Source organism: Eriocheir sinensis, chromosome 23 (assembly GCF_024679095.1).
Source record: "Eriocheir sinensis breed Jianghai 21 chromosome 23, ASM2467909v1, whole genome shotgun sequence".
NCBI lineage: Eukaryota > Metazoa > Arthropoda > Malacostraca > Decapoda > Varunidae > Eriocheir > Eriocheir sinensis.
In genome coordinates, this window is record NC_066531.1 from 4123553 (window position 1) to 4267731 (window position 144179).

The 144179-nt window shown below is 43.2% G+C and overlaps 3 protein-coding genes across 4 annotated transcripts in view; 1 reads left to right on the top strand and 2 right to left on the bottom strand.

The window, feature by feature from the left end:
• Positions 1-56529: 56529 nt before the first annotated feature.
• On the bottom strand, positions 56530-117039 carry LOC127002430 (zwei Ig domain protein zig-8-like). Its single transcript, XM_050868345.1, has 8 exons — positions 116921-117039; positions 116628-116798; positions 101039-101133; positions 85461-85633; positions 76058-76219; positions 74350-74484; positions 68128-68341; positions 56530-59674 (listed from the first exon to the last, which is right to left on the bottom strand). The coding sequence occupies exons 2-8, from the start codon at positions 116681-116683 to the stop codon at positions 59535-59537; spliced, it is 975 nt and encodes a 324-aa protein (XP_050724302.1). The 5' UTR covers positions 116684-116798; positions 116921-117039; the 3' UTR covers positions 56530-59534.
• Positions 117040-123088: 6049 nt separating this feature from the next.
• LOC127002435 (innexin inx2-like) overlaps positions 123089-144179 on the bottom strand; it is a 47792-nt gene continuing 26701 nt past the window's right edge. Inside the window, exons 3-5 of the mRNA XM_050868401.1 lie at positions 143152-143373; positions 131298-131473; positions 123089-125002 (exon numbers count right to left, since the gene is read on the bottom strand). Of these exons, the coding sequence (XP_050724358.1) occupies positions 124920-125002; positions 131298-131473; positions 143152-143373 (481 nt within the window). The 3' untranslated portion in view covers positions 123089-124919. The remainder of the gene's footprint in view (positions 125003-131297; positions 131474-143151; positions 143374-144179) is intronic.
• LOC127002431 (uncharacterized) overlaps positions 132309-144179 on the top strand; it is a 64307-nt gene continuing 52436 nt past the window's right edge. For both annotated transcript variants that reach the window (XM_050868389.1, XM_050868398.1), the window contains exon 1: positions 132309-132482. In XM_050868389.1, the coding sequence (XP_050724346.1) occupies positions 132424-132482 (59 nt within the window). In that variant the 5' untranslated portion in view covers positions 132309-132423. The remainder of the gene's footprint in view (positions 132483-144179) is intronic.

Below are 144179 nucleotides of genomic sequence, written 5' to 3' on the forward strand. Positions count from 1 at the left end.
AGGGGAAATACGTGCCAATCGCAGCGGATGGGTTAAGTTGATAACTCTAAAAGTTATTTCAATGGACTGTTTTCAATAAGGATTAGCGTAATGTCATGTTCGCATTAATGAAGACTATAAAACTCTCTGACATAAAGCATAAAGCCACCTGCTGATCCATGCAATTTAACCTTGAACACTCCCTCCACCCTGCTTAATTTACTTTATTGTGTTGATTCTGCCATTTGCATGATTTCACCGCCTGCCCTCACCACCAGATAACATCGTTTGTACCTGCCTTGTCCTATGGATCTCTATAACGGCGCTGAAGAACACTGTACTTTGAGTTATGGAAAGTTTTCCGCACATTTATATTATAATCTTCCGTTTGCTTGTTGGATGCCTTAGATGAAAGGGTAAAGAAAATAAATTCGATGTGCAAAACAAAAAAAAAAATTTATAGCCAGGAACATATTATTAGTTCTCATGGAGTGATTTTTGCGTGTCGCACAGTGCTACATCTTCATCCACAACTCTTGCATCCTCATCGTCGCCCTAAACCGAAGACGCTTTGCCACATGAGTGACAATGCGACTTCCGATTAAAGCTTCTCAACACTGAAAAAAATAAAAAGACCCAGATCTCGCTGTCCAGTTTACGAGTTTTTGAAGTTTCACTTAGTTTCGAGGAAATACAAAACTGCTTTCTGTATTGTCTCAAATATTAGTAAATCTCTCTCTCTCTCTCTCTCTCTCTCTCTCTCTCTCTCTCTCTCTCTCTCTCTCTCTCTCTCTCTCTCTCCAGTCCAGTGTCCAGTGTAACACGATTGACTCCTTCAAAAAAAAGCTCGACCGTCACTTCCTTCAACTTAATATCAACTAGAGTAGAAATGCAACGTTTTGGAGCCTTCTGATTAATGTAAAATCACTTAGGTTTAAGGACAGACCACCTAGTCTGGACCATGGGGTCTGTGTGGTCTGATTTTCTATGTAAATCTCTCTCTCTCTCTCTCTCTCTCTCTCTCTCTCTCTCTCTCTCTCTCTCTCTCACCTCACGAATTGCCTTGATACGCCGTTTTGAAGGAGGCTGACGAGCGACAAAGCATTCATCTGGTTGGCGGCTTCATGATTTACACGCAAATGGATAAGATTTGTGGCAGAGTTACTATAGATTACAGTAAGCGGCAAATCTACGGCATTAATGACATCAATGCTGCACTTGTTGAGGCCTCTGCCGAGGCTTTCCGTAAGTGTTGTAGAAGTAGGAATAACGTTTGCAAGACATACTTGGAGAACAGCAGGATAAATGCCTTAAATGTGTCCAGCAATTTTGGGGAGGCGGTGGCTGAGTCGACAGAGTGACGGCGCCGCGTTCAGGAGGACGCGAGTTCAATCCCCGCCCGGTGCCACCAAGCTGGGATTTTCAGCCGCCGCCGAGTGGCTTAAAACTACCCACATGCTGTCCAGAAGACCACCTATCAACCCGGACTCTAGATTCTAGGGTTAAAGATGAGCTCCGGGAGGGCAGCATGAGCCAATGCAAGATGGCGCCACTATACACACTCGCCTGCGCCAGAACGGGCTGGGCCGACCATCAGGCCCCACCGGAAAGAAGCAAACCTGCGCAATAGGCCGCGACGTAAAAAAAAAAAAAAAAAAAAAAAAAAATCACTAAATTCAGGAGCTCTCCCCATGATGTCGACTGTCGACGAATTTTAGAAGAGGAATTCAGCCTCAATAACAAGTTAACTTCTTTATAAAAGTGATCGAAGTGACGGTCTGAAACTATCCTCTGTTGCAGTTAGGATTGGGTGGCTCCTGTATTAGGCGGGGCCATATTTTCGGTATAAATGCTATTGCTCATCGCGTCTCCTTGCTCGGTATTATAAGACACGTTCGCTTCTCACATCAGCTATTTCTAAAGGTCAGAGAGGGGGTCAGTCGGGTTCTAATGAGTGTTTCTTCAGGGTCACGGTACAGAGGAAGGGTCAGACTACCACAAGGGCCATACAACTACTCCTGGAAATGCCGACAACTCCTACGAAAGCCTTGTCAAATAGGTGTTCTTGTGCGGCGAAATGTCTTGTAATACGACCCGATATATATGGTTGGTATTACAAGACACATTCGCTTCTCACATTAACAATTTCTAAAGGTCAAACAGGGGGTCAGTCGGGTTCTAATAAGTGTTTCCTTAGGTTCACGGTACAGAGGAAGGGTCAAACTACCACCAGGGCCATAAAACTACTCCTGGAAATGCCCACAACTCCTACGAAAGCCTTGTCAAATGAGTGTTTCTTCAGGCTCATGGTACAGAGGAAGGGTCACACTACCACCAGGGTCATTAAACTACTCCTGGAAATGCCCACAACTCCTACGAAAGCCTTGTCAAATATGTGTTCTTGTGCGGCGAAATGTCTTGTAATACGACCCGATATATATGGTTGGTATTACAAGACACATTCGCTTCTCACATTAACAATTTCTAAAGGTCAAAGAGGGGGTCAGTCGGGTTCTAATAAGTGTTTCCTTAGGTTCACGGTACAGAGGAAGGGTCACACTACCACCAGGGTCATTAAACTACTCCTGGAAATGCCCACAACTCCTACGAAAGCCTTGTCAAACAGGTGTTCTTGTGCGGCAAAATGTCTTGTAATACGACCCATTCCCTTATCTCTTCCCTCAAATGTATGAGTATTTCAGGTGACCTCCTCGGTGACAAATCGTAGGACTGCAAATACCATTACTTCCCTAACTATAGTAGAGTTTTATTATAACCTAAAAGTTATATTTATTTTATGATCATAGACTAAGAACAATGGACTTTTTATGAAGTAGTAATAACTGAAATATTAATTGACACCTTGAGTATTGTCTGGATATCAAAATACAATATAGATGGGTGAGGGAGTTGAGCTTTATATCAAAAGTTATTAAATTATGCTCCAAGAAACATCCGTCTGTGCCTGTAAATACTGAACAAAATATATCAACACTCCGTCACATATTCCTCTAGACAATTATGTGACGTGGTGTGTATGTGTGTGGTGGATCCTGATGGTCGGTCCAAGGCTTCTTCCCGGTGGGGCCTGATGGTCGGTCCAAGGCTTCTTCCCGGTGTATCCTGATGGTCGGCCCAGCCCGTTCTGGCGCAGGCGAGTGTTTATAGTAGCGCCATCTTGCATTGGCTCATGCTGCCCTCCCGGAGCTCATCTTTAATCCTAGAATCTAGTCTGGGTTGATAGGTGGTCTTCTGGACAGCATGTGGGTAGTTTTAAGCCACTCGGCGGCGGCTGAAAAATCCCAGCTTGGTGGCACCGGGCGGGGATTGAACTCGCGTCCTCCTGAACGCGGGGCCGTCTTGCTATCTGTTCAGCCACCGCCTACCCTGTGTGTGTGTGTGTGTGTGTGTGTGTGTGTGTGTGTGTGTGTGTGTGTGTGTCATCTCTTTCTCCTCAAGTCCGTTCATTTCGGTAAGGGCTAGGGTTTCCTGTTTTGGTTATTTTATTGCATCCCGGGATTCCGGGAAAAAGCAAGACATTTCCCGGGATCCCGGGATTTCCCGTATCAGATAATGTTTGCTAATACTCCTTTTCTATCGTAATTCGTAAATGAACCTCAGTAGTACATACATCATAAGTAGTTACTTGCCCTGTGAAAGTGTGAAATAAGTATTTTTAAATGACGTGGAGTTTCCTTGTAGCTATGTATAGAATATGAGTTTTTGCATACAATAACATATTCATATGGAAGCTTGGCCAGTGGCACAGGCCACCCCAGTGACCCCCACCACTGTAAACTACACAGAAAATGAAACTATGGAGTAACCTGTGCATATATTCAACATGTAAAATAGTTTGGGCATCATATTCCGCAAAAGCTAACCAAAAAACTGAAAATTCTAAAATGTCCTGAAATAAAAGAATGATAGATATAACCTGGTATTTTGTCATTGTACGTATAGAAATAAAGCTGAAGAAAACACTGAAAATTCTGCAACGCACGTACAAAATCATAAGTAGAATATTTGGAATTTAGGCCCAACTCTCCAGACATGGTAAACAAAAAAAAAAGTGAAATAGGACTCAAAACACTCAATACTAGAGTAAGGAATGGCCTGTAAAAACATGTAAAAAATAAATCAGACAGCTGCAAACGCAGTCATACACCCTAAGAGTTATTCATGAAATAACTTCTCAAAAAGCACAAAGTCGATACTAAGATCACTGAGCTTGGATCTTAATTTGGAGTGGCCGCCCTCAGTGACCCCCACCAAGCCTCCATGCTCCACAGAGAGAGATATGCCTGGGACCCATGCATCTCTCTCTCTCTCTCTCTCTCTCTCTCTCTCTCTCTCTCATACATTTTCATATTTTGTAGCAGATAAAAGAGAAAAGTAATAAGAAAGTACCCCGGAATTTTCCGGGATTTTACAAATTTCCCGGGAAGAAAAAAAAAAAACACTTTATGGCCGGGATCCCGAGTAGGGAGTAGTAGATCCCTAGTAGGGGCGCACACTGCAATAAGAGATATGAAGCCCAAGGTGTGCTTTAACCTCATTAGTATCACACGCTCATCAGCCGGAGTGACCAACGACAGAGGACTGCAATTGTCTAGAAATGGCCATAGCTACTCCATTGCAACGAGCACCATGGTTCTGGCCTGACCAGTAGTAGGTATAATCCCCCTTATTGATCTCTCCATTACCAGTCCTCTTTGTCTTAAAAAGCCCCACTCTGTCCACTCTCAGCCTCCTGATCTCTCCTGACATATATGTTAGTCGCCAGAATTTAGGGGGGCCATGGCGGGCTGTTACAAATTATACATTTCTAAATATGCATCAGTCATATCCGAAGGTCAGTGAGATTGTACTTCGACTACTTTTGCCTTTTTCAACTACATCTTTATGTGAGTCTGGTTTCTCCACCCTTCTACAAGTCAAGAAAAAGAACCGGAACCGACTGGCTGTGGACCCCGACATGAGATGTATATTGTTAGTGACACAACTTCGGACTCGTCAACTGGCTGAAAATACACAATGTCAGCCTTCCCACGGATGAACGATAAAATATGCAGAGGTTAATTGAACTTTTTCCAACCAAATTCAAGTTTATCAAAATTACATAATTATGGCAAATTAGTAATAAAGCAAAAAAAATTATCTCCAACATTTTTTTTAACCTTTTTTGGCGGGGTGGGATTTGGGAAAAAAATGAAGGGGTTCCACACGAATGTTGAGAATTCATGAAGGGGGGAATGGACAGAAAAAGATTGAGAATCACTGCCCGGTAGCCCCTCCACAACGAACAAGAGTCGTCCGTCTTACGTCACTTAATCCGGTAGCTGCGGGGATCATGTTTCTTAAAGGCCCCTCTAAGCGAATTCATGAGAAAAAATCATCACTCACGCAAACCATTTCATAATATATATCAACGCATTTGTGATCAGTTTATGCATCATCTGTTTTGGGGGGTTTATATCATGGCACAAATTTGGCCCGTTGCTGGTACACGGTAAAGCCACAAATTTGGCCCATCGCTGCTACCGGGTTAAAGGAAAGCGATTTGTGATTGGAGCACTTTAACAGGAGACAGTAAGCGCACTCTTGGATCAGTGTCACCAAGCCATCAGTCACATACAGAGGTCATTATCGACAAGTTATTAAATATCAGAAAAATAGATAAAAAGTACCTTCAGACTTGGTTTGTTTCTAATACCAATAATTCTCTCTCTCTCTCTCTCTCTCTCTCTCTCTCTCTCTCTCTCTCTCTCTCTCTCACACACACACACACACTATTACTGGTTTATTTATGCAAAAATATACAATAACCCCGAATATAAAGTCAGACGTTTGAAAAGCTGTCGCTTCAACGAATGTAATAACTGCTGAGAGCATTTCCAGTGTTGAAGGATCCATGTGTGTTAGGGGTGAAGAGGGATATTCTTTATCTTTTAGACAGTGTAGCCGCAAAACTGTATAAGATATTATTAAATGGGAAAGTAGATTTCTTTATATACATTTTTCTTGAGCTACTAAGTGAAACATTATGAAGTGCTTTTGACCAACCAATATTGAATGATCAGTTTTGATGGTTATTAGCCTAAGTCTATATACTCGCAAGTCAAGTCATACGCGGGTTTATGGCCGAGGTGTGGTTTATGCGTGACGTTGCTTGGAGCCAAACTAGAGAATGTAGAAACAGGGATTTAGATAAAACGAGGAAAGGCGACCTAATTTAAATCAATCACTCCAACATGCCCTCCCTCTCACCCCACATCGCCGTTTGTAGGCATTGGAATTACAGTCACGCAATAGCACAATAAAAAGACATTTTTTCGTCAGTGGCTTGCCTGAACGCGCTGTGAAAGAAGGCGAGAATGCACATCCTGAGTGCACACACGGCCCCAACTTTAGTCACCCCTGAACTGGCGGGTATTTTTTTTTTTAGCTCCAAGTGACGTCATCCCGCTGCTCCGCCCCAAAACCACCTCCTGCGCGTACCGGTCGCAGTTTTGAAGCAGAGTGACTTGACTTGGTATATATAGACTTAGGTCATTAGCTTTTACACATTTTGTCGTAACAATGCTCATCGGGTTAAGCGTCGATTAGTGAGAACAAGGTGAGAGGCACGTGAGTTGACACGAACAGGTCTTTCTGAATAAAGGAATATGGAATAGGACGAACATCTTATTATTTTTTTTCTTGACACATTGTTACGGTACCCTAGTCCAACCGAGCCTCGAAGCGCGCCTCAATCAAACATCACCTCACCAACTCTTAACTAAGCACTTCAGTGAACCAAACCACTTACTCTTGTCATTGTTGCATTGCCTATTTTGTCATATGTTCTCTTCTGATGTCAAGTAATTATTTGTCCTATTAGGTTAAGTATTAATAATAAGTAAAATCACCATTTACTTTCACTTAACCTTACAATTATGTTATGTCACAGTTAGTTATCTTTTCAACACAAATCAACCCCTAGACGTCAGTTAACTGTATTCATAACACACATCATCAAACATAATCGACAAATAAGCTTTTAGTGAGCCATAATTTACATGACATCGAAAAAGCAAATCTGCATGGTACCATTTACATACAAAGTGCGATACAAGCTCGATAGGCGTTTTTTTTCTTCTGTTCATCCTTTTTCTATAATACCATGACAACAGAAGGAAGAGTTCCAAACATACACTGCTTGATCAATGTTACATATGTGATGATGCGGAACACTGCTTTGGGAATGTCTGATATTTATTGACATTAACCTCATTTAGATGCATACGGTAAACAGCATACCTTGCATTCGTGTAGTGATTTCAGTTATTACCTCCTTTACATTCAGATGAGTGTGTGTGTGTGTGTGTGTGTGTGTGTGTGTGTTTACAACAAAGGAGACAGCTCAAGGGCATAAAAAAGGAAACAATAATAAAAAAAGTGCTATACTCGCTGCTCCTGTAAAAAGAATCAAAAGAGGTGGCTGAAAGAGAGGTCAATTTCGGGAGGTGTGTGCGTGTGTGTGTGTGTGTGTGTGTGTGTGTGTGTGTGTGTGTGTGTCATTTATTCATCACAGTTCAGCTTACGCTCAGAAATTGGTGATCAGCGAGTACCCTTCGCACGTGAGGTTGGAGGTAATGAGTTAATGATCAATACATGTGACAATAGCCCAACATAACGCTTGCACACACCAAGGACGCAAGATCCAATTCCCAACTGATACCCGGTACCCTTCACAGCTGGACGGACAGGTCCTTGCATGGCCTAAAGGTGGCAGCTCATAATACGTATGTCTCCACACCGCCTGAGAATCGAACCAAGTCCCTCTCGTTTTTTTTTTATTTTTTTTTTTTTTTTTTTTTTTTTACGTCTGCCTATTGCGCCGGTAGGCTTGCTTGAGAGGCCTGGATGGTAGTCGGCCCCAGCCCGTCATGGCGCAGGCAAGTGTTTATAGTGGCGCCATCTTCTCTTGGCTCATGCTGCCCCCCGGAACTCGTTCTTGATTCACTTGGACGGTTTCCTCTAGAGTCCGGGTTGATGGGTGGTCTTCAGGACAGCATGTGGGTAGTTTTAAGCCACTCGGCGGTGACTGAAAAATCCCAGGTGGTAGCGTGGGGATTCGAACCCGCGTCGTCCATCACGTGGTGAATGTGGGCCCAGCACGCTACCGCTTCAGCCACCGCCTACCCCAAGTTGGAAGCCGTGCGTGCTGAAAAAAAAAAAAATATATATATATATATATATATATATATATATATATATATATATATATATATATATATATATATATATATATATATATATATATATATATATATATATATATATATATATATATATATAGATATATAGATATATAGATATAGATATATATATATATATATATATATATATATATATATATATATATATATATATATATATATATATATATATATATATATATATATATCTATATATATATATACACGTTTTTTTTTTGTTTTTTTTTTTTACGTTGTTGCCGGTAGGCATCTTCCCGGTGGGGCCTGATGGTCGGCCCAAGGCTTTCTTCCAGGTGGGGCCTGATGGTCGGCCCAGCCCGTTCTGGCGCAGGCGAGTGTTTATAGTGGCGCCATCTTGCATTGGCTCATGCTGCCCCCCGGAACTCGTACTTGATTCGCTTGGACGGCTTCCTCTAGAGTCCGGGTTGATGGGTGGTCTTCAGGACAGCATGTGGGTAGTTTTAAGCCACTCGGCGGTGACTGAAAAATCCGAGTGGTAGCGTGAGGATTCGAACCCGCGTCGTCCATCACGCGGCGAATGTGGGTCCAGTACGCTATCACTTCGGCCACCGCCTACCCACTATATATATATATATATATATATATATATATATATATATATATATATATATACACATATATATATATATATATATATATATATATATATATATATATATATATATATACTGGGGATGGCGTAAGTCACTCCCGGTGAGGTATATATGGGAAGCGAGGAGAGTGCTAAAACCCTCCAAAGACTCTTCCTGTGTCTTCTTTTTTCCGTTTCCTTATTGCCTCGTCAACACCGGAGAGTACTTCAGGAACCTTTTTAAAATCAAATCCTCTTTCTTTCCACACCACACAATACAGACACATTACATACATATCATTTCTCCCAATATTTCAAATTCAAAATAGCGTTTATAAGTAAAGCCTCGGAGTCACCACCAGGGTGGGAGGGACCACAAACTCCCCCAACGAAGACTCCGGTTTTGGTTGCCGACTTGAGAGTTGTCTTTATAACTTCTAGGACCTCTTTTTTTTCTGCAACATTCGCCGTCTTCATTCCAATTTTCATTCTGTGGAACACCATCTCTCCTCCTCTAAACCTCAGCTTCTCTTCCTCACCGAAACACAGGTTTCGGAGGTTACTGACAGCAATCTCTACTCTGTTCCCTCCTACTATCTCTATCATAAATTTCAATCCAAAATTGAATGTTGTGCCTACGTGTACAACTTGCTCTCGTGCCCACGACCTTGACTCATGAATTTTCCAACATCTGACTTAGGCTTTATTGTCACGCAAGATGGCGCCACTATAAACACTCGCCTGCACCAGAACGGGCTGGGCCGACCATCAGGCCCCACCTGGAAGAAGCCTTGGACCGACCATCAGGCCCCACCGGGAAGATGCCTACCGGTGCAATAGGCAGCAACGTAAAAAAAAAAAAAAAAAAAAAAAAAAAACGTCTGTGCTGCTTATCTCTCACCTAACTCTACCAACTATGTAAAACTCTTTGAGTCTATTAGAACTCTAAAGTGGAGCACATCTTGACTCACTCTCCATTTGCTGAAATCTCCATCCTGGGAGATTTCAATGTTCACCACCAGCTTTAGCTTTCATCCTCTTTCACTAATCAGCCTGGTGAGCAAGCCGACAACTTTGCTCTCCTCAACGATCTAGAGCAGTTGGTTCAGCATCCTACACGTATTCCCGATCGCCATGAAGATGCGCCAAACATTCTAGATCTCTTCCTAACCACTAATCCTTCAGCTTACTCTATCAAACTGTTCTCTCCGTTGGGTTCCTCCGATCATAATCTTTTTTCTGCATTCTGTCCTATCGTTCCTGTACTGCCTCTGGACCCACCGAAAAGGCGATGCTTTTGCCATTTTGCTTCAGCTCGGTGGGGCGACCTGAGGATGTACTTCTTCGATATCCCGTGGATTGATTACTGCTTCAAAACTCTATATATACCAAGTCAAGTCATACGCAGCTTTGTGGGAGGAGACACGGCCGAGGCGTGGCTTATGCGTGACGTTGCTTGGAGCCAAACTAGAGAATGTAGAAACAGGGATTTAGAGAAAAGGAAGAAAGGCGGACTAATTTAAATCAATCACTTCAACATGACCCCGCTCACACCCTACACCGCCGTTTGTAGGCATTGGAATTACAGTCACGCATAGCACAATAAAGGCATATTGTTTCGTCAGTGGCTTGCCTGAACGCGCGGTGAAAGAAGGCAAGAATGCAGATCCAAGTGCATTCTGCTCATCAGTTGACTGGGGAGGATACCTGGCTGCCTCGGAAAACTTTGTCAAATATTTCTTTGCACATGATCTGCTTAACAACTCACGTCTCATGCCAGTACACTAATCTTAATTCAGATGATTGCACTTGAAAATGATGATCCTGTTACCTGGGAGGCACTAAAGTCTGGGGATTTTGTGGTGGTCAAATCTGAGGTTCCATTCATATGCTTCAGGCGCTTGAGCAAGAGGGTTTGAAACGTCACTGTGACATAGTTGGTTTGAATCAGAATGAAGCTGCTCTAGACCGTCTTGTTACTACTGCACCTCATCTTGCTTGAATATTTAACCCGGTAGCAGCGACGGGCCAAATTTGTGGCCTCACCGTGTAGCAGCGACGGGCCAAATTTGTGCCATGATGTAAACCCCCAAAAATTAGATGATACATAAACTGATCACAAATGCTTTGATATATATTATGAAATGGTTTGTGTGAGGGATGATTTTTTCTCATTTTTTTCGCTTGGAGGGACCATTAAGAAACATGATCCCCGCTGCTACCAGGTTTTAAGCAGTACCTCAGTGTCTTCAGTCAAACATCCGAGTTGCCCAAACGATATGAGCATTATCAACTGGCAGGTGACGTTGATGTAAGAGCAAGATCAAATGCTCTTATGTTGCGATATGCAATAGAGTTACACTGTGGCGGAAACCCTTTTGAAATGAAGACCCCATTGAAGAGCTTAGTTTCATCTGCTCTAATTCCAGAACAAGCAAAAGATGATATATTGCACTTCTCAGAGAAGGGCAGAAACAATTTGAGATAGATATTCATTCATGTTAGATTGTTGCCAATGTCCGAAGTATCAGTTTGGGATCCAATGAAGAAGTTAAAACTGAAGACCTTCTCCGACTGGATGCAAAATATTATAATTCGAATGGGAGACAAGGTGATAAAGTTGCGAGAAGAGCGTTAACTGCTAGGAAGATTCTTATTCATTCAAGGGAGTAGACCAGAGCTGGTTCCAGGACTGGAGGAGACCATCGGCGAGTATGAGATGTCTGTGATACCACGGTCAATTTGTGCGCTTGATGGGATACTTTACATCCCTGGAGACAAGGCTAGTCTCATGCGTGTCATTGCAGAGGCTGTGCATGAACAAATGGATTATGAATCTGCTTACCGTACACCACAAGTCGGTCATCCATGTCGTATTTTGATCTTTGATGTTATGGCTGTGTTTCAGATCATAAAGAAAACGCAAACAATGGTAACGATAGCAGACCTGCAGGCAGCCTTCATCAAGCAAATTGAGTCACAGGTAAGCAGCTACGATGTGGCACGCATTGTCTTTCGCAACTACCTGGATCAGTCACTGAAAAACAAAACACGTCAAAAGCGAGCGATGTCATCAATAGAATATGAGATTAACATTGAAATGAAGCTCACAATGTCTATGAAAGATATGTTACAAGATCGAACCGGTGTCTGGCAGAAATGTTTGCCCAGGCTTTGCTGGAAAAATCAAGCAGCTCTTTAAGCCTGGTTGTGGTCTACGGAAACAAAATCAAGAGCCGAGACTTCGAGAAAGAGCATGGGCATGAAGAGGCCGATACTTTAATTCCCTAACAAGTCCTGTCTTCTGTTGATGAAAGTAAATGGCAAGAAATATGTGTCTAGTCATCAGATACAGACGTCCTCACGCTTTTCCTTGATCTAGTGTCTCATGGTCGTCTTGGATGCCACCCTATGACAAGCCTCAAATTCCTAACTGGCAAAGGCAACAAGTACAGAGAGATTAACGTGGTAGAGAGAGTGCAAGTCGTTGGACGTCGCAAATGCCAGGGGCTCATCGGACTCCACAATTTCTCTGGCGCTGACTGGGGTGGGAAATTTGTCGGTATATCAAAGAAGAGGTGGGTTTGTGAATACCTGAATTTCCTGATGATGACCCGGCCATCCATTCCTTCCGGGAGCTTGGCAACAGAAGTTTACCACTGGAGTTAGTCGGCACTGAGCTTCCAGAACAGGTCAAACCACTGGAGCGTTTTGTCTAATGTGTCTACTGCCCAAAAGGTCCGAAGAGCCTCCCTGCCCTGCCCTGCCTTGATTCCTCACATCGCACGCACTAATTACATAGCAATGCGTGACAAGTTGTACGTGACCTGCCTTCCCAGTCGTCCTCCTATTGATCAAAGTGCCTGGAGCTTAGAAAAGGGAGCTTATGTCCCTGTGAAATGTTTAAGGCTACCTGCCCCTCAAGCTGTGAGTGAACTGACGAAATGTACATGCAGAACTAGATGCAGAGGAATGAGGTGTATTTATTTATTTATTTATTTATTTTTACAGCAAAGGAGACAGTTCAAGGGCGTAAAGAACAAAATAAAAGAAAAAAGCCCGCTACTTGCTGCTCCTGAATAGAAGTCAAAGGAGTGGCCAAAAAGAGAGGTCAATTTCGGGAGGAGAGGTGTCCTGATACCCTCCTCTTGAAAGAGTTCAAGTCGTAGGCAGGAGGAAATACAGATGAAGGAAGATTGTTCCAGAGTTTACCAGCGTGAGGGATGAAAGAGTGAAGATGCTGGTTAACTCTTGCATTAGGGGTTTGGACAGTATAGGGATGAGCATGAGTAGAAAGTCGTGTGCAGCGGGGCCGCGGGAGGGGGGGAGGCATGCAGTTAGCAAGTTCAGAAGAGCAGTCAGCGTGGAAATATCGATAGAAGATAGAAAGAGAAGCAAGTTGTTGTAAGAATGCCCTCCCATGTACTCCACTCTGTAAATGTTATGGATGTGAATGTTCAAATGCCATAGAAAATAAGGAACGTGTTGTTGATGATAAAGATGATGATGGTGATGATGATGGTAAACTTCGATATGTAGCATATTGGCAAGTATCACAGATGCTCTTGTTACTGTTAGTTGGATCTATGACTTTTCTAGTTTGTTGTAGGTTGTATTGTTTGTGAGGTGTATTTGTCTTAGTCACTTACGGGTTTTTGATCGACTGATGTTCCTGTGTATCATATTTAGGTATAGTGTAACATCAACCTCAGTATTGGTGATGTTGTTTTATTATTTTTCTGATCAGTTATATTTATTTGCGGCAGTTTCCTGTTTTAGTCACGTACTGCATCTGATCAGTTAATTCTTGTCATAAAAATGTAAATGCAGTAAATCAATTATGTTACAATATATGCATCTCCAGCTTAATCTGGCTAAAATTTTTATTTTTATGGCCGTCGGTATTGGCAGTTTAGCTGTATAATTTTATGCAGTCATGATGTCACAAACCACCTTATTCCTCAGGTCAGGAACTAAACTTATTATCAGAATTACATGGATGAATGGTGTGGAATTCAAAAGTCAGTTCAGTGTTTTCATTCAGTATATTTTATATGAATAATATGAATTATTATGATGCATTTTGGGAATATATGATGCAATGTTTGCCCTTTTCAAAAACGAATAATTTAACGAACAGTAAGTTAGGGGTGAATTTTTGCCGATGCTTTAAAAATACTGGCTAATACCTCATGATGTTCGTAATATCTATGCTATCAGATAATATGAATCTATATATTCCGATTTTTGTTACTATAAACTCTAAAAATGGGATATAACATGGAGTGGTTTTAAACTGTAACAATATCCATTAGTTAGGACTCATTTACGTCACTCCTACGCCGGAAATTAGTCATAATCATTTTCAATCTGCCTGAAAGTATGAAAAATGGATTTACCATCATCATAAACCCCAAACGATACCAAGAATATAAAGATCGGTTCATTATTGATGGAGATAGTAGTATTTTCGGTTCCAGCCCACCCCCCGAAAAGAAGTTGCTCCCATGTAGGGGGGTCCAGGGGTAGAAAAATTTGGCCCCCTCCGTTTTCCCATAGTGAGTCCAGATCTACCAGAAAATGTAAAAATATCAATTCTGACACCAAAATCGCATGGGACCTGTTTTTCTGAATAAGTCATCCCGCACGATATTGTTAAATTCAATAGCCTTGAACGTATAACAGTATCTGCTACCGTGGCTATTTATCAACAATATCAGCTACCGTGGCTATTTATCACCTTATCAGTCAGGGTTTCACTTCCATAGGTCTACGGTGGATACCCTTGAGTCATCGATTGGTTGCTGTCGCCAAAAGATATTAACTGGTATGTGTAATTTTTTTTTTTATCTAGGACAGGATTACGACATTATGGGCCGTATTACTAAACATTTTGTCGCTAAAGTTCACCTATTTGACAAGGCTTTCCTAGGACGGTTGGGCATTTCCAGTAGTTTTTTGGACCTGATGGTAGCTTGTCCCTTCTTCTGTACCGTGAACCTAAAGAAACACTCATTAGAACTCAATAGCCTCCCTCTTTGACCTTTAGAAATAGTTGATGTTAGAAGCAAAATGGTCTTATAATACCAACTTATAAATCGGAATGACATACGCGATACCTTTTCTGTGTGGTAGTCTGGTTTCTCAGGGATCAGACCTTGCAAGTTAACCCGTGTACAGCGATTGGCACGGATTTGGTCTTCACTGGTAGCCTGGTAACATATACTCCAATGTCTTTCTCTGCCTCTGTGGTGGATAGTGGAGTGTTTCCCATGTGGTATTGGTGTGCTGGATATCCCTTCAATGGTAGCCTGGTAACATATACTCCAATGTCTTTCTCTGCCTCTGTGGTGGATAGTGGAGTGTTTCCCATGTGGTATTGGTGTACTGGATATCCCTTCAATGGTAGCCTGGTAACATATACTCCAATGTCTTTCTCTGCCTCTGTGGTGGATAGTGGAGTGTTTCCCATGTGGTATTGGTGTGCTGGATATCCCTTCACTGGTAGCCTGGTAACATATACTCCAATGTCTTTCTCTGCCTCTGTGGTGGATAGTGGAGTGTTTCCCATGTGGTATTGGTGTACTGGATATCCCTTCGCTGGTAGCCTGGTAACATATACTCCAATGTCTTTCTCTGCCTCTGTGGTGGATAGTGGAGTGTTTCTCATGTGGTATTGGTGTACTGGATATCCCTTCACTGGTAGCCTGGTAACATATACTCCAATGTCTTTCTCTGCCTCTGTGGTGGATAGTGGTGTCCTTCTCATGTGGTATTGGTGTACTGGATATCCCCTCCCAAGGTACAGGACTTTATATTTTTCTTCACTGAATTGTAGCAGCCACTTTTTGTTTCATTCCTGTAGCTTGGTGATCGCTTATTGTAGGAAATCCGCAGTCAAGGAGTTAAAGATAGGACGTCGTACTCAACATCGCATATCCTATCAGCTGCTGGAAGGGGTCCCACAAGTTTCCAGATTGCCGCTTTCTTTGCCAGTCAAAAATGGGATCACTTCATTACTATCTTAGGATGTCTCGATCAACAACAGAACAATAATATGCAAATACGTATAGCCACCGTTGCCAGATTATCGTACTCAGAGCATAGTATTTACCGGTTTCTGACGCCTAACTATTGCCAAGAAACATAAGGATCCAACTCTTTTAACGATAGCTATGAATGAGTTTCGTCCTTCGGCTTCATTGACGACCAAGCACTCTGGTTTTCGGCGACTCGAATGTCAATCGCCGAACGCCGATTACAGGGTATCCCAATGATCAGAGGGTCATAGCCTTCACTTCTCACCTTGCTGATTGTTTGTCATGCCTTTTTTGACGTCTGAAGTGTTTTCTCCTAGACCCTGACCTTACATTGTGTGGTCTCGTCTGACAATAGTTATTAAAGTTGCTAGTTGACATCACCAAATAAGGCTACTTACCTAAGGGCCTCGAAAACAGGGTATGGGACCGCTGGGTCTTTTCGGAGTACTCTTTGGCATTTCGTGAGGCGCAGACTGTTCTATTCTCTTGCGTCTGTACCATCCGGATGCGGTGGCTGAGTGGTCACCTTATGGGCGCGGAGTTCTGGAGAACCCGGCTTCCAGGCTCGCCCGCCACTTAGAGCTAAGCTACAATTTCCAGTCATTGCCAAGTGACTCAAGACTACCAACATGCTGTCCTGATGAGAAACTATCAACCGAGAAATAAGAGAAACTCTCTGAAATAGGATGAAGTGGAACTCCGGGATGGTGTGTGTTGGGGCGGCATCATGAGCCAAGCAGGAATGATGTCACTATTGAAATATTATTTGCCTGCGCCGCTAGCGACTGCGGCCGACCAACCTTCATAAAAAGATCTACTGGTGCTATAGGCTGAATGTTAAAAAAAAAGACAATGATTGGCTCTAATTTGTCCTATTGACGCGGAATATATACATCCGCAACGCAAGCTCACAGCTGCCCACTTGATGCAGTCAGTCATGCTGAAATTCGACTGGCAATAGGTGCCTTTGAATTGTTACCAATAACGCTAGGGTAACACCCTTATTAAGCTCGCTTCACGAGCGTTCTTCTTCCTGTACGGCAGGATGGCCGTGCGGTGAGTTGTCTAAGTGACATTGCAGGATCATTATGGTATCGTTGGAATGACTTCGTGCCGAAACAGTGACTACTTTATGAAAATAAATCTATGCCTGTAACTTGCTTAGTCCGTGAACACCAACTGCGACTGTATGGGCATGCTTCCCGGACACCAACCCTGCTTATAGTGTTGCTCTGTACGAGACAACCCTGAGCGGAGGAGACAAAGGGCCGCTTTCACAGTCACGTTTGTTTGTGTTGATCGTTACCAATGATCGCCGCTACCAACAAGAAATCTGCCTTCACAGTCATTTTTCGCGGCGCTGTTTGCTTGCATCAGTACCAGGGATTGGAATCTCCGGTAACGGAGCTCTGGTAGCCGCGGGGGCTCCCCAATGGAGCTTACCAATGACATTAATTAGTAAATAATACAAATTCTTGCTCTCAAATGGTTATATTATTTATTTAAATAGATGTGAAAAAATATTAAAGAATACAGCAACACATTGCACGGCTTAAATGGTAATACGAGAAAAAAATTAGAAGAATTTGAATGACATGAACTCACTTCACCTGCTGACCAGTAAACGTCCTGCTGAGAATTTCAATTTAATTGCCTGATGGTTTACTGTTGCAAAAGTACACAACAAAGAAGGGAGGACTTTAATACTTGTCACCATTATTCACCTGTTATGCCTTCCTGGTCAAACTCGTATTATTCTAGTTAGCCTAATATGTATGCATAGGACATGTATATATAACGAATCAGCCCTATTAAGTAAAGAATAAATGTGGTCTGATAAATAAGTGTGAATAATGAATAAATGTAATTGATATAGGTGAAGAGTGTCTTGCTGACATCTGCTAATATAAGAGAACTTTAATTAATACTTCTCACCATTATTTCACCTTTTCCGCCCAGGAAATATTAGGCTATCACCAGGTTTGAGCGGTGTATCAGCGAGACACTCCACATTTTTTATTCTTCACAGTTATTCTTTATATTTATTCTTCATGTTTACTTTTCGTACGTTTGTTTTTCATATTACTCCTTCATATTCCTCCGCTCAGCTGATGTAACGGTGACATTTCCCGCCGCTCCGGCATACCAGCACTGCCGCATCACGCGCCTTCGTCTTGTCATGATCGTTACCACGCTGGTAGTCGCCGATACCACGAACACAGCGACTGTGAAAGCGGATCAAGGCGATGGTAACGGCTGCTGCCCGGATGGTAGGGCCTTGGGTTAGGGTGCGTACCAGACCACTGTGAAAGCGGCCCAAAGGGTACTCCCTCGTAACTCGTGGCAAATTGATCGATCATGCCAAGAGAGGCTTAGGATGGGAAAGGTAACTGATGGAAGGGCCCGTCAGGGGTGGAAGCGATGGGTGAGTGAAGCGACTCACCACCTTGCGTATGCTTCGCGTTCGTGCATTATTTCGCATGCAGCAGTGCATAGAACGAACAGAGACGGTGACTTGCATATACCTCCCATTCCTATGCCATTAATGAAGCACACCTGCCTCGTGAGGAAAAATCGTCCGTCTGATGCTCCACACTCTTACAGTATTCTAAAACTTTCGGCGCTGGGTGGCTCAACTGTGTATGTCGTTTGAGAATTTATGCCACGCGGGAATATGGCCGCACAGGCAGCGTGTGAATGGTTTAAGTAAATTTCGTTCATTCCTAATCCGTACATTTTTCTCTGTACGAGAAAAAAAACGCTTGTGTGAAGCGAGCCTTTATCGAGATGGTTTACATATGAAAAGCTGGGGCAGACTACAACAACCTTTTTTTTTTTTTTCTTTCTTTTTTTACGTCGTGGCCTATTGCGCCGGTAGGCTTCGTCCCAGTGGATCCTAATGGTCGGCCCAAGGTTTCTTCCCGGTGGGGCCTGATGGTCGGTCCAAGGTTTCTTCCCGGTGGGGCCTGATGGTCGGTCCAAGGTTTCTTCCCGGTGGGGCCTGATGGTCGGTCCAAGGCTTCTTCCCGGTGGGGCCTGATGGTCGGTCCAAGGCTTCTTCCCGGTGGGGCCTGATGGTCGGCCCAGCCCGTTCTGGTGCAGGCGAGTGTTTATAGTGGCGCCATCTTGCATTGGCTCATGCTGCCCTTCCGGAGCTCATCTTTAATCCTTGAATCTAGAGTCCGGGTTGATAGGTGGTCTTCTGGACAGCATGTGGGTAGTTTTAAGCCACTCGGCGGCGGCTGAAAAATCCCAGCTTGGTGGCACCGGGCGGGGATTGAACTCGCGTCGTCCTGAACGCGGCGCCGTCACGCTATCCATTCAGCAAAAGCAACCTCTTCTGCCTATACCCGTAGTTCAGCTACCTCCCATCGCACCCTAGAAGCTTTCAGACTCAAAATTTTGCCGTTAGTGTTCATTCTGTCTAGTTAATATGTTACTGAAGAAACTGTTAGGCAGCTCTTCTTATTACACTGTCAGCTACACTTGTATTTACGGACGACAAAAACAAAACAAAAACGGTGCTGGCGTTGGATTTGGAGTCGTACTTCCGAAGTAATCTGGTTTAGGAATTGTTCTCTCCCTGGCATCTGTTTTCAGCACAGGGACAGGGCTCCGGTATTCTTAGAACAATGCCTATATTTTTCCATACCTGTTGTCCGTTCTACATTTTTTTCTGACTCACATGCAGGAGTTTCTGCTTTGGATGATTTTATAGCACCCACTTTACAATTTCCATTTTCGTTTTCCTTCATTTTGTTCCCAAATCTGCAAGAATCTGCATCTAACCGTTTGGTACTCATTTTAACCCCTTGACTGCGGATTTCCTTCAAGAAGACATCACCAAGCTACAGGAATGGAACAAAAAGTGGCTGATACAATTCAATGAAGAAAAATGTAAAATCCTGCACCTTGGGAGGGGATATCCAGCACACCAATACCACATGGGAAACACTCCACTATCCACCACAGAGGCAGAGAAAGACCTGGGAATACATGTTACCAGGCTACCATTGAAAGCCAAATCCGTGCCAATCGCAGCGGACGAGTTAATGATTGGGGTAGAGCAAATGTGATGAAATAATTGCCTTCACCAAGATGGGGGGAATCATGACCAGGCTTATGCGTTCCTGGACGTTTTCCTACATCAAGGACGGCGGGAAGTTCAGGCACATGGTGGTTAGAGGGCTCTGCAAGAGAGGTACCTCTCTGGGTGTCGTGGTGGAGATGGGATATTCTCTCCTTGTTGCTCTGGGATGATGCATTCCCCGGGACTTACGTCATATGCTACCTACAGGAGTATTCCATCTCTTGCAGGCTCCTTTTATACGATTGCCACTGTTTACGGGGTAGATTTATTATGCACCTGTATTTTTTTTCAATCATGTATTTTTTTACAGCTAAAGAAACAGCTCAAGGGCAACAAAAAAAAGGTTAAAAAGCCTGCTAATCGCTGTTCCTTCAGAGACAAAAGTTATGAGCGGCCAAAAGAGAAGTCAATTTCGGGAGATATGTCTTGATGCACTCCTCTTGAAATAATTGAAGTCAAAGGGAATACGTGAAGGGTACTGTACCAACTGCTCAAGGTCGTTGAGGAGAGCAAAGTTGTAGGCTTGTTCACCAGGCTGGTAAGTGAAAGAGGATGAAAGCCAAAGCTGGTGGTGAACATTGAAATCTCCTAGGATGGAGATTTCAGCGAAGGGAGAGTGGGTCAAGATGTGCTCCACTTCTGAATTTTCCACCATCTGGCTAAGACTTCATTGTCATTCTATTACTAAATACATCTGTGCTGTTTATCTCTCACCTAACTCTACTAACTATGTAAAATTATTTCACTACTTGAACTTTAATAAAAGTGGAGCACATCTTGAGCCACTCTCCCCTCGCTGAAATCTCCATCTTGGGAGATTTCAATGTTCACCACCAGCTTTGGCTTTCATCCTCTTTCACTGACCAGCCTGGTGAACAAGCCTACAACTTTGATCTCCTCAATGATCTAGAGCAGTTGGTTCAGCACCCTACACGTATTCCCGACCGTCTTGGAGACCGTCCCAACATACTTCTTTGTTCTGTGTTCGATGCCATATGCTCACAATCGTTGCGGCGCCATGAACATACACCCCTTTCAGTCAGGCAATCAATCACAACAAAATTATGGTAATGCTTGAGGGCATCTGTGCTTCGCTTATTTACTATTTAACCCGTAGGGTGCTATTGGCATGGATTTGGCTTTCACTGGTAGCCTGGTCACATATACTCCCAGGTCTTTATGTGCCTCTGTGGTGGATAGTGGAGTGTTTTCCCATGTGGTATTGGTGTGCTGGATATCCCCTCCCAAGGTGCAGGACTTTATGTTTTTCTTCACTGAATTGTAGCAGCCATTTTTTGTTCCACTCCTGTAGCTTGGTGAGGTCTGACTGTAGGACATCCGGAATCAAGGGGTTAAGAAATCGTAATATTTATATGAGCTCCTCTAATGTGCGTTTTCTCTCTTCAAAGACTGAACTTACATGCAACGCTAGGTCCGTCATGACATGTCTTCCATATTGAAGTGCATATCTTTAAGTAAATAAGAATGTGTTTGCTTCCTTAGGTGTTAATTATGTTTTTAATCATACGATGTTCCATCTTTAGTTAACTGAATATTTAAGTGAAGATAATAAGTAGATTTTGTTTTTCGCAGCAATTCAGACAGGGTAAAGAGTTTATTTAGGGTCGTATTACAAGAGATATCGCCGCCCAAGAACACATATTTGACAAGGCTTTCGTAGGAGTTGTGGGCATTTCCAGGGGTAGTTTTATGACCCTGGTGGTAGTGTGAGTCTTCTTCTGTACCATGAACCTGAAGAAACACTTATTACTAAGACATATCGCCTCCCAAGAACATATATTTGACAAGGCTTTCGTAGGAGTTGTGGGCATTTCCAGGGGTAGTTTTATGACCCTGGTGGTAGTGTGAGTCTTCTTCTGTACCATGAACCTGAAGAAACACTCATTACTAAGACATATCGCCGCCCAAGAACACATATTTGACAAGGCTTTCGTAGGAGTTGTGGGCATTTCCAGGGATAGTTTCATGACCCTGGTGGTAGTGTGAGTCTTCTTCTGTACCGTGAACCATATTTGACAAGGCTTTCGTAGGAGTTGTGGGCATTTCCAGGGGTAGTTTTATGACCCTGGTGGTAGTGTGAGTCTTCTTCTGTACCGTGAACCTGAAGAAACACTCATTACTAAGACATATCGCCGCCCAAGAACACATATTTGACAAGGCTTTCGTAGGAGTTGTGGGCATTTCCAGGGGTAGTTTTATGACCCTGGTGGTAGTGTGAGTCTTCTTCTGTACCATGAACCTGAAGAAACACTCATTAGAACCTGACTGACCCCCTCTTTGACCTTTAGAAATAGCTGATGTGAGAAGCGAGACTGTCTTATAATACCAACCTTAGAGCCCAGGAGAAAAAAAATATCGAAGGTCGTTTATAAACACTTGGTTGGTCGTCGCCTCCTTATGGAAAACGCCACACGTCGGAGGATATTGGTTCCCGAGTACGATGAAAATATATTGGACACACTTTACGCTGGAGCTTCGAGAAATATTGTTCGGTAAGATGCAAGGTACCACGAACAATTCCGTTTTATCAGTAACCAGAAGAAAATATCAGGAAAAAGAAGCTGGCCATACGTTGTGACTGTGTTTGTATTTGCGTGTGCGCTGGACTGTGTATGTAAATCACTCACGGCCTGATCACGTGCTGGACTCGCAATCTCCAGCATGTACCCTAAGGACCGATGGCAAGCTCATTATAGTTCACATCTGAGTACTGTTGGGACCAAGCACACCACACATCCCATACCCCTTGCTCAAGAGGGGACAGCAAACACTTCTTGTTAATGGAAAAATCGCAGACTGAGTGGGGCTCGAAACACCGTCTGTCAGGCCGCGAAGGGTGGCAGCGCAGAGCTTTAACTGTGTGCGTGTGTGTGTGTGTGTGTGTGTGTGTGTGTGTGTGTGTGTGTGTGTGTGTGTGTGTGTGTCATAATAATAATAATAATAATAATAATAATAATAATAAATGGTTTATTCACTTGTAGACAGTAATAGGGCTGAAAATACACAAAATACAGTACAATGAATTTCATGTGATGAGTAATGGAGGAAGTGGGGAAGGGTGATGTGTGTGTGTGTGTGTGTGTGTGTGTGTGTGTGTGTGTGTTGGGGTGGAGGGGTCATGTGATCATGGAGGTGTTAATGGCCTTCGCAAGTGTCGGTATCGCGCCAATCCGGTACCGGTCCGTCCGAGCTCTGACCGGGACCAGAATATTGTGGTGTCTTGTGGGTCGTGTGGGGGGAGGGAGGGCGGGTGGGAGTAGGGCTCTATGGCGAGGGTTGTGGAGGAGGGACTTGCCGAATTTGGCTAGGTTTATATGGTATTGGTCCTGAAGGGTGTGGCACCCCAGCAGAGAGGGGCTGGGGGGTGGAGGTGCAGACCTGATGACGTACAGCTTGGCACCCGTGCGTCAGAAAATCCGCCAGCCAGGATGTCAGATGGGAGGGAAGGCCGATGTTTATGGTCTTGGTGATGACAGTGGTGTGGTGAACCAGGTCGAAGGCTTTCCGAAAGTCAATAAAGGCGAGGGCAGAGGAAGTTTTTTTTTTCTAGTTTCCAGGTTTTTAAGAATGAAATCAAGGAAACTAATGAGGCAGTGTGTTGTGGAGGAGGCTTTAACTGTGTGTGTGTGTGTGTGTGTGTGTGTGTGTGTGTGTAAGTAAGTTAACGTTTATTGCTAATCATACATATTACATTATATACATATATACAAATTCATAATAACATTAGCCACGGTCCGTCGAGCCGAAGCTCCCTGACGGACACTGATTATTTATGGATGAGACGTGGAATTAAACAATAAAAACAGTGTCTAATTATGGTTATATACACAAATGTGAAGTACTGATTGTAACAATATAGTAGTAGTAGTAGTAGTAGTAGTAGTAGTAGTAGTAGTAGTAGTAGTAGTAGTAGTAGTAGTAGTAGTAGTAGTAGTAGTGGTAGTAATAGTAGTAGCAACATCATTAGTAGTATTAGTAATAGTAGCTGTCGAATAAGCAGCAAAGCCAGAGGTAGTAGTACTACTAGTAGTAGTAGTAGAATTAGTAGTAGCAGTAGTAATAATAGTAGCAGCAGCAGCGATCGTTGAAGCAGAAGAGGTAATATTATTATTATTATTATTATTATTATTAGTAGTAGTAGTAGTAGTAGTAGTGGGCGCAGAGCTTCTACGCAAGACTCGCCGAAACTCTGGCGGATAAGAAACAGCAGCCAAGAAGCAGTGTGGTCGCCTGGATGAGATGCAGGCTGTCCTTCTCCCTCCTGAGGTCAGCCTTGGTCTGCCTGAGAGGAACCAGGTCACCTGCACCCAAAACCACCCGCATTGCCGACCTGGACTTTGAGGCGACGGTGGTTAATAGTCGTATCAACCACAAGCTCTGTTAGCTTAAAAGTAATATGTTTAGTAAGGTTTGTAATATTAAGTAAAGTTGGTTGTCGGCCACAGTCATTGGCGGGGTGGGGCCAATGAATTGCTTTGTGAAAGGATATGAGAGAATATACCGCTCACAACGCAACTCTAATAGATGGAGGCCCGAAGTAGTAATAGTAGTAGTAGTAGTAGTAGTAGTAGTAGTAGTAGTAGTAGTAGCAGTGCTTCTTGTTGACGCCAAAAATGCCTTCAACACAATAAATAGAAAGACTATGATACATAACATTAAAACCAAGTGCCCTAGCTTAGCTATGTATGTCGAAAATACCTATACATACCCGACTGACTTATACATAAATAGCCACAGTGGAAAGGTGAAAGTGTTAAAATCATCTGAGGGAACAACACAAGGTGACCCAATAGCCATGGCTATGTACGCCCTGGGCCTATCAGTCCTCCAAAATGAAATCGCGTTCGCAGAAACACGGGTGAAACAGGTGGCTTATGCGGATGACCTCTCAGGTGCTGGTAAAATCTCAGACTTAAAAGGGTGGTGGGACACTGTGAACACCGCCGGCCCTGAGATAGGATACATCCCTAACGCCACCAAGTCTGTCCTTATTGTCAAACCTGAACATTATGACCATGCCGCAGAAACTTTTAGAGGAAGTGGCGTCATTGTGACAAAAGACGGACAACGACACTTAGGTGCAGTGATCGGGACAGAGTTATATAAGAAGGAGTACGTGGGAGACAAAGTAGCTGAATGGGTGAAGGAAATAAGCTTTGTCTGCCATTGCCAAGACTGAGCCACACGCTGCCTATTCAGCGTACACCCACGGCATCCAACATCGGTGGACGTTCCTGATGCGCACCATCCCCGGCATCAGTCCACTCCTCCGACCACTGGAAAATGCCGTCAAGAATGTATTCTTGCCGGCGCTGGTGAAATATCATGCTTTGGGGGAGGAAGAGAGGGATATGCTAGCAATTCCCCCAAGACTGGGTGGGATGGGGATCACCAACCCTGAGAAGCTGGCAGATAAGGAGAACCAAAACTCCATCAGCCTTACCAGGTCACTCATCAACAGGATCATCGCTCAGGAGGCAGAGGGCGAGATAGACCAAACAGAAATAAGAGATATTAAAAAAAAATCTCAGAAGAAAGGCAACAGGCCCAAAAAGACGAGCTGGACCGCCTTACACACCACCTGTCTACATAAATGGGTAGAAAAATACACACAGCACAGGAGGCAGGCGCCTCTAACTGGCTAACGTCATTACCAATCAGAGCAAAGGGCTTCAGCCTCAACAAACAAGAATTTGTCGACGCCATTGCTCTGAGATATGGCTGGCCGATTGAGGGACTGCCTGATCTCTGTGCATGTGGATCACCAAATGATGTCACCCACACCATGACATGTAAAAAGGAGGCTTCGTCTGTATTCGACACGATGAAGTGAGGGATCTGACAGCCAGCATGCTTGGGAGGTATGCCAAGACGTCACTACTGAGCCGGCACTGCTTCCCTGGACGGCTAACACCTTCGGTACAGGACAGCCAATACCTCACAGGAGGCACGGGTTGATGTAAGTGCCCGCGGATTCTGGGTGCGCGGACAGCGGGCGTTCATGGACATCCGCATATTCGACCCGATGGCTGCCTGTCACCGTGAGCTGCCCCTGCAAGCCGCCCACCACAGGAACGAGCAGGAGAAGACAAGGGCATACGGTGAAAGAATCCAACATGTGGATCAAGGCAGCTTCACCCCCCTCGTCTTCACCACATCCGCCGGGATGGGTCCCAGGGCCCAATGCTTCTACACACGCCTCGCGGAACTAATCTCAGAAAAGAAGCAACAGCCAAGGAGCCACGTTGTCGCCTGGATGAGGTGTCGCCTCTCGTTCTCCCTGCTCAGGTCGGCCATCCAATGTCTCAGGGGCACCAGACACTCTGGCCCAAAAGCCACCACCATCTCCAATATGGACTATGAAGCCACAGTGGTGGAGAGTGACATTAGGGTGGGTCGGGAGTAACTTGAGTAGGGAAGGAAAGGGGGATCTAGACGTAATAGATGATAGGTGATTTAGTGTCAGGTAGTATTAGTGATATGGTTGGATGCCACAGTCATTAGCGAACAGAGTTGGGGCTAATGACCTCCAAGCTATGGAGCCCTCCATGATTATGTGTCGGGAAAATAAACATGGGTGGAGGTATCATTTATGTTGTGAAAAAAAAAGAAAAAAAAAAGTAGTAGTAGTAGTAGTAGTAGTAGTAGTAGTAGTAGTACTATTAGTAGAAGTAGTAGTAGTAGTAGTAATAGTAGTAGTAGTAGTACTAGTACTACTAGTAGTAGTAGTAGTAGTAATAGTAGTAGAAGGCTTATGGACCTGATGGAGTGCCTCCTATTGTCCTTAAAAACTATTCTTCCGTGCTGACACCCTGCCTGGTCAAACTCTTTCGTCTCTGCCTATCAACATCTACCTTTCCTTCCTTCTGGAAGTATGCCTTTGTACAGCCTGTGCCTAAGAAGGGTGACCGTTTCAATCCCTCAAACTACCTCCCTATAGCTTTACTTTCCTGTCTATCTAAAGCTTTTGAATCAATCCTTAACCGTAAGATTCAAAAGCACCTTTCCACTTCTAACCTTCTATCTGATCGCCAGTATGGGTTCCGCAAGGGGCGTTCTACTGGCGATCTTCTTGCTTTCTTAACTGATTCTTGGTCATCCTCTCTTAGCCGTTTCGGTGAAACTTTCTTTGTTGCGTTAGATATATCGAAAGCCTTCGATAGAGTCTGGCACAAGTCTTTGCTTTCTAAACTGCCCTCCTTCGGATTCTATCCCCCTCTCTCTTCCTTTATCTCCAGTTTCCTTTCCGGCCGTTCTATCTCTGCCGTGGTAGACGGTCACTGTTCTTCCCCTAAACCTATCAACAGTGGTGTTCCACAGGGCTCTGTCCTATCACCCACTCTCTTCCTGTTATTCATCAATGATCTTCTTTCCATAACAAACTGCCCTGTCCACTCATACGCCGACGACTCCACTCTGCATTATTCAACTTCTTTCAATAGAAGACCCTCTCAACAGGAAGTACACGACTCCAGACTGGAGGCTGCAGAACGCTTTACCTCAGACCTTGTTATCATTTCCGATTGGGGCAGAAGGAACCTTGTGTCCTTCAATGCCTCAAAAACTCAATTTCTCCACCTATCCACTCGACACAATCTTCCAAACACCTATCCCCTATTCTTCGACAACACTCAACTATCACCATCTTCAACAATAAACATCCTCGGTCTATCCTTTACTCAAAATTTCAACTGGAAACTTCACATCTCCTCTCTCGCTAAATCAGCTTCCTCGAGGTTGGGCGTTCTGTATCGTCTCCGCCAGTTCTTCTCCCCCGCGCAGTTGCTATCCATATACAGGGGCCTTGTCCGCCCTCGTATGGAGTATGCATCTCACGTGTGGGGGGGCTCCACTCACACAGCTCTTCTGGACAGAGTGGAGTCTAAGGCTCTTCGTCTCATCAGCTCTCCTCCTCCTACTGATAGTCTTCTACCTCTTAAATTCCGTCGCGATGTTGCCTCTCTTTCTATCTTCTATCGATATTTCCACGCTGACTGCTCTTCTGAACTTGCCAACTGCATGCCTCCCCCCCTCCCGCGGCCCCGCTGCACACGACTTTCTACTCATGCTCATCCCTATTCTGTTCAAACCCCTTATGCAAGAGTTAATCAACATCTTCGGGTAGGCGGTGGCCGAACTGGTAGCGTACTGGGCCCACATTCACCGCGTGATGGACGACGCGGGTTCGAATCCCCACGCTACCACTCGGATTTTTCAGTCACCGCCGAGTGGCCTGAAGACCACCCATCAACCCGGACTCTAGAGGAAGCCGTCCAAGCGAATCAAGAACGAGTTCCGGGGGGCAGCATGAGCCAATGCAAGATGGCGCCACTATAAACACTCACCTGCGCCAGAACGGGCTGGGCCGACCATCAGGCCTCACCTGGAAGATGCCTTGGGCCGACCATCAGGCCCAACCAGGAAGATGCCTACCGGCGCAACAGGCAAACGACGTAAAAAAAAAAAAAAAAAAAAAAAAAAAAATCTTCACTCTTTCATCCCTCACGCTGGTAAACTCTGGAACAATCTTCCTTCATCTGTATTTCCTCCTGCCTACGACTTGAACTCTTTCAAGAGAAGGGTATCTGGACACCTCTCCTCCCGAAATTGACCTCTCTTTCGGCCACCTCTTTCGATTCTTTTTTAGGAGCAGCGAGTAGCGGGCTTATTTTTTTATTATTGTTTCCTTTTTTTGTGCCCTTGAGTTGTCTCCTTTGTTGTAAAAAAAGTAGTAGTAGTAGTAGTAATAGTAGTAATAGCAGTAATAGTAGTAGCAGTAATAAGAGTAATAGTAGTAGTAGTAGCAGTAGTAGTAGTAGTAGTAGTGAAAGGATATGAGAAAAGATACCGCTCACAACGCAACTCTAATGGATGGAGGCCCGTATAGAAAAAAAAGTAGTAGTAGTAGTAGCAGTAGTAGTAGTAGTAGTAGTAGTAGTAGTAGTAGTTGTGACAATAAAAGCAACAAAATAGTGACAATAATAGAAACAAAACATAATGAATAAGTACAAAAAAATTCATGTTTATGTCTTGGTAATACGAGTAAACTACAAATTTTGTTGACAAAGTAAATGTTTTTTGATATCTTGTTTATATCTCAGCAAATTGGTAGATGCGAGGAGAACGTTCTTGTCAGTGGGCAAACTATTGAATACTCTTGGGCCAAAACTCAATACGCTGTTTTTAAATAGTGTTGTTCTGAAAACTGGACACACTAGATTAACGTTGTTGTTCCTTGTATGCGTAGCGTTTTCAGCTAATATAAATATCGATTTTAGTCTGTAACTTTTAAATATCAATAATAGTGTGCAATATTTGTGTATGAAGGGAAATTTTAGAACATTACATGTAGAAAATTTTATCGCTGTTGAATCAAACTTTTTTAAAAATAATATGCAGCGAAATATTTTATTCTGCACTATTGTTAGTTTGTTAAGAAAAGAGGGCCACGTACGGGTAGCAAAGAATATAGTATATGCTGATGAGTGCCTCTGAGATAGGTTATGTCGAACTCTGTATATAAAACCAATAATTTTTGAAAGTTTTAAGCCAATTTGATCAATGTGACGCTTCCAGTTTATATTTTCATCTCTCATAACACCAAGAAACTTTGCATAAGTGACTTGTTTTAAAACCTCGCCATCTAGTGGTACTGGAGGAATAGAACGTTTGACTTACCTATTTTTAAATAATATATAATTTGTCTTTGAAATATTTAGTTTTAATTTGTTAGAATTAATCCATGATTTGATATTATTTAATTAGGCTATCAAATTTGTATGTAGTGAATTTGAGTTTTTGCCACTCAGTAACAGAGCTGTATCATCAACATACATTATAAAATGAAATTTTGAACTAGCAATACAATGTCATTGATATAAATAAGGAAAAGTGTTGGACCTAAAATAGAACCTTGTGGTACACCTTTAAGAACAGATTTAAATGGAGATCAATTATCGTTACAGAATACACTCTGTTTTCTATTACTAAGATAGCTTTGAAACAATTTCAGTGGAATGCCTCTTATACCTATGTGCTCTAATTTATTAAGTAAAATATGATGATCTATGGTATCAAAAGCTTTTGTTAAGTCTATAAATACTCCTGCAACATACACTTTATCTTCTAAACATGAATACACCTTGTTGACAAATTGTAATAATGCAGACTCTGTGGAGTGTTGTGCTCGGAAGCCGTGCTGGTGTTCGGTTAACAGGTTGTATATCTCAAAGTAATATTGTGTAGTCGATTGGAAAAGTTGGAAAGTTTCGTTTAGTCGGCGCAACATCTGTGGTCATAAATTATGCCGGAGAGAGACAGAAGGGGAAGGAATTTTAGGAGAAGGGAACAGACTCCAGGAGACGGGACACAACCCCCAATTAATACCTGGTACCCATTCACTACTGGGTGGACAGGGGCGTAGGGTATCGGAAAAGCCGCCCAAATTTTTTCACTCCGCCCGGGAATCGAACCCGGGCTCTCTCGGTTGTGTGTAGTCGATTGGAAATTATTCTTTCCAAAATCTTACTAAAGGCTGGAAGTATGGAAATAGGACGATAATTATATATATATCATGTTTGTCTCCTGACTTAAACAATGGAATAACTTTGGCTTTTTTTAATTGGTTTGGAAAAGTGCCTGTTTTAAGAGATAGGTTAATGATGTGAGTTAGCGGAGTAGATATTAATGAGGCAGAGTTCTTCAGTATCTTAGGAGATAAGTCGTCATAGCCAGGCATGTATGACTTAAGGGCGGTGATAATGTTTTCCAGTTCAGTTGTGTTAGTTGGAGCCAAGTACATGGAAAAATTGGGTGGATCTTTTCAATATTGTTTATAGTTAACATTGCTTTCACTTGGTTCAAAACAATTCTTTAGAAAATGAGCACTGAAAGTTATTGTAGTGACCTTCTAAATCTTCCCGTTTTCTCTACCTTCATTTCTTCAGTCTGCCCTTTAACTCACCCAAGTCCTCTTTCTCTTCTTCCATCCTCATAACACACTAATATCTTGTCTTCATATTCATCAGATTGCGAGTCACTACATGTATATATATGTATATATATATATATATATATATATATATATATATATATATATATATATATATATATATATATATATATATATATATATATATATATATATATATATATGTATATAATCGCTCCTATTATTATAAGCATTAATATTCTGAAACTGCATTAGCAAAGAACCATTGTTGTGAATATTACCGCATATCAAACATTGTAAATATCCGTTCAGAGGGTCACTACATTATAGACGTGTCCATGCAAGGAGGAATTAATTCGATGGCTTGTTTACTCAGACTGCTTGATCTGCCCATAAGATAATTTATTGTTTTCCATTGCCTTTTGGGGTTGCCTTGGCTTTCATGAAGCTGATTTTTATAATACATATTTTTAGCTTTTCGTAGAATTGCAGTTAATTTATTTCTATACTGTCTATAAGTATCACCAAAAGTTAACGGCCATTTTTTAGAGTCTTTCTAATCTATGTTTTTTTCTAATAATATTCTTTAAGGCTGGCGTGATATATGGGCTAACATTCTTTCTGTTCAACTGAACTTTTTTTTAACTGGAAAGTATATTTCAAAGTTTATAAAATCTATTATAAAAAAGATCATAAGCATTGTCAGAACATGATGATTTTAATACATGACTCCAATCTGTAAGAGTAAGATCATTGTTGAAGTGTTCCATGGCAACTGTAGTTATTGATCTTCTGTAAATAAACTGAGGTTCTTGCTTTTTATGTTCAAGTTTAAACTGAGACATTGTAGGAAAATGTCCATTATGTCAATTTGAGTAATATGGTTACCAACATTTTCTTCCAGCTGTGTGGTCCATATGTGATCTGTGAGTGTTGCTGATGTGCTGGTAACTCTGGTTGGTTTAGTTATAACTGGAAATAGTGAATAGGGAAACAAAACGACTTGAACTCTTTCAAGAGGAGGGTATCAGGACACCTCTCCTCCCGATTTTGACCTTGCTTTTGGCCGCCTCTTCTGATTCTTTTATGGGAGCAGCGATTAGCGGACTTTTTTATTATTGTTTTTTTTGTGTGCCCTTGAGCTTCCTTCTTTGTTGTAAAAAAAAAAAATCGTATCTCTAAATTCGATGATATTATTGTCATTACTTTTTAACAAATTTAGATTGAAGTTTCCAAAAATAAAGATCCCATGATATTTTTTATCAAAAGCTGAAGAAAAAATATCATTCATGGAGTTAAAAAAAACTACAAAGTTACCATTCGGCGGCCTGTACATACTTATAAATAAATACTTTTTTTGATGTTATTGTAGTTTGTATATTGTACTTAGTTGTTTGGAGTAGGCGGTGGCTGAGTGGTAGCGTGCGGGCCCCACATTCACCACGTGATGAACGACGCGAGTTCGAATCCCCACGCTACCACCTGGGATTTTTCAGTCACCGCCGAGTGGCTTAAAACTACCCACATGCTGTCCTGAGAAGACCACCCATCAACCCGAACTCTAGAGGAAACCGTCCAAGTGAATCAAGAAGGAGTTCCAGGGGGCAGCATGTGCCAAGAGAAGATGGCGCCACTATAAACATTTGCCTGCGCCATGACGGGCTGGGGCCGACTACCATCCAGGCCCCTCAAGCAAGCCTACCGGCGCTATAGGCATAGACGTAAAAAAAAAAAAAAAAAAAAAAACTATAGCTTCAATGATAGTGTCCGTGATTGTGAATTGGCTTTGCACCGAAGAAGTGTATTCACCTGAAACATACATTGCAACACCACCACTGTGAATGTTTCTAGAAGTTACAAACATTTTATAGCCAGAGAGTTCATAGAGTGAAGTGAGATGAGGATCCAGTCTAAGTTCTGTGAAGCCAAAAACATTAACTTTACCAGAAATATTATCCATAATCATATCCTGAAAATACTGAAGATTCTTAGGAATGGAACGTATGTTCATATTAGAGATAGTTAAAGTATTGTTACTGATTAACGAAATGTTGTCTGGAGAAATATATTCTGATTTCGGGAAATTAATTAATCTGTAATACTTATAAAATTCACTTACTTCCAAGTCATTATTATATTTGCAGTATTCTATATTTGAAGGATCATATTCTAAGTTATGGTAATTGAGATAAGAAGCCAGAATGTTTAAAACGGTATCCAACGATTCATCACTTAATGCAACAAATGGTAGTTCATTACAGAATTCCATATTTTCCATAATAGTGAAAAACTAGAAAAATGAGATATATGTTAGCAGGAATGACACATTACTTTTTACGGTTCCGCAAATTCTTGAACTGTCGCTGCGTAGTGCCGCCACCCACGCCCCTGCCATCACCAGACGCGTCAGTGCTAGGTCTATATGTACTACCAAGTCAAGTCATACGCAGGTTTGTGGGAGGAGACAAGGCCGAGGCGTGGTTTATGCGTGACACTGCTTGGAGCCAAACTAGAGAATGTAGAAACAGGGATTTAGAGAAAACGAGGAAAGGCGGACTAATTTAAATCAATCACTTCAACATGCCCTCCCTCACACCCCACATCGCCGTTTGTAGTCATTGAAATTACAGTCACGCAATAGCACAATAAAAAAAGACATTTTTCCGTCAGTGGCTTGCCTGAACGCGCTGTGAAAGAAGGCGAGAATGCACATCCAGAGTGCACACACGGCCCCAACTTTAGTCACCCCTGAACTGGCGGGTATTTTTTTAGCTCCAAGTGACGTCATCCCGCTGCTCCGCCCCAAAACCGCCTCCTGCGCGTACCAGTCGCAGTTTTGAAGCAGAGTGACTTGACTTGGTATATATAGACTTAGCGTCAGGGGTTCAGGGGTCCTGCCACCAGCACGAGGAGAGGAGGCCACAGCACCGACCTCAGCAGAAGACAAGGCCGCGGCACCAGCAGAAGAATGAGCAGCAGAAGACGAGGCCACCGCAGCGACAACAACTGGAGCACAAGTGAGGGTTCTCTCTCTCTCTCTCTCTCTCTCTCTCTCTCTCTCTCTCTCTCTCTCTCTCTCTCTCTCTGACACACACACACACACACACACACACACACACACACACAGTATATGACCCTCTTCTGCTCCAACTTAGCCCATACATCCTCGCCTCCTTCCGTTCTCCACACATATTCACTTCTCAGAGCCGTGCCTTCTCTACCATCCCTCTCTGCTTCCTGGATGGACCCTCGGCGTACCCGATTCCCTTTTCTGTCTTTTTTTTTGTGCATAACTTTCTTTTTTTTTTGTACTTCCCCTTGTTTTTGTATTCTAATTATGCTTTCCCCTTCCAAATACGTAACAGCATTTCCTTGCACGCTGTCTTATTTAACTTGTTCTTTTTCTTTTTTTGTTCTCGTTTTTAGTATGCAGCTCATATTTGCGGAAGTTCCACACAAGGACAGAGTTAAAATCTCTTCGTCTCGTCAACTTTTCTTCTTCTTCCGCTACAATGTTACCTTTCTATCTATTTTTATATATATCGTTGTGTTCACTGCTGTCCTTAATTTACTAACTGCATGCCCCCACCCCCTCCCCGGCCCCGCTGCACACTTATTTTTACTATAGCGCATACCGATAGTATCTAAATCTCTTATGCAAAACTTAACGAGCATATTTTCATTTTATTATCCTATTCGCATGTGAATTCGAGAGCAGCCTTCCTTTATCTATATTCCTCTTCCAAGAGCGGAGTATGATGACACCTCTCCAACTGAAACTGAACCTCTCCTCAGGCAGCTTATTCTGTTTTCTTGTGATGGAGTAGCGTATAACGTTATTTTTGTTGTTGTTGTTGATTGCTCTTTTGTTGCCCATGAGCCGCTTCCGTAACTATAACGAAAAGCAGGTCTGATGTTGGTGTGTCCTTTACAGTTCAATGTAGATATTTATAGCTATAAAATTACACGACATGACGATGCTGTACTCTCGAGGAATCCCTGGAAGTCCTGGTGTTGGATCTCACAGTGCTACACGAAGAGGCGAAGCCTCTGGGACTAGGGGACTCCTGAGTCAAAACCAAGGTCCAGTCATTTGGAGGTGAATTTTACAGTGCAGTCTGCTCATGCATGTGGTGAGAATGTCGAGCTAACCAAAAGTTTCACATACCTTGCAAATGTAGTGCACAACACTGGTGGGTCTTGCCAGGAAGGCACTCGACAAATTGGCCTGGTCCACATTGTTTTGGTCCCGCTGAACACGAATATATAGCGTTAGCGATACATATACAGGCGGACAAAGATTCGGATCTTTTAGTCGCTTATGCTCCCTGTCTTACTCTATGGTTTTGAGAAGTAGACACTGAATAGTGAACTGGTGAACCGTGTCAAAGGCCCCAGTACAAAGTGCTTTCGCAGGCTCACGGGATATAGCGGGAATGATTCCGTGTCAAGCCAGCGGCTATTCCGTGAATCGAGTTCAGTCACCAGCTTAGTCCTTGAACGCCAACTCCGACTCCATGCACACTTGACACGCGTCCCTGAAGTCGATCCTGGCCATATTTTCTTTGTCTTTCCGCGACAACACTGAGTAAACAAAGCCCAGGTATCTCATGGAAAGGGCAATTCTGCAATGAGTAACTTAGGATACATATTAGGGTGGAGTGAAAAACAAAATTTTCGAAATTCCATATGCAATAGTGATTTTTGTTTGATATGTCAATAGCCATTATCTGTGTTAAAAGCATTTTGAATTTAAACAATTTTCTTAGGTGCCCCAAAGAGCATAAAACTGTATTGAATGTTTTTTTTATTTCTCTACATACTTCCCTTATAGTTTTCACAGTGCCCACAGTTAAATCTTGTATAATGGCATAAATATCATAGTTACACCTTACATACTCATATAAACCAGTTTTCTGCGAAAATTTACCAACAGGTATTATTCAGGAAATATAACTCGTATGGTAGGCTACGATACGTCTTAGTTAGCAGTTGCTAGTTGTTGTATTCCCATCAGTGACACAGAAACACTCAGTGAGGGAGGAGTGTGCTGCATTCGCTCTACTTTAAAGCAATATTTAGAATTGTCAATTATTGGTTTATTTTCTTTTTTTTATTATTTACAGTATTTCGTTACTTTGTTTCAGGCTAGATCACTACAATGGCAGCAACCCGGAAAATGATAGACTGTCCCATATTTGGCAGCTTTAGTGATTTAAGTGGTAGAATGCTTCCCACTTATGAAGATATGATGAAGTGTTACCTATATGAGAGACACCAGATGCAACAGCTTACTAAGAAAGATCCTGCAGTTAATGACATTGCAAATATTGTAAGTAAGAAAATAGAGTCTCTGTGGAAAAAAGCCTCAATCCCATGTGTTTCTCATGATCGCATTAAGAAAATGATACTAGATTATCATAAGAAGTACCGATGCATTCTGAAACCAATGAAATGTAGAAAAGATGTGCCTTCATACAAACGTAAGTGTGACCAATTCAGAGATCATGCAAGGAAGACATTATTTGACGCTTCTTGCTGTAAATGCAAGTGTTTCACTGACTGTCTTTGTTTGAAAGAAAGAAAAGTGCCTAAAGAAGAACAGACATTCTTAACTGATCAACGTACTGATAGGAAAATGGTCATGAGCTCAATTGATGTTGTAACTACAAAAAGAAACAAACTTGCAATTGAAAGGAAAAGCAGGCTGGACCGTTTTTATGAACGTCAGCGGAGTACAAATATGACAGAAGAGCCTAGTATAGTGCATGGATCCTCGTCTTCAGAAAATGAAGGAAATATTAAAGAAGACCAGGAATTCACAATTCCAAAATCCCTTAAGCGAAGAAAAAGAACTCCATCTCCTTCACAGAAACACTCACGGAAAAATTTACATCTTCCCGCTTTGGCATCTGCTTGTGATCGTACTAGTGTTTCCGATCGTGCTGCAGCCATTATAGCTAGTTCTGTTTTGCACGATATTGCAAGCACTTCTGAGGCAGACTCATCTTATGTAATAGATCGATCTAAAGTTCGAAGAGAAAGACTAAAGCAACGAAAGTCTCTTCAGCAAAGTGCCAGTTCTGAAAAGCCTCTGCTTAGCATTTATTTTGATGGTAGAAAGGACACCACACTAATCCAAGAACAAGAAGGGAATAAGTATTATCGAAAGAGAATCCAGGAAGAGCATATTTCATTAGTAGAAGAGCCAGGATCAAAGTACATGGGACATTTAGCAGTTAAGAGTGGCTCAGCAAGGGAAATTTCTGATTGCATAGCACAGTTCATTGAGACAGCACAAATGAAGAAAGATGAAATCAAGGCTTTAGGTTGTGATGGTACAGCTGTCAACACAGGGCAAAAGGGTGGTGTTATTAGACTATTAGAGACTAAACTAGGCAAACCATTTCACTGGTTTATTTGCCAATTGCACGCCAATGAGCTACCTCTTCGACATCTCATTGAAAATCTAGATGGCAAAACAGGAGGACCTAGAGGGTTTGTTGGAGAAATGGGGAAAAAACTAGAGGGTTGTGAAAAGCTCAGTGTAGTGGAATTTGAAAAAATTCCATCTGATTTGCCAACTGTAGACCGAAATGTGCTAAGTACTGACCAAAAATATCTGTACGACATCCACCATGCAGTGTCAAGTGGAGATTGCTCTAAAGATTTAGCCTTACGAAATCCTGGAAAGTTGGCTCATTCTCGTTGGCTTACGACAGCAAACCGCATTTTGAGATTGTATGTATCAACCAAATTGCCATCAGAGTCTATGAAAACTATTGTTCAGTATGTGATGAAAGTGTATGCTCCTATGTGGTTTACAATTAAAACTCATTCTGGCTGTGAGCATGGATCACAAAATGTGTTTAAGACTATTGAACTTTCGCGGTCATAAGGCTGATATAAGGAAAGTGTGTATCCAGTTATTCAGCGCAATGCATTTTTTGCTCACCCGGAAAATGTTTTATTGGGGATGATGAATGATGACAGAAGCCACATAAGAGAACTTGCTTGGAGGAGGACTAAAAGGGCCAGAGAACAACGCAAGGGTCAATCCATTAGAATCTTCAAAATTCCTGTGCTGAATTTTGATGCCAAAGACTACACTGACATAATTAACTGGCATGATATGAATATCACAGAACCTCCCTTAACCTACAACCTCTCTGACAAAGACATAGATGACTTGATTGAGTCAAAGCAGAAGAAAGTATTTGCAAATTTGCCATGTCACACTCAAGCAGTAGAAAGAGTTGTAAAGCTCGTGACAAAAGCTTCATCATCAGTTTGTGGGATAAAAAATAGAGATGGATTAATTCGTGCAAGAATTGAATCATGCAAAAAGATGCCTACCTTTGAATCTAAAGCAGAATTCTGTGTGTAAAATGAAATCCTGAAATTGACCAAGTTCACATGGATGGGTGGTTGGGCTGGGCTTGGGTGGAACCCGAGGTACAGCCACCTCCTCGTGGTGGGTTCTGGATTGCTCTGTTGATACTGATCAAATAGTAAACAGAACAAACTGAGAGCTGTACATGAAACAAAACGTCTGTATGCAACTTTAAAGTGCAATATGACGTTGCAGAAACTTTTACCTAAGTTTGGTTTGTTGATGAGAATGCCTTGGCACCCATACAAATAAAGAATATTATGACCAACATATATCTATTTTGATTAGCGTTGGGGCACCTATAGATATTACTTAATGCAATTGCCTTTTTAACATTTATAATTTGGAAGTAAATAGTGCTTATTCTTCACTATTGAAATTGGATAAGGACTGATAATTGTCACCTTTAACATTTATAAGCAGATACCATTTTAGCATAATTTCAAAATATTAAATTTCGTTGGGGCACCTGAAGATATTAACTTAATCACCTGAAATTTTAACATATAACTTTTTAGAGAATGTATCATAAAATTTTTACTATAGGATATCTCATTATGAAAAAAAGTGCAAATACCCCCTTTTTCACTCCACCCTAATACATATGGTAGCTACGTGGGAGTTTGCCCAGAGAGCCCATCGGAAGTAGGAGGGATGAGTGGGTGAAGCAATCCCCTGGGCGAATGCTCCCCGTTAGCCAGTTATAGTCGCTTCACCGGAGTCTGAGGTGTGCATTATCGTGCGCTGGCAACCTGCTGTCACATAGCGTGCCTGATTGCGTGGTTAATATATAATAGCCTAGGCATAGAACACAGACGTCAATAGAGTGTTTTCGATCACGTGATCTCGTGACGTCATTTTAGTAAACAAACCCCCCACTTGGTCGGCCGTGAGACCTCCCGCTCGGACTTGTCTACGGACTTCCTTAGTTTACAGCCCCAGTGAAGTACTCTCGACACTAATCTTCACGTTTGGTGGTGGACAGGACAATATATGAACATAAATTAAAACTACACGTGTTAACCAAGATCCATACGCCACCGAAAAGGAACAAATGTGTTCAACTAGTGAGGAACTGCCAGACATATCTGCTATTTTCTGGTTTCTTTACCCAACCCAGACTACGTCATGAACAACACGAAGGCCCACAAGAGTCTGCAGACGTACAAACTTTTCACAGGTGGTTGTTAGGTGAAGGACGTGTGTGATGCAGCGAGTTCTCCGCGTCAGCCAGCCATCAGCCGAGGCAGGACATGTCTGGATGCACGGATGCGTCGTCATACATTCTGACCATCTTATTTTACTGTGGACTTCCAGAATTTTTGCAAAGCTAACACCATTTCAATTCATATGTTAGCGACCATTGACACATTATAAATCTATCCCACATAAAAAATCAATGTGGTAATATTAACAACAATGAAGACCCCAAACAAGTATAGAGATACATGCACAGCCGCGCTTGTCCTTGCTCGGGGCTTTCAGTAAAATTTACGAGGTAAACAATAATTACCTGTTATGAAGTCCTTCCGCACACTTTCGAGGTGTCTGTATTTAAAGTCTGGGCTCTGGGCACTGCTGTAAACTTTCCAGAGGTCAGGATTTGAAGTCTGGGCTCAGGAAATCCTTGATAACCGGAGGCTGCTGCTTTCCCTCGTCAAATACCTGCGGCGATCATCACGAGTCGGCACGTTAGGAATGCCATGGAAAGAGACCTGGATGTTTGTTGGACGTATTCCGACACAAAATCACGCAACATAAGTGTGGCATCGCTGTTCTTACACCCACACCCACAAACAAGCAACCAGGAGCCAAAGACAACCCAAGGAGTAACTACAGTCTCCGTGAGCCAACTCGTCCTCGCCTCAGTCGCCTGTCGACGTTACCATGGTGACCGAGTTTGTTAAGGTCTCACTCTCCCAAGGGGGCTTCGTGGTGGAGTGGTTAGCACACTCGGCTCACAACCGAAAGAGCCCGGGTTCGATTCCCGGGCGGAGTGGAAAAACTTGGGAGGCTTTTCCGATACCCTATGCCCCTGTCCACCCAGCAGTGAATGGGTACCAGGTATTAATCGGGGGTTGTGTCCCGTCTCCCGGGGTCTATAATTCCTTCCCCTCCTGTCTCTCTCCGTCATATGACCACAGATGTTGCGCCGACTAAACGAAACTTTCCTTTCCTCACGCTCCCATGATGCACCGCGGCATGACGTCAATAAAAAACACTATTATAAACAAAAAATTATTGGCAAACAGCTGATTTGTCACTATAAGGCCTGCTATTTTTTGTTGGTGGCGGACAGCGTAAAGTTGTTTAATAATTATAATCAGCGATCTTGCAAATTAACAAAACAGCTGTTTGCGACAGCACTAATATTCTTTTTATCCCAAAATCGACTATAACTGACTATATTTGTTACTGTTGCTGCATATTGATTCTGACGACTGTTTCCTAGGCGTAGGCTGCCATACATTCTCCACGGAGTCGGACATGTCGGGTGACAGCAAGTTGCCTTCGCTCGACAATGCACACCTCAGATCAGGGTGAAGCGACTTTAACCCGTCCGCTGCGACTGACATGGATTTGGCTTTCACTATAGAAAGAAAAAAAAAATAGTAGCCTGGTTACATAGTAGTCCCAGGTCTTTCTCTGGCTCTGTGGAGGATAGTGGAGTGTTTCCCATGTGGTATTGGTATGCTGGATATCCCTTCACTGGTAGCCTGGTAACATACACTCCCAGGTCTTTCTCTGCCTCTGTGGTGGATAGTGGAGTGTTTCCCATGTGGTATTGGTATGCTGGATATCCCTTCACTGGTAGCCTGGTAACATACACTCCCAGGTCTTTCTCTGGCTCTGTGGTGGATAGTGGAGTGTTTCCCATGTGGTATTGGTATGCTGGATATCCCCTCCCAAGGTGCAGGACTACATTTTCCTCATTGAATTGTAGCAGCCACTTTTTGTTCCATTTCTGTAGTTTGGTGATGTTTTCTTGTAGGAAATTCGCAGTTAAGGGGTTAATACGTTATTCTCATTTCCATGATTTTGGGGGGAGATAGGCTCTTCTTGGAACATTTTTTTTATTGTTATGCTGAGAAGAGGTTGGTATCCTGGGGATTCTGTGTATACGTTTTATAATAATTCTAATATATTGATAATCTTGAACTTTCTTGTATTCGACTGTAATGTATTGTAGTATAATTTTTCTGTATATAGTTGTTTAATGAATATTTAATGAATTTCATTTCCCGACTTATTTGTTCATCCAAAGACCTTTTCTTTCATATTTTTGTATAAAGTCACCTAGTAAATGAATTCGACATACTTAACTATTTTTATACTAATTTCACATTTCAGTGCAATATGACTGCATATTATTATTATTATTATTATTATTATTATTATTATTATTATTATCACTATTATTATTATTATTTTCTTCTTCTTCTTCTTCTTCTTTTTTCTTTTTCTTCTTCTTGTTATTATTGTTATTGTTATTGTTATTGTTATTTTTTTTTTTTTTTGTTTACGTCGCGGCCTATAGCGCCGGTAGGCTTTTTCCCGGTGGGGCCTGATGGTCGGCCCAAGGCTTCTTCCCGGTGGGTCCTGATGGTCGGCCCAGCCCGTTCTGGCGCAGGCGAGTATTTATAGTGGCGCCATCTTGCATTGGCTCATGCTGCCCTCCCGGAGCTCATCTTTAATCCTAGAATCTAGAGTCCGGGTTGATAGGTGGTCTTCTGGACAGCATGTGGGTAGTTTTAAGCCACTCGGCGGCGGCTGAAAAATCCCAGCTTGGTGGCACCGGGCGGGGATTGAACTCGCGTCGTCCTGAACGCGGTGGTGTTACTCTGTCGATTCAGCCACCGCCTCCCCATTATCATTATCATTGTTATTGTTATTGTTATTATTATCATTATCATTGTTATTGTTATTGTTATTGTTATTGTTATTATTATCATTATCATTGTTATTGTTATTGTTATTGTTATTATTATCATTATCATTGTTATTGTTATTGTTATTATTATTATTATTATTATTATTATTATTATTATTATTATTATTATTATTATTTTATTATTATTATTATTTTCAAGGGTAGTCAGACAATTATTGCATTTTTAATTCCACATCAGTTTTTTTTTCCAAAGATGCGAATAATTTTACTTTGATGCGTAGCCTACAGAGAAAGAAAACAGAGGATCATGTACTGACATTTATTTGCTAATAAATCTTATAAACACTGTTTTATACATTTATGTACATTTCCATAATGGTCAAGTTCCAAGCCAAGAAACAGTAAACGTATATAAGACATGCATTTTGATACATATAAAAGAGCAATAAAAAATAAGCTTCAAGATCGCAGCAAACATCTGCACACAGTTATTCAAACACTGATAGAATAAACTCCATTTCCTGAAACAAATAGGCCTGAGTCTTTACGTGACAGTATTGTTCCTCTGACATGGGTAGGCGGTGGTTGAGTGGTAGCGTGCTGGGCCCACATTCACCGCGTGATGGACGACGCGGGTTCGAATCCCCACGCTACCACCTGGGATTTTTCAGTCACCGCCGAGTGGCTTAAAACTACCCACATGCTGTCCTGAAGACCACCCATCAACCCGGACTCTAGAGGAAACCGTCCAAGTGAATCAAGAAGGAGTTCCGGGGGGCAGCATGAGCCAAGAGAAGATGGCGCCACTATAAACACTTGCCTGCGCCATGACGGGCTGGGGCAGACTACCATCCAGGCCCCTCAAGAGAGCCTACCGGCGCTATAGGTGTTCACGTAAAAAAAAAAAAAAAAGTAGATCTCTTCCCTTGTCAACTAGTATGTACATTTTTCATCTGAACAAAAATTAAGTAGCAGTAAAATTCCTTACAGTACAACAAATACCATGCAATTATGTATTTCTTATATAACATTTATGACAACAGTTTTGTTATCGCATAGGACATGATTAGGATAAAGGAGAGTATGAGTTAGATTGGTTGCAAACTATCAGTCTATTAACTCGTCCGTTGCGATTTGCACGGTTTTGGCTTACACTGGTAGCCTGGTAGCATATAGTCCCAGGTCTTTCTCTGTCTCTGTGGTGGATAGTGGAGTGTTTCTCATATAGTTTTGGTATGGTTTATATCCTCTACCAATGTGCAGGACTTTACATTTTTCTTCCTTGAATTGCAGCAGCCACTTTTTGTTCCATTCCTGTAGCTTGGTGATGTCTTCTTGTAGGAAATCCACACTGAAGGGGTTAATCCTTACATGAAACGTACAATGAATCAGATTTATTATTAAGCAGTGATAACACCACAACATGTGAGTACCTGAGTAAGACCCTTTTACTTTTCCGACAGTAAATTTACTTGGATAAAATTTTCCCTGACTGATTGAGCGAAAACAGTCCAGTTTCATTCATCTTTTTGTTTTTTTGAGGTGCCGTGATCTAGTGGGTTAGAGGAGACACTTCAGCGAGAGAGTTGGTAGCAGCAGGATTGAATGTGCAGAGAGGGAGTGCCAGAACAGGGAGGGATGGTTTGGACACGTGAGCGTCAAGGCATGAAAGTTTAGAGACAGCGTGATGCGGTTCAACCCCCTTTTTTTTTTTTTTTTTTAAACAATAATGAGAAAAAGTCCGCTACTCTGTCTCTGTGGTACATAGGAGTAGCAAAAAAGAGAGGTCAATTTCGGGAGGAGGTGTGCTGATACCCTCCTCTTGAAAGGTTCAAGCCTTAGGCGGGAACATATAGATGAAGGAAGATTGTTCCAGAGTTTACCAGCGTGAGGGATGAAAGAGTGAAGTGTTTCTCATATGGTTTTGGTATGGTTGATCTTGATTAGAAAGTCGTGTGTTCAGAAGAGCAGTTAGCGTGGAAATATCCTTGAATTGAATTGGATTTAAAGAGGTAGAAGGCTATCAGTAAGAAGAGGAGAGCTGATGAGACGAAGAGCCTTAGACTCCACTCTGTCCAATAGAGCTGTGTGAGTGGATCCCCCCCACGTGAGATGCATACTCCATACGAGGGCGGACAAGGCCCCTTTATATGGATAGCAACTGTGCGGGGGAGAAGAACTGGCGGAAACGATACAGAACGCCCAACCTCGAGGAAGCTGATTTAGTGAGAGAGGAGATATGAAGATTCCAGTTCAGATTTTGAGTTGAGGTTAGACCGAGGATATTTTGTGTTGAAGAAGGTGACAGCTGAGTGTTGTCGGAGAATAATGGATAGGTGTTTGGAAGATTGTGTCGAGCTGATAGGTGGAGAAAGTGAGTTTTTGAGGCATTGAAGGACACAGGGTTCCTTCTACCCCAATCGGAAATGATAGCATGGTTAAGCGTTCTGCAGTCTCCAGTCTGGAGTCATGTACATCCTGTTGGGATGGTCTTCTATTGAAAGAAGTTGAGTAAAGCAGAGTGGAATTTTCGGCGTATGAGTGGACAGGACAGTTTGTTATGGAAAGAAGATCATTGATGAATAACAGGAAGAGAGTGGGTGATAGGACAGAGCCCTGTGGAACACCACTGTTGATAGGTTTAGGGGAAGAACAGTGACCGTCTGCCACTGCAGAGATAGAACGGCCGGAAAGGAAACTGGAGATAAAGGAACAGAGAGAGAACGAAAAGAGGGCAGTAGAAAAGAAGACTGGTGCCAGACTCTATCGAAGGCTTAGAAGGTTTAAAAGCAGCAAGACTGGGTGCCAGACTCTATCGAAGGCTTTCGATATATCTAGCGCAACAGAGAAAGTTTCACCGAAACGGCTAAGAGAGGATGACCAAGTGTCAGTTAAGAGAGCAAGAAGATCGCCAGTAGAACGCCCCTTACGGAACCCATACTGGCGATCAGATAGAAGGTTAGAAGTGGAAAAGTGCTTTTGAATCTTCCGGTTAAGGATTGATTCAAAAGCTGTAGATAGACAAGACAGTAAAGCTATATGGCAGTAGTTTGAGGGATTGGAACGGTCACCCTTCTTAGGCACAGACTGTATGAAGGCGTACTTCCAGCAGGAAGGAAAGGTAGATGTTGATAGGCAGAGACGAAAGAGTTTGACCAGGCAGGGTGTCAGCACAAAAGCACAGTTTTTAAGGACAATAGGAGGCACTCCATCGGATCTATAAGCCTTCTGAGAGTTGAGGCCAGAGAGGGCATAGAAGACATCATTCTTAAGAATCTTAATAACAGGCATGAAAGAGTCAGAGGGGGAATGAGTAGGAGGAAAATGCCCAGAATCGTCCAGAGTGGAGTTGTTACAGAAAGTTTGAGTGAAGAGTTCAGCCTTAGAGATAGATGAGACGGCGGTGCTGCTGTCAGGGTTAAGGAGAGGAGGGAAAGAAGAAGTGAAATTGGCGGAGATATTTTTGGCTAGATGCCAGAAGTCACTGGAAGAATTAGAGAAAGCAAGGTTTTGACATTTTCTATTGATGAAGGAGTTTCTGGTAAGTCGGAGAATAGATCTGGCACGATTCCGGGCAGAAATATAAAGATCATGGTTAGTAGGAGTGCGAAGGCCCTGGTACCTTTTGTGAGCAAGCAAGATTAAACAAAGGCATTTTAACATGAGGAGTAGAGAAAGAACGTGGAATGTATGCCTCCATTCCAGAGACAATCACCTCTGTGATGCGCTAAGCAGACACAGAGGGGTCTCTATCCTGGAAGCAATAATCATTCCAGGGGAAATCGGAAAAGTACATCCTCAGCTGAAGCAAAATGCCAGAAGCATCGCCTCTTCGGTGGGTTCAGTGGGTGTACAGGAGCGATAGGATTAGGATACAGAAATAAGATTGTGATCGGAGGAGCCCAACGGAAAGAACAGTTTGACAGAGTAAGCATAATGGTTAGAAGTAAGGAAGAGGTCTAGTATGTTGGGCCGGTCTCCAAGACGGTCGGGGATACGTGCAGGATGCTGAACCACATGCTCTAGATCACTGAGGAGAGCAAAGTTGTAGGCTTGTTCACCTGGCTGGTCAGTGAAAGAGGATGAAAGCCAAAGCTGGTGGTGAACATTGAAATTCCCAAGATGGAGATTTGAGCGAAGGGAGAGTTGGTCAAGATGTGCTCCACTTTAGAGTTCAAATAGTCAAAGAATTTTACATAGTTAGTAGAGTTAGGTGAGAGATAAACATCACAGATGTATTTAGTAATAGAATGACAATGAAGTCTTAGCCAGATGGTGGAAAATTCAGAAGAGTCAAGGTCGTGGGCACGAGAACAAGTGATGTCGTTGCGCACGTATTCGCAACATCCAGCTTGGGATTGAAATTTAGGATAGAGATAGTAGGAGGGAACAGAGTAGAGATTGCTGTCAGTAGCCTCAGAAACCTGTGTTTAGGTGAGGAAGAGAAGGTGAGGTTTAGAGGAGGAGAGATGGTGTTCCACAGAATGAAAATTAGAGCAAAGACCGCGAATGTTGCAGAAATTGATAATAAAATTTTATTATGTTTTTTGTAAGTGTGTGTGTGTGTGTGTGTGTGTGTGTGTGTGTGTGTGTGTGTGTGCGCAGTTTTGGGTGTGTGTTTGTGTGTGTTTGTTGTTTATATGTCAATGTTCATATCCTTGTTGCAAATCTGAATACATCTTCAACTTTAGGGATAATAAGAATGAGTCTTCTGACGAGGAATACTTACCAAATGGGGAGTTAGATAAAACTGAAGCCCCATTTACCGTAAATGAGGATAAACTGACTACAAATGAAGAAGCATTAGAATTAAATGGTGTGTTTGCAGCCGGGCGTTTTGATGCCTCGTACCACCAGAACCTTATCTGAATTTCCATGGAAAGAGGGTGACTTAGCTATTTGCTAAGAGAATTTCACACAGCACTGTAAGATGATATGAAATAAATGTCCATAGAAAACGTTTTGTATATATTTAGGAATAATGAGGCTATTTTTATCATGGTATTTGATAATAACCGTCATTATATGAATGATTATTCTGTAAGTATGTGCGAGCAGTCTACCAAAGAGCCTGCGATATTATCGTTTTATTCAAGTCTGAGCAGATACTTTGTTATACAGTTTATACATATGAAATAATATGTATTGTCTTGAAACGTGCGAAGCATGTACACATTTGCACATGTCCGGCAATCAATCAATACGCCCGGGCGGGTGTGTTGCCTCGCCACCCTGTGTTCCTAACCCATGGGTTTCTCCGGGCAAGCCTCCATGCAGGTCCCCTTCCCATCAAGGCATAATCTATCGAATTAATGAAGCCTCCCTCATGCATGGCTGATTCTTAAAGTAACACTTCAGTGAGCAAGGTCGACGTCTGGCGAGCATGCCATAGAGTACGACTGGAAGCACAAGCTACTTGAAGATCCGGATTTTCATCCTTCTGCACAGATATCGACCACGGCATATAGTTATTCTGTGCGAGTCCATAGCACCGTGGCGCAACACAAACCTATGTTATTTTGCACTATCACTACAGAAAAAATGTGATATTTTCCAAGGCATCAATGCAATCGCTAAAGGCATGAACAGAGTGTAGTATTTTATCTTGTAAGGTTCCAAACACCTGTGATTAGGTCACGGCCCAGGACTTCAATTCGCAAGGGTTTCGCCCCCTCGTGCATTGTTTCCAAAGCCATCATCAAAATATCAAATGGCTTCGCAAGGATTACTGTATCATATGTAAAAACAAGCTCAGCAACCCTTGCCAAGAGATGCTCCATAATTACTCCGATCAACAATTCTCCCTAATACCCAGTCCATACAAGTGTTGAAAAGTTATGGGGCATTCTGCATTCCCAGAGAGAAGCTGGACACGCCCCCTCCCCTTCTCACACACTTTACAGCACCCTCAATCCCAGATTACCGCTAATTAGACTAACGGTCAGTGCAGGAATCCCATTAATTAAGTCGCAGGATATCCCAGAGTGCCTTGTGATGTACTGGATGAAACGCCTTCTCTAGATTAAACAAGTCGTTGAGAAATAGGGGCGTTTGGAGTAGGAAATTATCTATCTGGATGATGAGTGAAGCATCTCAATCTCCCCGAGCTTTTTTTCTTTCTTTCTTTCCAGTTCATGCTTCTTTGTTTGGACAGCCGCAGGATTCATCCGCTCTGTGGTCAGGCATCCCTGCCCTCAGGTCGGTCACCAGTCAGACCAACCCTTGATGTTGGTTCACTCGGGGGAAGGGCCTTCACATCCTCCCCCATAAGAAAAACTCATAAGCCAAAAATAAATCAAAATGTAGATGTCTGGGTCGCGGCGCAAGCCACGACCCCGATCCGGTTTTGCTGTGGAGCACAACCGTGCGACAGGCTCCCTCGATGCATCCTCATCGGGTGAGTTGCAGTCCGTAACTGGTGCAGGGTAAAACTTACAGGGTCCCTGTATCTAGAAAGAGAAAGAGACCCCTAGCCCTTCCTTTTGTTTTTGGGGTGGCTGGGGAGTTATATAAGCGGTGCCCGCCAGCGAACCAGGTCTGGGATTAACTTTCGGAGGGCTCACCGTGTGGGCTTCTGGAACGTCCTGAGTCTCTCGGAGGATCATCCAATACCCAACCTATCGAATGAGCTAAAAAAGCTGAGGATGGGACTCATTGAGACGAGAATGCTTGGTAGTGACGAAATCGGTATTGGGGAGTACACCTACTACCGGTCCGGCATGCTCAATGGTGCCCGTCTTAAAGGGGTAGATATAGCATCTTAAGCCAACTGCAACTATTTGAGGTTGAGGTTCCTTTGGTTGATGAGCCTATAATGTTAGTGGGGATAAAGAACACTCAGGGCATCATGTTTCTTGTTGTATTATGCTGGGATCACACATCTGCGATCTTGCCTCCGCGACTCACTGCAATACCGAAAATGGGAAAAAAGTGGTGAAATCGCAATCTATTCCGCTCTCGCTGCAACGATCGTAATAGGAATCACAGAGAGTCTTTCCGAAGCGTAGCGGAATCGCCACGTATCGCGGGTGATCGCGCGATGCGGCCACCGCTGCGACTTGTTTTGGAATGTTCAAAACAGATCGCAACTGCCTCTGCGATTCCCATATCGCTCGACTCATCGCAGCGGGATCGCAGTGTGAACGCAGTGAAAGCGCAGCACACTGCGAATCGGCAACGATATCGTTGCAGTGATTGCACTGGCCTGCGACAATTGATGGCGAATCTAGCAACTTTTTCATCGCGAGATGTGGCGACGAGGTATCGCAGCGGCGTCTCCTGTAAGTAAACTGGGCGAGCGACGCTCCCTCGCTTGGTTTTCACATTTCCGTGCTATGGTGGCGAGTGCCTCTCGACTGCCTCTCGCTCTGCCAACCATGGCTCCCGCCCATAGTGTGCCACACAACGTCTTGTCCCCTTCAGGACCCCTTCTACATCATGCCGAAGGAGAGGAAGGACAGCAACCCCCCAAAAAAAGACCAATAAGACCAAAGTCTCTCCACCAGCTCCCCTTTCCTTTTCTTCCTTTTATGTATCAGCTGTACAACATACTGGAGTGTTATTATGTGCAGCCTCTCAAAGGCCACTGTAGCTGCCACTAGCTGAGGATTCTTCACAATGTCACTGTCGATAAAGTCAACGAGGCTCATGGTGTCGGCGTTGCTGCTGCAGGGGTAGATTGGTTAGTGTACAGGCAGGTGGACCCACTCCCCATTCACATCACTGTGGGAACACCCAGCAGGTGGTCACGATTAATTGCAGTACATCGTTGCGAAGTCGAACTGTAAACGAGAGCCGGTCGAGCAGCAGTCGAGCAGCATTCTTTATCCATTGCAATAATCAAGCGTACGTCGCAGGTGCTCACGATGTGCTCACGATGAATCCCTGCATGAGTTTGTGATAATTGCAGTAAACTGCGATACGCACTTGATCTTTCCTCGCTTCGCCTGCATTGATAGCAAAAGTCTACGACTAAGCGAGCGGAGATCGAGCACACGTCGTAATGGACCGCGAGATCTTTCTTGTCGCAACAAATCGCGCTTCTCGGGTGGCGAACGAGCTGCGACTCCAACATTTTCGGTATCGTAGTGAGTCGCAGAGACAAGATCGCATTAGAGTCTTATTACTGAGATGTGTGAATTAAAGGGGACGAGGTGTTCAACGGTAATTTCGACTCCATTTTACACCAGTGTATCCTTCAGGATATACTCATTGTCTTGGGCGATTTCGATGACAGGGTTGGCTATGGCGCCATGAGATGTGTTGATCCCCTTTGTCTGGTTCAAAAAAACACAAACAACTCTCTCCTGAATTTTGTAAAATCCAGGTCGTTGAGCATTACAGATTCTTGCATGCGGAGACCAAAGCTGCACTTCTTGACTTGGTACAGCTAGCCGGAGGGGTAGCTAAGGAGATTGACCACATCGTTGTAATTACAAATGCTAGAATTCTTCAGAAGAACACAAATTTCCAGAGTGCTGAGTTATTTGCAGCAGAACATGGGACTGTTATTGCTTCAAGCTTCATGTCAAGTGAAGGAGAATCTCGAAATACAAAGTTACTGTGTTCCATCTTTATAAAGTGAAAGTCCTCACAGGTACTCATGAGTATGCAGTAAGAATCTTAATTTGCTCAGCACTCTTCAATGTGCTCATTGTGTTCAATGTGCTCAATAGTCAACACCCTTCATGATCTTGTAAAATTTGGGCATTCCTTCAAACGTGAAAGTCTTCAAGCTGCAAAGAAGTTAACTTGAGAGCGCCCGAGTTTTAGTAGTGGTTTTGCCTCAGAGAATATCATGGAGAGCCGCGCTGCTAGGATTCCCGGGAATCCATATAGGACTCTGTCTCGAAGGACTAGAACTCTGCTGACGACAGCCATGGAGGTAAATCAGAAGTCTCACTGAGGAAGTCGAGAGCCATCTCAATGCGAATGACCTCCGACCGGCTTACTGAGCCTGAAGAAGCTTCGCTCTGAGCCTCCTTCTCTGGTGAGCGGTATCCGAACCTCGTGTTGGACATGGATGGGCAGAGGGCTCGTTGGGCTGAGTACTTTGAGCAGTTGTACATGGCGGGCCCTCCAAGTAGACAGCTCCCGGATGCTGGGTTGCATGTCTCGAATGTTGATCCACCCATCGACGAAAGCTCACCCTCTCTTGACGAGGTCAGAGAGGCTGTGGCAGGGGTGAGGTGAGGATTGGAAAGCACTTAGTATTTGTGACATCAGAGCGGAGCTGCTCATAGCTAGAGGGAAGACCATGATCCGTGGGAGGCATGCGGTATTAATTACCGTATGGCATTCTGGTAAAATTCCTAGTGACTGGAAAAGGGTGTTGGTCGTCCCTGACTAGGAAAGGGGACCGCCAGGACATAAGCAAGTGCCGTGGTAATACGCTGCTTGGTGTGTTAATCGCTTACCCACCTATTGCTGATGAGGATTTACAACCAGTATCTGAAGGTGCAGAGACCTGACCAGTCCAGGTTAATGTCTGTTAAGCTGATAAATGACCGTATCCTAGCGCTTCGCGTACTGGTGGAATGCCGACGTGAGTTTCGACAGTGGATGCTTGCATCCTATGTTGATCTCAAGAAAGCGTTTTGATTATGTGTACTGTGAAGCACTCCGTTATCTGTTACGACTCCATGACGTATCCTAGCGTTTCGCGGACTGGTGAAACGCCGACGTGAGTTTCGACATGGGATGCTTGCATCCTATGTCGATCTCAAGAAAGCGTTTTGATTCTGTGCATTGTGAGGCACTCTGTGATCCCTTGTGACTCCTGCAAGGACCGCTAGTCATTGGCTTGCCAGTGCTCTGGGACTGAATGTGCTGTAACATGCAGGAGGATTTCTCCATCTTCCTTCCCGTGATCGCGGGGGTGAGGCAGGGCAGTGCCCATGCTCCATCATTTTTCAGCAGGTCTATATGGACTTGGTTATAGACAGAGTTATTGTGGATCAAAGGAATTGTGGAACATCTGTGGGCAATAAAACGGTAAATTAAGTATCTTGGGGAGACGGTGGCTGAGTGGATAGCGTGACGAAGCCGCCACCAAGCCACCAAGCTGGGATTTTTCAGCCGCCCCCTAGTGGCTTAAAACTACCCACATGCTAGGTGGTTTTCTGGTCCAGAAAACCACCTATCAACCCGGACTCTAGATTCTAGGATTAAAGATGAGCTCCGGGAGGGCAGCATGAGCCAATGCAGGATGGCGCCACTATAAACACTCGCCTGCGCCAGAACGGGCTGGGCCGACCATCAGGCCTCACCGGAAAGAAGCCTCGGACCGACCATCACGATCCACCGGGAAGAAACCTACCGGTGCAATAGGCCACGACGTAAAAAAAAAAAAAAAAAAAAATCCTGCAGATGACGGAGTCGCCCGAGGTTCTGGTAATGGCTCTCGAGGCGAGGGAATCCAGATCTCTTGAAGGTTGATGGATGAAACTTTACTGCCTATCCATACGTGTGGCGAATTCACTGATATCTTGGAAAATTCCACATACCTCGTTAGCGTAGTTCAGAATAACGGAGTATCTCGTCAAGATCGATCGATACGACGGACTGGATTGGCCCGCGTTGTTATAGACTCGCTTAGCACGAGTGAATGCCGTTACAGATGGACAAAGATCTGGATCTTCAAATCAGTTGTGCTCCCTTCTCCGTCATAATCTATGCAGGGCAGACATTGGAGAGAGAGAGAGAGAGAGAGAGAACGTATATTTAAACAACTCATTGACAACAATCATTTTAGTGAAGTGCATTAACTGTGTCTTCTGTCCCGAACAGTGATGTAATTTTGTGCCAGCCTGACTAACATTACCAAAACTAAACACAACTGTAAGCCGAAAAACACCTAACAGAGGAGGCAAAGGTATCGCCCACAGAGCCCATGGTTGGAGTAAGTCAATATCTTGCTCTAAAGGGGCTATTACACTGGGCAAATTTTCCGTGGATCTTCAGTCAAACCACGATTTCCGCTGGCGTGTTTCTCATTTATTTCTTGTTATTGCTGCTGATGACGATGGTGAGTAATACCGTCGTCCTTTGGTGAAATCTACCGTAGCTTTGGAAGATCGTGGACTTGTCAGAAAACCGCGGAAATAGGAGAACCACGCCAGCGGAAATCGTGGTTTGACTGAAGATCCACGGAAAATTTGCCCAGTGTAATAGCCCCTTAAGTTACTCAGGATGGGAAGGGAGCCTGCACGAAGACTTGCCTGTAGAAACCCCTCGGTCTGATGTAGAAGGGTGGGCGAGGTGACGCGCTTACAGTCGTGATTGATTGATTAATGAGGATTATATTATGAATGGGTTATATGGTCATTGATCAATACAACATCTTGCTGACCACCGAGTTATATATCGTCACCTTCATAAAATAATCGCCTATGTCATTTTTCAGCGATTTCCAGGTTTTTGTTTACATCAATTTTTCAACACGTGACGCCCGTTTTTGTATTGTTGTCTTCGTCTTTCAGGGTTTGAGTGTTCTAGAATTGCTCTTTTCATTTCTGCCAAAATCTTTAGCCAAATAAGATAAAGACAGTTCTTTTTTCTGATTTCCTGTAAAGTAGAAAATAATGACAAGCCCGTATTCTTAAACATTTCGCTGGCCAAGTACATGTATTGGACAAGGCATTCGTAGGAGTTTGGGGTATTTCCAGGGGTAGTTATATGACCCTGGTGGTAGTTTAACCCTTCCTCTGTACCGTGAACCTGAAAAAAACACTCACGAGAACCCGATTAATCTCCTTTTCGACCTAAGGAAAGCGTTGATGTGAGAAGAGAGGGTTTAAGAATACCGACATTAGGCGGTTTGTTTACGAAGGTGACGATATACTAGAGTCACTAGACGACCCCTTCTTTATCCTAACATTGGCTTACATGCTTTGACATACTTGTCTGGCATTATCTGTAAACCTCACCAGCAAATATGTTTTATTAATGGATACTGGGATTTTTTTTTCATGGGCTTTGTGTCGCATAAGTGCCTGGCTTATTGAGATATATTTTAGGCTCTATGTGCCACTCTATACGAGAGAGACGTACTAAACTGAGCACTTTCCAAAATGTTTTATGCCCGTTTTCAACGTTTTCCGTCATTCAAATTGTAAAGGAAATAGATATGGTTCAGCTCAGCATCACTGATGGTTGCGGCATCAATGAATGCATGGTTCGCAATTTAAGGACTTCAAAAATGTACGAGCGATAAATTTTACAATCTTACAACTTTAATGGATCAGAGTGAACTAAAGTTGCACACATCTCTCAAAGCAGGTTTCCTTATTATTTGAAAATACGCACATTATTTTTTTTGCAATATCTGTTTCCCGTGCTGGACCTATTTGATGCCGATCATATAGCTGCCTCGATTTTTTTATTCATTCATAGTGCTCAGTTTCTTTGAGAAGTAACAAAATAAAATGTACTGACTTTTATTGTTTTGATTTCTCCTTTTTTATATATATATATATATATATATATATATATATATATATATATATATATATATATATATATATATATATATATATATATATCAAGCAAAAAACTTATTCAGTATTGCCTTACATGATTTGTACGTTTTTTGATAACTGTATTGTGGGTCTAGAAGCAGGTTTTAAACTTCCATATTATTCCCACTGATATCTGGAGAAAATATTTTGACAGAAAGTTCAAATGTATTATAGTGACGTCAAGGCAAGTCACAGTCAGTGTATCGCACGGCCAGTGGCGAACGTATAAGGGTGGGTGGGGGAACCTAAATCTATATATACCAAGTCAAGTCACTCTGTTTCAAAACTGCGACCGGTCCGCCCAGGAGGGGGTTTTGGGGCGGAGCAGCGGGATGACGTCACTTGAAGCTAAAAAAAATAAAAAATACCCGTCAGTTCAGAGGTGACTAAAGTTGGGGCCGTGTGTGCACTCTGGATATGCATTCTCGCCTCCTTTCACAGCGCGTTCAGGCAAGCCACTGACGAAAAAATATGTCTTTTTATTGTGCTATTGCGTGACTGAAATTCCAATGCCTACAAACGGCGGTGTGGGGTGTGAGGGAGGGCATGTTGAAGTGATTGATTTAAATTAATCCGTCTTTCTTCGTTTTCTCTAAATCCCTGTTTCTACATTCTCTAGTTTGGCTCCAAGCAGTGTCACGCATAAACCACGCCTCGGCCGTGTCTCCTCCCACAAACCTGCGCGTGACTTGACTTGGTGTATATAGACTTTGGGGGGAACCAAGGCCTTGGGCGCGCGGTTTTTGGGGCGCCAAAATTGGATACCACAATTTTGAATTGCTGTAAAAAATATAAAATAAAATAAAGTGTCATCAGATGTCAGAGTCAACATATGATTTTAACTGCGCTGTTCCTAGAGAGTATATACCGTGTACCTGCTGCTTCCCTCTGCTTTTCTCACTGCCTTTGAGGTTGTTCGTGTTCCGCTAGCCTGCCATATGACAAGCTACTTTCACCGAGGAACAGGAATGTTAACTTTTATAGCCCACATTGTCGTACCGGGCCGCCAAAATTATCGTATGTTGACGTATATTATCGTACATTCACACTAGAAATCTAAAACCGTTATTATTTAATTTGAATTTATTGTTCTTATGTTTGCTGTCGCCATAATAAGTTTATTTTTTCCCCATTCACTTATTCCAACAGGAGTGGCTGGACCTGCTGTTTGTACACAATGAGGGGTAGCGATGCTGTGCCTAGGTATACTGTGCAGACCTAGGCACAGCAGTATCATCCATAGATATACATACATATACAATGATAGTAAATAGTACAATTTTTTGTTTTAGTGTTTACGATTTTTTATCGATTTATTGTTTATATGCCTTTGGGTGAAATAAAATTGTTATTATTATTGTTATTATTATTATTATTATTATTATTATTATTATTATTATTATTATTATTATTATTATTATTATTATTATTATACCGTTATACGTCAAAGGGAAAATATGAAATATAAGCGAAAGAAAACTCGCCCTTCTGCTACCCCGCACTAAGAGTCAAGATTTGGCAGTGACAGCGTCTCTCTCTCTCTCTCTCTCTCTCTCTCTCTCTCTCTCGGCGAATGTTGACATCCACCTTTTTTTGCATTGACCTTTCCTTCTTTACAAAATACCCCAGTTCCTTGTTTCAATTGTTAAAATTTAATTTGCCACTCAATTGTCGTATATTCTTGTACGATTCTCAACTCTGTATCGTACATCGTGCGAATAGCTAAATTGTCGCACAAATACGATAATTGTCGTGCAGTTAACATCCCCGCCGAGGAATAACGCAGGGGGCACCGGTGGTCAGTATACTGCGCCTGGCGCCAAATGTTAAAGGTTCGCCACTGCGCGCGACTGGTCCGACCTACCACCTACTTCACAGCAACCTCAATATGGCTCCTGTGGCTTCACCTTTTACTTCGCCGCGCGCCATGTCTTCCACTTCTATCTCCGCGGGTAACGAGGGTGTGAGATTGCCCCTTGGGACGTCGTTGCCTGCGTCTTGACTTTCACTCCAAATGTAATTATTGGTGTTTTCCCCTTTAAGACTAAGCAGTGCCAGAGTATTACGATTTCTTGTGTATTATACTGTCTTAAATGTTTTTAAAATCAAAACAATATGAGCAAAAACCCTCCATTACTTTTCGGCCTATGATTTACAACACCCCTCTGAGAATTTGGTATTGGTATAGGATTCCTCCCATCTTTGTTGTCATGGATGCGTGCATGCTCATTTTCTTATTGGTCCTTAGTTTTTTATGTAAACCTTTGTACCATTGTATCTTTTTAGTTTCCTGGTGCTACTTCCACATGTATCCTTCGTTGTATAATCACACTCTGTCCTGCCTGGGGGTTGGGATGGCATGCTCCTCCCTTCTCCTTTGTTGTTTTCTTGCAACACTAAACGATCAATCAACCAATTATATATAAACATCCTGGCTGATGAATTTCCTTACGGATATTAAGATATTCGATAGCCATTAACCGAGTGAATGGATCTGAAACCAAATGAATGTTGTTGTTGATACATTTAATTAAGTTTAACAGAATACAACTCTTCTTGCATTATTCAGTAAAAAAAATAATAATATTCTTAAGATTTTATATTTCTCCAACCCTCCCAAAGCCTTCGTTCCTTTTGTTTTAGCTTCTGCATATTTTTCCCATTTTCGTTCTACTTTATATCCGCCATAACTCTCTCTCTCTCTCTCTCTCTCTCTCTCTCTCTCTCTCTCTCTCTCTCTCTCTCTCTCTCTCTCTCTCTCTCTCTCTCTCTCTCTCTCTCTCTCTCTCTCTCTCTCTCTCTCTCTCTCTCTCTCTCTCTCTCTGTGTCTGTCTCTGTCTCTGTCTCTCTCTCTCTCTGTCTGTCTGTCTGTCTGTCTGTCTGTCTGTCTGTCTGTCTGTCTGTCTGTCTGTCTGTCTGTCTGTCTGTCTGTCTGTCTGTCTGTCTGTCTGTCTGTCTGTCTGTCTGTCTGTCTGTCTGTCTGTCTGTCTGTCTGTCTGTCTCTCTCTCTCTCTCTCTCTCTCTCTCTCTCTCTCTCTCTCTCTCTCTCTCTCTCTCTCTCTCTCTCTCTCTCTCTCTCTCTCTCTCTCTCTCTCTCTCTCCTGAAATGAGACGAAAGGATGAGACTGAGAATGAAAAAAAGGAGTGAGGGGGGCGGAAGGATAGAAAGGTGGGGAGAGAGAAAAAAAAAAGTACTCGATCTGCAAATTTCTTGTTCAATATCTTTATTTCCATAATTCGATTTACTTACCATTTTTTTATATATTTTGGACACATACATGAAAATCTTCCTCATCAATCTTATTAACCGTGTAGCAGCGACGGACCAAATTTGTGGCTTTACCGTGCAGCAGCGACGGACCAAATTTGTGGCTTTACCGTGTAGCAGCGACGGGCCAAATTTGTGGCTTTACCGTGTAGCAGCGACGAGCCAAATTTGTGGCTTTACCGTGTAGCAGCGACGGACCAAATTTGTGGCTTTACCGTGTACCAGCGATGGGCCAAATTTGTGCCATGATATAAACCCCCCAAAATACAAAACAGATGATACATAATCTGATCACAAATGCTTTGATAAATATTATGAAATGGTTTGTGTGAGGGGTGATTTTTTCTCATTTTTCTCGCTTGGAGGGACCATTAAGAAACATGATCCCCGCTGCTACCAGGTTTTAAGTGAAACCCACCATTGATATGACAGGTCTCCTCTCCCATTCCTTGAGGTGTGATTAGAGTGGATGAAAGACTGTAGTTTAGGAAATAGGAAGTTGGAGTTGAGGAAGATAATCTTGTGTGTATGTTGATTATAAAAACTGAGGTGGGCCTAATGGCAAATAACTTTCAAGGTTCCTGAACATGTCTGCAAGCCATCTCACATATTCGGCTGTCATGACGTCACCCCTCAATGCTTCTCAGAACACTAATTATTGTATGCAACGGGTAAGGACGATCGTAATTTTGATGTGACAATGATAGGTAGATAAGTAAATATGATATGGGTAAGGACGATAGTAATTTTGATAGGACAATGATAGGTAGAATAGTAAATATGGTATGATACGGATACGGACGATAGTAATTTTGATTGGACAATGATAGGTAGAATAGTAAATATGGTATGATACGGACGATAGTAGTTATGGTATTACTATGAATTGTGTTAATAAAAAAATTATATATTACTATACAACCACGGCAATTGTAACTCTTTGACAATGGATACGGTCAATAGCTTTTAAGTGTAACAACGGGAAAAGACAATAGTGTTTATGGTATTACAACAGATAAAGGCAATATAAAATGTCATATTACAACATATTATAGCAGTAGTTATAATGCCCTTTTATCGTAATTCATTCCAGTATTCTTTTCATAATAGTGTATAGTGTAACGTCTTCCAAGTTATTGTACATATTAAATGGGGAAATAATTGTGCGTTGAGAGTATCTATTGGTCCTTGGTCTCCAGTTACATTATTACGGAAATCAATGTCGTACAGCGGAGAGAGAAAAAAAAAGTCTTTCCCTAGTGAACGCAGAAAACTACAGGTCATCAATATGTTAGCTGAAACACCAAGCATTTTGTATCATTTGATAAACCATCATGTTCTGTTAGCAGAAATTTATGCACATTCCAAAAATGCTTACTATAACATTTACGTAAAACTAATATTAAAACAGTAATACAGTCTTGACACGGAAACATCAATTAACACTATTTGAGCCAGAATTCTCTCCTGTACTGATAGAGTGGTGAGGAGAATTTCAGGGCAAATAAGGTATCACCCAGCATGAATCAAGTTCCCTTGTAAAATACGTTCACCAAACAAACCAGCATCACAGCAAACAGCCGAGATAGGATGCTTATGCTGTTCAGTTGTATCACGGTGATCGCGCTTGACTCCAGACGCTGAATAGCTGCTGTCTTGAAGTGACCTGAAGTGTAAAATTTGGTTAGTAATTATAATATCTGGACCAGATTAGGAGAGTACAAACGAAATATGGTTATGCTAAACAAAACTATAGTATTTCCACGTAAAACTAGCCGATGGGTAGTGGCGGCTGCGGGGTTAGCCAAGCCCCGCACCTTGCCACACACTCTCAACACCCCTCGCTTCCTCTGCAGCCGCCACTACCCCATCGGCCAGTTTCACGTGGAAAACTATAGCGTCGATCGGCGCTGTTGGTAACGATCAAAACAAACAAAACGACTGTGAAGGCGGCCCTAAGTCCCTTTTCTATATGTTTTCCCATTCGTGAAACTTTCAGACGCCGAATAGCTGCAATCTTGAAGTGACCTGAAGCGTAAAAGCTGAAGTGAATATATCTTTTATAGAAAACGGCGGACGAAAGGTAAAATAAATAGGAAATAGGTCCCGGCAACCCGCTTCTCCTAAACAAAGGTATTAAGAGACAGTATGAAGTCAATATCCCGTTATATATACGTAAACATTATTATAATTAAAATTTTATGGTGTGCTAGTTTCTTGATATCAAAGTCCCTGATCATGATTTGTTCTCCTGGCAAATTATTTTTTTCAATATTTCTTTTCTATTCTTCATATTCATTTAATGGCTTATCTCCAGATTTCAACATCGATCATTCTTTGTTGGTCATGTGTGAATCTACGTAGGATTGTCAAGGTATTTAGGGTCGTATTGCCGCATTACTAAACATTTCGTCGTCCAAGAACATATATTTGACAAGGCTTTCATAGGAGTTTGGGACATTTCCAGGAGTAGTTTTATGACCCTGGTGGTAATTTAACCCTTCCTGTGTGCCGTGAACCTAAAAAAACATATTTGACAAGGCTTTCATTGGAGTTTGGGACATTTCCAGGAGTAGTTTTATGGCCCTGGTGGTAATTTGACCCTTCCTGTGTGCCGTGAACCTAAAAAAACATATTTGACAAGGCTTTCATAGGAGTTTGGGACATTTCCAGGAGTATTTTTATGACCCCGGTGGTAATTTGACCCTTCCTCTGTGCCGTGAACCTAAAGAAACACTCATTAGAACTCGATTGACCCCCTCTTTGACCTTTAGAAATAGGTAATGTGAGAAGCCAAAGTGTCTTATAATATCGACCTTACTGTTATCTCGATTCCCATGTCATTTAGCTCAAATTCTAAGATAAAAAGTTCTTATAAGCATGCCAATAATCCTTTTGAATGTTTCGACACCTTTTCTAAATGTAAACAAATAGATGATTTTTCATGTTTCAGCTGAGATTGAGATTTTAACACAAAAGAAAACGTTTTATGAACTTGCTTCTGTTCAGGTTTGAAGATAATGTTATGTTATATTTTTTGTCATTATTTTTTTTTCTTTTTTTTTTTTCGGTTATACATTATTTTATTGGGTGTTGTAAACTAAAAACTGCTGCAATCTATTTTTTTTTTTTTTTACGATTGCCTTATAAATATGCATATGATTAAGATTTTTCTTCGAATAAGTGAATTTCTTATCTTTTTCAGATATTAGTGTCACTGAAAACATGAATTTTCCATACATTTTTGCTTCAATTATTGTTTCTTGTCAACAGTGTAATCATTTCAAAACAATATTTACATGGGTTCTTGAAGTTTTGCATTTCTTTTTCAAATAATTTACGTTTTGAGGAACGCATTTTATTTTTTTCATTGCTTTCACTATTTGAACTTTTCGACTATTTGAACTCTAAAGTGGAGCACATCTTGAATCACTTTCCCTTCGCTGATATCTCCATCTTAGGAGATTTCAATGTTCACCATAGCTTTGGCTTTCATCCTCTAACTGACCTCACAATCGAGAGAGCCCGGGTTCGATTTCCGGGCGGAGTGGAAAAATTTGGGCGGCTTTTCCGATACCCTACGCCCCTGTCCACCCAGCAGTGAATGGGTACCAGGTATTAATCGGGGGTTGTGTCCCGTCTCCTGGGGTCTGTTCCCTTCTCCTATAATTCCTTCCCCCTCCTGTCTCTCTCCGGCATATGACCACAGATGTTGCGCCGACTATACCAAACTTTCCTTTTTTTCTTAACTGACCAGTCTAGTAAACAAGCCTACAACTTTGGTCTCATTGATCTAGAGCAGTTGGTTCAGCACCCTACACGCTTCCCCGATCGCTTTGGAGATACGCCCAACATTCTAGACCTTTACCTAGCCTTTAAATCTTCAGCATATTATATCAAAATGGTCTCTCCGTTGGACTCTTCCGATCACAACTTTATTTCCGCACTCTGTCTTATCGCTTCTGTACATCCTCTGGGTCCACCGAAGAGGCGGTGTTTCTGGTAATTCGCTTCAGCTTGGTGGGATGATCTGAGGATGTACTTTTCCGATTTTTCGTGGAATGAATACTGCTTCAAGGTGAGAGAGACCCCTCTGTGTGTGCCCACCGCATTTCGTAGGTGAATATCTCTGGAAAGGAGACACACATTCCATTTCCTTCTCCACTCATGTTAAAAAGCTTTAGGTCAATTAGTTGTCTTGTTCTATAAAAGATAGAGAGGGAGCTCACGAAGGTACCAAAGCCTTCCACTCCTGCTAACCATGATCTTTACATTTTCTTACGAAATCGCGCCCAATATACTTTTCGACTCACCAAAATATATTTCACTCGTAGAAAATGCCACAGCCTTGCGCTTTCTAATCCTAGCCTTTTGAAATCTACTTTTCTCTCCTGCTGGAAGAACGCCTCCATACAGCCTGTGCCCAAGAGAGGTGACCACTCGAATCACTCAAACTAACGTTCTATTGTTTTACTTTCTTTACTTGTTGATGATTTAAAAAAAAAAACTAACCAGAAAGTTCTTAAGTATCTTTCAACTTCTGACCTTCTCTCTAATCACCCGTATGGGTTCCGAGAAGGGCGTGCTACTGGTGATCTTCCTCCTTTTTGACAGACACCTGGTCATCCTCTCTTACCCGTTTCAGGGAAACTTTTGCAGTTGCCTTGGACATTTCGAAAGCTTCAGACAGAGTCTCGCACAAATATTTGCTACCCTCCTATGGTTTCTGTCCCGTTTTCTGTACTTATATCTCCAGTTTCCTTTGTGGCCGATCTATCTCTGCTGTGGTTGACGGCCACTATTTTTCACACAAAACAATTTGTCCTATCCACTTCGATGATGATGATTTTTCTCCCTTACTCAGTATGTTTGGACAGAAGACCCTCCCAACAGGAATTACAAGACTATAGATTGGAGGCTGCAGAACGCTGAAGCTCAGACCTTGCGTGAAATATTTCTGAATGGGGTAGGAGAAATTTAATGTCCTTCAACTATAAAAAAAAACTCAATTTCTCCACCTATATATCAACTCGACACACTCTTCCAAAAACCTCTCCCTCATTCTTCAGTAGCACTCAGCTTTCACCATCTTCTACACTAAACATTCTTGGTCTATCCGTAGCTCAAAATCTTAACTCCAGGTTAGGCGTTCTGTATCGTCTCCACCAGTTTTATCGCCCTTCCAGATGCTATCCTTATCCAAGGCCTTGTCCGCCATGGTATGGAGTGTGCATCTCATGTGTGGAGGGGCTCCACAAACACAGTCCTTTTAGACAGAGTAGAGTCAGAGCTCTTCGTTTCGTCAATTCCCCTCCTCTTACTGACGAACCTCTCCTACTTAAGGGGCTATTACACTGGGCAAATTTTCCGTGGATCTTCAGTCAAACCACGATCTCCGCTGGCGTGGTTCACATATTTCCGTGGTTTTCTGACGTGTCCACGATCTTCCAAAGCTACGGTAGATTTCAACGAAGGACGACGGTATTACTCACCATCATCATCAGCAGCAATAACAAGAAACAAATGAGAACCACGCCAGCGGAAATCGTGGTTTGACTGAAGATCCACGGAAAATTTGCCCAGTGTAATAGCCCCTTTAAATTACTCTGCAATGTTGTCTTTCTTTTTATCTTCTATCAGTATTATCATTCTGACTGCTTTTACGAAATTTTTAACTGCATGTCTTTACCTCCACCCACGGACCCGCTGTACATGTCTTTCTAAGCTCATCCCTATACTGTCCAAAGCCCTTATGCAAAAGTTAACCAGCAACTTCATTATTTTATTCCATTCTTTGTTATGGGGATGATCTGGCACCCTTTAAAAAAAATATCGAAAATGAGAAACGCTCTGGCATGATCGTTTCTACATCAGCTATTAAATGACAGCTTTATTTGCATTTTTCCGAGAATTTAAATGTCTTACCGAGCCTGAGTTTAAGTAGGCGTGGCGGGCCAGTCCCAATGCGGGTTGCTTTCCTTCCTCCCACTCAGATGAACTGGTGCCTGGGGGAGCTATTGCTAAGGCATCAGAGCATTTACTATTGCCCTGAAGCCTTTCACTGACATCATGTTAAAGCGGAAACGGCTTGTGGAGATGACAGGCGAATGGCAGTCTATACAAAGGAAAACGCAAATAACGGGTACGCGCCAACACTCACGTCCAAGTTCAAGCGCATCGCCACCACGAGATTCCTCACCACCACAACAACCAACACACCAATCGCTACATTTAAAAGTATGGTTGAAATGCATGAAAGTCAAGTATGCACAATATTTTAGAGTAAAGTTTGCCACCCAAGTGACTGTGGTAGAACACAATTTTGGCCATGACAAGTGTAATCTACTTACAAGCATGTTTGGAATTAATATCTATATAAAAAAAGGATTGAAACGTGAAAAGTGAAGAAGAACACTGTAAGCAATGAAAATAAACCAGGCGAGCTTTGAAGAAAGTTTGGAAAGTTTCATTTAGTCGGCGCAACATCTGTGGTCATACGCCGGAGAGAGACAGAAGGGGAAGGAATTACAGGAGAAGGGAACAGACCCCAGGAGACGGGACACAACCCCCGATTAATACCTGGTACCCATTCACTGCTGGGTGGACAGGGGCGTCGGGTATCGGAAAAGCAGCCAAATTTTTCCACTCCGCCCGGGAATCGAACCCGGGCTCTCTCGATCGTGAGCCGAGTGTGCTAACCACTGCACCACGAAACCCCCTTGAGCCTGGAAGATCAAACCTGGCAACAATGAATGACTTGGCGCGTCCCGATACCCTCGCCCTATAGAGCGATTAATACCTTTGAAAGGGGGACACAGGAGCCACACCATAAGACAAATGCATTGACATGTGATCAGTGAACCCTAAGGAATCATATAATAACAGGTCTGGGACATTGACTATTTGATTCCGCTATGACAAGAAAATGGAAGAAAAATCGTTAATCGCCGTTTTCTTTAATCTATGATAATCTGGATAATAATACGTTAGTCGCATCTGCCCCTTTAGTCTCTACGCGAGTGTCATAAAACTCTAAGGTTAAGAACTAGGGATGTTGCAATACAAAATCAATCAAAAAATGCATATCTATCTATCTATCTATCTATATCTATCTATCTACTTATCTATATTTATATCTATCTATCTATCTATATTTATATCTATCTCTATCTATCTATCTATATTTATATCTATCTATCTATCTATCTATATCTATCTATCTATTTATCTATATTTCTATTTATCTATCTATCTATCTATATTTATATCTATCTATCTATCTATATTTCTCTCTCTCTCTCTCTCTCTCTCTCTCTCTCTCTCTCTCTCTCTCTCTCTCTCTCTCTCTCTCTCTTGCATAATATAGTGCAAATAAGTTCGGACTGCACATTTTCTTATGATATTTTTTGCTACTAAATGAAAAGTTTTTATCATTTTTTTTCACTAAATTTGTTAGGAAGGTTATAAAGCAAATTTTGTGCGAAGGACAATAACATCGATGCAATAATGACGAAACAGATGGACTTAATTAAAAAAAAAATATCACAAAAAAATATCACACTTCATTCTATTTTCGGGTATGTTGATTCTTAATAACATATATCCAAATAAAGATCCTCGGGCTATTTATAAAAAAGAGGCGGATCCTTCCCTTGGACTAGCCTTCCTTTGTCTGTATTCCTCCTGTTTACATTATAACCTCTTTCAGGAGGGGAGTATCAAGACACCTCTCCGCCCGAAGTTGCCCTCTCTTTCCCGGCCACTCTTTACTTCTTACAAGAGCGGTGCTTAGCGGGCTCTTTCGGTTTTCATTTGCCCTTGAGCCGCTTCCTTTACTGTATATACTGATGTTGGTGTAGCCAGAGAGTAAATTCACTTTTATGCAGACGAGATTGAAAGCTATTGCTATTTCTGCTCTATTGACCTTCTGTTGACTTTTCTACATTCATATAATTAAGTCTTTCTTGAGCGACAAGTGCTCTTCGGAGCTGACGAAAAGTAGGGTTCAGGTTCAGGGAGATTGCGGAAGTCTTGCCTTTGAATCGGCACTTCCTGATGTGGTCTTGATATATTTATTTCCGGCGATGAATGTTGGTAATACTTGTAAATCTTGTCACTGTATATTTACTTCCGGCGATGAATGTGGGTAATACTTGTAAATCTTGTCACTGTATATTTATTTCCGGCGATGAATGTGGGTAATACTTGTGAATCTTGTGACTATATTTATTTCCGGCGATGAATGTGGGTAATACTTGTAAATCTTGTGACTATATTTATTTCCGGCGATGAATGTGGGTAATACTTGTAAATCTTGTGACTATATTTATTTCCGGCGATGAATGGGTAATACTTGTAAATCTTGTGACTATATTTATTTCCGGCGATGAATGTGGGTAATACTTGTAAATCTTGTGACTATATTTATTTCCGGCGATGAATGTGGGTAATACTTGTAAATCTTGTGACTATATTTATTTCCGGCGATGAATGTGGGTAATACTTGTAAATCTTGTGACTATATTTATTTCCGGCGATGAATGTGGGTAATACTTGTAAATCTTGTCACTGTATATTTATTTCCGGCGATGAATGTGGGTAATACTTGTAAATCTTGTCACTGTATATTTATTTCCGGCGATGAATGTTGGTAATACTTGTAAATCTTGTGACTATATTTATTTCCGGCGATGAAATGTGGATAATACTTGTAAATCTTGTGACTATATTTATTTCCGGCGATGAATGTAGGTAATACTTGTAAATCTTGTCACTGTATATTTATTTCCGGCGATGAATGTAGGTAATACTTGTAAATCTTGTCACTGTATATTTATTTCCGGCGATGAATGTGGGTAATACTTGTGAATCTTGTGACTATATTTATTTCCGGCGATGAATGTGGGTAATACTTGTAAATCTTGTGACTATATTTATTTCCGGCGATGAATGTAGGTAATACTTGTAAATCTTGTGACTATATTTATTTCCGGCGATGAATGTAGGTAATACTTGTCAATCTTGTGACTGTATATTTATTTCCGGCGATGAATGTAGGTAATACTTGTAAATCTTGTGACCGTATATTTATTTCCGGCGATAAATGGAGGTAATACTTGTGAATCTTGTGACTATATTTATTTCCGGCGATGAATGTGGGTAATACTTGTCAATCTTGTGACTATATTTATTTCCGGCGATGAATGGAGGTAATACTTGTGAATCTTGTTACTATATTTATTTCCGGCGATGAATGTGGGTAATACTTGTAAATCTTGTGACTATATTTATTTCCGGCGATGAATTACTCATGTGCATTGTGCCTCGATGAAAAGACGGGATGATTATTCAATTTTTTTCCTGTTGTTGTGCTCGACGTTTCAATCCTTCCCTGGCCGTAACCTTGAAGAATATTGAATAATCATCCCGCCTTCTCCTCGAAGCACAATACACATGAGTAATTCATCGCCGGAAATAAATATACAGTCACAAGATGTACAAGTTTTACCTACATTCAATAGAAGAAGCAAAGCAAAACGCAACCCACTCAACCCCACCGCCTCCCAGTATATGAGGAAACGACCAGTCAGTCAGCGCTGTGCATTTACCCACCAATCAGCGCACAACACCCGCGGATATAAGAATGTACAGACCACAGTGTCATCATCGAAACGTCGTGTACAGTAACCCTACGTTTGGACAGCTCCTAGGAACCTTGTCGCTCAAGAAAGACTTAACCCGGTAGCAGCAGGGATTATGTTTCTTAAAGGTCCCTCTAAGCGAGAAAAATGAGCAAAAATCATCACTCACACAAACCATTACATAATCTATATCAACGCATTTGTGGTCAGTTTATGCATCATTTATTTTGGGGGGTTTATATCATGGCAAAAATGTGGCCCGTCGCTGGTACACGGTGAAGCCACAAATTTGGCCCGTCGCTGCTACCGGGTTAATATGACAAACAGAGGAAACTTAGCAAAAGCAGAGCTGTCTCATTTACGATACAAAATATAGCACCAGCAGAAGTATCAGCAGCCTAAGCAGTAACAGGAGCAGTAGTAGTATGAGTAGCGGTGTTAGTATAGGATTAGCAGGCACGTGAAATTATATATATACCTTCAGAAACAAACACGATGATGGAAGCGGGAGTGATGTTGTTACCGGTGCAGGTGTAGTTCCCAGTGTCAGTAAAGGTGGCATCTCTTATGGTGATCCTGGAGACGGCAGGGTTCCTTGAGATCATGGCAACAGTGACGCCTCCGCGGGACTGGTCGTAGTTGATCATCTTGTTGTTGTGGAACCAGAAGATGAACTGGGGTGGTGTCAAGCCCTGGGTGGATAATACATCACCTTTTTTACAACCATGGTCAGTAACTAAGTCTGATAAAATAAAAGCATGCAACACAAACTTTGGACATATTCTGGCACAAATCTTTGCTTTCCTAACCACTTTCCTTCGAAGTATATCCCTCTATCAATGCTTTTCCGTCTGGTTTCCTTTCAGGTCGATTTATTTCTCCATTGGTTGGTGGAGAGACTTCGTGGTGCAGTGGTTAGCACACTCGACTCACACCCGAGAGAGCCCGGGTTCGATTCCCGGGCGGAGTGGAGAAATTTGCGCGGCTTTTCCGATACCCTACGCCCTTGTCCACCCAGCAGTGAATGGGTACCAGGTATTAATCGGGGGTTGTGTCCTGTCTCCTGGGGTCTGTTCCCTTCTCTTATAATTCCTTCCCCTCCTGTCTCTCTCCGGCATATGACCACAGATGTTGCGCCGACTAAATGAAACTTTCCAACTTTTTTCCATTGATTGGTGGTCATTGTTCTCCGAAATACATCAATAGTGGTGATCCGCAGGGCTCTATTATTTACCCTTCTCCCTTTTCGTTGTTCATTAACGATGTTCCTTCCATAACAAACTGTTCTATCCACTCCTATGCCGATGTTTCTACTCTGCATTACTCAACCTCTTTCAACAGAGGACCCTCTCAGCAGGAATTACATGACTCGAGGCTAGACGCTTCAGAACGCTTGACCCTAAGTCTATATATATACCAAGTCAAGTCATACGGTGCAGGTTTGTGGGAGGAGACACGGCCGAGGCGTGGTTTATGCGTGACGTTGCTTGGAGCCAAACTAGAGAATGTAGAAACAGGGATTTAGAGAAAACGAAGAAAGGTGGACTAATTTAAATCAATCACTTCAATATGCCCTTCCTCACACCCCACACCGCCGTTTGTAGGCATTGGAATTACAGTCACGCAATAGCACAATAAAAAGGCATATTTTTTTCATCAGTGGCTTGCCTGAACGCGCTGTGAAAGAAAGCAAGCGTGCACATCCAAAGTGCACACACGGCCGCAACTTTAGTCACCCCTGAACTGGCGGGTATTTTTTTTTTTTTTTACCTTCAAGTGACGTCATCCCGCTGCTCCGCCCCCAAACCGCCCCCTGTGCGTACCGGTCGCAGTTTTGATGCAGAATGACTTGACTTGGTATATATAGACTCATGCTTGACCACTGGCATTGCACAGGGAGGCGAAAGCCATTGGGACTTAGGGGACGACTGGTATTTGGAGGCTTACTAGATGAGCTAGTACAGTCTGATCAAGCCTGTGGCGTAGACATTGATATCCTGGAACATTTTCTATAGCTTGGCAGCGTTGTGCAGAGAAGGCGGTGTCTGCGTAGCCAACATGCGAGAGCGGCATCCCGGAGGACCCAGGTTCAAGTGCCGCCCGCCACTACAAGCTGATAATTTCCAGTCATAGACGAGTTGCCCAAGACTACCCACATGCCGTCTTGAGCACCTATCAACGCAGACTCTAGATTAACTCGCTAAGAGGTTAGGAAATGAGCTTCGGAAGGGGAGGATGAAAAAAAGTTGGAAAGTTTCGTTTAGTCGGCGCAACATCTGTGGTCATATGCCGGAGAGAGACAGAAGGGGAAGGAATTATAGGAGAAGGGAACAGACCCCAGGAGACGGGACACAGCCCCCGATTAATACCTGGTACCCATTCACTGCTGGGTGGACAGGGGCGTAAGGTATCGGAAAAGCCGCCCAAATTTTTTCACTCCGCCCGGGAATCGAATCCGGGCTCTCTCGGTTGTGAGCCGAAAATACTAACGAGGGGAGGATGAGCCAAGTAAGATGGTGCCACTATAAAACATTTGCCTGCGTCATATCGAGTTGCGATCGGCCAGCAGGCCCCATTAAGAAAGCTTACTGGGGCCTTTGGCAGAACGCATAAGGAATTAACGGGGAGTCTCGTTATAAAGTCTTTCGTCGGATGGGCTTGGTCTATGGAGTTATAGACTCACTTAGCAGGAGCATGGGACGTTGTGGATACCTGTGCAGAAAGACAAAGGTCCGGATCTTTAACCTCTTGACTGCAAATTTCCTACCAGAAGACCTCACCAAGCTACAGGAGTGGATCAAAAAAGTGTCTGCTACAATTCAATGAAGAAAAATGTATAAAGTCCTACACCTTGGGAGGGGATATCCAGCATACCAATACAACATGGGAAACACTCCACTATCCACCACAGAGACAGAGAATGACCTGGGGCTGTATATTATCAGGCTACCAGTGAGAGCCAAAGTCGTTCCAATCGCAGCAGACGGGTTAAGTCGCTTGTGCTTTCTGCCTTACTCTTTTTGCTGTACGACATGGACTTAAAGAGGCGGATTGGTGCATATGGTAATAGGTGCCTAAGAAGAATCATGAAATATGGCTGGAAAACTGTGCCTAACCACCATTTACTCTGTGAGCCTGATTTCAGGCCATTTACCTGCATAGTTGAGCGCCAACTCCGGCTCTACGGACATATGGCTCGCTACCTACAATTTGACCATACTCATCATATTGTTTATGTACGAGACAACCCAGAGTGTAGAAGGGCAAAGGGGCGCCCCCTAAGCTCGTGAGTTGAGCCTGTCCATATATCCTGCCATTAAGTATTTAGGTTGGGAAGGGGACCTGCATGGAGCCTTGCCCGGACTAACTGATTGATACACATACTCCGCCCCCTCCCAACACACTTGTGTCTTATATTACACACACACACACACACACACACACACACACACACACACACACACACACACACACGAACTTCTCAACGCACACACAACGCCCCCCCCCCCACCCCCACCCCACCCCTTCCGACACACACACACACATACACACACACACACAGCATCTCAATCCAAAACCCAGAGGTACCGGGTTCGATATAATCTCCTTTAGTCTCTTGAGTCTCCTTTAATCCGTGCACTTGCCCGCCCAGCACTGAAAGGGCACGGGGTGTCCGTCGAGGGTTGTGTTCCGCCTCCCAGTCGTGTGTGGTTGTAAGATTTCAACCATTCTAAAAAATCAGCTGCCATAGCTTCAAAACTCATAATCGCGAGGTCAAAGCGTGATAGACCACGGTGACTTACACACACACACACACACACACACACACACACACACACACACACACCAGGCGGTGGCTGAGTCGACAGAGTGACGGCACCGCGTTCAGGAGGACGCGAGTTCAATCCCCGCCCGGTGCCACCAAGCTGGGATTTTTCAGCCGCCGCCGAGTGGCTTAAAACTACCCACATGCTGTCCAGAAGACCACCTATCAACCCGGACTCTAGATTCTAGGATTAAAGATGACCTCCGGGAGGGCAGCATGAGCCAATGCAAGATGGCGCCACTATAAACACTCGCCTGCGCCAGAACGGGCTGGGCCGACCATCAGGCCCCACCGGGAAGAAGCCTTGAGGCGACCATCATGCCCCACCGGGAAGAAGCCTACCGGCGCAATAGGCCGCGACGTAAAAAAAAAAAAAAAAAAAAAAGTTGCCAGACTGTCGTACTCTGCCTCTAATGTTTGCCGATTTCCGACCCAAATCCTTCATTCATATATGGTTATCGTTTAAATTTTTAATTATAATTATTGATGCGCCTTGGCAACAGTTATGGGCCAGAAACCGGTAAATACGCGGCTCTGAGTACGATAATATGGCAACGGTGACACACACACACACACACACACACACACACACACGGCCCGGTAGCTCAGTGGACAGAGCGTCTGCCTCACAAACAGAGGGACCGGGGTTCAACTACTCGGCCGGGTGAAGATAAGTTGGGTTTATCTTCTTTCACGTGTAGCCCCTGTTCACCCAGCAGTGAGTAGGTACGCGACGTCAGGCAAGTTGTGACCTCGTTGTCGCGGTGTGTTGTGTGTGAGTGGTCTCAGCCCTACCCAAAGATCGGTACTACGAGCTCTGTGCTCCTCTGTATGGGAACAGCTGGCTGTCTGGAGAGAGACCCGCAGCAGACCAAGAGGTGAATTACACACCGCTCCGATTGCTCACAGGCTTCGCGGCGTGGCAGGCAGAGGTTCGAACCCCCATAAGGCCGTTTTATTTCCGCTGACTAGGGGTGGTTACTGCCCCCCCTTTAGCAAGGGGTATATGGTGTGTGGCGTGTGAGGTTCCAGCAATACCCAGATATCGACTAATAAGCCTTGCTCTATCGGTAGCCACGGTATACTTGCTGGCGATTGCAAGTCCAACTCGTGATCAGGCCGTTATGAATATATATATATATATATATATATATATATATATATATATATATATATATATATATATATATATATATATATCCTAGACTCCGTATCCTTGACGCGTGTCGGGGGAACCACCTAAATATTAGGCGGGCAAACTCTCAAAACAAAGTTAAGGCGTCCTGACTTTATAGTTTTTCCAAGCCTCACCATATTTTGCATGTAGCCCTCCACTAGTAATGCACATGGACCCATGAAGTCACATTTTCATTTCAGTTCGTGTTAGTATCAATAACATATACAAAAAATCTTAAGCACCGCTAAAACATGACACTAACATCTCTTCTGCCCGCTCAGTTTCTGCTTTTCAAAGCCACTCAGGTACAGGCTACATAAATAAAGTGACATACGACTCTGCAAGTGTCTATACATAAGGAATTTTGACGTGCTTCATGTAAATAACTTGGGTACCCTAATATTCGAAATAGCCTAGCATCGCATTCAACAGTTATACTCTTTCATGTTATGTTATTAATCGTTATTTTTACATGCAGTAAATTATTAAGATACCCTTTATTTGCACTTGCAGAGCCAGGTGTCTTTTAATATACATGAAATGAGCTATCAATCAAAGAATTTGAAAAACCACAGATCGTTCGAGCATGATGTGACTATGTTATTTGATACAATCTTGTCTTTTCGCGTGCTTGTGTGTTAGATTATCGATGCAAACGACTGAGTTGTTTTATGAATGTACACATAAATATTAAATATATTGAAAAATAAGCTTGAATGTCTATCACAACAGTTGATTTTCACGCATACACGAACTAGAAATGCGCAGGTGACACATCCATCAAACTTTCCGCTTGTTGGTGGACAGACGGACTGAAACAGACTATAAAAAAATATAGACAGAACTGCTGTATAATATAAGTAACAGGGCATGAAATGGGATAGGAGGTAAGGATCATAAGTGAATAATAAAAAGTATATATATATATATATATATATATATATATATATATATATATATATATATATATATATATATATATATATATATATATATATATATATATGTCGTCGCCGCCAAAGAAATCGATGTCCGGAGATGAATTAGGCTAATATTTCTACTCTCTCTCTCTCTCTCTCTCTCTCTCTCTCTCTCTCTCTCTCTCTCTCTCTCTCTCTCTCTCTCTCCACTTCAGGAAGTCCACCTACAACACTTGTTTCCTCACATTTTTAGAAAAATAGCACCATCTCTTTTATCAATTCTTCGTGGACTTATGAGTGAGTAATGTATTACAGATAGCTATTCAGAACTAATGTCTAATATAAGTAACAGGGATCATGAAATGGGATAAGAGGTAAGGATAATGAGTGAATAATAAAAGTATATATATATATATATATATATATATATATATATATATATATATATATATATATATATATATATATATATATATATATATATATATCAAAGACTCCGGATACTTGATGGGTGTCGGGAGGGCTTTTCCACAACTACTGCAAAAATAAGCGGGCAACATTTCGCGTTCTCTCCATCCCCCCCCACACCAGACATTATGTGTGTGTGTGTATATATATATATATATATATATATATATATATATATATATATATATATATATATATAAGTATGTATGTTTCAACTAAAATAACTATATAATACATTCAGCATTACTTCATAATTATGTGAGGTGAGAAAAGAAGAAAACTGCATCAATTTGTATCAATGACACTTACGCCTTGAATGTTACAGACAAGAGAGAATGTGGATCCATGCTGCAGGTGTAGCTCTGCCGGGCCCTTGATGACAGCCTCTGGCACCACCACATACAGGTGCAGAAGGTACCCGTAACGCCCCGTTGGCGTCGACACCTGGTGAAGAAGAAACAGGAAAATTTTAGTGTGATATTACATACCGAGCAACACATTCCTTGCTTATTAGAAATGAAAAAAAAAATGTTTGCATATTAGTATTGATTTTTTTTTTTTTTTTTTTTTTGTGTGTGTGTGTGTATTTACCTAGTTGTATTTATCCAATTGTAGTTTTAGAGGGCCTGGGCTGTACGCTCGTGTGGTCCCGTCTCCGTATCTACATTTATCCAACTTTTCCTTAAAGCTTTGCACACTTCTCGCCGATACTACATTCTCACTTAGTCTGTTCCAAACCTCGATATTTCTTTGCGGGAAGCTATATTTCTTTATGTCTCTCAAGCATCTTCCCTTCCTCAATTTTTTACTATGTCCTCTTGTGTTCCTGTTGGTAATTCCTTCTGTTAGTAGTAACTCTCCGTTGTCTACTTCATCTATTTTGTTCAAAAATTTATATATATGTATTAGGTCTCCCCTTTCTCTTCTTTGTTCTAGTGTTAGTAAGTCCATTTCCTTAAGTCTTTCCTCATATGTTAATCCCTCCAGCTCTGGAACCATTTTTGTTGCCATCCTTTGTATTCTTTCTAGTTTATTTATGTGTTTCTTATGGGGAGACCACACTGCCCCCGCATATTCCAATTTTGGTCTGATCATAGTGGTAATTAATTTTTTCATCATATCCTTATTAATGTAGTGGAATGCTATTCCTATATTTCTCACCATGTTATACGTATCACCGAATATCCGATTCATATGACTCTCTGGCTGGTTATTATCCTGCATTATTACTCCCAGATCTCTCTCTTCGTGTACTTTCTTTAATGTTTCACCATCTCCCATTTTATGTCCATTTTGGTCTTGCTTCACTTTTTCCCATTTCCATAACATGACATTTCTTCACATTGTATTTCATCTCCCATGCCATACTCCATTTCCAAATCTTGTTTAGATCTTCTTGCAGAATTTCGCTATCTTTATTGTTTCTTATATGTCTTAGCAGCTGTGCATCGTCTGCAAACAGGCTCACATAACTGTTAACTCCCTCTGGCATGTCATTAATATATACTAGGAAAATATTGGTGCCGATACCGATCCCTGAGGCACTCCGCTTTCTATAGTTCTCCAATCCGATTTTATGTCCTTAACCACTGTTCTCATCTCCCTTCCTCTAAGGTAGCTTTCCATCCAATTCTTCATTTTCCCTTTCAATCCTCCTTTATTTTCTAGTTTCCATAGCAGTCTTGTATGTGGAACTTTGTCGAACGCCTTCTTTTAAAGGGATTTACACTTTATAAACCGTTGGTAACCAGTTCCAATCTCACACTTACGACGTCACTCTCTAGTCTAAATATGAAATAAATAGATCATACCTAGAATCCTTGTGTTTACTATGCTTAAGTCAGTTACAAGCATAAGAGAATATATTGTCTAAAAATGAAATAAATAGATCATACCTAGAATCCTTGTGTTTACTATGCTTAAGTCAGTTACAAGCATAAGAGAATATATTGTCTAAAAATATGAAGCATCCGTTATGTGTACGAAATAACAGGGCATTCCTTTCATACTTTATTACCTGACATTCATAGGTTCCCTCGTCATGCTTTTGTAGGAACCTGATCTGCAGGGCCCAGTCGACACCATCCTCTGAGCGGACAATACTGAAGCGCTCGTCCAAACTGTAGGTGTGCAGGCCTGAGGTGAGGATGTGATAGTCACGTCGCCTGATCCATGAAACCTGTGGGCATAAATCATAGAACATAAGAACATAAGAACGTAGGAGTCTGCAGAGGCCGGTAGGTCTGTACAAGGCAGCTCCTTTGAACCTAAGCTCCCGTGTATCTAACCCCACCTAATATCGCTGTCCATGAATTTATCTAATCTATTTTTGAATGTGACAATTGTATTGGCACTCACTACGTGACTGCTAAGCCTATTCCATTCATCCACCACTTTGTTAATTAACCAATTTTTGCCTATGTCCCTGTTGAATCTGAATTTATCCAGTTTAAACCCATTACTTCGTGTCCTACCCGGTTCGCTTACCAACAAAACCTTATGAATATCCCCCTTATTAACCCTTTCAGGTCGCATATAGGTTTTTGGGTCATACCTTTGAGACGCATTTTTGGCCGAAAAATCGGGTCTTGCAAATATGGAAAAAATCATTATTCTCATGCATAATAGAGTGTTACGCATCTACTGTAAAAAAATTAAGGTCTCTACTCACCCTGGAAAGTGGTGCAATAACGAGGGGAAGTTGGTTTCCTGGTGGTACGTTGTGCGTTGTTGAGTATTGCCATCTTAGCGGGTGATTATTTTCCGCCGCAAGTTGTGCAGGTGTTCTCACTAAATTACACAGAATTTTTTGCCTGATTTGAACTGCAATTGCTCAGAGCTGCTCACGAATGTACTAGGGTAATTATTTATCACACTTTTGTATACATTATATTCACACAAATAATATAAAATATGTTTTCAGAGTGTTTTCTTGATGTACACACTATTATTATCAAATTCAACATAAAATACTGGCTTCCTTCGCAATAGAACACAACAAAATGTTTTTTTTTTTTTTTTTTTTGAGAACAAGATATAAAATGAATGTAGTTTTCACTAAATGTATCAAAACCAACATAAATACTTGCTTTCTTTTCAATAAAACAGAACAAAAAGAACTGCTCATCACTGCTGAATTTCAGTGTAGTACCTTTAGCACAGGTAAAAAGAATTAGTCTCTTGCCTGTCTACCAACTAATAGACAGAGAGGGAGTGGTAATCCCTCATGCATCCACCTACACACAACGGTACGTCACATTCTGCACACTTCCACTTTGTACGCACTCTTGCTTTGCGACGACGCTTTGTGTTAGTGCATACGAAGCACTGAAGGATACCTTTCTTTCCTGTGGCAGTCGGAGGTATCGCGATCAAGTAATGCCTGGACATATACTCCCTACACTCCAGACGATCTGGTCTGTGTCCAAGATCAGAAGCTGGGCGTCCATGATAGGCTGATGTAGATGTCCCATATTTTTCTAGCATTTGGTACACCAGTTCATGCACGAAATCTTTCAGGGGCATCCTTTCACCAGTTTTCATCAGGTAGAAGTTGTAGGCATTCAGCACTGAGATGTCAGTCAAGTGAAAGAAGAGTTTTTTATACCACTTCACAGATTTCCTTAGACATTCCACATTTCCTATTTGCATGTCAGCTTTATCTATCAGTCTCATGTTCAATGTGTAATCTTTCACAACATCAGGCTTGATGACAGGGTCTTTGGTCTTAGGGTCAATTTTTCCTGTATCTTGTAGCTCACCCTTATGGAATGTAGTCAGAAGGTGAACATCACGCTTGTCCTTCCACTTTATGGCTAACATGTCTTCTGTTTTTTGACGAGCACATGTACCTCGGGCAATGTCGAGAAATTTTGGCATGCCCTTCCTGTTTGGGCCCACTGTGCCACAAGAACCAGTCCCATTGTCATGAAGAAACTTGCAAAGGATGGGACTGGTGTACCACCTGTCAGTGTAAAGCAGGTGGTTCTTGTTCAGATAATTATCCAGGAGCGTCCTCACTACTGCACCTGACATTCCCAGGGGGTCGTTTGGGGATATATTGTCTGTGGTTGCTCCTGTGTAGACAAGAATTTTCATCACAACACCTGTCTCACAATCACACACCACAAATAATTTTATCCCAAAACGGTGAGCCTTACTTTATATGTACTGTCTAAATGAAAGCCTGCCTCTAAAAAGTACCAGGCTCTCATCAATCACAAGTTTCTGAAAGGGAGTAAAATATTTGGTGAAGTTCACATTCATCATTGTGAAGAGTTCTCGAATTTTGCAAAGTGAATCACTCTTGTCCTGTGAGGTGTTGTCAGCAAAATGAATGAATTGCAGTAAGAGCTGATACCTATCCGTGACATATATCTTGGAAAGACAGGAAGGAAGGTCATGCTGTCTTTCTTCCAATAGTCACGAATAGCATGCTTTTTCACAAGGGGCATCAGCAGCGTGAGAGCCAGAAATACATGCATTTCTTGGGAAGTTGTGTCTTTCCACCTCCTAGCTCTTGAGAAGGGTGACAAGTTTGTGAAACCACCACAATATACAAAATACTTATTAGTTTCACAAACAATCAGATCTATGACAGCATCGTCCACAAACAGCTTGAAAAAATCTAGGATAGTGGAGTCATCTGTGATGCCACTAGCGTCAGAAATTCCGCTTGATGCATTATCAAAATCATACACATTTGGAATAAAATCATCACCATCTGTCCATGTAAATGCAGGCTGTTGTCGCGTGCGGCGGAGGGCAGGCAGGAGGCGTCGTCTAGCACGCTGCGCATCACGTGTGGGAGGAGGAGGAGGAGGACGAGGAGGAGGCAGTGGTGGTGGGCTGGGAGGCTGATACGAAGCATCAGATGACTCGGTGTCTGCCTCAGAATATGAGTTTTCACTTTCAGTGCTGGACACATCAGGTGCTATCTCATCAATATTTTCCTCCTCATCTGAGTATTCATCTCCAGATGCTGTAATCATGGCAATAGCATCTGGTGTGCTAACAATTGTGGGCCTTTTACGCCGCACTGCGGGCGTAGCAGGCGGCTGGGGAGGGAGGGGGCCACGAGAGGTGGAGGGTCGAGAATCACACATCTTTCATGACAGACACGGACTGAGGGTCCCATACAATCCTCCTCCTTTGTTTCAGTGCGGTTACCTTGTAATGTTTTATGTAAACAATAGCGAGAGGAAGTCATGAGCTAGGATACACATGCCCATATATGGTAATATACGAAATACGCATTATACTACCAATAAATGAATTATATCTGGCATATCTGCTCTCTAACAACAAGATTTTATCATTACTTATGTTATTTCAGTAAATAAATGCCGCTAGCGACGTCTGGAAATAATAATAATTGTGAAAAAATGGGCATTTGATAACTTACGGTGTGATTGCCATTGTGACTATATTTTCCTAACCACACAACTAGTGACGCGTCCCATGAGCCGAGCGAGGATGGGAGAGTGTCAGCTGACCACAAGCAGCAGCCAGGAGGCGCGCAATTTAATTCTGTGGCTCGTCAAATATGGGACCACGATCGTGGTCAGGAGGCATTTCCCTGAAAGCCACGATCGTGGTCCGGAGCACTGAAAGGGTTAAAGCCCTTCATCCATTGATAAACCTCGATCATGTCTCCACGCACCCTTCGCCTTTCTAGAGAATGCAAGTTAAATACGCTGATGCATGATGTATATTTCCTACGAAAATAGATATACGGATTTATTATTTAAGAATTTATTATTCGATACACAATGATCAGCTTTTAACCCGGTAGCTGCGGGGATCATGTTCCTTAAAGGCCCCTCTAAGCGAGAAAAATGAGAAAAATCATCACTCACGCAAGCCAGTTCATAATATATATCAACGCATTTGTGATCAGTTTATGCATCATCTATTTTGGGGGGTTTATATCACGGCAAAAATTTGGCCCGTTGCTGCTACACGGTAAAGCCACAAATTTGGCCCGTCGCTGCTAGGCTGCTACACGGTTAATTAGAGTTGTGTACGTTATCACTAAGTTCTAAACGATACAATTCTTGCTCAAAAAGGCTGATCTTGCGACATTTTTACCGACGCTTTAATATCTATTAGATACATCGTATTTAAAGGATAAACCCACACATAATAAAATGATTGATAGTCAAAGGATTGCCATTCCCAAAATCAAAACAACTATTCATGAAAGGACAACGTATTTGGCAAGTGATAATCACCCGTTAACATCAACATAATTATACCTACCAGCAGACGCGGAAATTCAAACATTACAGGATGAATGTCTGTCCCAATGATCTCCAGCTCTTCTTCTGACTTACTCTTATTTGTTTTGTTTTGTTTTTTACAGTATGGGAGAAGCTCAGTGGATCAAAGAAGAAAATAAATTATTGTTATGCTCACTACACTGAAGACATGTGGAGTGTCTAAAATTAGTGTCAAATTCGATCAGAAAAACTGTCTTGATTCAAACTCACTTAACCCATCCGCTGCGATTGGCACGGATTTGGCCTTCACTGGTAGCCTGGTAACATACACTCCCAGGTCTTTCTCTGCCTCTGTGGTGGATAGTGGAGTGTTTCCCATGTGGTATTGGTGTGCTGGATATCCCCTCCTAAGATGCATGACTTCACATTTTTCTTCACTGAATTGTAGCAGACACTTTTTGTTCCATTTCTGTTGCTTGGTGAGGTCTTCTGGTAGGAAATTCGCAGTCCAGGGGTTAAAAGAGTCCAAGTCATTGCAAGTGGATAATACTGACGACACCGCATTAGACTAGTGTCTCCTCTAGGGACTCTCAATGCACTGGGCAACCTCATTACTACTACTGGCAAGGGCAGAGTTGGCTATAAGTTATGTGTTAGTCCCCATGATTATGGTACCAGGAACATCAACAATTATTACCTCCTGAAGAAGGTTGAAGTGCAGGTTTTTGATACCAGCGACCAGAGTTGCACCGCTAGACTCATAGCAATGCCGGAGGGGTAGCAAAGGAGACGCATGATCGATCATATCCTTGTTAGTATTCATTGGAGGATCCTCCAGATGTGTAGGCTTTTCCGAAGTGATGAGTAATTTTGGAACTGGCCATCGTCTCGTTGTTGCAATACTCAAGCTTCATGTCTGGCCAAGAAGAATCTCGAAACGTAATATAACAATACTGTGTTCCATCTCGAAACACTCAAAGAGCTGGCATGTGCTCACAGGTATGTTGTGACAGTCTAATATCGGTTTAATATGCTCGATACCCGTGATGACCCTGTTGACCAGTGGGATACGGTACCCTCAATCGTGAAACCCTACAAACTGCGAAGGCGTGCATTGGAAACCGCTCGATATCTAGAAGTGGTTTTGCATCGAGGTAAATGCTGGTGAATATTGAGGAGTCGCGGTGCCAGGCTTGCTGAGACTCAGGACCACTGTACACAATGCGAATGACCTCCGACCTGCTTACCGAACCTTAAGAAAAACACTGCTCTAGCGTCCATCTCGCATGAGGGCTATCCGAACAGTTGCTGGCTGCCTCATGTCAGACATGGATTTTCAGAGGGATCGGTGGGGTGAGAAATTTATGTAGCTGTATATGACGAACCCTTCAAGTGGACATCTTTCAGCTGCTGGCATTCAGAGAGTCTTTGGCATGATTGAGGAGTGAAAAGGCACCAGGTGTATACAACACAAAGAGGGAGTTGTTCAAAGCTGGAGATGAGGCCATGATCCGCGGTTTCATGCGGTTTTGACTGGCATATAACAGTTTGGTAACATTCGTCCTGACTGGAAGACGGTGCTGGTTGTCCCTCTCTGGAAAGGGAAAAGGGGTCACTACGACTGCAACAATTATCACGCTTTTCAGTTTTTTTTTTTTTTTCTTTTAAGGTCCTGCCCATGACCCTGGTAGGCTTTCTTCAGGGATCACTTTGACGACCTCAGCCCGTTGGTGGTGCAGGCGAATTTTATCTATTGTAGCTGCCGTAGCCGATCAACCCTAACATCAGTGACTAGTTAACTCCTTGAATGCGGATATCCTACAGTCAGACCTCACCAAGCTACTGGAATGGAGCAAAAAGTAGCTGTTACAATTCAATGAAGAAAATGTAAAGTCCTGCACCATAGGAGGGGATATCCAGCACACCAATACCACATGGGAAACACTCCACTATCCACCACAGAGGCAGAGAAAGACCTGGGACTATATGTAACCAGGCTACCAGGGAAGGCGAAATCCGTACCAATCGCAGCGGACGGGTGAAGAGGATCACCGGGTTACAGCATGGGATAAGAGAGTGTCATACCACGGCAGCTACTATAAATAAAATTCGCCTGCGCCACGAACGGGCTGAGGTCGTCGAAGAAGCCTGAGGATAGCCTACCGATGCTATAGGCAATACCTTCTGTAAATGTGTGTAAATTTCGTTTTACAGGAATATTACATCACAGCCTCAAGATATATGAAGTTATTGTATCAAGATGGACGCCGAGTAATCCTGCTGACCTCACCTATCATCGGTAACCAATAGAATTTTTTTTTTTTACGTCGCGGTCTATTGCGCCGGTAGGCTTCTTCCCGGTGGGGCCTGATGGTCGGCCCAGCCCGTTCTGGCATAGGCGAGTGTTTATAGTGGCGCCATCTTGCATTGGCTTATGCTGCCCTCCCGGAGCTCATCTCTAATCCTAGAATCTAGAGTCCGGGTTGATAGGTGGTCTTCTGGACAGCATGTGGGTAGTTTTAAGCCACTCGGCGGCGGCTGAAAAATCCCAGCGTGGTGGCACCGGGCGGGGATTGAACTCGCGTCCTCCTGAACGCGGCACCGTCACTCTGTCGACTCAGTCACCGCCTCCTACTACATATAGCACTACTATATATAGCACTGTCACGTCGTTTAATATGTCCGAATTTCAATCTACTTCTTCCGTTTTGGTTAGATTACATAAGGTTAGGATAGGTTGTTTTCTTTGTTAGACTAATTTAAGATTCTAATCTCGGACATTTTTACTATCTAGGAATATCCCAAGATTTTACCGTCGTACATGTGAATATGGATCAACAAATCATTAGAGAAAATGTATTATCTCGTTGGAACGTGGGAAATAAATCCGAGAGATGCATATAATGTAAACAAAAATGTATGTACTATAATGATTTAGGGTCTGGCATAAGACTAATTTTTTTAAGCTTTAACCCGTCTGCTGCGATTGACACGGATTTCGCCTTCACTGGTAGCCTGGTAACATACGTATAGTCCTAGGTCTTTCTCTGCCTCTGTGGTGGATAGTGGAGTGTTTCCCATGTGGTATTGGTGTGCTGGATAACCCTTCACTGGTAGCCTGGTAACATACGTATAGTCCCAGGTCTTTCTCTGCCTCTGTGGTGGATATTGGCGTGTTTCCCATGTGGTATTGGTATGCTGGATATCCCCTCCCAAGGTGCATGACTTTATATTTTTCTTCATTGACTTGTAGCAGCCACATTTTGTTCCATTCGTGTAAGATGGTTTACTCTTCTTGTAGGAAATTCGCAGTCAAGGGGTTAAGGTCCTAAAGCTAATCAATAAAATCATGAAATTCGTCAATACAATCCCATCACATGCGCAGTGTTTTTCTTTAGGTTTTACGTTTATTATCAAAACCCTCGACAAAAAAAACAAAAAAACAATATAGATACTAGTCCCATTTGGCTGAAGATCAGTTTTGATATTGTGGATTTTTTTATTTCAACCCCTTGACTGCGGATTTACAACAGTCAGACATCACCAAGCTACAGGAATGGGACAAAAAGTGGCTGCTACAATAATTATTCAGTGAAGAAAAATGTAAAGTCCTGCGCCTTGGGAGAGGATATCCAGCACACCAATACCACATGGGAAACACTCCACTATCCACCACAGAGGCAGAGAAAGACCTGGGACTATATGTTACCAGGCTACCAGTGAAGGGATATCCAGCACACCAATACCACATGGGAAACACTCCACTATCCACCACAGAGGCAGAGAAAGACCTGGGGGTATATGTGTTTATGTTACCGGGCTACCACTGAACGCCAAATCCGTGCCAATCGCAGCAGATGGGTTAACATAGTTTCCGTCATAACAATTTGAAAATTATCATGATTTAAAAAAAAAAATGAAGGCTTAGAAAGATAAATTATTATACCCTAGGTTAAGTTAGGCGTATATGCTATAGCTGCGCGTGACCGCGGTGCTCATTTCCGTCCCATTGACCTTTGAGCCTGTGGTAGGAATAATCCATAACCACGAGACACAGGGCCAGTGTGCCATCCGGGTTACCACAGTTTACCTTCCCCAGTTTTTTTCAGGCACCCATATATCGACCAGCCCGAAATGGATGATGAAGACCTGGGTGAGCACGCCGACTGCCAGGGGCGGGATTAGAACCTGGGCTAGCGGATTCGTAAAGCCCCGTTCACACTGTGCCGACTCTGGGCCACGACTACCCACGACTCTAGGGTACACGAGGTCTTGGGTGTTGATGTGAAAGGGTCGGGCATGTCTTGAAAGAGGTCTTGAGACTGTCGCCGAATGCTGCGCCGACGTCGGGACGGGAGTTTGGAGTCGTGAGGGTTAGCGCATGCTGGCAACTAGTTGGCCGAATGTCCCAGACAGTCGGCAAGACACCAAGACCCCAATAAAACCTCCCCCCCTTCTTGGAGCGTGGGAACCAACTTGTCAAATGGAAAAGTCGCTGGGTTGTCGTGGCCCAGAGTCGGCACAGTGTGAACGGGGCTTAACTAGGCACGCAACAACGATTCCTTTCCGTTCATTCAACATATACCCTGACATTCGCTATATTCTTTTCCTCAGCTGCTGGTATAAATTATCTCAGTTTTTCCTCTTTTCTTTACAGTACAAAAATATAACTCCAATTATCTGTAACCCAAAAAGTCCCAGGGCCGTATTACTAAACACTTCGTTGCCTAAGTTCACATATTTGACAAGGCTTTCATAGGAGTTTGGAGCATTTCCAGAAGTAGTTTTATGACCCTGGTGGTAGTCTGGCCCTTCTTCTGTACCGTGAACCTAAAGAAACACTCATTAGAACCCCACTGACCCCCTCTTTGACCTTTGAAATAGTTGATGTGAGAAGCGAAAGTGTTTCATATTACCGACCCTAGAGTTATAAACACCTATTAACCCCTTGGATGCGGATTTCCTACAAGAAGACATCACCAAGCTACAGGAGTGGAACAAAAAGTGGCTGCTCCAATTTAGTGAAGGAAAATGTGAAGTCATGCATCTTGGGAGGGTAAATCATATCAATACCACATGGGAAACACTCCACTACCCACCACAGAGGGAGAGAAAGACCTGGGAGCATATTTTACCAGGCTACCAGTGAAGGCGAAATCCGTGCCAATCGCAGCGGACGGGACAATTAATGTGACATACCTGTTTGTTGGCCAAATTGCGAACATGGCAGTGGAGGTAAGTAGTGGAACCCAGTTGCCCAGTCTGATTCAACACCGTCATGTTTCCGAAGTTCGAGGCCATCATTCCTAGACCAAGAAATGACTGGACGCCTTTTTCAGGGTCCCACATTCGCTGAGGGGTTTCGGGTTTATCTGCGGAGAAGTAAAGCATACGTGAATTAAATAATAATGCAATTCCCCACACCCGGTAGCAGCGACGGGCCAAATTTATGGCTTTACCGTGTAACAGCGACGGGCCAAATTTGTGGCTTTACCGTGTAGCAGCGACGGGCCAAATTTGTGCCGCGATTTTAACCCCCCAAAATAGATGATGCAGAAACTGATCACAAATACTTTGATATATATTGTGAAATGTTTTGCGTGAGTGATGATGTTTTCTCATTTTTATCGCTTAGAGGGGCCTTTAAGAAACATGATCCTCGCTGCTACCGGGTTAAATATGCCTATCTCCCTCTCTCTCTCTCTCTCTCTCTCTCTCTCTCTCTCTCTCTCTCTCAGCCTGCAATGTACCAATAAGCTGATAAGTTTAATATGAGGTTTCGATTCTGATTTTCGTTGTGTGTCAACCTCTGGGTCTTGTTCAATAAATTCGTTTCGCGTCGTGTAAAGTCGTTTAGCGTGGTATTATCTGCAGTTATTTATATAAAGAATAGGTGTCTTTAACCCGCGGGCTGCAGAACATCCGAATTGGGTCCTTCCGTGAGCTCGACCTGCCATGTAGTGCAACGTTGCCAGATTGTCGTATTTTGCCTCTTATGTCTGCCGATTTCCGATCCCAAAGCTGCTTTCATCACCCAAATAACTGCCATTATATATGATTATCGTTTAAATGGTTAATTATTGGTGTTTCTTGGCAACAGTTATGGGCCGGAAACAGATAAATACGCGGCTCTGAGTACGATAATATGGCAACCGTGATGTGGTGTCCCTACTGGAGCCTCTGCCGGAGCCAAACCTGGGGCGAGGTGGGGTCCAGCGATGCTGAACCCGGTAGCAGCGACGGGCCAAATTTCTGCCATGATATAAACCTCCCAAAATAGATGATGCATAAACTGATCACAAATACGTTCATACATATTATGAAATGGTTTGTGTGAATGTTTCTGTCTCATTATTTTGCTTAGATGGGGCCTTTAACCTAACCTAACCTAACCTAAGAAACATGACCCCCGCAGCTACCGGGTTAATTGACATTTTTCTGTACCAAACCAGCAAAATATCAGAACTGTAATGGTCACTATCATGTTTACACTAAAAAATCTGAGTGCTGTACATTATTCATGTCGTTATATTGAACATTGTTGGCAATATAACAGCATTTCATCGACATATCCTACGACACTCCATCCCGTGGTTAATACGCATGCATCAGTGCGGCCTCGTGGATAAATATTTTCCTCATGCAAGAAAAGAGAAGTCAAACATGTCCGGCATAGTCGTGCTTTCACAATCTTATAGAAGTGGTGGAAGGAAGTGTTGAAAATTTTGCCACTGAACATTCCTCCGTCTGGCACGCGGCTGCCTCAACGCGATGCACTCCTCTGTCTCTCCAATCAGAGCGCGGGAGGTTGATTACACTGCTGCTAAACATATCGTACGCCGCCGGCAGCAAGTATTAAACGTATTTAATTTTTGTTTTAATTTAATCATAATACATACATCTTTAGTATCTTATAATATTACATTTACTATATGGAACCTTAAATGAACAGCACATAGAATGTGGCGATTGTTTATGTGGGAGAAAAATGTATTATATTTTCCTATTTTTTGCATTTCTCCGTTTCTTAGATAATAGAAGTAAGTCGTGTCTCTCTACCGTAGCTATGAGAAAAATATATGATTTCTAAATATTAGCGAAGACTAGTAAAAAAAAATATTTGGACGTACGCCGCGTGCATAATCTTTTTTTGTAGTTCCCCCAGGGCCACCAGATGGCAGGTCGAGCTCGGCGAAGGACCCAGCAGGGGGATTGTTGAACCGCTACTAAACGGAAGCGGCTGTCAGCAGGCGAATCCCATGCGAAAGTATTCAGGACTGCGCATGCGCGAGGAAGCCACGTGTCGTGATTGGTGGAGCGTTGTCCCTCCCCTCCCTTGCGCTGGCGCCTTCCTCAAGGAGCCCGTTATGTAGGTTACGTGAAGTTAGGTTGCGTTAGTTAGGGGGGCGAGGGGAGCTTCGTTAGGGGGGTTGACGGGGCGAGGCCCCCCGTTAGGTAGGCTACGTTAAGTTAGGTTGGGCTAGTTTAGTTATGTGGGTCGATCGGGCGAAGCCCCCCGTTATGTTGGTAGAGGCGGCGAATGCCCCCGTTAGGTAGATTACGTTAGGTAAAGATAGCTTAGTGAAGTTTTCAAGATTATTTGTTTATATTTGCCAACGGAAGGAGAGGAGCGAAGCAACGCTCCACCAATCGGGAGACGTGGTTTCCTCGCTCATGCCCAGCCCTAGATCCTTTAGCATGGGACTCGCCTGCTTGCAGGCGCAGCTCTGCTAAACACATCAAATCAGCTGAGGTGTTTTGGCAATTTTTGACAAAACTTATTATTAAGGAGACACCTGGCAACTTAACTCGACCTATGCCGATGGCAGGTAAGATACAACAGATCAGTCAGAGGCCTCCTCCTCCTCCTCCTCCTCCTGAAAAGAGCCCTAACTTTAAATATCAGATTCAAGGACATGAGCTCAGCGAAGTAAAACAAGAAAAAGATCTTGGTGTAATTACCAGTAACACTCAAAATGAGCGATGAATGTACACTCTCCACACAAAGTTTTCGAACGCTTTATGCATCATGCATTCTGAGATACACGGACGAAGAGTTTTGAGACAGCTCTCCCTGTGTAGAACGGGTGTTGGCCCTGTGTACACATGCTCTGTGTGAGGGAGGGAGTTGCCAATGGCTCAGTACTGATAAGCCTTGTCGCTTGATCTCGATGAATTCAATGTCTTACGTAAACGTAGTACAATCATTGGTTGCGGCGATAATTCCTCGTCACAAGGGTGTTTTTTCGTCTGTAGAGTTACGTCATTCTGGTGCTAATTTAGTACCACCGAGTGAGTAATATAGTTCTGTAACCCATTCCGCTTCAGAACTATCAGTCAGTTTAAATGCCGTGGGTGACGTCACAGTCCTATTCAAGTGAGGGAATGATACTTTCAGGTGGTAGTTTATAAGTATATTTGGCAGTAAATGCATATGAAATTAAAATGTCTACCAAAATTAAAAGTAAACCACATACTGCGAGAGCTTGGTTAAGTGTATGATATATGAGAGGGAGGTATTTATTCAATAACCTGTGTGTGCACCCCTGCGAACATTACACTGTAAAGTCTGCTTCGAGGCTTCGAGGCGTATCACTTGTGGTGCCCGTTTCTACCAAGGAGGCTTTTCTTGGCTCATGCTGCCCCCCGGAGATCGTTGTGTATTCCCTTGGACGGTTTCCTCTAGAGTCCGGGTTTATGGGTGGTCTTCGGCATGTGGGTAGTCTTACGCCACACGGCGGTGACTGAAAAATCCCAGGTGGTAGCGGCGGATTCGAAACAGCGTCGTGGTAAATGCGGGGCCCGCACTCTAACCACTCGGCCAGCGCCTACCCATATGTTAAGTTACCGTAGTATAATCAGTGATTGTGGCGATAACTCCTCGTCCCAAGGGCGTTTTTTTCGTCTGTATATTTACGTCATTCTGCTGTTAATTTAGTACCACCGAGCGAATAAGATAATTTTGTAACCCTTTCCGCTTGAGGACGATCAGTCAGTTTCCTATTCAAATGAGGGAATGATAATTCCAGGTGGTAGTTTGAGTATAATTGGCAGTAAAAGTTTGTAAAATTAAAATATCTGCCGAAATTATTACGTAAACCACATACTGCGATGGCTTGGTTAGGTTAACATGTATGAGGATGGGAGGTGTTTATATAATAATGAGTGTATGCACCGCTGCGCCGATTTTACTGTTAAGTCTGCTTCGAGGCTTCGAGGCGTGTCACTAGTGGAGCCTGTTTCCACATGCCTGCTGGCCCACAGTGATATTGTAGAGACGGACACATCAATCCGCCGCGCTGTTTGGCGATAACTGAGGCCTTCGGTGTGAAGGATAATAATGACTTTGCGCCGGTCTTGTGGGGTCTCCGCGGAGACTAACGTGAGTACCTATGACTTACTGCGACCATCAAATCAACACAGGATCGAAACGTATCATATACAGTAATGGATTCAGATGCGTCATCACAATCAGGGGTACCAACCATTCCGAGGCGACCAGCCACGATCGATTCATTTTCATATCCATCGTGCCCAGGTGTTCGAGAACTTTTTGTGGAGAGTGTACTGCGGCGAATAAAAAACCCAATATGATGTTAGGACTAATCTCAAGAAACTTTGATTATAAATCACCCGAACTTATGAAGAGATTATATTCAGCATTTGTAAGACCACATCTAGAATACGCCGTCCAGTTCTGGTCACCGAATTATATCAAAGATCAAATTTTGCTAGAAAAGATACAGAGACGTGCAACCCAAAAATTCAAGCGCACCGTAACTTGCCGTATGACGAGCGTTTAAAGCGTTTACATATGTTTTCCTTAAAAAAGCGAAGGGTAAGATGGGACTTAATCGAAGTGTTCAAAATCCTTAATATATTCGAAAACATTAACCCAGAAAATCTATTTCAGAGACCCCAACACAATAACACGCAGCAACGGTATGAAGTTAAAGGGAACCAGATGTAACACATTGGCGCGCAGAAGTTATTTCAATAATAGAGTCGTCGATCACTGGAATAGACTCCCACCGTCAGTAGTTAGCGCACAGAGTATCAATAGCTTCAAGTCTTCATTGGATAAGTACTTCAGGGTTATAAGATTTTACTGACCCTTTTCGAATGTTTCAGGCACACTGCAGCACGGCGCCAACCTGACGACTTAATAATTTCCCCCACAGCTTAGGTCACCAGTAGCGTAAGTTAAGGGTAGTAATTTCCTCTTATTTCTCTCTTTACTGTAAAATTTCCATGTCCCTTTCTTCCTTAAAGGCACATGGTGTTCTCTTCTATTTCCTGCCGGTACGTTGCCGGAGGGAGAGGTGGGTGGGGAGGAGCCTTCATCTATTCTATCCTGTCCTACCTCACGTAGATCACTAGTAGTAGCGGTAGTAAACAGACACCCTCGCCATAGACCGTCAGGTCTTCTGGTGTCTGTTCTTCCTATGTATTCCTATGTATTCCTCCTCCTTCTCCTCCCCCCTCTTTCTCATTCTAATCTTTTTCCTACTCCACCTCTCTCTCTCTCTCTCTCTCTCTCTCTCTCTCTCTCTCTCTCTCTCTCTTATTTTCAATGGACCTTATACACCTTTACGTTGTTACTTTGTGTGTGTGTGGGTGGGTGTGTACGTGTGTGTGTGTGTGTGTGTGTGTGTGTGTGTGTGTGAGAGAGAGAGAGAGAGAGAGAGAGAGAGAGAGAGAGAGAGAGAGAGAGAGAGAGAGAGAGAGAGAGAGAGAGAGAGAGAGAGACTTTTCAGACACACATACACACACAAAAAAAATATAATAAATAATAATAATAATGATAATAATAATAACAATAATAATAACAATAATAATAGACAAACAAGCACACTGGTACACCACTACAGACTCCCAGAACACCCTCCAGCTGGCCGGGCGGCAGGACAGCCAAGAGGATCTCATTTCCTTGCTAATCTCTTTCCTTTCCCTTTATGACAGCTAGCGCCGAGTCGTTCTACCTGTTATGTCTAGCTAGCGTTTTTAATTTATGACTAAAATGACCGATTGGATTCACGGTTTTATTGAAAAAATAATTGCCGTCTGCAAATACAAGAAACCAATCCGTTGAATTTTTTTTTTTTTTTTTTTTTACGTCTACGCCTATAGCGCCGGTAGGCTTGCTTGAGGGGCCTGGATAGTAGTCGGCCCCAGCCCGTCATGGCGCAGACAAGTGTTTATAGTGGCGCCATCTTCTCTTGGCTCATGCTGCCCCCCGGAACTCGTCCTTGATTCACTTGGACGGTTTCCTCTAGAGACCAGCATGTGGGTAGTTTTAAGCCACTCGGCGGTGACTAAAAAATCCGAGGTGGTAGCGTGGGGATTCGAACTCGCGTCGTCCATCACGCGGTGAATGTGGGCCCAGCACGCTACCACTCAGCCACCGCTTTGAAATGGCCAGACATTCACGAGGTTCCCGCAGCTGAGGGGTTACAGTCACGAGTTACGCTCCCTGTTTTCTTTGGGTTTCAAATCACTCCTCCCACCACCCTAATCTCGCCCCTTCCAGCTGTACTACCATAATTATTTCTACGCTTGATGGCCAACTCTACACTTTATGTTAATAAATTCATATTTCCACTGTTTAAATCCACTACACTGCTCTATTAGGTAACCTTGTGGACCATTTTATTTCAGTTTTCCATATCATATTATTCACGCCAGTGGAAAGACTCGTGAAGAAGGACTAGAACTCTGTGTCTCCTTTGTCTCCACTATTTCTTTTTTTTTGTCCCTGACTTGACCTTAGGCGACATGCCTGTCATAAGTTCATGTCCATTGACGTTAGTTCCTAATAACACGTCAGGTTTCTACAGACGGTACAGTAATTAAGACCTTCAGTTTATTTTGTACTGCATCACTTGCTGTCAGTGCAATGTATTGCCGTAACCGTAACTGGCAGCACACGTGATGTACCATCGTCACTGAGCCTGAGTCCTGCTCTGTCCGTCTGCTGTCACACGGCGCGTCCGATTTCGTGGATATATTGAGAACCCACGCACAAGAAATAGTTTTCAATATTAATATTATGCAGTCAGCAGTGACGAAAACTGCTTACTTTGAGTCAAAAATATTCATTACTGTTGGAAATAAGAGTTTGATAGATTCGTTATTGTTGCAAACACTTGTTTTGTTGATTTGTTTGGTATCTGATTATAAATATTAAATACACTTGGCTCTGCCCTCTATGGAGAGCATACATTTGTCTGCGACAGTATTAATAATTTGAAACTCAAAAGCAACTATAGCTATATAATTGACGGTGTTCGTCAGTGCTGCCTGCATAATGCTGGTACTGACAGCTAGTATCTGTGTTTAGGCTTTCATATATTATCCACGAAATCGAACACGCCGTGTGAGAGCAGGTTGCCAAAAACACGTTAATGCACACCCCTGACGAGGGCGCCGAGACTCTAGTGTGCTAGCGAAGCTTAGGCTCCTTAACTATCGCGTTGAGGCCACTATTATGACACTTCATCACCTGACACCACGCACAGAAAGAACCTCTCCTGTATCATATTTCCCTTAGATATACCCAATATGGCTCTATAGGAGCATTAATCGTGACCCAGTAACTCTTACATCGACTTCACTAAAGGTCGTTCATTTGTCTGTCGCATGTGGCAGATGAAGCAACACATGAAACTAAGTCTAGAGAACAAAATATTGCCCCGCTGATCCGCAGTGTTTACATTTTGCAGCACGAGACAATCACCGAACAGTATAATTTCATAGATATTTTCAAGGATGCTGGATGCCAAGGCTTTTAGCTCTAATAACCGACTGAAGACTATTTGCAATGAATTCGATGTTAGAATCCGCAACTCAAGGATTATTTATACGACTAAAGGGACGGTCTGCACTTAGCCTTTGTTAGATCAGCTAGGATTGACGAAACGGTGCGCGTTAACGACCCAAAAAGACTATTCTAGAATGGATCTCTTTTCCCTTTAATGAAAATGTGTGGTTACAGGTTTCAATTTTCGAATCCAAAGAAATAACATTGAACTTATAAGAATTTTTGCAACTGAATTTTTTTTGTAATTACTATAAATGAAAGATCCTGGAACACTGAATAAATACGTTTCATAATATAATATAGATGTTTTAGACTCTTGGGAAAGAATTGATCTGACCATCAGTGGTGAGGATTTCCAAAAAATAACAATTTCGCAGCCTATTGAAAGACAGTATAGAGACAGTAATGGGGAGTATATGTGAATGCATTACATCCTAAAGATCTTTACGCCTATATATATATATATATATATATATATATATATATATATATATATATATATATATATATATATATATATATATATATATATATAAATATATATAAGAGAGAGAGAGAGAGAGAGAGAGAGAGAGAGAGAGAGAGAGAGAGAGAGAGAGAGAGAGAGAGAGAGAGAGAGAGAGAGAACAGTTTAACAGAGTAAGCCGAAGGGTTAGAGGTTGGGAAAAGGTCAAGAATATTGGACGTATCTCCAGTTTTTAAGGACAATAGGAGGCACTCCATCAGGTCCTGAGGTCCTGAGGTCTCTGAGAGCTGAGGCCAGAGAGGGCATAGAAAACATCACTCTTAAGAATCTTAATAACAGGCATAAAAGAGTCAGAGGGGGGATGAGTAGGAGGAATATGCCCAGAATCGTCCAGAGTAGAGTTGTTACAGAAAGTTTGAGAGAAGAGTTCAGCCTTAGAGATAGATGAGACGGCGGTGCTGCCGTCAGGGTTGAAAGGAGGGAAAGATGAAGAAGTGAAATTGGAGGAGATATTTTTGGCTAGGTGCCAGAAGTCACGGGAAGAATTAGAAAAAGCAAGGTTTTGACATTTTCTATTGAAGAAAGATGCTTTGGTAAGTCGAAGAATAGATTTGGCACGATTCCGGGCAGAAATGTAAAGATCATGGTTAGCAGGAGTGCGAAGGCTCTGGTATCTTTTGTGAGCTGCCTCTCTATCTTTGATAGCACGAGAACAAGCGTGATTAAATCAAGGTTTTTAGCATGAGGAGTAGAGAAAGTACGTGGAATGTATGCCTCCATTCCAGAGACAATCACCTCTGTAATGCGCTGGGCACACACAGAGGGGTCTCTATCCTGGAAGGAGTAGTAATTCCACGGGAAATCGGAAAAGTACATCCTCAGGTCGTCCCACCGAGCTGAAGCAAAATGCCAGAAGCATCGCCTCTTCGGTGGGTCCAGAGGATGTACAGGAGCGATAGGACAGGATACAGAAATAAGATTGTGATCGGAGGAGACCAACGGAGAGAACAGTTTGACAGAGTAAGCAGAAGGGTTAGAGGTAAGGAAGAGGTCTAGTATGTTGGGCCGGTCTCCAAGATGGTCGGGAATACGTGTAGGGTGCTGAACCAGCTGCTCTAGATCGTTGAGAAGAGCAAAGTTGTAGGCTTGTTCACCAGGCTGGTCAGTAAAAGAGGATGAAAGCCAAAGCTGGTGGTTAACATTGAAATCTCCCAAGATGGAGATTTTAGCGAAGGGAGAGTGAGTCAAGATGTGCTCCACTTTAGAGTTCAAGTAGTCAAAGAATTTAACAAAGTTAGTAGAGTTTGGTGAGAGATAAACAGCACAGATGTATTTAGTATTAGAATGACAATGAAGTCTTATCCAGATGGTGGAGAATTCTGAAGAGTCAAGGTCGTGGGCACGAGAGCAAGTGATGCCGTTGCGCACGTATTCGCAACATCCAGCTTTGGATTGAAATTTAGGATAAGAGATAGTAGGAGGGAACAGAGTAGAGAATGCTGGCAGTAGCCTCAGAGACCTGTGTTTCGATGAGAAAGAGAAGGTGAGGTTTAGAGGAGGAGAGATGGTGTTCCACAGAATGAAAATTAGAACGAAGACCGCGAATGTTGCAGAAATTGATAAGAAATGTTGGCGAGCATGCACGTTTTTTGGTGAGAGCTGTGCCAGGATGTAATTTTTTTTCCGTGTTAACCTGCATGCCAAAACGCTGGTAGGCACCCTGGTACAGATTAGCTGTTTGTTGCAGATGTTCTGTGTTCTGGCTTAGGGTGGCATTGTCATCAGCATATTGAAATTCGTGGACTCGTGTGGTGGTTGTCCTCGTCTTAGCTTGGAGTTGGGCAAGGTTGAAAACCCCACTGGGGCTTCTTTGGGGATCTCATCGAGCATGGCGGCAACGTATAGTGAGGAGAGGGCTGGGGCAAGGACACAACCTTGTTTCAGGCCGCCGGAGATGGAGAAAGGTTCTGACAGGGCCCCCTGCTGAAGCACTCTTCCCACCATGCCATCACGAAGAGAGCGGACCAGCGATATGAAACGGTCTGGCCAACGGGTCTTGGTATTTTGTCAAAAGCCTTCCGGAGATCCCAGAGAGTAAGGTTGGGTTCACACGAGACACTTTTTAGTGGTCAGTGGCCTCCACAAAAAGTGGCCACCACAAAAAATGGTCGCCACGAAAAATGGTGGGTAGGTGCACCATGCACACGAGCCACTCGGTGGCGGCCACTAATGAGTTCAGTACGTGGGGTTATGGATCTCGTAGAGGCAGCAGCTGTCTGTGCTCTCTTGGCAAAAAGCGCAGAAGAAAGTACTGGGTTCACCCCATAATTAGCAACAGATTATATACTGCGTCTAGCATTCCACACATCATTTACAGAACTAAAAGAGCACCCTGATAAGTTTTTTGACTACTTCAGGAAGTCACAGGACAGCTTTGATCATCTTATGACAGTAATTGGTCCACGTATAACACGGCAGGACACCAACACGGGGAAGTGTGTGCCAGTAGAAGAGAGACTTGCGGTAATCTTAATGTAAGGCTGAACATGAAGAATATAAACTCACATTAGATGTACGTAATTTATTGACAACTCAGCAGTCTTTGCTGTTACATAACATTTCCACTTTCTACTTCCTAATAAATAAAACTACCACATTCAGTAGTTAATCCACACCAGAATCTATGAATATGCAAAACGGTGAAACGAAATGAAACATTAATTCTGAAAGCATGTAAGAGCTTATTCATCATGTCCTGAACACAAGTTATGCGTGAAGGTCATACTTATACATCATTAAGCAGTTAAAATGCATAAAGGTCAGTGATCTTGCGCGTTGCGTGCGGACAGGTGTCAGATCGTGGACGTGACTTTTTTTTTTTTTCAGCGCCGGTAGGCTTTCTTGAGGGCGTCTCTTGAGAGAGAGAGAGAGAGAGAGAGAGAGAGAGAGAGAGAGAGAGAGAGAGAGAGAGAGAGAGAGAGAGAGAGAGAATGAAAAAAGGAATTTGCAAAATAAGCAAAATGGGAAGCAATAAGGATAAGAGGGGAACGGATGCTGCCCCGAAAACCATTCCAAGGTCATTCTTAGGATGATCCGTCACGTTCCTTCGGCTCTTCGTTCTGCCATCCCGGATCCGACAAACTCCGTGATCGGCGCCTTCACGGTGGTTTCGATTAACTTAATACTCCCGTCTGGTGGGTTAAGGGGCAAGTCTTGCTCCAACCCTCCTCGCCTCAGCGGGGCTGGGGAGCGTCAGGGGGCCCAAGGTCTCCCTGGTGAGCTCAGGGCCCAGGAGTCCCGGCATGCAGAGCGCCTCGGCTCCCCCGGGGCGTTCACGGCGGTGCTGGAGATCCCGAGGGTCCAGGGGCGGGGGGTGGGGCCAGCAAGACAGCACTGACCATCTTAATAACCAGATGACCTAGGTAACGACACGTTCATTACACGTTGTAAAGGGAAGGTTTACTGAAGGCAATCGTGTCATCTCAGCAACAGAAAACATATCAGAAAAGACAAAAATTTAGGCTGGGTTCACACGAGACATGGTCAGTGGCCGCCACAAAAAGTGGGCACCGCAAAAAATGGTCGCCACGAAAAATGGTGAGTTGGTGCACCCTGCACAGTGTGCACACTAGCCACTCGGTGGCGGCCATTAAGGGCCGAGTCACATATACGCGGTTCAGGGATACGGTTCATTGCGGATAGCTATCCGCAATGAAAAGTATATCTATCCGCCATAATCCGCCACTATCCTTAACATTCCGCACGGAACCGTGGAGGGGCTGCGGTTGGTTTGAAATGTTCAAAAATACCGCAGCGTGCCGCCACGGCTGAGCATCCGCAATCGAAACGCAGTGGCGCCGCAAGAGATACGCAATAAATCCGTTTTGTGCGTAATCGATCCGCACTGAACGTATTTGATCCGCAATGATCCTCAATGAACCGCAACTAATTTTAAGCTGGGGTCACACACACGCGGTTCTGCGATACGGTTCACCGCGGATAACTATCCGCAATGAAACGTATAGCCGTCCGCCATAATCCGCCACTATCCGTAATATTCCGCACGGAACCGCCAAAATTCAATCCGCAATGAACCATATCGCTGAACCGCGTATGTGTGACCCCAGCTTAATGAGGTCAGTACGTGGGGTTATGGGTTTCGTAGAGGTAGCAGCTGTCTGTGCTCTCTTGGCAAAAAGCGCAGAAGAAAGTACTGGGTTCACCCCATAGTTAGCAACAGACTACTGCGTCTAGCACTCCACACATCATTTACAGAGCTAAAAGAGCACCCTGATATTTTTTTATTTTTTTTATTACTTCAGGAAGTCACAGGACAGCTTTAAAATCATCTTATGACAGTAATTGGTCCACGCATAACACGGTAGGACATCAACACGAGGAAGAGTGTGCCCGTAGAAGAGAGACTTGCGGTAATCTTAATGTAAGGCTGAACATGAAGAATATAAAGTCACATGTACGTAATTTATTGACTACTCAGCAGTCTTTTCTGTTACATAACATTTCCACTTTCTACTTCCTAATAAATAAAACTACCACATTCAGTAGTTAATCCACACCAGAATCTATGAATATGCAAAATTGTGAAACGAAATGAAACATTAATTCTGAAAGCATGTAAGAGCTTATTCATCATGTCCTGAATACAAGTTATGCGTGAAGGTCATACTTATACATCATTATGAAAGTTATAATTCATAAAGGTCAGTGTCAAGACAGGGAAATTGGCGGGTAGAAGGGTGGCGGTCACCGATAGTGGCTCGTGTGCACGCTGCCATTTGAAACAACGGTATCTATCGCCGGTCACAGTGGCGTGGTCGGGAAAATGGCTCCGCCCGCCACAACTCGCCACTGTTTTGTGGCGACCACAAAAGTGTCACGTGTGCATGCACCCATAGAGATGTGTGTGTTCTATTTTGACCATTATTTTGTGGCGGCCACTGGCCACTAAAGAGTGGCTCGTGTGAACCCAGCCTAAACATGAGTGGTTGTTGCTGTTCCTGGCTTTTCTCTTGCAGCTGGCGTGCGCAGAATAGCATGTCTATCGTGCCTCTGAATGGGCGGAAGCCACATTGGGATTCTGGTAGAATGGCTTCAGCCAGTCGGAGAAGCCCGGGATATATATATATATATATATATATATATATATATATATATATATATATATATATATATATATATATATATATATATATATATATATATATATATAGCCAAAAACTTTGCTCTCTTCAATGATCTGGAGCAGTTGGTTCAGCACTCTACACGTATTCCCTATCGACCTGGAGACACGTCCAACATTCTTGACCTTTTCCCAACCTTTAACCCTTCGGCTTACTCTGTTAAACTGTTTTTTTCTCCTTCGGGCTCCTCCGTGTGTGTGTGTGTGTGTGTGTGTGTGTGTGTGTGTGTATGTGTGTGTGTGTGATAAAGATGGAAAATGCAACAGAGAGAGAGAGAGAGAGAGAGAGAGAGAGAGAGAGAGAGAGAGAGAATCACCTGTCCTCAGGGACTGACCTCACTCTATCATCATGATACATTTTGGGGCTGTTAAGACGGTGACGGGGAGGGGCGGGGAAGGCAGGGAGGGGGAGAGTGAGGTGGCCATGGACGATGAATTAGTAAAAATTTTAAAAGATTTGAAAAATTCAAATGAGAGCCCAGCTCAGGTGTTCAAGTGACAACGGCCCCGACTGTACTCTTTTTTTTGCTGTTGTTTACGTCTTAGCCTATAGCGCCGGCAGGCTCTCTTGAGGGGCCTGTTGGGCGGCTCGAGCCTGTCTTGGCGCAGCAAGTGTTTATAGCGGCGCCATCTATTTTGGGCTCATGCTGACCCCCGGAGCTCATTCTTGATTTCCTATAAACAGTTCCTCTAGAGTCCAGGTCGATAGGTTGTCTGCAAGACTTCAGTCTTGGGTCACTCGCCGTGACATGAAAAATCCCAGGTGGTAGCGGTGGATTCGAACCCACGTTATCACGAACGCGGCGGAACGCGGGACTAGCACGTTAGCCACTCAGCCACCGTATCCCCAATTGCAATTATTCTATAAAACGAAGCAATCTTAGCATTATATAGCCTTATTAGATTATTAAATCATTAAATATAACAGTTTAGTGGTAAAGATTTTGCAGTAAAGAGCTGACATATGAGTGTTGGGACTGTGTGGCAGAGCGGAGGGGCGGGACTGATCCGAGGGAGCCAACACCCAAATGATCTTGCCAACCTGGTTTTACTATGACACAGCAGCGCCAGGCACTCACACTGAAAAAACGATGTAATCTTTGAGTGGACGAAAGCGGAAGGTGCGATTAATAGTAAGTTACCATTAACACACAGGCAGACAGGCATCATTCAAATATTGACTTTGGTTTTTCGGGCATTGTTTTCAACTTATTTATTTGAAGACAGAATGTTGTAGCTCAAGGGCACACAAAAAAGTAAACAATAATAAAAAAAAAAAGCCCGTTACTCGCTGCTCACAAAAAGAATCCAGAGGTGGCCGAAAGAGAGGTCAATTTCGAGAGGAGAGGTGTCCAGATACCCTCCTCTTGAAAGATTTCAAGTCGTAGGCAGGAGGAAATACAGAAGAAGGAAGATTGTTCCAGAGTTTACCAGCGTGAGGGATGAAAGAGTGAAGATGCTGGCTAACTCTTGCATAAGGGGTTTGGACAGTATAGGGATGAGCATGAGTAGAAAGTCGCGTGCAGCGGGGCCGCGGGAGAGGGGGAGGCATGCAGTTAGCAAGTTCAGAAGAGCAGTCAGCGTGGAAATATCGAAAGAAGATAGAAAGAGAGGCAACATGGCGGCGGAAATTAAGAGGTAGAGGAATTTATTGTGAGCGCACCCTTAACACTTAACCACTTAGGCAATTACCTGACTGCCCTCCCGATACATCTTTACCTCCATCCCGTTGTCATATGTCACCTGACCCAGCGTCTGACCTACATATGGTGAGACTAACATCTTGCCGCCGTTTGAGAGGGGATACACCCTCCTCTAACGCCATCATCCGAACAATTCCAGACCGCCGAGCCCAACTTTCCTTCATATAGTACTTGCTTTCTTTATAGTCATGTAGAATGTATCTCTAATATGTACGTTTTCAGTCGAACGGCTGCAAAGACTGAATAAACCGCTTTCATGTATTATTACACACAGGGAAGACCTAGTGTTACGTGACAGAAGTGTGACAAGAGGCAATGGTAAGAAATTGAAGAAGAGCGACTGTAGGAGAGACATCAAGAAATACAGTTTTCCATACATAACAACATGGAGCGGACTTGACGAGGAGACTGTGTGTGCAAAAGCGATTCATGAATTTAAAGCCAAACTGGATAATAAGCGTTATGGAGACGGGACAGCACGAGCCTAGTACGCCTCTTTTCCTGTATTTCACAACTAGGTCAATACACACACACACACACACACACACACACACACACACACACACACACAAACATACATAAACTCACCGTTATAGACGAAGAAGCTTGTGACTGGGAGAATCAACAGCGTCAGGACACCAGTTACTTTTCCTATACTGGCTGACCCCACTGTAGACATAGTTCTGAAAAAAAGAAAAAAAGAATAATTGTAAGTGTGTGTGTGTGTGTGTGTGTGTGTGTGTGTGTGTGTGTGTGTGTGTGTGTGTGTGTGCGAACAATATGACTAAAGTGAAACCAAATTGTCGAGACCGTTTTGGCGTTGGCTCCCGCGGATCCATTTCTCCCCTCTGCTCTGCCACACAGTCCCAACACCTATTTTTTAATCTAATATGTTACCTATAGCTTACATATGAGAGGAAGAGATAGGTGTTGGGACGGTGTGGCAGAGCAGAGGGGAGGAAGGGACCCGCGGGAGCCTACGCCAGGGCGGCCTCGACATATTTTGAAGACTTTAGCGTTGGCAGAAATATCTATTTGCCGACGTTTCGATTCTCCCATGAAACATCACCAAAACTAAAAATGAAATGACACCACTATGAGATAATATAACAACGTGTGAAAAGAGTCGATAAAACACTAAGAGTAAACTGAAAAAGTAACAAGTACATGGGAATATATATTTTTTGATGAATGTACGAGTTTGAGTATTGAAATATACGTAATGTGAGAAAGATCACTTGAAAGATGAAGCTGTAACTGAACAAAATTGGGAACGTATAGGTCACGGCTAATTAAACAGAGAGAGAGAGAGAGAGAGAGAGAGAGAGAGAGAGAGAGAGAGAGAGAGAGAGAGAGAGAGAGAGAGAGAGAGAATTGAAATGAATTATGAAAGGTACCAGCACCAAGCTTAAAAGGCTATATGGCACTAGCAACAGTCATGAGTACTTAGATCAGAGGTAGGAGACGAAGGGTGGTCAGAGAGAGAGAGAGAGAGAGAGAGAGAGAGAGAGAGAGAGAGAGAGAGAGAGAGAGAGAGAGAGAGAGAGAGAGAGTAGCAAACCTTAAAAACAAGATTTCGTCATGAATGTTTCCTGTATGCTGAATGAAGGCTGCAGCTGACGTATCAGGATGTTATATTATTATAGGGTGATTCAAGTCATTACTGAGGGATCCAATCGGGAAATGATTTGGTTTTGGACAGTCTGTTATTAATTTGTTCGGTATGAGATCCCCTTATGCTCCGAAATCCTGATGGTATGGAAACATGGACTAGCAGACGGCAGAAAGCCTGTTGGCTATTGCCAGGCTGCCTGCTTTCAGTGATTTAATCAATCCGTTTGCCATAGGAGTGGCTTGCAGGGAAGGATTAAAGCACTTGTGCACCTACTCTTGGATATGTTCAGTTCACTCCCGTTGCAGCAAAGTGGCGATCAATGCGTTTCTTGAAGGAGTTGATGCTCTCTGCGCTAACCACTTCTGCAGGGAGGCTGTTCCAGTGGCGAACAACCCTATTCGAGAGTTTTTTTTTTTTTAACAGCACAAGGACAACAAAAAGATGTAAAAATAAGCCCGGTAACTGTTGCTCTCATACAGTGATAAGTATAGAGTAGCCAAAAGAGAGGTTAATTTCTGATGGAGAGGTGTTTTGATACACTCTTCTTGAAAGAGGTCAAGTCATGGGCAGGGGGAAATACAGACGAAGGAAGACTGTTCCAGAGTTTACCAGTGCAGGGGATGAAACAATGGATATGCTGGTTAACTCTTGCATAAGGGGTTTGGACAGTATAGGGATGAACATGAGTAGAAAGTCGTGTGCAGCGGGGTCGTGGAAAGGGGGAGGCATGCAAAGTTCAGAAGAGCAGTCAGCATGAAAACATCAATAGAAGATAGAAAGAGATGCAACATGGCGGCGGAATTTAAGAGGTAGAAGGCAGTCAGTAAGAGGAGGAGAGCTGATGAGACGAAGAGCCTTAGACTCCACTCTGTCCAGAAGAGCTGTGTAAGTGGAGCCCTCCCCCACACGTGAGATGCATACTCCATACGAGCGCGGACAAGGCCCCTATATATGGAAAGCATCTGTGCGGTGGAGGAAAACTGGCAAAGACGATACAGAACGCCCAACCTCGAGGAAGCTGATTTAGTAAGAGAGGAGATGTGAGGTTTCAGGTTGAGATTTTGAGCTAAGGATATACCGAGGATATTTAGTGTTGAAGAAGGTGACAGCTGAGTGTTGTCGAAGAATAGGGGATAGGTGTTTGGAAGATTGTGTCGAGTTGATAGGTGGAGAAATTGGATCTTTGAGGCATTGAAGGATACAAGGTCCCTTTTACCCCAATCGGAAATGATAGCAAGGTCTGAGGTTAAGTGTTCTGCAGCCTCCTGTCTGGAGTCTTGTTATTCCTGTTGAGAGGGTCTTCTGTTGAAAGAAGTTGAATAATGCAGAGTGGAGTCGTCAGCGTATAAGTGGATAGGACAGTTTGTTATAGAAAGAAGATCATTGATGAATAACAGGAAGAGAGCCCTGTGGAACACCACTGTTGATAGGTTTAGGGGAAGAACAGTGACCGTCAACCATAGCAGAGATAGAACGGCCGGAAAGGAAACTGGAGATAAAGGAACAGAGAGAGGGATAGAATCCAAAAGAGGGCAGTTTAGAAAGCAAAGACTTGTGCCAGACTATCAAAAGCTTTCGATATGTCTAGAGCAACTGAGAAAGTTTCATCGAAACGGCTAAGAGAGGATGACCAAGAGTCAGTTAAAAGAGTAAGAAGATCGCCAGTAGAACGCCCCTTGCGGAACCCATATTGGCGATCAGATAGAAGGTTAGAAATGGAAAGTGCTTTTGAATCTTCCGGTTAAGGATTGACTCAAAAGATTTAGATAGACAGGAAAGTAAAGCTATAGGGCGGTAGTTTGAGGGATTGGAACGGTCCCCCTTCTTAGGCACAGGCTGTATGAAGGCGCACCTCCAGCAGGAAGGAAAGGTAGATGTTGATAGGCAGAGACGAAAGAGTTTGACCAGGCAGAGTGTCAGCACGGAAGCACAGTTTTTAAGAACAATAGGAGGCACTTCATCAGATCCATAAGCTTTCTGAGAGTTGAGGCAAGAGAGGGCATAGAAAACATCGTTCTTAAGAATCTTAATAACAAGCATAAAGGAGTCAGAGAGGGGATGTGTAAGAGGAATATGCCCAGAATCGTCCAGAGTGGAGTTTATACAGAAAGTATGAGCGAAGAGTTCAGCCTTAGAGATAGATGAGACGGAGGTGCTGCCGTCAGGGTTAAGGAGAGGAGAGAAAGATGAAGAAGTGAAATTGGAGATGTTTTTGGGTAGGTGCCAGAAGTCCCGGGAAGAATCATAAAAAGCAAGGTTTTGACATTTTTTATTAATGAAAAAGGTTTTGGTAAGATGAAGAATATATTTGGCACGATTCCGGGCAGAAATATAAAGATCATGATTAGCAGGAGTGCGAAGGCTCGGGTACCTTTTGTGAACTGCCTCTCTATCTTTGATAGCACGAGAACAAGCGTGATTAAACCAAGGTTTTTTAGCATGAGGAGTAGAGAAAGTACGTGGAATGTGTGCTTCCATTCCAAATACAATCACCTCTGTGATGCGCTGGGCACACGCAGAGGGGTCTCGATCCTGGAAGCAGTAATCATTCCACGGGAAATCGGAAAAGTACATCATCAGGTCGTCCCACCGATCTGAAGCAAAATGCCAGAAGCATCGCCCCCTCGGCGGGTCCAGAGGGTGTACAGGAGCGATAGGACAGGATACGTAAATAAGGTTGTGATCGGAGAAGCCGAACGGAGAGAACAGTTTGGCAGAGTAAGCAGAAGGGTTAGAAGTAAGGAAGAAGTCTAGTATGTTGGGCCAGTCTCCAAGACGGTCGGGAATACATGTAGGGTGCTGAACCAACTGCGTTGAGGAGAGCAAAGTTGTAGGCTTGTTCACCAGGCTGGTCAGTGAAAGAGAATGAAAGCCAAAGCTGATGGTGAACATTGAAATCTCCTAGGAAGGAGATTTCAGCGAAGGGAGAGTGGGTCAAGATGTGCTCCACTTTAGAGTTCAAGTAGTCAAAGAATTTTACATAGCTAGTAGAGTTAGGTGAGAGATAAACAGCACAGATGTATTTAGTAATAGTATGACAATGAAGTCTTAGCCAGATGGTGGAAAATTCTGAAGAGTCAAGGTCGTGGGTACGAGTGCAAGTGATGTCGTTGCGCACGTAGGCGCAACATCAGGCTTTGGATTGAAATTTAAGATAGAGATAGTAGGAGGGAACAGAGTAGAGATTGCTGTCAGTAGCCTCATAAACCTGTGTTTCAGTGAGGAAGAGAAGGTGAGGTTTAGAGGAGGAGAGATTGTGTTCCACAGAATGAAAATTAGAGCGAAGACCGCGAATGTTGCAGAAATTGATAAGAAAAAGGTTCGAGGAGTTATGAAGACACCTCTCAGGTCGGTAGCCAGAAGGGGAGTCCTCCCTGGGGGAATTTGTGGTGGCACTTCGTTTGGCCTGTATAGTTAGCATTACAGCTACTCTTTGATAAATATGCGATCACCAGGGATCACATACTTAAACCAAAACCAGTCTGCCAGTTTCGGTTATGGTTTTGAAACTTTCTCAATGATATTTGTGGATAAAATTCCTGAAGTAGTTGTTGGATTTTGTTCCATATATATAATGTAAAGGAAAAAGGGGATGGAAAAGTATAGCACAGCCCAGTCGACAATTGTGAGTCTTGGGAGGTTATCTCATTTTGCTCATTTCGTCCGTTGTCTTTGAGCAATGTCCTCAAGAATTGGAGTTCGTTATCAAAGTTAAAATAATTGGACCAGATTCTAAAAACTCGAGGCACAAGGGATATAACTAAATTTGCTTAAAATTGCAATAGAAACATAATTCCATTTTATCCCTTTCGACTTGGGTTTTGAGACTCTGCTCCAGTGAATACTAACAAACCCGGACCTGCGGAAACCCTAAATAGACAATGCTGAACATGCCATTTTTTTTAATCAAACACACACACACACACACACACACACATACAGCAGCATTCACCCCCCCATCCTCTCCCCATGGGACGAAGCGGCCACCTGTCACTTTTTTTGGAAAGCGGCTGACACCACATCACTGCCTAAGTCAGCTTCCGTCAGGTCATACAGACTGACAGGCCCCTGACTGACTCGGCAGTGAAACGGCTTGGGCAGTGGCTTAAGCGACACCCCTGGATTGAAGTGACGAGCGAGGGACCCAATTCACTTCTATTTTATTGTCGGAACTACATAGGTTGCTTGGTGTTAATCTCATTTTTACCACTTCTTTCCACCCCAGCGGGAATGGGCGCATCGAAACACTTCATGGTCCCGTTAAGGCAGCTCTCCGGAAACTCTATGCCGACAAGCCAAGGGAGTGGCACCGCTACCTCACTCGTTCTTTGTTTGCCCTTAAGGAAATCTCCAGTGATAGGACCGGCTTCTCCTCCTCACTGCTGAAGGATCTATAGGAAGATCAAAACATCCAGGGAGAAGAACGGACCAGCTTCCAATACGTTCTGGAACTCCGAGACAAGCTGTTGGAGTGTGTCCAGCTTTCTGCCCAAACAGCCGAAGTAAGTACTGCCCGCTACAAGTCTTACTTTGATCTTAAATCTCAAGACAGGCAATTTGAACCTGGTGATGAAGTCTTAGTTCTTCTCCCCAGCCACACCATTAAGTTACTTGTCGCGTGGAGCGGCCCATACAAGGTCCTTGAGAGGCGTGGTAATGTGGATTACCTTATCGAGGAGCCTCGAGGACCTAAACTTTACCATGCCAACTTGCTGAAGAAGTACCATCTCAGGGCAGTTGTCAACAGGCTGCACGTTCTCGACGAGACTCCAACTCTTGAAACGGAAGAACCTCTTGTCAGTACCGTTCACGTAGTGGAGGAGGAATCACCTGACGCCAGCTCCACCGAACTTCCCATCACTACCGATGAGTGGCAAGATTTTCCACCCCCGGGTATACCTGACATCAACTTTTCATTACACTAGGAACTACGAGCCGACATCGAGGAACTGCTTATGGACTACCGGGATGTATTCTCCGCCACGCCTGGCTGTACTTCAACAATTCAGCACGACATCGTCTTCACCACCACCGACACAATCCAATCTAAATTATACCCCGTTCCCGTCCATCTTAAGCCTTACCTTGACGAGGAAGTTGACCGCCTTTTCGAGCAAGACATAATTAGGTTATCATCTTCTCACCACTGCAGTCCTGTTGTTATGGTTCGTAAGTCTGATGGTTCCTACAGGATGGCCATTGATTATCGGAAGTTAAACTCTGTTACCATGCTGAGCCCTCTTGTAATATGGAAGACATCCACAAGTTCGCTGGTGCTAAATACTTCTCCGAAATTGACCTTTGTAAAGCTTATTACCAGATTCCATTAACTGACAGAGCAAAGTCCCTAACTGCCTTTCCAACCCATCGAGGTCTCATGGAATTCTGTCGCCTGCCGTTCGGACTCGTCACAGCATGTGCGACCTACATCCGTCTGATGCGTCTGGTCCTCGCTGGTTTACCCAACATCTCTTTTTACTTTGATAACATCTGTATCTACTCATCAGATTGGTCCCAACATGTCACCACCCTCAGAGCTACTCTCGAGGGGTTGCGCTCTCATCAAGTAACGGCCAAAACCTACCAAGTGCCGCTTCGGGGTTCACTCCATCCAGTATCTCGGATTTGTTCTGGACGGAGGACAGCTGAGACCCCAAAATAGCAAGATAGAAGCTCTCTGCCGGATGACCCCCCTTTGTCCAAGAAAGTTCTCCGCAGCTTTTTTGGGCATGGTTGCCTTTTATAGTATCTTTATTCTCCAAGCATCCAACTATACCTGCTGAAGAAAGTAGTCCGCGAACAACAAGACGTCGCTGAACTGTTTTGATCACCTGAAGCAAGTCTTGTCTGCTGAACCAATGCTGCAGGTCCCAGATTGTCGCTCCCCCTTCATCCTCAGGACTGACTCTTCTAATCATGGGTCAGGTGCTGTCCTGCTACAATATCATCGAAGCCAACCTCATCCTGTTGCCTATGCAAGTAGGAAACTCCTGGACCGGGAAAAGCGGTATTCCACTATAGAGCATGAGTGTCTTGCTGTGGTTTTTGGTATAATCCGTTTTGACTACTGTCTCAGAGGGCAGGAGTTAATTTTGGAAGTGGATCAAAAGCCCCTGTTGAATCTGGAGACTTTCAAGGGGAAAGAGGACCGGGTGTTGAGATGGGCCTACAGGTTCCGAGTCGTCCACATTGCAGGGAAGGACAATGTGGGGGCAGATTTATTTAGCAGACTTCCTGCGTAAGTCAGTCCTCATGAGTTTCCTCGCCAGTGCCTCCCTATTTTAGTTTATTGGCTTATATCTTTTTCATTATCCAGTTGGTAGTTGTTCGAATCTACCTGGAGTAGATGCTTGTATGGGGGCCTGTGTGAGGGCAACTACCACCTGAACGAGGCGAACGACCTGCACACTCTCGCTGCTCGTGCGCTTCAAGCCGTTCGATGCCTCGGATGAACAAACCACCGAGGCCTCTTAACCCGCTTCGGGAGGCGACTTGGTGGGTGGTCAGCGCATTCCTCGTCAGACAGAAGCTTAGCCTCGTCCTGACCACTTGCTTCTTTACTGGCTCCAGCTCTGCTCTCACTCGGGTTTCCTCAGACCCGTGGGCTTGTTCTGGGTGCCCTTACCTCGCTCCACTCCACGCCCTGACGCCCGTTACTGCCGTGACCCTGACGCCCCTTCTCCTCCTGCGCCTCCCTCGTCCACCACGTCTACACCTCTTCAAGGACGAAGCTGTGCTGCCTCGTCACTGCCACACCGAGGACGGGACGAAAGAAGGAAGAAGCCGTGCTTAGGTTCACCGCTGAGTCCGGCGTCCTGAAGCCTTCCCGTTGGAGACTTCCACTTTTGTGAGGCTGTTTGGGGTTTATCTATTTTCTATAAAGTTTTCTGGTGTCTAACCATTTCTATTGTGTTTTGTGTTCATACCTTCCGATTGCAGCACCCTACTTGGAACCTTGTCATTGGGGTACATTGTGTCCCTCCTGAGGCCAAGGTGGAGGCCGTCAACAATGTGAAAAATCATTAGGTTTCACAGAGCGATAATTATGAATTGGTTGGATATCGCAAGTGATGACACGCTTCTATTTAATTAAGATAAACACTCCCTATCCCAAACTACCACAAAGTAACCATTACTTACCTGATTCAAACATTGGAGAACCAACGTGGAGAGCGATACAAGAAATATTTTCCTAAATACTACGGATTCGTAAAAAAAAATAGGGAATTCGGTGATATATTAATCTTCCGAAAACCACATAGGAAAATAATTTGTGTAATTAGCTCTGCTTATCCGAGAATAGATTCAGTATATTGGAGATGGACGTCAGCAGATCGAGTCCCCTGCAGATGCTTGTAGGCCATGGACATGTATGGAATTATGCTACACTGAGCTTTCTACGGTAATTTTTGTACATATGTACAGTGAAAGTATTAACCATAAAGGTTGTGGAAAGGCGAGACGATAAATCAACTCGGGGAGCAGGATGTTAATGGTCGCTGTCTAATATCCGAGTGAGACGCTTTGTGCCTCTGTGGACGTGACGTCAGTTACGGTGAAGTCGAAGCTTCAACACGTGAAGTCATTTACTGCCACACCGGCCATCATACCAGCAAGGAATCGCCGGTATAAAAAAGTTTCTCCCATTTAACATTTTTACCGCCAAAAATTAATTTGAATAATAATCTTACTAATTACCCGAAGTGCAATTTCCCCAAATAGCGAGTACTTTCTCCCTAATAACATATATGCTTTAACTGGATGAAACTATAGATTAGAAAAATTCCGACAAACAACATCACAGTCTCCCAAGTAAACTCGCTCTCCAGCGATTTCTGGACAAGATTGGCTGCTGCCGGCAGTGTGTGATCATTTTGCCCACACCAAAAGGTCTTTTCGCCAAAAGTCAATCCGCTTACACGCTAAGGGAATTTCATCCACATTAGATTACAGTTGTCTGGGGAGGTCTGGGGTCTGGGGAAGCGGTGACTGTGTGGTTATCGTGCCGGTACGGCGTTCAAGAAAACACGGGTTTGCGTCCCGCCAGCCGCGACCAACAAACTGGCAATGTTTCAGTCATCGCCCAGTCTCCTGAGACTACTCTCATGATGTCCTGAAGACCATCTATCAGCCCAGACTGTAGGAGTCAAGATTCTTTTATAAAGAGGATCAAAGATGAGTTTTCGGGGTCAGCATGAGCCTTGCAAGATGACGCAACTATAAACACTTGTCTGCACCACAGCGGACTGGAGCCGGCCACAAGACCGCGCCAATAAAGCCCACTCGCGCTGTAGGCCAGAACGTAAATCTCTCTCTCTCTCTCTCTCTCTCTCTCTCTCTCTCTCTCTCTCTCTCTCTCTCTCTCTCTCTCTCTCTCTCTCTCTCTCTCTCTCTCTCTCTCTCTCTCTCTCTCTGTGTGTGTGTGTGTGTGTGTGTGTGTGTGTACACACACACACACACACACACATACATACATACATACATACATACGTATATATGTATATATATATATATATATATATACATATATATATATATATATATATATATTAAATGGGGTGATCATCGAAGAAGAACAGAGTAGCAGACAGTAAACAATCAACACACACACACACACACACACACACACACACACACACACACACACACACACACAAACACACACACACATAAACACAGACATAGGAGGCAAGATACAGCCCCAGACTTAAACCGGGATGCATTCAATGCCAGGTGGAGAGGCGTGGATTGAAGAGACTCCCATCTGTCTTCAATCCGCCGTTAATTAAATCCGGGACCTCATTGTGACGCTAGCGTGCTAAACATTGCACTGCGTAGCTACCTGTGTGTGTGTGTGTGTGTGTGTGTGTGTGTGTGTGTGTAATAATAACAATTATATTAAGATAAAAATAATAATAACAATAATAATGATAATGATAATAATGATAATAACAATAATAATAATAATAATAATAATAATAATAAAACTGTTTATTCAGTTTCGGCAAACGTTACGCTGAACATTTATATATAATAGATACATTTTAAGGAGACAAGTCCAAAAAAAAGGGGGATGGTAAACGGGGGTCTGACATATTTGTGTGAAGGGTGGGGTGATGGCGCTTGGGGGGGAGGGGGGGGGAGTGCAGCGTGGTGGTGCCGGGAGGGGGGGAATGATGCAGTGTGGTGGTGCCGGGAGGGGGGTAAGGGGCGCTCTCTTCCAGATGACGGTGAGATGTTGATCTTCAGGTCAGACGCTGGTTCAGGTGGAAGGTGGGATGCAGGTGGGTAGTATCTGCAGGAGGCCACTCAGGTTACCCAGGCTTAGTAATGAGATGCTAAATCCATGGGCCGGCGAGCCAGAGGTGACGGATGCTGCCCGGCTGGTTCTTCTATGTGTTTCTAGCGGAAATAACACAGCTCTCTAGGACAGAGTGGAGCCTAAGGTTGGTACTGTCAGATGCTCCCACCCTTCACACCAACTATTTCCAAAGGCCAAAAAGGAGGTTAATCGAGTTCTAATGAGTGTTCTTTTAGGTTCACGGTACAGAAGAAGGCTCAGACAACCACCAGGGTCATAAAAGTACGCCTGAAAATGCCCTAAACTCCCACGAAAGACTAGTAAATTACGTGTTCTTGGGCGCAGAAATGTTTAAAAATATGGCCCTAAGGCTCTTCGTCTCATCAGCTCTCCTCCTCTTACTGATAGTCTTCTACCTCTTAATTTCCGCCGCCATGTTGCCTCTCTTTCTATCTTCTATCGATATTTCCACGCTGACTGCTCTTCTGAACTTGCTAACTGCATGCCTCTCCCACTCACGCGGCCCCGCTGCACACGACTTTCAACTCAGCTCATCCCTTTACAGTCCAAACCCCTTATGCAAGAGTTAACCAGCATCTTCACTCTTTCATCCCTCACGCTGGTAAACTCTTGAACAATCTTCCTTCTTCTGTATTTCCTCCTGCCTACGACTTGAACTCTTTCAAGAGAAGGGTATCTGGACACCTCTCCTCCCGATATTGACCTCTCTTTCGGCCACCTCTTTGGATTCTTTTTGGGAGCAGCGAGTAGCGGGCTTTTTTTTTTTTATTATTGTTTACTTTTTTTTGCCCTTGAGCTGTCTCCTTTGTTGTAAAAAAAAAAAAAGCCTTGATGAATGTGGCGTGCATCTTGCTTCACCTGAGTAACGAAACTGCCACATTGCACTCTCATCTAAACTGAACTTCCCTTGCTGCTTGGGGACCGAGATAGTGTCCTTCAGAGCCTCAGCATGTCGGCATGGACGGGGTAGATGACGAGGCGCCGGCGACACACACAGCACTCACTACCCTTCGCGGCACCTTTAGCACACTGCACTCTCACTGTCTGTCTGCATAATAAGTTGGAGGAAAAATGGGAAGGGGCGGAGGATTGGCGAGGGAAGAGAGTTACAATCTGACCCGGTGGCTTCTGCTGAGAGCGCCTTGTGACACGTCTTGCCCCATTGAGATCAGGACAGAGAGTGTGTGTGTGTGTGTGTGAGAGAGAGAGAGAGAGAGAGAGAGAGAGAGAGAGAGAGAGAGAGAGAGAGAGAGAGAGAGAGAGAGAGAGAGAGAGTGTGTGGCGGCTAAAGAGAAACAAAGATGAACTCCGGGGGACAGCATGAGCCAAGCAAGACGGCGCCACTATAAACACTTGACTGCGCCATAACAGACTGGGGCCGACCACCAGGCCCCACCAAGGAAGCCTATCGGCGCCATAGGCTGAAACGTAAAAAGAAAAAGAGTGAGACGTAATGGTTCTGGCAACACTGACTAGAGGTGACGTAATGCTGGTAAAGGCGACTAACAGATTATCGTACTCGGCACACTGCATGTATAGTCCGGTTTCTGACCCATAACTATAAATGGTGTATAAACCTTATGGCTCGCAGGTGTATCATTCGGCATCCGCTACCACGCTGCGTACATAGGTTGGGTGTGTTTCAGAGTAAATGTCTGCGTGTCATGGAGCTCTAAGGTGTACACGCACAGCTCGGCTTGAGGTAGAGGCAAATGTTCTTCACCTCCGTATGTACTGAGAGCATCGTCGGGATAAAAACATTTAGGAAAACTAGCATTGACAACGTGGCCCGCGCTCAGCTGGTACAATATAAGCACGGGCTCAAGGTGCGGTCACACTAGCTACTGATATCGCTGGATCCAACGATACGGCTTGATCGGCCAGCCATTTGCGCTGCACAAGCGATTGGTACCGGCTGCTTTGAGCTATCGATACGGACCGTTTTCACTGGCCGTACTGCTAGCGATGGCGGTAGCCGAATGGAAGGGAATAAGAAACTATCGTTTATTCAGCATACATGCGATCAAAAAAATATTCCATTTATTTTTTGGGAGGGACTTTAAATGCGTAATAAAAGAGCTAGACGACAATACAAGAACATTTCCAAATGTTTTTTTTTTCTTTAATGGAAATATAATATTCAGTTTTCATTTGACCTCGGTGACTTTCCAACGGGTCACCTGTACAGCAAGAGCAAGAGCGAACACACTTCGGTCTTTCCTTGCCAGCCATGGTCTTATCCATTTCTGTGTGGGTGCAATTGTATGGTCGAGTGAAAGTGCCTTCAGGAACAGGCTGCCGAACCACACATCTGTCTTCTCAAGAGCTATTTTCAATTGATAAAAACACATTTTTCTCTTAACTTTCAACATAATTCATTCACTATATTTTCAGACTCAATGTCAGCTCTTCAGGCCGACATTGAACGGACAAGAACGGACACGAATAAAATACAGGGTTGCCATGGGAAACACCAGATATACAGTGGTGGCTGAATGGATAGCGTGACGGCGCCGCGTTCAGGACAACGCGAGTTCAGTTCCCGCCCGGTGCCACCAAGCTGGGATTTTTCAGCCGCCGCCGAGTGGCTTAAAACTACCCACATGCTGTCCAGAAGACCACCTATCAACCCGGACTCTAGATTATAGGATTAAAGATGAGCTCCGGGAGGACAGCATGAACCAGTGCAAGATGGTGCCACTATAAACACTCGCCTGCGCCAGAACGGGCTGGGCCGACCATCAGGCCCCACCGGGAAGAATCCTTCGGCCGACCATCAGGCCCCACCGGGAAGAAACCTTGGGCCGACCATCAGGCCCCACCGGGAAGAAGCCTTGGACCGAACATCAGGATCCACCGGGAAGAAGCCTACCGTCGCAATAGGCCATGACGTAAAAAAAATAAACTTATTCCAAGTTCATCGCGCTGATTTGGGTGCCTGGCCACAGCATTATACATGGCAATGAACAGACAGACGCTTTAGTTAAATCAGCTGTCGAACTCGAGGGAATATGCGAAGTCTTTCGTGATCTTCAATCGTGTCTCTCACTTTGGAAAACAGCAATAACTCTTCTGTGGCATAGGCAGTGGACCGACCTGTGTTTAAATACAGTAAAAACAACTGTCGTCCAGAGAAGCACCATCAATCGCATACATAACTCTCCGCGACGAAATAGTTCTGAGCCGAGTGTGTATGAACAGCACCCGGCTTACACATCTGGACCTCTTCTTCTTCTTCTTCTTCCGCAGCGTTATTATCCCGTCTCTATACGGGGTCGCTGTTCTTGATGAGTCTCCTCCATCTAACCCTGTCCTCCGCCACTTCAAGGTCCAAGTTCTTCTCCCTGCCGTCCGCCACAATACAGTCCTTCCATCTCGTCCTGGGTCTTCCTCTCCTCCTTCTGCCACCCACTTCCATGTCCATTATCTGCCTTTCACAACTCCCTTCCTCTCTCCTCATGACATGACCAAACCATCTCAGTCTCGATTCCTGCACCTTCTTACCCACACTTGTTACCTTAACTGTACCTCTTATGACTTCATTCTTAATCCTGTCCTTTCTTGTCACTTCCAATTTTCTTTCACTACTCTTCTTCATTGACACAGTTTCTAGGCCATATGTCATAGCTGGCCTCACTACTGTTCTATACACTTTCCCTTTTAATTTCATTGGCATTCGCTTGTCACAGAGGACTCCTGACATATCACGCCAATTATTCCATCCCGCCTGTATCCTTCTTGTAACTTCCGCCTCTTCATTTCCATCTGCCGCAACCGTTGAACCTAGATATCTGAAGTCCCTCACGCTATTCAGAGACTGGCCATCTAATGTTGTGCTCCTCATGTCCTTGATCCTGGTCTGTCATCACCATATATTCCGTCTTACTTCTGCTTATTCGCATTCCCCGCCTCTCCAATGCTATACGCCACTCCTTCATCCTCTCCTCCACTGGACCCCTACATGAATATAATATTTCCACCGACCTGCCAGACGTGTGATAACAAACTGTCCATCAGTCACCACCTTTCTGTTAGATTTACCCGTGAACGCAGTCCACGTTAAACTACTGTCGAGCGAAGAACATTCCCTTCACCTTGGCCATTGTTCTTGTTAACGGGAATCTCGAGGTGACCTGTCTATTGCTGCTTGTCTTAACCCCTTGACTGCTGATTTCCTACAAGAAGACCTCACCAAGCTACAGAGATGGAACAAAAAGTGTCTGCTACAACTCAATGAAGAAAAATGTAAAGTCCTGCACCTTGGGAGGGGAAATCCAGCACACCAATACCACATGGGAAACACTCCACTATCCACCACAGAGGCAGAGAAAGACCTGGGACTATATGTTACCAGGCTACCAGGGAAGGCCAAACGCGTGCCAGTCGCAGCGAACGGGTTAAGAGACTGGCTTAATCGAAGAGATGTGACGAAATTCTCTGTTGGTTTATAACTTCTAAATCAGTTTATCAATACATATATATATATTTTTTACGGGTACTTCTTCTACATGTTGCATATGTAAATCAATGTACAATTCCTGGTTGCTCAACGTAATAATCAGCATTAGTTACATATAAAATAGATATATATGTTATCCTATTTTTAAATGAGATGTTGGTCTATTGCTTGGCCACACAGCCTCCGTGTGAATGAATGTTGTATACGTGAGTTCTCTCATCAACCCTTCTCAGTTAGTTTTGATTAACTTTTTCTAGAGTTATTTGTTTAATCATTTTTTTTATGTGTGTGTGTGTGTGTGTGTGTGTGTGTGTGTGTGTGTGTGTGTGTGTGTGTGTGTGTGTGTGATGAATGGATGTCTGTAAAAATGATGATAAAAACATAAAATAAAACCTTCAAAATTATAAATAAATAAATAAATAAATCTGTATCTATCTATCTATCTATCTATCTATCTAGAGAGAGAGAGAGAGAGAGAGAGAGAGAGAGAGAGAGAGAGAGAGAGAGAGAGAATAGCATGACCTGGACTGATCGCCCGTCCCCTAAAAACATTCTCTCTCTCTCTCTCTCTCTCCACCCCCGCATTGGTAAACATTTGTGTGGTGTATATGTGTTATGCTTGTGTGTGTACTTATTTGTTTTAGTGTGTGCGTGTGTGTGTGTGTGTGTGTGAGAGAGAGAGAGAGAGAGAGAGAGAGAGAGAGAGAGAGAGAGAGAGAGAGAGAGAGAGAGAGAGAGAGAGAGAGATGTTTTCTATTCCCTCACCTCCTAGTTGTCTTACCTCACGGGGGAGTCCATACTGACGCCCTGCCTCTCTTGCTCTGAATTCCGTGTCATGTTCCTGATGACTCCTCACAACAACGACACTGGACAGGCTTTTTAAAGTGTCACCATATTTTGTTTTTTGGTTTGTCAACAAATATTATAATAAACAGATATTCATAAGCTTTCTCTACATCGTAATCATAGAAAAAGAAAACAATTTTTTTTAAATATACATGAAAATGAAGTGTACGTCATGTTACATTCGCTATGTTTACATGGTTGCATTTACGTAGTTTCCTGAACACCCACTAGAACGTTGTAGAACACAGCTATCACATCGTATTCACTCTGTAATGCCTCATACGAATTTTCTGACTGAATAATAAATAAGCAGATACACCTCCGACGTACACACCACGACGGCGGGCGGCCGACTGCTGACTCCAGGGGGAAACAGAATAACGCCGCCAGCCTTGCAGTTGCAGCTTGCCCGCATGCTCAATAGGAGGCCTCCTGGCGCCCGCCCACAGAGCCAGCGACAGATTGCGCAAATGAGAGAAAATTGATAAAAGCGAAACATTTTAATAGGTAGCTGCGGGGATCATGTTTCTTAAAGGCCCTTCCCTCTAAGCGAGAAAAATGAGAAAAAAATCATCACTCACGCAAACCATTTCATAATATATATCAAACTATTTGTGATCAGATTATGTATCATCTTTTTGGGGGGGTTTATATCAAGGCAAAAACTAGGCTCGTCGCTGGTTCATGGTAAAGCCACAAATTTGGCCCATCGCTGCTACACGGTTAAAGGCCCTTCCCTCTAAGCGAGAAAAATGAGAAAAAATCATCACTCACGCAAACCATTTCATAATATATATCAAAGCATTTGTGATCAGATTATGTATCATCTTTTTTGGGGGGGTTATATCATGGCAAAAACTAGGCTCGTCGCTGGTTCATGGTAAAGCCACAAATTTGGCCCGTCGCTGCTACCGGGTTAAACGATTCCACCTCCCACATCAACTACTTTCAAAGGCCAAAAAGATCAATCGAGTTTTAACGACTGTGTTTTTAGGTTCATGGTACAGAAGATGGGTCAGTCTACCACCAGGGTCATAAAAAAAACGCTCATGGAAGCCTCGTCAAATATGTGAGACTGGGCACAAGAATGTTTTAAAAAATATAGCCCTTAAAAATGAGGCATCGAAAGGAATAATTGAGGCATTTTTATGGAGAAAGGAAGGCATTACTGAGTGCTGTATTGAAAATGTTGCTTCTCATAGGCAAGTCAAGCCTGGTCATTGATCTTTAACCTGTTTCTTTTTCCGGATTATCATGCATTTTTCAAATTTCTTGATAACACCCATGCACATTACTTGAAAAATTACGTTACTGTTTGCAAGAGAACAATTAATATTTATACGCCTTCTTTTTATTAAAACGAAAAAGAAAAAAGTTAAACAATCAAGCTGCTACATTGAAACGTGTATGTATGTTATGTAGTAAAAAATTAACCATGCATATAGATATGTTTACATGTATCTTTATAGATAGATACATAGACACAGATAGATAAATAGATAGATATATAAAAAGATCGAGGGATACTTAGATATATAGATAGAGATATAAACAAATACATAAATGGATAGATAAAAACATATATATATTATATATATATATATATATATATATATATATATATATATATATATATATATATATATATATATATATATATTTACATCTTCGCCTGTGGCGCCGGTAGGCTTGTTTTTGGAGGGGCCTGATGGTATGGCCCCCAGTGTTTATAGTGGCGCCATCTTGCATTGCCTCATGCTGCCCTCCCGGAGCTCATCTTTTATCCTAGAATCTAGAGTCCGGGTTAATAGATGGTCTTCTGGACAGCATGTGGGTAGTTTTAAGGCACTCGGAGGCGGCTGAAAAATCCCAGCTTGGTGGCACCGGGCGGGAATTGAAATCGCGTCGTCCTGAAGAAAGGATGCAGCTCAAGCGTATAAAAAAAGTGTAGAATAAAAGGCCGCTAAATGCTGCTCCTACAGAAAATAAAATTAGATAGTGGCCGAAAGAGAGGTCAATTTCGGGTGAAGAGATGTCTTGATACGCTCCTCTTGAAAGAGGTCAAGTCATAGGCAGGAGGAAATACAGATGAAGGAAGGTTGCTCCAGAGTTTACCAGTGAAGGGGATGAAAGAATGAAGATGCTGGTTAACTCTTGCATAAGAGGTTTGGACAGTATAACGATGAGCTAAAGTAGATAGTCGAGTGCAGGGGGTCGCGGGAAGGGGAGAGGCATGCAGTTAGCAAGTTCAGAAGAGCAGTCAGCATGAAAATATCGATAGAAGATAGAAAGGGCTGCAACATTACTGCGGAATTTAAGAGGTACAAAACTGCTGATAAGAGGAGGAGAGTTGATGAGACAAAGAGCCTTTGAATCCACTCTGTCTAGTAGAGCTGTGTGTGAAGCACCCACACACATGAGGTGCATAGTTCATACGAGGAAGGACAAGGCCCAAGTATACGGACAGCATATGTGCGGGGGAGAAGAACTGGCGGAGACGATACAGAACGTCCAACTTTGAGGCAGCTGATTTAGCGGGAGATGAGATATGAAGTTTCCAGTTAAGACTTTGAGTTAAGGATAGACCGAAGATGTTTAGTGTAGAAGAAGGTGACAGCTGAGTGTTGTCGAAGAATAGGGGATAGGTGTTTGGAAGATTGTGTCGAGTTGATAGGTGGAGATATTGAGTTTTTGAGGCATTAAAGGACACCAGGTTCCTTTTGCCCCAGTCGGAAATAAGATCAAGATCTAAGGTCAAGCGTTCTGCAGCCTCTAATCTGGAGTCTTGTAATTCCTGTTGAGAGGGAGTAGAGTCATCGGCGTAGATCATTAATGAATAACAGAAAGAGAATGGGACAGAGCCCTGTGGGACACCACTGTTGATAGGTTTAGGGGAAAAACAGTGACCGTCTACCGCAGCAAAGATAGAACGGCCGGAGAGGAAACTGAAGATGAAAGTACAGAGAGAGGAACAGAAACCGTAAGAGGGAAGTTTAGAGAACAAAGACTTTTGCCAGACCTTGTCAATTTTTTTTTTTTTTTTTTTTACAGCACAGAGAGGAACTCAAGGGCAACAAAAAGATGTAAAAAAAAGCCCGCTAACTGTTGCTCTCATATAGTGATAAGTATAGAGTGCCCAAAAGAAAGGTCAATTTCGGATGGAGAGGTGTCTTGATACACTCTTCTTGAAAGAGTTCAAGTCATAGGCAGGAGAAAATACAGACGAAGGAAGACTGTTCCAGAGTTAACCAGCGTGAAGGATGAAAGAATGGAGATTCTGGTTAACTCTTGCATAAGGGGTTTGCACAGTATAGGGATGGGCATGAGTAGAGAGTCGTGTGCAGCGGGGCCGCGGGAGGGGGGAAGTATGCAGTTAGCAAGTTCAGAAGAGCAGTCAGCGTGAAAATATCGATTGAAGATAGAAAGAGATGCAACATGGCGGCGGAATTTAAGAGGTAGAAACATGGACTAGCAGGCAGCAGAAAGCCTGTTGGCTCATTACTAGGCTGCCTGCGTTCAGTGATTCAATCAATCCGTTTGCCACAGGAGTGGCTTGCAGGGAAGGATTAAAGCACTTGTGTATCTACTCTTGGGAACGTTCAGTTCACTCCCGATGCAGCAAAGTGGCGATCAATGCGTTTCTTGAAGGAGTTGATGGTCTCTGCGCTAACCACTTCTGCAGGAAGGCTGTTCCAGTGGCGAACAACTCTATTCGAGAAATAACTCCTGCCGATGTCGGTACTGCATCGCCTTGCTTTAATTGTTTTTCCGTTGTTTCTTGTTCTCAGGTTGGTTTGTAGCGTGAAGAGTTTGGAGTGATCAACGTTGCTGAGCTTGTTCAGGTACTTAAAGACTTGTATCATGTCTCCCCGCAGGCGTCTCTTTTCCAACGTGAAGAGGTTGAGTCGCTCGAGTCGCTCTTCATAGGGCTTCGTCCTCAGTGATGGTATCATCTTCGTGGCGCGGCGCTGTACTCTCTCAAGTAATTCGATGTCTTTCCTGTAATTAGGAGACCAGAATTGCACGGCGTATTCCAGGTGGGGCCTTACCAGCGAATTGTACAAGGATAACATAACTCCCGGCGTCTTGTATTCGAAGTTCCTCGATATGAACCCAAGCATTGTATTGGCTTTCTTACAGGCGGACTTGCAGTGTTTTATTTGTTTCAAGTCACTGCTGATGGTGACCCCGAGGTCTCTTTCCTCTTGCACAACATGTAGTGGCTCGCCACCCATGTGGTATGTGTGGTTGCTGTTTCTGGAGCCGATATGCATTACTTTACATTTGGCAGTGTTGAAGGACATCTGCCATTTTTCTGACCACCGAGTGATCTGGTCCAGGTCTCTCTGGATAATTTCGCAGTCTGCCGTTGTGAGGGCCTTCCCACCCACCTTTGTGTCGTCGGCAAATTTTGAAAGATTGGATTTCAATCCTAGTTCTAGGTCGTTGATATATGATGAAAAGTATGGGTCCCAGCACTGACCCCTGTGGCACTCCACTTGTGACCGGGAGCCACTCGGAGGCCTGTCCGTTGAGTACAACTCGTTGTTTTCTTCCAGTGAGCCAGTCCTTGATCCACGCTGTCAGATTGCCGCCTAATCCCGCCGACTTGAGTTTCTTGAGGAGTCTTTCGTGTGGCACTTTGTCAAAGGCTTTCTGAAAGTCTAGATATATAACATCGCTGGGGATATGATTATCCCAGTTTTCATAGATACCTTGGAAGAAGTCCAATAAATTGGTTAAGCATGAGCGCTTGTTCCTGAAACCGTGCTGAGCATCGGAAATGATGTTGTTGTCTTCAAGGAACCTAACGAGCTTGTCTCTGATGATCTTCTCGAGGATTTTTCCCGCCACAGAGGTCAGGCTGATTGGTCTGTAGTTTAGGGCCACACTTTTGTCTCCCTTTTTGTAGATCGGAGTTACATTCGCTTGTTTCCAGTCTTTTGGGACTTTGTTTTGTTGTAGTGACAGATTGTAGATGGTGGTGAGTGGCTTGAGGATCTGTCAGTAAGAGGAGGAGAGCTGATGAGACGTACTGGACATCCGTCTTTTGTACCTTACTAAAAATACTTTTTTTTACTAACTGTACCTGGATTGCAGCACCATATCAAGCAGCACCATATCAAGTTCCGAGGGTAGTGCAAGTACCGGCATCCAAGCTTTAACATTAAATCGCCCGTCCTTATAATCTAGAACAGTTCTTCTCATCTCGCTCCAGGCCACGGATCACCAACCAAACAAAAGATAACTCATGGAACATTATTTAATTTGAAATATATCTCTTGAAAACAATTTCGAGAAATGATATAAAATAACAGCCAACTATTATTTTAATCTGAAAAATATTTCTTACAAACATAATTTCCTGGAAACATTTGCATTGGAGTACACAATTTTCCTGTGAAATTTATTTATATCAAACAGAATTTTTAAAATCATGCAGGAGTATACAACTAACCTGCACTACCCTTGCAAGTTTGATTAATTATATTTTCCTTGCAACTAGACTTTTGGATTCTCTTCTCACCGACAAGCTTTTCAGCGATAGGACACAGGACGGATGATCAACTAATCAGCTCGGCAATTCGGCGGCCACCAGCTACAGCACTTGACGGCAGTGTAATATGTAGCCGCGCGGCAGATGAAAAGAATCAACGAGATGGTTTGTTGCCTCGACTCGTACAGTAAATCATGGATATTCGTTTTATAATAGATTCTGTTTAGAAACTGAAGGTGACTCGAAGTGCTACTTACCAGCTACAACTTATTAAAGATTGCCAATATACTTCTGAAATATTAATAATGCAATGAAATGAATGGTCAATTACTTATCTTGATTACATCGTTTGTACTCAACTTTCAATAAAATTTAAAATCATGTACAGTCAGTTTCCAGTTTATTACCAAATACAGTGGACATCCTGTAGACCAAAAAGTCACCATGGACCACCAGTTGTCCATGGACCACCAGTTGAGAGCCAGTGCTCTAGAGCAGGGGTTTCCAACCTGGGGTACACTTACCCCAAGTGGTACATTTGCACTTTTCAGGGTGTACATTGGGTCCGAGAGAATAACCACTAATGTACAATACATGGTGTTGTAATCTGCATTCAAACTGCACAATGTCTTCAATTTCCTCATTTTAGTAAGCAAAACTGTTATTTAAATTATATCATCAATCTACTCATACAGATTTCATTATAAAATAATATAAAAATATTACAATTTCATCGTTTTTTTTATCCTAAATTTTTAGGAGTACACGGGAACCTAAAAAAATGACCAAGGGATACAGAGGAACAAAAAGGTTGGGAGCCCCTGCTCGAGAACAATGACTGTCAACCTGGGTGCATGATTTTTTTTCAGAGGGTCGGTCTAAATAAGGAAGTACAGGGGGGGCATTATATGACCTGTGTATATATGAGTGCCCACTACGAAAAGATGTTTCATGAAAAATAAAATGTAATATCAGAAACTAATTGAAATTGCGATTAAAGTATTACAAATCTGAGTATCACAGTATATTTGTATATTACACACAGTATTAACTTTAAGTATAAGAGCCATTCTCCCCAAAGTGTGGGAAATGTATATACATGAATCTTTTTAATTTGCTATTTTCGAACACTGTGTATACAATGTTATTATATTCCATATGCATCTTTTACAAAAAAGGAAAGTTTCGTTTAATCGGCGCAACATCTGTGGTCATATGCCAGAGAGACAGAAGGGAAAGGAATTGTAGGAGAAGGGAACAGACCCCAGGAGACGGGACACAACCCCCGATTAATACCTGGTACCCATTCACTGCTGGGTGGACAGGGGCGTAGGGTATCGGAAGAGCCGCCCAAATTTTTCCACTCCGCCCGGGAATCGAACCCGGGCTCTCTCGGTTGTGAGCCGAGTGTGCTAACCACTGCACCACGAAGCCCCTTGCATCTTTTACAACCATTTGAAAAAACACATATGTACATTTATAAAAAGAAATGCAAAACGTATTCACATTATTATATTGTTGTATTGGACATTTAGCACCTATAGCACAAATATTTTGGACAAAGTATCAATGTTCCATATCGTCACCCTCATAAAATAATCCCCTAAGTCATTTTTCAACGATCTCCAGGTTTTTGTCTACATCAATTTTTTAACACGTGACGCCCGGTTTTGTATAGTTGCCTTCGTCATTCAGGGTTTGAGTGTTCTAGAATTGGCCTTCTCATTTCTGCCTAAATCTTAAGCCAAATGAGATAATGACAATTCTTTTCTGATCTCCTGTAAAGTAGAAAATAATGACTTAGACGGTTTGCTTACGAAGGTGACGATATATGTAACTGAGACCTCATGGTTTTGTTTATATGTTTTCAGTCTTAATACTAAAGAAAACCTGAAGTATTTATGTCATTTTGTGGTAATTAATTGCCCAAGGAGCTTTGATACATGGATTCCTCAAGGCTTCCGGAACGGTGCAGGAACTTATGAAAGGTTGAAGAACACTGCTCTAGAATTATTGGCGACACAGTTGGAGGGTGGACAAGAAGAAGAAGAAGAAGAAGAAGAAGAAGAAGAAGAAGAAGAAGAAATAGAAAGAAAAGAAGATGAAGAAAAAGAAGGAGAAAAAGAGGACGAAGAAGAAGTAGAAGAAGAAGAAATAGAAAGAAAAGAAGAAGAACAAGAACAAGAAAAAGAAGAAGAAGAAGAAGAAGAAAAGGAAGAAGAAGAAGAAGAAGGAAAAGAAAAAGAGAAAGAAAAAGTAGAAAAAATGAAAATAAAAAAATTAAGAAGAAATAGAAGAAGAAAAAGAAGATGAAGAAGAAGAAGGAGAAAAAAAAAAAAAAGAAGAAGAAGAAGAAGAAGAGGAAAGAGAAGAAGAAGAAGGAAAAGAGGAAGAAGAACAAGAAGAAGACGATGAAAAAGAGAAAAAAAGAAGGAGAGGAAAATAAACTAATTCGCCAATACCAGTATCCTTGAGGAAGGGTGTGGCTAATCTCGGGTCTGTGTTTTTTGTGTAACCTCAATTTTATTTTACATTTCGAAAAAGTTTTAAAATTATTGATTAGAAGACGTTCAACACATTCTGATGGGAGGAAAAATAGTTAGTCTGGCTGGCCGATAATATTTTTACAAGTATCAATATATTTCCAGCGACGCTTAAGGGGATACTTAGCAGAGCCATACTGGGTTTTTCGCCTCTGGGTGGTGTGGGATAAGTGCTGGGACGGCTGGATTACGATACGTGCTCTTTTTCTACCACTCGTTCACTTAATTGCATCATGAAGTCTCGATAGGCGAAGGCGTCCATATTCTGGGCTAAACGAAAAAAAAAAACATTTATTATTAGATATGTAATGCTCACCTAAAACTGAAGTCTTCGCTAAACCTTCCTCTGAAAATGCCACTCTGGACGATTCGGGGAAGATTCCTCCCACTCTTCCACTCATCGGCATCACTATTAGCGTAAAGTTGAGGGCACACACACACACACACACACACACACACACACACACACACACACACACACACACACACACACAGATAGATAGATAGATAGATATTTATTGACCACAAATGTACATAAAACCAAAACATCATACATCAATCGGAAGTTATTGAAGAATGTTAATTTCGTTAATATAACAACATTCCACATTCAGCACTAAAGTAAAATCTTTATATAGTCACTAAAATATATAGAACTCTGGTGTCGTTACTGGCTTAAAAATAGTTAAAAAAATATTAAAACTTTACAAATTTAGATAATTATATGAAACACACACACACACACACACACACACACACACACACACACACACACACACACACACGTACACAACTTATGTTTGCTTCCCTGGCGTCATCTTCTCTGACCCTCACCGAACAACAACAGCTCGAAAGGGTTCAGAAGTGGTCACGCAAGGTCATTTTACGCCCTGTTCATATCACCTATGACAAAGTTCTGACTACCCTTAGTTTGCGATGGCTCTCTGACATGCACCAGGACTCCTTCAGTAAGTTCGGCGAGGACTAGCCGCACCACCCTCATAGCCCCATACCAGTCGACGCATCCTCCCCTCCAGTTTCGGCAGCCATGTTTTCCTTAAGGGGCTATTACACTGGGCAAATTTTCCGTGGATCTTCAGTCAAACCACGATTTCTGCTGGCGTGGTTCTCATTTGTGTCTTGTTATTGCTGCTGATGATGATGGTGAGCAATACCGTTGTCCTTCAAGGAAATCTACCGTAGCTTTGGAAGATCGTGGACACGTCAGAAAACCACGGAAATATGAGAACCACGCCAGCGGAAATCGTGGTTTGACTGAAGATCCACGGAAAAGATGCCCAGTGTAATAGCCCCTTTACGCGGTGGGTTGGCTATGTTTGCCGACAAAGGATACGTCGCATTCATAGGATTGTGGCCAGTGTCGCCTCAACTGCATCTTCTCGACTTCTCCACTTGTTTTATTCAACTGTTATTGCTTTTTTTCAATAAAGGCTGTCCCATAAAAGCTGCCGCGGGAATATTGTGAGGGAGCTGCTGTGTGGCACGACGTGTTTCTTGCGTTGTGGATTAACTATTTAAGGGAGGCGGTGGCTGAATGGATAGCGTGACGGCCCCACGTTCAGGACGACGCTAGATCAATCCCCGCCCGGTGCCACCAAGCTGGGATTTTTCAGCCTCCGCCGAGTGGCTCAAAACTACCCACATGCTGTCCATAAGACCACCTATTAACCTGGACTCTAGATTCTAGATTCCCCCCCCCCCCCTTTACTCCCGGAGAATTATGCTGTTAATAGACCAGCTGAACCCATCTTAGGTATCACAATAAACTCACCCCCTTCTGTGTACTGCGGAATGACCGTTAGAAACTCAGTGGAGTGTCGTTGATACCGTACACAATAAACAATGTGAAGATGTTATCCCAGACAACCCAAAGGGCCCAGTCGTTAGTATGTACACTCTTCACAAAAAGTTCTCGAACACCTGGGCACGATGGATGTGAAAATGTATCGCTCGTGGCTGGTCGCCTCGGAATGGTTGGTACCCCTGATGGTGATGACGCATCTGAATCCATTACTGTATATGATACGTTTCGATCCTGTGTTGATTTGATGGTCGCAGTAAGTCATAGGTACTCACGTTAGTCTCCGCGGAGACCCCACAAGGCCGGCGCAAAATCATTATTATCCTTCACACCGAAGGCCTCAGTTATCGCCACAGCACGGGGGATTGATCTGTCTATCTCTACAATATCACTATGGGCCAGCAGGGATGTGGAAACAGGTTCCACTAGTGACACGCCTCGAAGCCTCGAAGCAGACTTAACAGTAAAATCGGCGCAGGCGGTCCATACGCTCATTATTATATAACACCTCCCATCCTCATATATGTTAACCTAACCAATCCATCGCAGTATGTGGTTTACGTATTAATTTTGGCAGATATTTTAATTTTACATACTTTTACTGGCAATTATACTCAAACTATCACTTGGAATTATCATTCCCTCATTTGAATAGGAAACTTGACTGATCGTCCTCAAGCGGAATGGGTTACAAAATTATTTTATTCACTCTGTGGTACAAAATTAACAGCAGAATCACGTAAATCTACAGACGAAAAAAACGCCCTTGGGACGAGGAATTATACCCGCAACCACTGATTATACTACGGTAACTTAACATATGGGTAGACGGTGGCCGAGTGGTTAGCGTGCGGGTCCCGCATTCACCGCGCGGTCTGGTCTGTAAGATTTACCCCTGAAAAGGGGACAGGGTCTACGCAATAATGCGGCCCTGTAAGGATGGACGAGCGATGGAACTCGGGCGGGTGTGGGGACGCCTCCTCCGCTGCCACAACCACGGGTATCAGCCGACGAGCAGCGACGGAGACACGGGCCCCCCGGGCAGGCGGCCAGTGGCAGCCCGTAGCAGGACACGGGCGAGCAACCGAGCAGTCAACTTAACCGCAGCGGGGCAGCCTAAAGCAAGGATGACCAAGCAGGTCAACCTCACCGCTGCGGAAGGGCCACCCGGCCGCTCGCCCATGAAGGGCTGGCGTGCTCTGATCACCGCGTGATGAACGACGCTGTTTCGAATCCGCCGCTACCACCTGAGATTTTTCAGTCACCGCCGAGTGGCGTAAGACTACCCAGATACTGAAGACCACCCATAAACCCGGATTCTAGAGGAAACCGTCCAAGGGAATAAACAACGATCTCCAGGGGGCAGTATGAGCCAAGAAAAGCCTCCTTGGTAGAAACGGGCACCACAAGTGACACGCCTCGAAGCCTCGAAGCAGACTTTACAGTGTAATGTTCTCAGGGGTGCACACACAGATTACTGAATAAATACTCCCTCTCATATATCATACACTTAACCAAGCTCTCGCAGTGTGTGGTTTACTTTTAATTTTGGTAGACATTTTAATTTCATATGCAAATGAAAATGGAGCACACGGGATGCGTCTACACCCGTGGTCAGGTGAAGACTGGTGGGCAGGTTTTAGTCGAAGCTGTCCGAGGGGCTACAGGCCACGTCAATGCGCAGAAAAGGAAAAATCTGGTACGAGGTTGAGAAGACCTGGGATATTCTGTTGATCTTGAGTATGTATCCCACAGCTGTCCGTTCTCGACCTCGTTTTGGGGAGGCGGTGGCTGAGTGGTTGGCTTAAGTAAAAAAGCCATTTACTTATTTTCGTCTACCTTTTTTTTTTTTTTAAAGATGTGTACTAAATCATTAACACGGGCGGCAGTGAGGTAGCTACTATTTTTCCAGGGAGGTGACCTTGGGTTAAGCGACCCACCAGACTAATCCAGCAGGGGTAAAGAGTGGTCAAATCTTCCCTCTTAGTATTTTTTTTTTTTTACGTCGTGGCCTATTGCGCCGGTAGGCCTCTTAAATATATAACTATTTGGCGAAGGCATGGATATATATATAATACTGACTGAACACAACGATTTTCTGCATCAGGAAATCTAAATTAGTTATGGATAAAGAAAGGAAATGACTGAAAAACATAGAAAACGAAATAGGGAAAGGAGAAACTTAAATATTTCCAGACGTTTCACAGGATGGACTCGGAAAAAAAGTAACGATGGTATTAAAAATGTGACAAAAGGAACACTTTCCATTAGGTGAAAGCTGAAAATATTGAATTTACGTTTGCAGTCATGGCCAATGACCGATAAATCTAATACACACTCATTTATATTAAGACAGTCAATACGTTTTGATGTTCTCACAGTCTCAGCATTGATATTCTTACATTAACTATCCATCAGTGGGGGCACACGTCGCTGCCACGTCTCCTCACCCACCCAACGATGTCAAAACCGGGGGCTCCTCCGACAAATTTTCCATAAATTCAGGCACAAAAAAGGAAACATTGGTCTGGTTCCTGTACGGCAACTCCACCTTATCCAATGGTTTCCTATTTTTTTATAATTTTACAATATCTATTAGTACAACTTATTTCACAGGAAACTTGGGAATAGTATAATATTACTTTATTATACTTATGAAATTATCTTAACCGTGAAGGACGCCTTGATACTTTTTGCTCTCTTTTGTTAACTCTTCCCATCCTCAGGTTCAGGTAGATATAGCGGAAGCCTTGCCTTTGGATCGGCACTTCCTGATGTGATCTTGATACTGTGGTCTTGTGGTCTGGGTATGGGATCCTAAGTACTTCATGACAAGATCTCTCGACTCACTCAAGCCTCGAATTCTGTGGGCGTCTCACATAAATATATTTTGCACTATACTGATGAATAAGAAATATATATAAGGTACGAAGTTCAGAGTACCAGCGGGCTAAGGTTTCTGTTAATCGCCCGGGTCTTGTGACAGGATGGTAGAGGTTATGACCCCGAGGAAAAAAGAAAAAGAAAAAAAAACAGGTCGAAATCGATGTATGGTTCCACTTTTTACTTTGAATCGAGTGGATGAAATATTAAGGGGTTGCAGGCCAAATATAATTCAATGGTTGATTACAAAATGTGAGCAATCAAAACAGAGACCTTTCAATTGTCCGCAGTTTATCTCCAGGGAACACATGGGCTGGTATTACGAGAGACTTTGCCATATCACATCAGCTATTTCTAAAGGTCAAAGAGGGGGTCAGTCGGGTTCTAATGCGTGTTTCTTTAGGTTCATGGTACAGAGGAAGGGTCACACTACCACCAGGGTCATAAAACTATCCCTGGAAATGCCCAAAACTCCTACGAAAGCCTTGTCAAATATGTGTTTCTTCAGGTTCATGGTACAGAAGAAGGGTCACACTACCACCAGGGTCATAAAACTATCCCTGGAAATGCCCAAAACTCCTACGAAAGCCTTGTCAAATATGTGTTTCTTTTTTATCATGGTACAGAAGAAGGGTCAAACTACCACCCGGGTCATAAAACTATCCCTGGAAATGCCCAAAACTCCTACGAAAGCCTTGTCAAATATGTGTTTCTTTTTTATCATGGTACAGAAGAAGGGTCACACTACCACCAGGGTCATAAAACTATCCCTGGAAATGCCCAAAACTCCTACGAAAGCCTTGTCAAATATGTGTTCTTGGGCGGCGAAATGTCTCATAATACGGCCCCATGATGTCGAGGCACACCAGACTAGTAGCAAGATTCTTGATGACGTCTTCGTTCAAACAGCAATGAGGGACGAAAATGATTTAGTCGGGGGTTGCAGTGATGCGCAAAGGACTGAGAGCAGTGATTGGGTGACAAGCTACGTCCTGGACCCTTACGCCGTGTAGTTGGGCCGTAGTCGCTACATCATCGTTCGCACTAGCCATGTGAGGCACCGTTAATAAAAGAGAGCAAAAAGTATCAAGGCGTCCTTCACGGTTAAGATAATTTTATAAGTATAATAAAATAATATTATACTATTCTCAAGTTTCCTGTGAAATAAATTGTACTAATAGATATTGTAGAATTATAAAAAAAAAAATAGGAAACCATTGGATAAGGCGGAGTTGCCATATAGGAACCAGGCCAATTTTTCTTTTTTGTAAATAAGGCCTTGCACTCCACCTCTGTATCTTTCCCCTGAAGATGTAATACACGGAAGTGCTTGGGATCCTCGTGTTTTCTACATTTCCTCGGTGGTCATAAGCAAATATATATATATATATATATATATATATATATATATATATATATATATATATATATATATATATATATATATATATATATATATATATATATATATATATATATTAGTGTGTGTGTGTGTATGTCTCTCTCACTCTCTCTCTCTCTCTCTCTCTCTGTCTCTCTCTCTCTCTCTCATATATATATATATATATATATATATATATATATATATATATATATATATATATATATATATATATATATATATATATATATATATATATATATATATATATATATATATATATATATATATATATATATATATATATATTCATTAATATTCTTATTATATAAATGCAATTAAAATATTCTTGTCTTCGGCAACATTAACTATTATAAATGTTTATTTCCATGTTTTGTTATTTTCGAGTAGATCAATTACTATCACTACTATATCATTACTATTTACTACTAAAAACAAAACAATGTAAGTATATTTACCAAGCAAACACAAGATGAACCAGTCTCCAATGTAACATCTGCGTGAAATTTGTTCGATCTTTTCTCCGGGCACCAGACGAGCATGTCTTCTTAGGAGGTAAGTGCGGAAGGACAGCTGGAGCGTCGCCAGCCGGTACAGGAGACCAATTGCGGTGAAGACTGCCAGTGCAATGAACCTGCCGAAACAACATGATGAAGGTAACGCGGCAGCTAATAGAGATAAAACATGATTCTTTTGTTAATAGTCTTGGTTTGCCCGGTAGCGGCGACGGGCCAAATTTGTGGCTTTACCGTGTAGCAGCGACGGGTCACATTTTTGCCATGATATAAACCCCAAGAAATAGATGATGCATAATCTGATCACAAATGCTTTGATATATATTATGAAATGGTTTGCGTAAGTGATGATTTTTTCTCATTTTTCTCGCTAAGAGGGACCATTAAGAAACATGATCCCTGCAGCTAACCTTAATATAGCCCAACAATTTTTTTTATTTGGTACGAGAATATGATTTTATTGAGCTACAGGATTAAGACTAAATTCATGTAAAATTGTAAAGAGAGGTGCCTTAAAACACAACAATTAAGAAGTGTTTGATGGAAGGTTAGCAAGGTTTTAGTCAGAATGTGTATGGTATGGGAACGTATAGAAGGTGTGAGGGAAAGTACTGAGGGAACGAAGGAAAGTATAGCGTTTGTGAGATAAGGGGAAGGCGTGAGGAAAGGGAAGGTATAGAAGTTGTCACGAAATGCATCGCGTCTTTCAGGAAATGTATGAAGGGTGTGAGGAAAGGCCAAGATATACATAATTTGATCAATGTCTCCCAGTAGGGGTTTACAAGAGGTTGATATTATTTTGATGATATTTTCTCATTTTACAAAAAGGAGCACGAAACAGGAGACGAGGATGAAAACTATAATATATATTTTTGTTTCTGTAAAATAAAAATTGACATGGTGCCTCACTGAAGACATAATTATAAGTAGACCAAAACTCCATGTAATAAAGAATGAAGATTTTAACCCGTCCGCTGCGATTGGCACGGATTCGGCCTTCACTGGTAGCCTGGTAACATATAGTCCCAGGTCCTTCTCTGCCTCTGTGGTGGATAGTGGAGTGTTTCCCATGTGGTATTGGTATGCTGGATATCCCTTCACTGGTAGCCTGGTAACATATAGTCCAAAGTCCTTCTCTGCCTCTGTGGTGGATAGTGGAGTGTTTCCCATGTGGTATTGGTGTGCTGGATATCCCTTCACTGGTAGCCTGGTAAAATATAGTCCAAAGTCCTTCTCTGCCTCTGTGGTGGATAGTGGAGTGTTTCCCATGTGGTATTGGTATGCTGGATATCCTCTCCCAAGGTGCATGACTTTACATTTTTCCTCATTGAATTGTAGCAGCCACTTTTTGTTCCATTCCTGTAGTATGGTGAGGTCTTCTTGTAGGAAATCCACAGTCAAGGGGTTAAGTGGATAAAGTGACAGGATGCAAAGGGTTCAAGTAATGGAGTAAACCCGATTGGACTCGTGCAAGTGGCGTCACACAAGTATCACAATTCTGTAACTGATTACCATGATTGAATTCACTGGACACAGGTTGAAACTGAAGTACAGAGAGAGCGAGAGAGGCAGCAAGCTTTCATACGGTCGTGTAGTTGTTGTGAACCATGGCAGAAATGGTAATGCTTATTTTTCTACGTTCCGCCTATGGAGTCGGTAGGCATTCTTGGTGGGGCCTAGTGGTCGGCCTCTGCCCCCAATGGCGTAGGCAAGTGTTTATAGTAGCGCCATCTATCTTGGTTCATGCTGCCCCCCGAAGCTCATCTTGGTATCCTCTTTTCAATGGAATTTAGAGTCCGGGTTGATAGGAGGTCTTCGGGACAGAATGTGAGTATAGTCATGGATAAACTGCGTAGAGTTCTTGGCGAGGTCACGTAAGAATGGGTGCCGAGGGGCAGGGAACCTTAATATGACAGGTTCTCTCAGGGTTGACTGAAAATTGTAGCGGAGAGCGGGAAGCGAAACCGGATCTTCTTGGACGCCGCGCCTCCGCCACCGCCTCCCCTACACTGACATCAGACTTGGCAACGTTTGGCCTACGGCGGTTGGCAATGGACAGCGACCAAAATTTATTTGAAGGTCACCTACAAAATTCGAATACTTAAGCCCCGTTCACACTGTGCCGACTCTGGGCCACGACTACCCACGACTCTAGGGTACACGAGGTCTTGGGTGTTGATGTGAAAGGGTCGGGCATGTCTTGAAAGAGGTCTTGAGACTGTTGCCGAATGCTGCGCCGACGTCGTGACGGTAGTCTGGAGTCGTGAGAGCTAGCACGACATGCTGGCAACTAGTTGGCCGAATGTCCCAGACAGTCGGCAAGACACCAAGACCCCAATAAAACCACCCCCCCCCCCCCCTCTTTTTGGAGCGTGTGAGCCAACTTGTCAAATGCAGAAGTCGCTGGGTTGTCGTGGCCCAGTGTCGGCACAGTGTGAACGGGGCTTTAGTCCCTCACTATGTTTACTACCTCGAGGTCAGACGTTCTTTTTTTTTTTTTTTTTTTTTTTTTTTTACAGCAAAGGAGACAGCTCAAGGGCACAAAAAAGTAAACATTAATAAAAAAAGCCCGCTACTCGCTGCTCCAAAAAAGAATCCAAAGAGGTGGCCGAAAGAGAGGTCAATTTCGGGAGGAGAAATGTCCTGATACTCTCCTCTTGAAGGAGTTCAAGTCATATGTAGGAGGAAATACAGATGAAGTAAAATTGTTCCAGAGTTTACCAGCGTGAGGGATGAAAGAGTGAAGATGCTGGTTAACTCTTGCATAAGGTATTTGGACAGTATAGGGATGAGCTTGAGTAGAAGGTCGAGAGCAGCAGGGCCGCAGGAGGGGGGGAGGCATTTAGCAAGTTAAGAAGAGCAGTCAGTATGAAAATATCGATAAAAGATAAAATGAGAGGCAACATGGTGGCAGAATTTAAAAGGTAAGAGACTGTCAGTAAGAGGAGAGGAGCTGATCAGACGAAGAGCCTTTGCCTCCACTCTGTCCAGAAGAGCTGTGGTGGAGCCCCCCACATGAGATGCATACTCCATACGAGGGCGGACAAGGCCCCTGTATATGGACAGCAACTGTGCAGGGGAGAAGAACGCCCAGCCTCGAGGAAGCTGATTTAGTAAGAGATGAGATATGAAGTTTCCAGTTGAGATTTTGAGTTAAGGATAGACCGAGGATGTTTAGTGTTGAGGAAGGTGATAGCTGGGTGTTGTCAAAGAATAGGGGATAGTTGTTTGGAAGATTGTGTCGAGTGGATAGGTGGAGAAACTGTGTTTTTGAGGCGTTGAAGGACACCAGGTTCTTCTTGCCCCAATCGGAAATAGTAAGGTCTGAGGCTAAGCGTTCTGCAGCCTCCAGCCTTGAGTCGTTAAGTTCCTGAAGGGTGGGTCTTCTATTAAAAGAAGTTGAATAATGCAGAGTGGAATCATCGGCGTAGGAATGGATAGGACAGTTCGTTTTGGAAAGAAGATCATCAATGAACAACAGAAAAAGAGTGGGAGATAGGACAGAACCCTGTGGGACACCACTGTTAATAGATTTAGGGGAAGAACAGTGACCGTCTACCACGGCAGAAATAGAACGGTCAGAAAGGAAACTGGAGATAAAGGTACAGAGAGAAGGATAGAAACCGTAGGAGGGTAGTTTAGAAAGCAAAGATTTGTGCCAGACCCTATCAAAAGCTTTTGATATGTCCAGCGCAATAGCAAAAGTTTCACCGAAACGGCTAAGAGAGGATGACCAAGAGTCAGTTAAGAAGGCTAGGAGATCACCAGTAGAACGCCCCTTGCGGAACCCATACTGGCTGTGGTGCCCCGAGGGCTGCGACACCACTCGTGTCATCATCATCTTCACCGGCAATATTTTCCGATGACAACAGCGGTATCGACCGCTAAAACACAACACGGACTCCAACACATGATTGTCCCCACTGTTCATTTACCAACCTATACACAATTGTAATTGCCCATTAACGCACCCGCTTATCTCTCTAAGCCAAAACACAATCACCGCGGCCAAAAACACGATCAGCCGCGGAACAAAATGTTATGAAAACAAAGCTGCGTCACCGCGTGAATTAAGCATGTCGGTTAGGTAGATTATTGTATGAGCTCGGTGTGAGTTTGATGTATGACTCACACGCCTGACGTATTACCCTCGCGATATCTGCCTATATAAGAAGCATTTTCTCCAGGCTTGACCTCAGATTAACCAGCACTCTGTTCGTTGCTGGACACTCAGTTGTCCTTCCCTAGACAACATGGGTAGAACATTCATCGTTGCTACTGTGAGTATGGAGTGAAGAATTACCATAGAGGAAAGCGTATCTAACATATCTATTGTGTTCTATTATCTTAGTTTTACTTAGGATTATATTTCTATGATACTTTATTGTGTGAGTTTTTACTCAATATTATACCAGTGTTAACGTCAGTAACCAATAGTGAAAGAAAACCTGAAGACTCATTGAGTCTAGTAAGCCAGTCGCTGGTTTAAACAATATTTTTACCCTCTGTAATATTAAGTAGTATTAAGGTAGAATAAAATACATATAAGAAAGGCGACACCGTTTCATCACCCCATTTACGAACTCCTTTAAATACTCCTAAAGTACCAGAATTTTAAGTCAAGTGTCACTAGTACAAACAGTGTGTCGTCTCCCCTGTGTGACCCGGATCCCGGGTTACAACATGGCGATCAGATAGAAGGTCAGAAGTGGAAAGGTGCTTTTGAATCTTCCGGTTAAGGATTGATTCAAAAGCTTTAGATAGACAAGAAAGTAAAGCTATAGGACGGTAGTTTGAGGGATTGGAGCGGTCACCCTTCTTAGGTACAGGCTGTATGAAGGCATACTTCCAGCAAGAAGGAAAGGTAGATGTTGACAGGCAGAGGCGAAAGAGTTTGACCAGGCAGGGTGACAGCACGGAGGCACAGTTTTTAAGGACAATAGGAGGCACTCCATCAGGTCCATAAGCCTTCTGAGGATTGAGGCCAGAGAGGGCATAGAAAACATCATTTTGAAGAATCTTTATAACAGGCATAAAGGAGTCAGAGGGGGGATGAGTAGGAGGAATATGCCCAGAATCGTCCAGAGTGGAGGTTTTAGAAAAAGTTTGAGAGAAGAGTTCAGCCTTAGAGATAGATGAGACGGCAGTGTTGCCGTCAGGACTGAGGAGTGGAGGGAAAGATGAAGAAGTGAAGTTGGGGGAGATGTTTTTGGCTAGATGCCAGAAGTCACGGGAAGAGTTAGAGAAAGCAAGGTTTTGACATTTTCTATTAATGAAAGAATTTTTGGTTAGTCGGAGAATAGATTTGGCACGATTTCGGGCAGAAATGTAAAGTTCATAATTAGCATTAGTTTGAAGGCTCTGGTATCTTTTGTGAGCTACCTCTCTATCATTGACAGCACGAGAACAAGCGTGATTAAACCAAGGCTTTTTAGCGTGAGGAGTAGAGTAGAACGAGGAATGTATGCCTCCATTCCAGAGACAATCACCTCTGTGATGCGCTGAGCACACACAGAGGGGTCTCTATCCTGGAAGCAATAATCATTCCACGGGAAATCGGAAAAGTACATCCTCAGGTCGTCCCACCGAGCTGAAGCAAAATGCCAGAAGCATCGCCTCTTCGGTGGGTCCAGAGGGTGTACAGGAGCGATAGGACAGGATGCAGAAATAAGATTGTGATCGGAGGAGTCCAACGGAGAGAACAGTTTGACAGAATAAGCAGAAGGGTTTGAGGTAAGGAAGAGGTCTAGAATGTTGGGCCGATCTCCAAGACGGTCAGGAATACGTGTAGGGTGCTGGACCAACTGCTCTAGGTCGTTGAGGATAGCAAAGTTGTAGGCTTGTTCACCAGGATGGTCAGTGAAAGAGGATGAAAGCCAAAGCTGGTGGTGAACATTGAAATCTCCTAGGATGGAGATTTCAGCGAAGGGAGAGTGGGTCAAGATGTGCTCCACTTTAGAATTCAAACAGTCAAAGAATTTTACATAGTTGGTAGAGTTATGTGAGAGATAAACAGCACAGATGTATTTAGTAATAGAATGACAGTGAAGTCTTAACCAGATGGTGGAAAATTCAGAAGAGTCAAGGTCGTGGGCACGAGAGCAAGTGATGTCGTTGCGCACGTAGGCGCAACATCCAGCTTTGGATTGAAATTTAGGATAGAGATAGTAGGAGGCAACAGAGTAGAGATTGCTGTCAGTAGCCTCAGAAACCTGTGTTTCGGTAAGGAAGAGAAGGTGAGGTTTAGAGGAGGAGAGATGATGTTCCACAGAATGAAAATTAGAGCGAAGACCGCGAATGTTGCAGAAATTGAGAAGAAAGAGGTTCGAGGAGTTATCAAGACACCTCTCAGGTCGGCAGCCAGAAGGAGTCCTCCTGGGGAATTTGTGGTCCCCAGGCAGGGACTCCGAGGCTTGGTGTATGTGCGCCATTTTGAAATTTTAATTTTGGGAAAAGGTGTATATGTTGTGAGAATGTAGTGTGGTGTGGATAAAGAGAGGATCTGTCTTTAGAGAGCATGCTGAACTACTCTCCGGTGTTGAATAGGGAAACGGTTAGTGAGGACATGGGAAGGGTCTTTGGAGGGCTTCAGCTCCCTTCTTACCTCCCATATATACCTCACCGGGAGTGGCTTGCGCCCGTTCGGTAGGTGTCTTCCTACCTACTCTTCACCATCTCTTTTTCCCTTCACAGATGCTGTCCATATACAAGGGTCTTGTCCGTTCTCGTATACGGCATGCATCTTATGTGGACGAACTCCACACACACATAGCCCTTTTGGAAAGAATGGGGGCAAAGTCACTTCGTCCCATCATTTCCTCTTACCGACAGTCTTCTGCCATTTTATATATCCATGGCAGTGTTGCCTCTCTATCTATATCACATTGATATTTATGTGCTGCTTGTTTTTCTAAACTTGTTAACTGCATGCCTCCACCCCTCCCGTGGCTTCCCTGCACACGACTTTCTATGCTTGTTCATCCCTATACTATCCAAATCTTTATGCAAGGGTTAACTAGCATCTTCAGTCTTTCATCCCTTTTGCTATTAAACCTTGGAGCAGCCTTCCTACGTCTGTATTGTTTTTCCTGCCTATGACTTGAACTCTTTCAGGAAGCGAGTTTCAAGATATTGCTCCATCTGAAGTTGACCCTCTCTATTTGACCTCTCGTTCTATTTTCTTTACTGGAGTAGTGCTGAGCTGGCTTTTTTTTGTTGTTGTTATTGTCTTTGAGCTGCATGCTTCCTCTACTGTAAAAGAAATGTATCATGCGACGTCCATCTATTGTGTATAATATCCCTCATAAATGAAAACTTATGAAATGATTTTAATATAGCTATTAAGCGTCGTCACATGTGGCAGTGTTTAATCACAAGTCTGCCATGATGATACCTCATAGAAATATAACGCAATGATTTATCTCGAAAACTGAGCCACCGATGAGGTTAAAGGTCACCGTGCCAGAGGCTGCTTCTGTGGTACTTTACCTGCCACCACAGAATGAGCTGTGAACATGAAGGAAGGCTGGCCCAGCTCACACTCGTGGTAGCTGGCAAAGCATTGAATGAAGTCACAATGGCTAATACGGTGTTTATACATCGGGGAGGCGGTGGCTGAGTCGACAGAGTGACGGCGCCGCGTTCAGGAGGACGTGAGCTCGATCCCCGCCCGGTGCCACCAAGCTGGGATTTTTCAGCCGCCGCCGAGTGGCTTAAAACTACCCACATGCTGTCTAAAAGACCACCTATAGACCCGGACTCTAGATTCTAGGATTAAAGATGAGCTCCGGGAGGGCAGCATGAACCAATGCAAGATGGCGCCACTATAAACACTCGCCTGCGCTAGAACGGGCTGGGCCATACCATCAAGCCCCTCCAAAAACAAGCCTACCAGCGCCACAGGAGAAGATGTAAAAAAAAAAAATAATAATCCAGTACACTCTGTGGACATGAAGGAATGGTGCCCTCGCTCACCCTCGTTAGAGCTCGTCCCTGTATACTTGCAATTAATGCCTTGTTAACATCACATGAGTTTTTTAGATGGTAAATAAGTTGTCCTCAAATATGGCGATGCTGAAGGACGGAATTATGGTACCGGCAAAAATTAGCAGGTGCATGCGAGGGTATAAGGAGTGGTATAAGGAGACTCCATCGACTTCGACCTCCGGAACACTGTGTTAGGGAAGTATAACAGGGATGGGACCTTGAAGAAGTGAATGATGGTGTCAGGTGTTAAGAGTTGTCATTGCAGTGTATTGTCCTACTTGAGAGTCTGAACCTCTTGGATGACCTGAGATCAGCTACCTGATGGACCATATTCTTAACGGCAAAGGAGGGACACGCCATTTTTTTTTTTTTTTTTTTACGTCGCGGCCTATTGCACCGGTAGGCTTCTTCCCGGTGGGGCCTGATGGTCGGCCCAGTCCGTTCTGGCGCAGGCGAGCGTTTATAGTGGCGCCATCTTGCATTGGCTCATGCTGCCCTCCCGGAGCTCATCTTTAATCCTAGAATCTAGAGTCCGGGTTGATGGGTGGTCTTCTGGACAGCATGTGGGTAGTTTTAAGCCACTCGGCGGCGGCTGAAAAATCCCAGCTTGGTGGCACCGGGCGGGGATTGAACTCGCGTCCTCCTGAACGAGGCGCCATCACGCTGTCGACTCGGGCATTGAGATTCATGGGGTATGTCACCGCATGTGTTATGTTTTATGAGCTGATTACTAAAAACAGGTAAAACTGTTGCTAAAAACTAAGCACGTAAAGAGGAAGTATAGAAGCTCCCAGCATGGTATCAGTGGATTTGTGAGGCAGACTTTCTTGTTCCCCGTCTGTGACTCCTCTTAAAGTTTGCCGTGTTCTTTTCGACGCATGTGTCCTCACTTGGTCATCCTCCTCTTCCACTTCGTCCAACTTTTAAAGCTCCTCGACTACACAGACCTGATACACTTTCGATTGGTGGTAAGCTTATCACTCGAACCTCTTTTATCTGTGATCGAAAGTGGAGTTCTATCTGGGGGCATTTGTGGAGACTCCAAGGCTGGTCGATTTTTTATCATCATAATTTTGGATAATTTTGAGAAAACGGTGTGAGTGTAGCGTGTATGTAGTGTGGTGAGGGAAGTAAGAGAATTTATCTTTAAAGAGCATACTAAACCTCTCTCTAGTATTACTAAGACAATTATGAAACTCAAAGTGAGGGCACAGGAGGGTCTTCGATAGGATTACAGCATCATTTTGCCTCCTGGATATACCTCACCCGGAGTGGCTTGCACCCGTTTCGGTAGATTCTGCCTACCTACTCCCAACTAGTGAAGCAAATGGGCACTTATTCTCTACATAACGTGATAATCTCCTGTGCTCACATTTTATGCTGAATTGGTTTCTTTTCATTTGATATTTAAAGAGTTATATAATGAAAGTGTACTCTAAAATGTATCTAGTTTGCACCTAAGTCTATATATATACCAAGTCAAGTCACTCTGCTTCAAAACTGCGACCGGTACGCGAGGAGGCGGTTTTGGGGCGGAGCAGCGGGATGACGTCACTTGGAGCCAAAAAACTAAAGTAACGGCCGTGTGTGCACTTTGGGTGTGCATGCATGTCTTCTTTCACAGCGCGTTCAGGCAAGCCATTGACGAAAAAAATATGCCTTTTTATTGTGCTATTGCGTGACTGTAATTCCAATGCCTACAAACGGCGGTGTGGGGTGTGAGGGAGGGCATGTTGAAGTGATTGATTTAAATTAGTCCGCCTTTCTTCGTTTTCTCTAAATCCTTGTTTCTACATTCTCTTGTTTGGCTCCAAGCAACGTCACGCATAAACCACGCCTCGGCCGTGTCTCCTCCCACAAACCTGCGTTGGACTTGACTTGCTGTATATAGACTTAGGTTTGCACCATAGCCGGAAGTATGTCCAAATATCGTGCCTCTTACATTTGCTCAAAACTCATGTAGGTCGGGCGTATATCTAAATATGGCATGTTTTATTTTCAGGGAAGTTACACTAACTTCTATAAACCTTAAAAAATGGCATCTTTGTCAAGATTTAGTTCAACTATTCAACTGTACAATGTGTAGCTTCTTAAACTAACTGATACTGTGTGGAGTTTAAGGCCGCGAATGTGGGAAAAACAAGCGACATTAAAAAGAGTCGTATTATAAGACATTTCGTTGGCCAAAAACACCTATTTGACAAGGCTTTCGTGGGAGTTGTGGGGATTTCCAGGAGTAGTTTTATGACCCTGGTGGTAGTGTGACCCTTCCTCTGTACCATGAACCTGAAGGAACACCTATTTGACAAGGCTTTCGTAGGAGTTGTGGGGATTTCCAGGGGTAGTTTCATGACCCCGGTGGTAGTGTGACCCTTCCTCTGTACCATGAACCTAAAGGAACACCTATTTGACAAGGCTTTCGTAGGAGTTGTGGGGATTTCCAGGGGTAGTTTCATGACCCCGGTGGTAGTGTGACCCTTCCTCTGTACCATGAACCTAAAGGAACACCTATTTGACAAGGCTTTCGTAGGAGTTGTGGGGATTTCCAGGAGTAGTTTTATGACCCTGGTGGTAGTGTGACCCTTCCTCTGTACCCTGAACCTAAAGAAACACGTATTTGACAAGGCTTTCATAGGAGTTGTGGGCATTTCCAGGAGTAGTTTCATGACCCTGGTGGTAGTCTGACCCTTCTTCTGTACCCTGAACCTCAAGAAACCCTCATTAGAACCCGACTGACCCCCTCTTTGACCTTTAGAAATAGCTGATGCTAGAAACGAAAGTCTTATAATACCGACCTAACTGCCCTCCGTGAAGTCTATGTGCACACTAGATTTTATGACAATGTCCACGAATCCTGTTCTAAAAAAAAGTGGGAAATAGTCTGATAATTAGGGACTGACTGAAGATGACTGGTCGACACGCACCTGAACACTTATTTATCATATATTTCTTCCTGCCGGTAACTCCAACAAAAATTAAATTAGGCAGACGACACTATCAGCTTTTAAATGTTAGCGTCAGAAAAGTCATAGGATGTTATTTTAGAGCAGAAAGATCAAACAAAAAGAATAAGAAGAGCATGCTAAATTGGTTGAGTCATTCAAGATATCAATATTTTTAACTTGGAAAGTCTCAGGAAATAATATAGAAAATGTTTCAACCGTAATATCCAGACCGAGGGTGGGAGTGAAAACATCGGCTCTCGGAAACAGTTATTGGCTAGGAGTATCAGATGACTTTGAAGATTGATTAATTATCTAACGGTATAATTTTTCTTGAGAAGGTAAGGTAAAATGATAATTGATGAGGCTTTGTTTCAGCCGTTGACGTACGGATAGTGTGTTGCATTTAAATGGAAGACATAGAGCCGCTTTCACAGTCACTTTGTTTGTTTTGATCGTTACCAATGGCGGCGATCGCTGCTATAGTTTTCCACGTGAAACTGGCCTATGGGGTAGTGGCGGCTGCAGAGGAAGAGGTGTTGAGAGTGTGTGGCAAGGTGCGGGGCTTGGCTAACCCCGCAGCCGCCACTACCCCATCGGCCAGTTTAACGTGAAATACTATAGCGGCGATAACAGCCATTGGTAACGATCAAAACAAACAAAATGACTGTGATAGCGACCCTTAGTGTTATAATTTTAGTTTGGGAGAGTAGGGAGAAGGCTCCTATCCATCTGATACCACAACACATAAATTTTAATAATGAACCATTTAAATAACGAATTGTAATTTGAAGGGTAAAATATTCTTAGAGCAAATTTAAGAATCATGTACGTTTTTGTTTTATGTAACCAGTTATATAGCTACTCACCAGTACCAGAGGAATGCGAAGACTTTTTCATTGAGAATATTCAGCGACAGAACACAGAGTGCGTCATGGCGCATGACGGTGCCCGTTGGACCAAATTTGTGGAATACGCATTTGGCGACCTTAGGAAAAATCTCGTCCTTTGGATCATCGCCATACAAGGCATTCGACCATCCATATGATGTCACCCTCGGGCCATAGTTCATGAAGCTGTAGTCTAAAAATCTGAAAGTAATAAAAGGAGTACAATACCGAGGAGGAAGGAATGGCAGCAACGTGTCATGGTTCTGTTATGTATTTGTGTAACGCCTCACTGAGTCTGTAATTCCCTTGACAGGTTATTGGGGGTCATAAATGTTTCTGCCTGGTTTGTCGTGAGAGAGAAAAAGAGAAAGAGAGAGAAAAAGAAGACAGAGAGAAAAAGAAGAGAGAAAAAAAGAAGAGAGAGAAAAAAAGAAGAGAGAAAAAAAGAAGAGAGAATAAAAGAAGAGAAGAAAAGAATGAAAACGGAGAGAGAGAGAGAGAGAGAGAGAGAGAGAGAGAGAGAGAGAGAGAGAGAGAGAGAGAGAGAGAGAGAGAGAGAGAAAAAAAAAAAGAGAACAGAAAAAAATAAAGAGAAAAAATAGAAAAAAAAGAGAAAATGAAAAAAAAAAGAGAAAAAGGAGAAAAAAGTATAATTATCATTAATATTTCTAGCAAGGCAGTAATTTAATCATTGTTATTATTGTTTTTATTATTATTTTTATCATTACCATTACTATTATGTTATGTGTTATTATTATTATCATTATTAGTATTAGTATTATCATTTCACACATCAACACAATACACACACACACACACACACACACACACACACACACACACACTGCACGGACGCAACACACACACACACACACACACACACACACACACACTGCACGGACACAACACACACACACACACACTGCACGGACACAACACACACACACACACACACACACACTTAACATTAAGGGACAACACAGAAAATATAGATATTTATTGACATC

Coding starts and splice junctions, on each gene's coding strand:
- LOC127002430 (XM_050868345.1), bottom strand. CDS start 116,683: ATGACACGGAATTCAGAGCAAGAGAGGCAGGGCGTCAGTATGGACTCC. Junction 76,220..85,460: donor GCAATTTGGCCAACAAACAG/GTATGTCACATT, acceptor TTATGCCCACAG/GTTTCATGGATCAGGCGACG. Junction 74,485..76,057: donor AGGGAACCTATGAATGTCAG/GTAATAAAGTAT, acceptor CTTCTTCACCAG/GTGTCGACGCCAACGGGGCG.